General features: G+C 39.7%; 2 protein-coding genes across 2 annotated transcripts; one reads left to right on the top strand and one right to left on the bottom strand.

Annotated features, from left to right (window-relative positions):
- Window positions 1–21,216: 21,216 nt before the first annotated feature.
- On the bottom strand, window positions 21,217–25,331 carry UTP23 (UTP23 small subunit processome component). Its single transcript, XM_053966866.1, has 3 exons — window positions 25,071–25,331; window positions 22,864–23,038; window positions 21,217–21,985 (listed from the first exon to the last, which is right to left on the bottom strand). Exons 1-3 carry the CDS (start codon window positions 25,256–25,258, stop codon window positions 21,599–21,601), a joined length of 750 nt encoding a protein of 249 aa, XP_053822841.1. The 5' UTR covers window positions 25,259–25,331; the 3' UTR covers window positions 21,217–21,598.
- A 13,841-nt stretch (window positions 25,332–39,172) lies between these two features.
- On the top strand, window positions 39,173–125,250 carry EIF3H (eukaryotic translation initiation factor 3 subunit H). The gene is made up of 8 exons (XM_053960730.1): window positions 39,173–39,325; window positions 56,999–57,155; window positions 107,213–107,380; window positions 108,882–108,981; window positions 110,378–110,527; window positions 118,628–118,748; window positions 122,836–122,968; window positions 124,987–125,250. The coding sequence occupies exons 1-8, from the start codon at window positions 39,206–39,208 to the stop codon at window positions 125,082–125,084; spliced, it is 1,047 nt and encodes a 348-aa protein (XP_053816705.1). The 5' UTR covers window positions 39,173–39,205; the 3' UTR covers window positions 125,085–125,250.
- Window positions 125,251–144,179: the final 18,929 nt, after the last annotated feature.

Raw genomic sequence — 144,179 nt, 5'->3', positions numbered from 1 at the left:
GCAGTGGCCCCAAGTCTGGCAGTCAGCTGTGAGCTGTGAGCTCCCTGGCAGCCTTGGATTCAGGGTTTGCCAGCTCCACAGAAGCAGACTGTGCAAGAACACAGGAGTAAACACTCCTCCATGAACGACACTTGGCAAGCCACCTGGACTACGAAGTTCCACTCTCCTCCTTCCCCTCCAGCAGAGGAATTTCCCAGCCTGTCCTACTAGGAAGCCCAATTGTGCCTACCCAGGGTGAAGCCCATGTGAGAGAACCCTGTGAAGATGACTGATCTGTGTGCCTGACATTCCTCTCCTACATCCCATCACCTCAAGCAGATCACAGCTGCAGAGGAAAGCCCCATCACAGCACAACCTGCCAGTGGCAGAGGTGAGGAGCAGGGTGGAGAGATCATCTCTCACCAGGAGCCTCACAGTTAGGACAGAGTCCTTGCACTAAAGTCATCGATGCACAATCAGGTCTTTGTCACTTGGGAAAGGCTTAGACTAGAGTACCAGGACAAGGTGCTTCTAAGCAAAAATCAAGCTGGTTTCATCTGAATGTTATACAGATGTGAGTAATGAATGCTCATCCATGATTCTTTTCCATTTACTCCAATGGAGAATTATCAAGTTGGCACCAAGTTTTAAATCCACCAACATAATTTAAAGTGCTACAGTAAACTTGGGTCTGACATTTAAAGAAAAAATTGTGTTTGAAGGTCATTGAACAAACCTATTATGAAAACTATCTATAATTTGAAAACTTTAGCTTTTAATTAATGTTTTTCCAAAGAATTCTGTTCCAAACACAAGATAGAGAAATCCAGTTTAACTAAAAGGTACAAATAGCAAACAAGCACAACATATTTGATTGCAGAATGTATAATTTGATAAATCATCACCATAATGTAGTCTGTGCATGTTTAAAACATATCCTCCCATAACCAGGTCACAGATTCCCGTTAAATGTAGTAGAAGTAGCTAGCATTTAAAATAGTCCCCTACAAACTGTATTTTCTCCATAATTTTTTTCCTTCAATCACCTAAAACAGAGCCTTTTCAGGTTTAGGGTTTAGAAGCTCAGTTGTCTGGTAGGTATGAGTTCTTGATGAAAGCCATGTAACAGTGGGCAAAAAGTCAAGAAAATATTGCAAGCAGTTCATTTCCTGTTGCCTGAAGGATGTGTGTGAGGTTAAATCTTTTGTTGTGACTCCATATTCCCTTCTGGAAGGGAAAGGATACTTGTCTTCATGACATTTCTGCAAGGATATTTTAATTTTAGAAGATCTCACTGTAAAAAGATGGAAGAAGCTGAGCAACTCAGGGAAGGCTCTTAAAGTACTATGAGGTGGAAACAGTCCACAGAAAAATATCATCAGCTCCTTGCTAACAACGTAAATATCTCCCTGTTTCACCACTGAGGACTGAGCTAACCTACTCCCTCCATGTCTGGATTGGTCTCAAAAAACCAGAAACTTTTCTCAGAAAAAGTCTTTCCCAGAAATCACATTACTGAATATCCTTTTCGTGAGTTTGCAACTGCAGTCATTTGGCTTTCAGTTATTTTTCTCCAGCATTGGCAATTTGTTGTTTCTCTCAAATGTTCATCTGGCTCTGTTTTGCTTAATCATAGTGTCTCCCAAAGGTCTGCTCTAATGAGTTTTTGCATTCGTACCATATGCTTTCTTTGCCATGGAGAGGTTTCATTGTATACAAAACAGATTTTGAGACTCTTTCTATTCCTTTCTCTTTTATCCTCATATCTGAAAGGTCTTCCAGGCAAGAGTTTTCTCAGGTCTCTTTACCCAGCTAAACAATGCTCCCATGTAATTTAGGTATGTGACAAAACTTTGAAAGTAATTGTCCAGTTGCTTGATTTGGATTTAGGTTAACTAGCTTTTTTGGAGTCCTCATTTGAAATCCCAGAGGCCAAGGTCATCCACACACTAAGAATGTGGTGGCAGCTCCCAGTGACAGGAGACACCAAATTCTTAATGAAGGAGCTGTGCTTTTAAGGGTGGTAGAATTATATAAAAGGAATAAATTCTTTACTGTGAGGGTGCTGGGACAGGTTGCCCAGAGAAGTTGTGGAGACCTCATCCTTGGAAGCATTCAAGGCCAAATGGGACAAGGCATTGGGTTGGAAAGTGTCTCTGCCCATGGCAGGGGAGTTGGAATGAGATGATCTTTAAGGTCCCTTCCAACATAAACCATTCTATAACTCTGATTCTATGATTACCACCATTTCTGGTAATTTTTCTCTCTCCATGACCACAAATTCCCATTCCAGGTCAGTTCTGCCACAGATCTGTTATTCACAGCACTGCTTAGCTTAGAGAAGATCTCAATTCCAGTTCCAGTAGCACAAAAGAATTCTTTCCTGCATTTTTCCTATATAAAACACTGTCTCTAGTTTTCTCTTGTAGATCAGTGGAAGCACCATTCAAGTAGCATTCCAGTTTTTCTGATTGTCCTTCAAGCTGAAAGCCTCCATGAGTGTTCTTTCCACAGCCTGTTCTCTGGTACAAAATGCAATCTGTTGTCAGGGAACATGGGGATGCATGGAAGAACCTGGTGCTTTTGGTCTTAGGAGCAGCAGGGATGAAAACATCTAGTTCCAATACAGCTGTGTCAGGAAGTCTTCTGGAAGGGAGCTATTCATGTACTGGCCATGTGTGAAGTACAGGAAGATGCTGACTGACCTGCAGGATGGAGGCAAGGACTGGTGTGCACTGGAGCTGGGACAATTGTGTAGAGGAGTTCATATTGGTGAGTATTGGGAACATTTGTCAGAACAGATTTGTTTAGAATAACACTGGGGAGAAGTAACAGTTTTCCTATAGTGAAGGACTTTATTATTTATGGTACTAGATTAAAAACAGTAACACTCCCTGATATTCCTCAGAAAGACACTATTTACCTTTTGGAAGCTGTCATTTGCAGCCTGTTTGTTACTGGAGGCTCATGCAGATCTGATGCGCTTTGTCACCATCCCAGAGCAGCATCCAGGACAGTCAACTCCCTCAGCAGTAGTGCCAACTAGAGCTCAACTCAGAGCTGTGCTGAACCTACCTTTGCATCCATTCATGGCAATGAGAAGGATATCTCAGATCCTCTTGGTGATGAGAAATCCTGTCTAAGGAGGAGACTCATCACAACTGAAGTTCACTGGTGATGTCCTGCCCTCTCTGCTTTGCAAGTCGCTTGGCAAGTAAGCAGAGCACTAACACCAGAGGATGGTGTTTTTCTCTGAGACATTATCTAACTATCTGACAATGGTATCAAATATTACCTGCTTATCTAGACACTGCCAGAAGAGCAGAAGACAAAACTGTGCTTATGTCTCCAAGATCAGTTCCAGTTTGTCTGCTGAAGTTACTGCTGCTACAACATTTTACACTATTTGAGATTTTTTGCCAGGGTGTTTGTAATACATTTTTTTTTCAAATGGATTTTCAAATTATCTAGTTGCATCTTCTTTTGCCTGGTTTTACAGACACTTCCCACTGTTCAGGGTACTTTAATGCAAACACTGGGCTTACCTGTAGGATGTCCCCTGGTAAACTTGACTTTTAGTTATACAAGCTCAGGTTTTTCATAAGCTGACCTCTTGGAACACTCCAAAATATGTTGCATTAATGTATGGGAAGAGGCTTAATCTACTTTTATATCCATTTTCAATAAACCACAATTTTCTCCAAAAGATCTGCCTAAAACCCTTGTCTCCCAACTTGAAATATGTTTCTGAAAGCAATAACATTTTCCATTACACCATCAAAGTAGATATTAACTTTTATTTCTCTCAGTATCAGAACTTCCCATCCCTAAAGGGATGGCTTCTGTGTATCACTGCAAACTTGATAAATGACGTGTAATGAATTGAATTCACATCCCACCTTCAATGCAGGGTTATTAGAAAACAGAGGGAGCTACAGTAAGTGGAAAAAAAATCTCCTTCTGTTCTTAGCATACTTGGAGATTTCTGGCAAAAATTAGGACAAGGTGTTACCTCTGTATGTGCCCTTAACTGTAAGGGCAGCTTGACACATGCTTCACTCATTTAGAGAAAACATCCCTGTGATGGATGACCCAACTATAGAAAAATAACAGCCTGGTGAAAAATTTAACCTCCTGCCTTTCTAATACTTATGTGCTGCTGTTTTGCTTTAGCTGGCAGAGGAGGAGGGAGTCCAAGCAGGGACCTTCTCATCTGACCCACCACCCACACTATGACCACTACTGGAGAAAGAAGCACAGAAAAGCATCTCTTTCCCCAGGAATACAAATCTACCAAGCACTACAAATTCCAAATTATAATTAAACCCCCAGCAGAGAGAAGGAAGACTACCCCTTGATTTTTTGCATGTTGAATAAGATAGAAAAAACCTGTGGTAGCTCTCGGAGTTTAGAAAGGACAGAACAAATTGCCTGTTGCAGTCAGAAGCCACTTGCTGTCTGAAGAGACTTAGGCACAGGATTGGCTGCTGGGTGAGTATCATGGTTCAGCACTGATCACTGGTTTGTTATTTAATTTTCCTGTTTTGTTGTCCTATTGTAGCTGCTGTCTGCCTATTGTTTCCATGTCCAGTTGAAATCTCATGGTCACCCTCCTCTCAAGGTGATTGGTGTGGTGAAGGCAGGTGAGTTGGGCATGTGCTATAACAGAAGCCTGTCCTCTAACCCTGCACTTCAGATTTCTTCTAGTCAGGCTGTCCTGTTCAACAGCTACACTGAAAAACTCCAGTGAGAAATGGATCTGGCTGCTGTCAAAGAACAGGAGATTGGATGAGATGTTTGTTAATTCTTTAAAATAACCTTAGACAAACTGCAGCTTCCTTGGACTATGCTTTCATCCAGATATTCAGGTAAGCTATGTATAGTGGGGGTCTCTGATGCCTCTCTGATGATTCTCCTCACACTTTATCAGGAGCAAAACAAAAATGCTCTTGATGCTGAAATAAATTACCCTGATGTACAGATGCCTGTGTAGTGGTCAATCTGATGTCCAGACACATTCCTGGAAGAAGACCCTCAGATTACCGACATATTTTGTCCAACTCGAACCTGCAGGCATCCAGCCCTGGTGCTTGTTGAAAGGTGGGTACCAAACTGTGGGAGGGGTCCCCGCCCTCCCTTGGGAGGCGACTTCACTATAGCAAAAAGTTGTCAATCACATGCTGTTTCCCTCCCCAGTTGAGGCTGTCTGTCAAAGCTTAACACACTCCCCAGTTCTAGAAAGTTCTTCTGTTCTGTTAATCCCATTGGACCCTGTTAGAATGCCACTCCTCTCCTGTATCCCGATTGGTTCATTACATGTCACCCCATCCCGTCTCCTCCCCTCTACCCTTTACCCATTGGTTGATTCGTACCCTAGCCACTCCTATCCCTCTGCCCTTATATTCTCGGTCCCGCCCTGGTGCTGGGCTCCCGGAGTCAGTTTTTCCCCCGAGAGTGTTGCTGACAATAAACCTCTCGGATTCTACTGCTCGGGAGACATCTCGTCTTTATTTGGTGGAGCTTTCCGGGTTACATCTACCCCTCCCTGCGGACCGGTCAGCCGAGGATCACTCCCCGGACTGGCTGGGAACCCAGGGAACCCCCGGAGGACCTAATTTTATACACCAAACCAAATACATGCTTCATTTGGTCTCCTGCTCTTAAAACTCCACTACTTTCTTGAAACTCATTGTGTCCACCTCTTCCAGCCAAGCTCCAACCTGCACAGTGCACTCTGCTTTCCAGCAGCAAGCCAGGGCTAGCACAGCATTCATGTCTGATGGAAATGGCAGTTTCATTACTTCTAAAATGATTTGCTCAATGTGAAATGTGAGTGTTTGGCACAGAAAGATGCATAGCAGATACTACAGATAAAGCCAAAGGGTTTGGGGATATCTCATGCCTGCTAAAAGGCATGGCCAGAAGAAGACCCACCCGTTTCCCTCTAAAATGTTTGTGTGCAGGTAACAAAGATATGTAGCCTGCATGCTGATAGTAGATGAAAATGTTATAAAATACATTTTCAGGTCACATCTAGCAGGCAGACAGGCTGTCATCAGCTCTGATTCTGCCATTTCATTTTCACTCACTCTCATTCATGTGGAAAGATCCTGGAGCGCCCTGGGCTGTGATCTGCTCAGTTCTATTTTTGACTGTCTGCTTTCTGAAGGAAGGTGATTTCTCACATGTGGTGTTTTCCAATTATCACTTGTTGAGACATACCCCCTGGTTATATTACAAAGAGAATCAGGTGGCAAGTACATATTTACAAGTCTTTATTCTAGGGCACATGAGTAGTTTATTGATCTGAGCTTTGAACTGAAGCTCTGGGTACTCTTGAGAATCATGTTTCCTCTAAGTTGACCCAGCCTCTTACTCTTCTGTGAGAGACAGAGAAAATTAAGTATCATCTAATTTATCTGTATGTACATGTGAATAGGCTGTTGGTGGTCAATTGTACAATATTTAAAATATGCCTCTCCTACAATATCCTGTATTGTATGTGATACTAAACAGGCTTTTTTTTCCCCAGTTACTGCTCACCCACTTCTCACCAAGCTGTGGTTCAGCTGCTTCCTTCACTTCAAAAGCTTAATCTTTTTGGTCTTAAGTATTACTTTGTAAAGCACTTTATCAGGAAAGGCATGGATTTCTGGGGGGATGAGTGGGTGAGCAAGGACCTTGCTGTGGCCTTTCTGTTTTCTCTGTCTCACTCTCAAGATACACAGGATTACCTGGGAGCTCTCTCAGCAGCCTAAGTTTGAAAACTGAAAAAAGCATGTTAATGATGATAAATGAAATATTTCCATTAGTAGGGGTGTATTTTACAAGAAAAATGCGCTCAATTATTGACAACATTACACTAGCACATCAAAGACATGAAAACAAAACTCAGCAAGGAGGCTGGGGTTGCACAAGAACTTGGGAGGGGAAAAAGCTGGGACAGCTGACCCCGACTGACCAAAGCGATATTCCGTAACATATGGTGTCACCATCAGTGTATAAAGCTGGGGGAAAAAGAAGCAAGGAGGGAACATTCAAAGTGGTGGCATTTGTCAAGTCACTGTTATGTGTGATGGAGCCCTGCTTTCCTGGGAATATCTGAACACCCACCTGCCCATGGAAAGGCGTGAATCAATTCCTTGTTTTGCTCTGCTTGTGTGCAGTTTTGCTCTACCTATTAAATGGTCTTTGTCTCAATCCACACAAGATTTCTCACTTTAGGACTTCCTGTTCTTTCTACCATCCCACCAGGGGGATTGATTGAGTGGCTGTGTGGGGCTGAGTTGCCAGCTGGGATTAAACCATGACACTTCCCCATCATCTGCTGAACCAGCAGAGTCCTGGGGCAGGTCTCAGAAGTTCCCCAGTGCATCTCAGCTATGACAACAGGACCAGCAGGGTCTTACTTGGAGCAGCCTTGTCATCAGTTGAGAGTTTCTGTGTTAATGTGCAGATCAGCAAAACCTCCAGTCACTGGTTTTCCTCCATTCCACAAGCTCCCAGAAGTGGCAAAAGTCCCAGTGAGAGCTACTGAGAAGAGAGGATCTGCTCTGTTGATGCTGTGGATGTTTCATGGCTAATAACCTTTGACTGTTTTTGGCAGCCACCTTTTCCTTTGCACCACAGTGGTCAGCAGTCATCTATTCTTGTTGAAACTTGAACAAATTTGACCTATTTCTGCAGCTGCTGTTACTTTGATGAGCAATTTATCCCAGGGTCTTTTTACCGTCAGTTTCCTTCTTCCAGCTGTTTGCTCACATCTCTTGGAATGATTTCATTAGATCAGCTTCAAGCTTATAGTAGTCAATACACCAGTTTCTTTTACAGCTCACTGAGATGTCATTCATTTTCTTGCTTGTAGCTTTGGAGACTGAAATTGAGATGCATCAACATTCCCTTAATTTCTGATTCTTTTCTACCTATCTTTTTATTTAGAGACATCCTACTTTTTCTAGGCCAAAAATAGATCCTTTATCCCCCTTCTTTTAATGCACTTTTTTCATTCAGAAAATCACAAATGGAGAACCAACTCATAGGGCTTATCATCTACAAGTACAAATATTCAGCCTGTGGTTAGTTGTTTTGGCTCTGGTTCAAATAAAAAAGAGTACCAGATGTAAATATGATACCTGTAGGGCCTGGGAAACTGAAAGAGAAAACCAGAGGTTTTCTGAGAGTGCCCTAAGTAAGTGTAGGAGCTTCCTGTCTAAGATACGAAGTCCACAGGTCTGGATGAAGTGTAGGAGCTTCCTGTCTAAGTCTGGACTGTGCAGCCTTACTTTGCACTGGGGCACCAGTCTTGGAGATTTCTGTAAGCAACAGTGAACAGAAAGAGTGCTGAGAAAGAAAAAAAGGTACGATCACGCTACAAAAAACATGGGCAACAAATTGCAAAGTTCAATAATAGCATCAGATAGCCAGGATGGAAAATGCCCTAAGAATGTATGATTACTCTCTGCAGAGGCTTGCAGTCGAAATCTCAATACACTAAGTGGACTATTTCCTTATCAAATGTGACAGAGGGCAGAGCAGACTGTAAGGTGCTGTACAAATAAGCCATTATTTAAAGTCACCCTACTGAATAGTCTGACACCTGAAAATTCATCTACCAGCGAGATACCATGCCTAAGTCATTATCCATGCCTAAGTCATATTTCTGAACCTTTTCCACCTGTCAGTCATTAAGTTAGAAATCATTATGAGATTGAATAGTATGTTACTGGAAAAAGAAATGGTATGAGGAAAAAAAGGTCATTCTCCTCTACTCAGCTTTGTTTTCCATGCTGCCTTCTGTGCTTTTCCTGCTTTCTGTGTATAGGATGGATTCATCCTAATCCAAAGGAAGAGTCCAGTGGACACTTCTATATGTGCATTTCTGATCCATAGAATCACAGATTCAACTAGGTTGGAAAAAACCTTTGAGACCTCATCAAGTTCAACCTATGATCAAACATAATCTTGTCAACTAGACCATGGCACTGAGTACCACATCCAGTCTTTTCGTGAACAGCTTCCAGGGATGGTGACTCTACCATCTCCCTAGGCAGCCCATTCCACTGCCCAATCACCCTTCCTGTGATGAACTTCTTCTTAATGTCCAACCTAAACCTTCTCTGATGCAGCCTGTGTCCTCTTGTCCTATTGCTAGTTGCCTGGAGCTGCCTGACAAAATAAACCAGCGTGGTAGATTTTATTGAAATGGGTTTTATTGAAAAGAATAAGCAAAGGAGTTCATTTTTAAGGCCGCAAGGGTAAATCTGCTACAATTTTGCAAAGTTAATTAAAAACTGAACAATCTCATGATTGTATCAGTGTTCCTATTAAGACTAAATCAATAAACTAAGGAGTTCGAATCACGGAATTGGTAAATTAATGCAGTGAGTAATCAAACTGGAGGTTGGCAGTGAAAGGAATTACTTTATGTTAGTCCTGTTTTCAGCTCTCGTGAGAAAAAGGAGCAGAATTCAAGGAAAAGGAAGGCAGCTTCCTCTCCATCTCTGGTTGCAGGCTGTAGTCTAACTAACTCATGAAACTATTTAGTCAGTGAAAAATCATTTTGGTTTCAGGGCCATGCCAAGGAGACATTGCAATCTCATCCTGTTTCACTTTGAGGAAATCCGATTTAGAGAGTTCTCAAAGGTCCCTCTTTAACACAGCCTCTTCATATTGAGCTGCTGCCAGTGGTTTTGGGTTAACTGCTCTCTCCGAGTACCACAAAAGCTATAAACTTCCCAAAGATGAAAAAAACCTCCTTCCATGACTTGCAAAATAAATGTTACTAAGAGCACCCACTGCCCCCAGGCTATTTGCTCTTTCCCTTCTCCAAGAACTTCTTCCCATCAGCAAATTGCCAGGTACTGCTCTCATGACCCATCTGCCTTGTGGAAAGGTTATTCCAGCAGAGAGCTAAACATGTCCTGTAGCAATGATTCTGGCTGAGTGGCTTTGGAAGTGGAAAAATTACCTATGATTAAAGACACTTTTCCTTGATTATATCCATGACTCTGAATTTGCTATTCCAGTACAAAATGTCCATCTAGTTATTTGTGGCACATAGAAAGCCACTCACATGGATGCCACAGAACATCCTCCCTCCAGACCTGAACTAAGTGCCCCTACACAGACCTGCTGTCCCTCCACTCTGTGCCCACTGATTAGCTAAATATGTAGCAAAACTTCAGAACTATTTGAAATAATGACTTTGTTTTATTGCTTGTTTTATTTAAAGCCCCTTTAAAACTCAAGCTGTCTTATTTCTCAGAAGAGAGACCTAAGCCTCCTTGCTGTGTCTGTGACTTGCTGCCATGTCTTTATCCAGTCCATTTCAGGAGGCTATACTCTGTAAAACTAGATGCCATGCTATTTTCCAAACATTTCATGCACTTTCTTGTCAATACAGAGTAATGCAAGGAAAACAGTGAAATTTTACCGGTGGAGATTTAATTCAGGCTTCACTGGTAAAATCTGGAGAGACACATTTTTAAAGATACTTCCTGGCAGACAGCTTGCAGGATTTTTAGCACTATCTTCACACCTGATTTGTAAGCTTTTGAGTTTCTAGTTCTCACTCAGATGAGTTCCTTCAGAAATCAGGTGTAATGCCAAGTTGCACCTTATGGGTGGTGGGTGCTTTGAGGAAACGTAAAATTGTTCTATTTTTTACCCATGTTTCAAACCCCTCTGTTACTCAAGCATGCTACTAGGCAAAGTGTCCCTGTAGATATCTTTTCCTATGCTTGTCCTTTTTGGTGTATTGCTTCAGTTAGGAGGGTGACTGTCAGATGAACACACTTTTTAAGAATGGATTAGGATGTTATGATCAACACAAGATAAGAAAACCAAAATGCTGTAATTCTTATCCCTCACATATAAAGTGGAAAAGATACTTCTGCTTTTGTTTTCTTGTGTATAACATAGGGTCAGGAAAGGTTCACCTCCTATGTCCATCAGTACAGGCTATTAGAGGATGGAGGGTCAAATCCTAGTCAGGGTGGCTCTCCCCCGATGTAGTACTATCAATATTGTTCCTGTCCAAGTGCAGTGAAGTCCTCTAGGGTCACTGGACCACACTAAACAGTCAATATAACCAAATTATTTCCTCCAGCTGAAATCACTGTTATAGTCTAAGGACTGGGGGCTCAGCCAGCTGGGCACAAACTCATCACATCTGGCAGAGCAGCTCTGCCACCACTGAGTAACTCCAGAGGGCTGGGTAGGCCATGGTATTATTGTCAAAGACTTCTGTGGGAGAAGGGGAAAATATATAGGCAGGTTAGTGCACTTCACTGAATTTGACATATTTTTAATGAATTAGAAAAAATGCATGGTAAATTCATTAAGACTTTTCCATGGGGGTCTCTAACCAGAATCCCCTAGCTGGGATTTGAAGGACTTGAGATAAGATGTAGACGTTTTTGCCTTGGATGAAGCCCAGAGAACATACTGGAAAGATAAATACATGCTTCTCTCCTCATCTTTTCTTTCTCTGTAAAACGTTTAGGCTTAGATCTTCCCTGGAGATAAACTGGCACAGTTTCAGTCGTTGCAGCAGAGCTGCAATAATTCACAAAGGGCCTGTGCATTTTAAATCACAGCAGTTATGGCAGAGAGAGAGAGGGAAAATCGCGAACCGCGGTCACTCCTGAAGGACCACGTCCCCTCCAGCCCCGGTCCCCTCGGCTGCTCTCCCTGAGCCCACTCCAAAGCCGGGCTCGGCGGAGGTTCTCTCTCATGCGCAGCACCCAGTGTGAGCAGGGCACAAGAAATGTGTGTGGAGCAGAGCTGCGTTTTAGTGCCTGTCCCGGGCCCACCCAGCCAAGTCGTCCCCGCTGCCTGCGGAGCGGGGTCCCGGGCCACCAGCCTGGCCCTGAGCCCCTGGGAGCTCGGGCTGCCCCGCTCCCTTCCCCAGCACAGCGGAGCGGGGCCCCGGGAACCCAGCCTGGCCCTAAGCCACCCTGGGGCCCGGGGAGCTCGGGCTGCCCCGCTCCCTTCCCCAGCACAGCGGAGCGGGGCCCGCCCGCGGCCTCCCCACATCCTGCGCAGACCTCCGGCTTCCCAGTTAGCGTCCTTCACAAGTAATTAATGCAGAGGGCCGTATGCTGATTCCGCAGAGTCCATTAATCACTTGTGCTGAGGCACAGGGACTGTTTGTACAGAGTTTGCAGAGATTATCGCCCTGGCTCCAGGATTTGTCACGCTGCATTACAAATGGTGCTTTAGTGAGCTCCTGGGGTCCCGGGGGGCATAACCTGTCTGAGGCAAAGGCAAATATTGTCAAGCAGCAGAGGTTTCCCAAGAAGGGGCTTATCTGTTCCAAAGTTCTTGATCATATAAATAGGACTTCAATATGAGATACATATGCAATTAATTCCTCAAGGGTTACATTTAATAATGGCACAGAAATTAATCTTCAGTCACAGAAATAACACTAGCTGTTTCAGAGAATTCAAGTAAAAGCCTGTAGAGATATCCACTATCATGAATATTGCTTTATTTCCTCTTTTGATAAAAAATCGTTGTTATTATTATTGTAACCTGCTGAGATTTCTGTTTGGAACATGTTCCAACAGGGATTAATTCATTAGTAACCAAAGGGAAGGACACAGCAGCCACAAAACAGCCAAGCCTCGAGCACTGTCCTCCATGAGGGCTCGCGGCTTTGAGATCCAGTCTCCCCTCCACAATCTGGTAGAAGGATGACCCACTCCTACCTTTTATATATTTGAGTGTGTCCTGATGGGACACACTCAAATATACAAAAAATGTGGTGCTTATCACTAGGCAGGTAAGCATGATGTCAAGAGAAATGTGTCCAGGGACTGGAATATACAGTTTTGGCCTGGAAAAAAAACATGCTGAGAAATCCTTCAGTAAAAAATGTGAAAGAGGGCATTCACATTCTTCTTCAGCATAATGCTATCAGGTATGTTTGTGGTGGAGGTAAGCTTGTGTATAACTGGAGGGTAGTTGAGAAAGCCTTAAAATCAAGTGTGATTTTATAAAAGTATACATGAAAAAAAGTTTTGCTACTTAGAAGTTTGGTAATTATGTGTTTTGAGCAATCCTACCACCTGCAGCTTGAGTCAGCTAGCTACTTCAGAGAGTTCTGGAAGGCACAAGTGAACAGATGGTGTGTTTGTTGACACCATCAGGTAGTGGGCAGTGAATATTAGTAAACTGGCAAGTGCCCACCAAAAATTATTCTAAAGTACATAATTAAATAAGTTATAAATAATAACAACAGGAACAACAACCCTAAAAAGTAATAATTAAAAATCTCATTAGTTGAAAAGGAAGGAGTGGGGGGAGGAACCAAGATTTTTTTTAGATTAATTATACAGCCTTATTTCTTACCATTTCCTAGTCCATTACACACAGAGTCCAAGTAAAAATCTAATAAATTAAACAGTCCTCAGATACTCTACATAACTGAAGCTAATTGTCTACCATTTTTATACTGTCAAGCATACGTAATAACAATGTTCTAGTTCTCACTATCATTAAGAAGTAAATACAGACTTGAAAACAAGTCCCCCAGAAATCACAAAAAGCCAAATACATGGAAGAAAATTCCACTGTCTGGCATAATGCAGTGATTTGTATGAATGCCATATCCCCATTTTAATTTTACTATATTCTTCTCAGAAGCTTGGCAGGCCTGCCTGGGTTCTGATAGCACCAACCTTTGTGCAAATTTATCTCTGACTTAAGCTTAACACCAGTGGTGTTCTTTGTGTTTAGGGCAACAATAAATTTGACTTCTTTACTGCACAAAGGAAAAAGAAACACTGCAGTTCTGTGGGCATTCTAATGATGATGCAGAACTCTTTTTTTTTTTTTTTTAATATCCAGTTCAATTAATTAAAAAAAATCTAATATGAGCAGGCAACTCATATTCTGAAAAGTCATTATGGATACTGAGAGGCAAGGCCTACAAATGGGATAAAAATACCAACATGGGACTTAAGGGAAGATTCTGGCTATGGACACTAGCACGAAACCTTTGAGGACTACAGGAACCATGGCAGGGCATGCAAAGAGGCAATCAAGAATGCTAAGGCTCAGCTAGACCTGAAATTAGCCAGAGATGTCAAGAACAACAAGAAATGGGTCTTCAGACACATAACAAATAAGGTAAGACACAGGACCATTGCTAAACATGGCAGGGAAATTAGCTACTTCTCAGTGCAAGGCCACTATCTATGATAACTGAAAAGTCATGGAAATCAAGGGTGGATCCCCCACGGATTGACACTGGGCCCCGTGGTGCTGAACATCTTCGTAAATGATCTGAATGATGGGACTGAAAGCAGCCTCCACAAGTTTACTGATGACATGAAACTAGGTGGTGAGAGGGATATGTCAGAAGGAAGAGACATCTCAGAGAGACCTGGGCAGGCTGGGAGAGCAGGAGAGCAAGAACTGGATGAAGTTTAACGAGTGCAAGGTCCTGCACCCGGGACAACATAACCAAAGAGCTCAGAAGAGGCCAGGATCTGTGCTTGGGGAGCAGCATCACTGAAAGGGACCTGGGGGTAGATAACAAGCTGATAACAAATCAGCAGTGTGTGGCTGCAGCCACAAAGGTAAATTGGATCCTGGGCTGCATCTGCAGGGGTTTAACTTGCAGTGGTAGGGACTTCACCATCCCACTCAGTGCTTGTCAGGCTGTACTTGGAGTACTGTGTCTTGTTCTGGCCCCCACATTTCAAGAAAGATATAAGCAGACTGGGGAGGGTCCAAAGAGGGGCCATGAAGATTATCAGAGAGCTGCAGAATCTGCTCTGTAGGGAAGACTGAAGGAGTTAGGTCTTTTTTTCCCTGGAGAAGGCTTAGGGAGAATCACTGTGTTTAAAGAGTGACTACAAGAGGACACTGCCTCTTCACATAGATCCACATGGAGAATATAAGGGGCAACACGAACAAGTGGCACTGGCAGAGGTTTCATATCCACATAAGAAAGACATTTTTTACACAAAGAGCCTCATTCAGTGAAACATTCAGTGAAACAACCTCCCTAGGGATGGGGTCCCCATTACTGGAGGATTTTCAGACATCATTCAACAGGATGCTAGATAATCTCATTTAGACTCCCTGTTCTGTGAAAGGCTATACCAAATGATCTTTCAAGGTTCCTTCCAACCTGGGCTGTTCTATGATTCTGCCTTATTCAAATTATCATTTACATCTTAATTTTAGGGTACAGGGATACAATCCTAAGCCTAGTGTGCAGCTGAGTTATATTTAGGATTTACTGTGCATTGGGTGAAGACTGGGCTCTTGGAACAGTATAAGCACAGGAGCCAGTTGAGCTGTGAATGCCAGTCTCTGGAGAGCTTGGGAATCAGGGATGCACATTCACTGTCATTCCACGGGCAAGAAGCCCAGACATGTTCAAGGGCAGTGGCATTCAGCTCAAGCACCCATGGAGTGAGTCTGTGACAAACAAAGAGCTGAATGCAGAGTTCCTGTTCTTCACCTTTTCCCACAAGACCCTTCCTGTCCACACTCTTCCTTGAAGAACATCCATCTGAAGGCAGAGACTGTGGTTTTCTCAAGTGTGCCTGACTAAACTGAAATCTGCTTTTGTTTTAGGTACTGCTCTTTGTGATGCCAAAGACACTTCAGCTTGGAAAAGAGATGAATGAGGGGAAATATCACAAATATCAATTCAGGCACAAGTGGTATGGGAAGGATGACTAAGGAATGACTCCTTAAACTTTTACCTGTTATAAGGGCCAGCTGGTAGGCAGCAGATTCTTAATTGACACATGAAAGTATTTTTCATAAGATGTGTTCAAGTTATGCAACTCCTTGCCACAGAAAATTAGAGGTTTAAAGTTTACATGGTTTCAAGGAGAGATTGAACAAATTAGTGAAACAGAAATTCATTGTCTGCTGTTAAAATATTTTTCTTGGGTCAGGAACTCCCTAATAAATTGTCAGAAAGTTGGAAAGTCATTTGGGGAAGCACCAAGAGGATGTTTTGTCAATTTTCATTCTACTCCTGAGAACAACATTCAGCCACTATAAGAGGCGTGATGCTGGCTGAGACAGATTTTTGGACCATCCCAGAAGAGCCCTGCTTGTATTTTTCAGAGCTGAAAGAGAGGTCAGAGTAGAAAGGGGGAGCCAGGAGTTCTAGAAAAGTGTTTGTTCTCTAGTTTTTTTTTTTTTTTTTTTTCTGAAAACCTGGCTGTCAAAGTGTGTGCCAATTCACAAAGTGAAAAATTTCCTGTGTTTCTCCAAGACAGTCTGAAAGAGTATCCACCCTGAAGAGTCCGATCAGTAGCATCTTTGGCCCAAGAGGAATTAATACGGCAACAAGATCATTCTGGATCAACCGCAAGTCAAGACTGCAACAAGAAACTTTTGAGGTCCCCTACTGAGTTCTTGGAAGGAGATTAGACTTTAAAAAGAACCCATAACATGCCAGAATTGCTGGCTGGCTATCCCAGAGTATTGCTGTGAGTACCCTCAGAAGTAATTAACCCTATCAGTAATGGCATGAGTAGGGTTGCTCCTGGATGTAATATCTGCATGCTGGGCAGTGAGCCACGTGCAAGGTCAGGCAAGCTGTACAGCAGAATGATTTGGCTGCAAACCTGCAGTGCTGCAAAGTGAGTGATATTGAAAAACCATAAAGACAGAAAGTGTTTGGTGGCATGAGACTGACATTCTGCAGGACTTCCTGGGCTATCAGCACAGGATCTCTGAGCAGATCACTGAGTCAATTCAGCTTGCTGTTTTGAAAAGGCAGAAACTGAGCCACAAATGGTAATGGGGTTTTCTTAAGGTAATTAGAAAGATCTAAAAAAAAAAAAACTTGTTTATGGTTTATTATTGTGTTCCCTACTCTCCTTGACTGCTGAGCCATTTCTGGTTCACCTTTCACTGCTGACCAATTCTTTCCTCCAGTTAACACAGTGAAACCCTCATACATATTTTTTATCTTCCTTGGTTTCTTTAAATCTCAGTGATTAATATTGTCTTTTTTCTTCCTTCCAGCTCTCAGCTCTGTGTTGTTTTTAATTGGACCCTTGTTAACAGCTTCGTTGTTTCCCTGTATCCATACACAAAGCACAGCTGCATGCTCTCCCTCTCAACTGCAGAAGAAATCAGAAAACAAAGTCCCCCTGAGGGAGTCCAGCCTGTCTCTTCTATAACAAGCTGTAGCAACTTTTACAAAATGACTGCCTCTACGCAGACAGCTGAGCTCTCTGAGACAAATCTGGGGCTTGGAGTGCACAGACATAATAATTACCAGAAATACATCACAAGCCCCTTTCCTGGCATTAGTTAGGCCATTCCTAAATCACAAGGTGCAGTCTCTCTCTCACTCCTGACTCTCCGGGTACAAAAAACTTTTGCTTTCTGTCATTCTCTCTCGGAACACTGCAATTTTTCTCCCTTAAATTGTAAATGATAACACCTGCTGGGGCTCTTATTTGTTCATTCCCGTATCTCTGGCTGCTCCCTGTGTGAGATATTACGCCCACACAGAATTATGAAATATACAGTAGCTGTTTGTGAAACAGCTATATGAAAGATGCAGTGAATATAAATAATAGTATTGTTCCGATGTTCTTCATCTTGTATCTCACAGAACATGTTCAAGAAACTCCAGGAGCACTATAAAGCTGATGGAGAAGTCATTCACACTGTATCAGTGTAGCTGAAAACAAACGAGCAGGACTGATCTGGACATCCTATTTTATTTTTACCACCAGAATGTATTTATTCCTCAAGTCATACCATATTTATATTTACTTTAATGGTTCATAAACATCCCAGGTTCCAGAAACTTCTAATTAACTCATCTATTTAGTGCCATTAACAGATGCCCAGGGAGTGATTTGTTGTACAGTACCGGATCACACTAACATATAAATCCAGTCAATTGAATTGGCAGGCAGTCTAGGTAAATGTCTTCTGCTGCTTGTAGAGGAGACTCCATCCTAAATTCACCATTAATGCCCTGCAGACTGTGGCTGATTGTTTTCTTCCTCTATTACTCTGCACACATAGCATACATTGTATTGTATAACACTGGTTATTTCCCTGTCTTTTAAAAGAAAAAAAAAAGATTTAGTGCGCTGCTGCCTAGGATTTGGGGTATATTTTTATAGTGTCTGAGAAAAGAGGAAATCAATAGCCCCAAAGAAGTTTTTGGTCAAGCTCCTTTTGATTTACTTCTGGCTTCTGTAGTTTCAAAACTGAAACCAGTCTCTCTAACACCCTAGAGCAAAATAATCCTAAACTTCATGAGAACAGTTATATTGGGAACCCTGTCTATAGCAAAGTTGTGACACAACTCCAGCCTTTTTATTGATAAATAAGGCAGTGGCTTTTTGGGCAGTACATGGAGTGAACACCTATGACAGCAAAGTTGGCTCTGTGGGTGCTCCCACAGTGGTGTTTCTCACAGGCCTAGGGATGCTCCTAGAGATTCACACTGCTGAATACCTAGAGGAACTGGGCCAGCTAAACCTCACAGAACCTGGCAGGCAGAGTCAGTGCAGCCCGAGAGCACCCGCAGGGACCGCTCAGCCTGCAGCCACAGAGGTGTGAGCTGTGAGAGCTCGGCCCGGGCAGAGCCGGCCCGGGCAGCTGGGCTCGGTGTGACTGCCTGCTCCCAGGGTTACTGATTTACCAGTATAAACACAGCCAGTCAGCTTTGCCCTGCTGGACTTGCTTCCCTTGGAAACTAGGTGAGCTTCTCTTTCAAATTGCAAAGGGGTAAAACACATGGTCAAATAGTCTCTGCTTTTTGCCTGGGTGGGAGTTCTCTCCCAAAGCTCACAAATTACTTACCAAGCTGGATGAGAGTTGCACGTATGCAGCAGATAAATTTTACAGTTTTTCTCTTAAGAGCTCACTCCCTTTTTATTCCAGTTCCTCCCAACAGCAGCACCACAAGTCAGTTTGTGTTCAAATGCTAAGGAAACAGATAAATGCTGTTTTAAATTCCGTAAGGTGGGAGTCTTTAGAGGACTGTTAAAATATTCTTTTTTTTACAGAAATTATGTTTGTGTCTGTTCAGTCTTTAAAAAAGGTGAATTTAAGCTTTGTGTTTCAATGGCACTGAAAGGGACTGCTGTAAATAATTAGCGTGTTTTCTGCTCAATTTTTAAAACAATATTTTTAGTAAAGTTTCTGTGTTTTAATATACTTTTGACTCAGAATGAGATTTTGATGGCAAACCAACTCTGCTGTCTGCTCCAAGTTTTACTTACAGCAGTGATGTCTGTGGGTGGGTTTCAGGAGGGGGAAGAAATATAAGCAATATTTATGAAGGAATGAGAAGAAAAAATACATTAACATGGGACTGTACCCAAAGAAGTGAAGGTATAGGGACTATGACAGCTTGAGAAAGGTGTCAACCAAATACGCTGCATTAAGGTATTTCTAGGAGTTACTAAATTTCTCCTCAGAACTCACTTCAGCAATCCATGTGGGAACAACACCACGATGAGCATTTTAAGTTTCAATTAAAGCATTCATCTTGACTATAGCACCCTTCTGCCCTGCTTCTGTCTCTCAAAGTCTGTTCCGAAGATGCTTATGGTCTCATACAGAACAATGAAGGCACAGCCTGCTCCTAACAGCTGTGTTGCGAGGAAGGCCTGGGCTGGGGCTGCGGCAGTGTCCCATGCTGCAAGTACAGAGCACACCATGCACCTCTCTGTGCTGGCCAGATGTGACCCTGCAGAGTCTGCTACGACTGGCCAACTCCCATCACTCAAGCTGGCCAACTCGCATCACTCAAGGTTTAGCTGGCCCAGTCCCCCTAGGAATTCAAGCTGTGAAACAACTGTCTATATAATTTGAAAAGTCAACAGAAAGTGTCACAGATTATAGCTATGTACTCCAGACATTCAAGAACCTGTGCAGACAGTGCACAAGAACTACTTTGCAAATGCATGGTACACAGGAGAACTGTTTAGAACACAGTTTAAACCCATGTAGGTCAAGAAGCAGAAAGCTTTCCTTTTAAGAACATCTCAGTTAAGAAGAAATGCATTGAGTAAAGTTAAAATCTGGCAAGAGATGACTGGGAACACTGTGAGAGCACACTGATGCCACAGCATGTGCTATACCACACATCCTTCTATTGTCATTTCGGTCACTCACTTCAGACTCTAATGCCACCAAACATTTAAGGAGGCATAGGGAGCAATAGCTATTATAGAAAATCAGGTACTTGAAACCATTTTAGAAACACTCTCCTTGTGCTGCTTTAGGCTGGGGTAGTTAGTTTTCTTCACAGTAGCTGTGTTTTTGGATTTGTGCATAAGTGTCAAGATGTTTTTGTTATTGCTGAGCAGTGCTTACACAGGGTCAAGTCATTTTCTGCTTCTCATCTCATCAGCAAGTAGGCAGGGGGACACAACAAGTTGGGAGGGGACACAGGCAGGGCAGCTGATTCCAACTGACCCAAGATATTCTATAGCATAAGGCATCACACTCAGCATGTAAAGCTGGGAAAGAAGGTGGGAGGACATTTGGAGTGGTGTTTGTCTTCCCAAGTCACCAATACACCTGATAGAACTCTGCTTTCCTGGGAGCGGCTGAACACCTGCCTGTCCATGGGAAGCTGTGAATGAATTCCTATTTCTGCACTGCTTGTGTTTTGCATGCTTATTTTACTTTCCTTATTAAACTGTCCGTATCTTAACCCATGAGTTCTCTCACTTCACCCTTCCAATTCTCTCCATCCCAAGGCAGGGGAAGTTGAGTGAATAGCTGCAGGGGTCTGAGTTACCAGCTGGGGTTAAACCATAACTCTCCTCTAACCCAGTTCTGATCTGTTTCTAACCTTACAGAACAGCAGAAGAGTCATCAGGGCCCGAGTCCCATCACCCTCAGCTGTTTGTATTCCAGGAGTCCTGCACAGCTGTTACTGTGATGGCATTAGGTGCTACCAGTGCTTTGATACAGCATTTTTAAGTTGCATTTTTCCTATTAAAAATAAAGAATAAACTACAGGTGAAATAGGCAAGACTAGAGATGCCCTTATAATGTCAGGAATAACAACACAATTGCATACCCTCCGTGATTTTCTTAATAAATAAAGATCAACACCCAGAGATGTATTGGTTCACATGGTACTTAAGAGAGAAATTTAGGCTGGACAGGGCTTTTGAGGGCAACTCTTTGCAAGAGTTAACTTTTGTATTCAGAGATAAATAAGCTATTGTGTTATTTTAGGTCAGTTTCATAATCTCTAACAGGCCAACTGTAAAAACGAGTTTTATTAAGATTAGCAACCTTGATTTAGAAAGAAGTCTAATATCTCACTGAAATCTATATGGAGGCCAAGAAGCATTTCTAAAAAACTGCTACATAGCATGTGAATTTTAACACAAACCATGATGCTGGAGACAATAATGAAATACGAGGGTTCCTAAATATTTTTGTCACAAACCCAATACTAAATAACAGAAAAATTATTAGGACAATAACCTGCAAATACTGAGATACAGTAATAAGCAGTACCACCTCATAAAAATAAATTTTAATATTAACAACTTAATTTCATATGACTGCATATTAATCTTTTTTTTTTCCAAAGTTCAAACAATGTTCAAATTCTGTCTTGTCTACAAAGATGGGTTTATTCTCCTTCATTCTTCTGCACTGACTGCATGGCTTCTGCTTTGACTCTATTTCGTTTTCTTTTTCTTCTTTTCTTTTTTTCAGCAGAAGGCTCCTGACCCTCCTGTGTTTTCTTCTTTTTCTTCTTCAGACAGCTAAGAGGATTGGGGCCGCCTGCCCTTTTGCGTTTTCTTCTCTTTTCATCTTGTTGCTTTACTAGTCCTTCTTTTTCTTTAAGCTCCACAATACTTTGTTTTTGGTACTCTGGAACAAGCTGATTTGTCTGCAACTTTTGAACAAATGCCAAAGATTTAGGAGAAGGTTTGTCTAGCACCATAGTGTTCTGAATAATAAAGAGGAGAGGAATTCCAGGCTTCCTTTTCACTTTGTTTGATAAGTCCTGGTCCTGCAAAATTAAACACTTTAGTCAATATTTTCAGATGAAATGGTATTTGCAATTCAAATGCACCTACTTTTAATACAAAACTATGAAGATAAATTACATTATGAAAAAGATAAGAAACTTAATTTAGCAGATATACATGCCTTTCAGAGCAACTAAATTTCACTTTCTCTCCTGAGTACCTGTACTTCTGATGCAAAATTTACCAACATTTTCCTTTTTCCTGCATGTATATGCATACATACATTTTTTGAGGAAAAAGTCCCAATTCACTTGTATGCAGACCACCACAACACAAGAAGTAACATAATTTTTTCTGTAATAAATAATTTTTAAACTCCTGTAACTTACATAACTATAAAGAATTCTGCTATAAACTCCTTTTTATATATTGTATATAATTTATACATGCAGTCCCAGTAACAAACCCCCCAAAAAAGCCTTTTTTATTTGTATAGTTATTTATTCTTTAGTTCAAAATGTCTTTAAATTTAAGTTATATGGATGTTAACACTTAATTTCATTTTTCAGAGTACTGTGCAAAGCAGTTTAGAGAGGGGGATGCACACACAAGCAATATGCAAATTGACATTCACGAGTTGTTTTTTTCATGTCAATACCTAGTCAGTATGTTTTCTTACTCTTTCACCTAAACTAAGCAGTATCATTACAGAGTAAAAAAATCTACTTGTTCAAGTAGGAGAAAAGATTCCCTGCTTCATTATTAGGAAATACATTAAAGAGCAAGTCAGGCTTTACATGATTAATTCCCACAAACTATTTAAAAACCTCACAATCAAGGTTACTGTAGGCTTCTTTATCCTTAGGTATCAAAATATCATTTCAAAAGAAATGGAGCTACATTTCCCATGAGCTTTTACCTGTGTAGCAATAAAGAAGCGATGAGGGTTGCCATCTTCAATCATGGAAAGTAAACAGGTTGAACCACTCACAGGATTCTTATGGTGAGAACAGTTTCGAACTTGAAATCTCTGGGCAATTAATTTTGCTCCATACAGTGCTTTCCCCAGTGATTCAAGTTCTTTTATAACACATCTGAAAACCAGAAGAGACAATAATTTTTAAACAAAAAAAACCCTCATATTTTTTACAACAGCAAAAGGCTGATGTGAGTTACTTAGGAATGAGCAACGCCCAGTTGTTCAGGCTCTGAACTCCAGAAAGCAATAGCCCATCTGAAGACATCAGCAAGGTTTCCTTGGCTGTAAACATGATTGACCAGTAATAAGATTAGGATATATTAAATTACTTAAAAATTCACATCAGTGACAATGCTGAGTCCTTAAATTTATGCTTGAATACCACTGAGCATATGAACCACTACCTAACAAATAAAATTATTTTTAAAATTTAATTTATTTTTAAATTAACTTATTATAAAACTTGAAAATGTAATTTATTTTTAAAAATGGAAATAAAAGATCTGGGGAAAAACAGTCCAGTCAGTCTAACCTCTGTGCCTAGCAAGAGTATGGAGCAGATCCTCCTGGAAAGTACATAAGGCATGAGGAAAACAAGGGCAACATGGCTTCACTAAGGGGAAACCATGAAAAATATGGTAGCCTTCTGTGACAGAGCTACAGTGCTGATGGATAAGGAAGGGCAACAGATGTCACCCAACTGCACTTAGGCAAAGCTTTGCACACTGTTCCACACAACTTCCTTGTCTTTACACTGGAGGCATGGATTTGACAGATGTATCAGTTGGTGGATATGGATTGACTGGAGGGCTGCACTTGAAGAGCTGCAGTCAACAGCTCAATGTCCAAGTGGAGACCAGTGACAAGTGTCGTTCCTCAGGGGTTGGTATTGGAACATTTGACATCTTTAGTGTCATTTGACATCTTCAGTGACATGGACAGTGGGATCCAGGGCACCCTCAGCACGTTTGCCATAGACACCAAGCTGTGTGGTGCTGTTGACACTCTGGAGGGAAGGGGCCTGGAGAAGCTTCAGATGGGATTGTGTAATCCTTATGAAGTTCAACAATGCCAAGTGCAAGGTCCTGTATATGGGTCAATGCAACCCAAGCACAAATACTGGGAAGAGAATGGATTGAGAGCAGCCCTGACAAGAGTGACCTGGGAGGTGTGTTGGTGGACAAGAAGCTCAACATGAGCTGGCAATGTGTCAGCAATGTGAAAGCCACCTGTGACCTGGGCTTCATCAAAAGCAGCGCAGGCAGCAAGGTGAGGGAGGGGATTCTCTCCCCCTTCTCCACGCTAGTGAGACCCCACCTGGGGGTCACAGCGAGCCAGCTCATTTCCCCTGCAAGGCTCTTTTCATAACATTGAGGTGCTGTCTCAGCAAGTCAGCATTCTGACAGCAAACATGTCCATTCAGCTGGCCTAAGTGGAAGCTGGTCAAAATGACCAACTGATATTGCTGACAAAACAAGCAAGAAGTGACGTTTCAACATGACGGGAATAGTTTGGATCAAAGCAATTCCCAAACCTTTCACAGCTAAGGACATGACTCAATACTTTATACTGTTTAGAAGTGCAGGCCAGTTCCGTAGGCTGTGCAAGAAGGCTCAGTGTGTTTTTTGAATCTCTTCCTGCTATTTTCACTATTTGCCTCCATAGCGGGCAGTTGACTATTCTGTTATTGGAGACATACAATGTAACTGTATTTTTGTATTTTAATATATACACTATACCTAATCAAATAATAACAAAGGCAACTTAGAGACAACTTCAGTATGCAGTGTGCATGCTTTACTTCCGTATCTTTGTCTAGCCCATCCTTGTCCTCCCTCGCGAACAGCTGCTTTGGAACAACCCGGCACTGGCAAGCTGCAGCTCCTGCCAGGCAGGAACTCCCTCCAGGCCCAGGAAATCTCCGCTCGCCCCTGCTGTTACCACCTCGCCAAGCAGACGCTGCGGGTGGGACGAGACTCACCCGGCCCTCCCTCACACAGCGGGGTTACCGCTGGCCCCGCAGTTCGTGCCACTTTCGGAAAGGCAGCTGGGTGCGAGGGGATGCTCCCAGCCTCCTGCGAGTTACCCTCAGCCCCCAGCACCACCGCCTCCCCCGGCCGGCAGCCGCAGCGCGCTCCCCGCCGTACCGCGTGGTGCAGAGCTGCGCGGCGCCGTCCAGGTACCCGGGCAGCTGCTCCCGGATCTGGATCTTGTTGCGAAGCGCGGCCTGGCAGAAGGTGCCATCCAGCAGCACCTGGAAGGGCTCGCGGAACTGGAAGTTGTGCTTGTAGAAACCCATGATCTTCTTAGCGTGTTTCTGTCTCGTCACCCCCATGGCGTCCGCGCCGCCGCCCGGAACGGCCGCGGCTGCCCCGGAAGCTGCGCCGGGCCCGGGCGGGGCCTCCCCCGGAGAGCCGGGACCGGCCGGGGCAGCTGCCCCGTGCCCGGAGCGTCCCGCCTGCCCGTCCCGCCCTGCACACGGGTAACCTCAGGGTTGGTTCATTGCCCCTTGTTCTGCGGTGCTGTGCTGGCTCCTGCCGTTTGCTAAGATAAGAAATGCCGAGTTTTTCTTTTTTTTTTTGCTAGTTCACTGTACTGATAAAATTACAGTTGCTGTCGCTGAGACTGCAGTTTAATCACACATCAGCATACAGAATCACAGAATCAATTTGGTTGGAAGAGCGCTCTGAGGTCATCGAGTCCAACTTAGGATCCAGCACCACTTTGTCAACCATACCATGGCACTGAGTGCCATGTTCAGTCTTGGGCGTCTCCAGAGACGGTGATTCCACCTCCTCCCTGGGCAGTCCATTCCAATGTCACGTCGCCCTTTGTGTTACAAAGTTTCACCTAATGTCCAATCTAAACCTCTCTGGCACAGCTTAACGCTACATCCTCTCATCCTGACACTTGTTACCCGGAGGGCTTAGGAATACTTAAGAAGGCTTAGTCAGTGTCCATTTATATTTTTTGCCTGTATTGGCTACATCAGTCTTAAGTTCAATGTACACAAAACCGAATATTCTACATTTTAATTTTTTCCCAAGACAATTTAATTGCACTGCAGTCTGGGGACACAGCTGTCATTGAAAAAGTGCACAAACTCCTCCCTGTCTAACACAAAACATGAACACACCAGATACCTGGCATTAAGAAACCAAACTTAATGCCTCTGTTTTAGTCAGGCAAGAGGATGTGATACCTTAACACCCTCAAAATGATAATTGAAGACATCTGTCTTGATATGCAGGTTCCACAGGAGACATCTTTCTGCCAGGAACAACTGTACTGCAAGCAAAACCATGGCAAGCACCTGCCAGTTTGTTGTAATCAGTCAGGCTGCTCTAAGATCATTTGAGCAAATACTCAGCTGTCATATTGGCCTTTTTGGTAGCAAATAGACATGGAAAATAAGTGCTTCCAAGTAAGTTAGTTAGTGTCAAGAGAAAGCGATTACGATTCTAGAAATTCAAATGCTTACATGGAAAAGTATTTTAAAGCACTTAGGATGAAAAGTGCAAAGAACAGGTGATTGAGAATATTTTCCATGGATCTAGTTGTGCTGTTGACAATATTTTTCTGCCACTGAATCCTTCTTTCCAGCTGTCTTCTGTGTTGTTGTGTGTGCTCCTGGCTATCATGGACATACATGGCTATATGCCTTATTATGAGCTAAGTGAAATGTTGAATTCATAATTAGACATAGTCTTATATATAAAAAGTCTTCATTTATCTTCAGTCCTGTAGCTGACGTGTTTCCATAATGCCATGATGATTCAGTTCTCCTATCTAACTGCAGTTTCATTGTTGAAGATGTTGGACAAAAACATTCAGCAAGACTCCAAAGTAAAACCTTTCTAGAGAAATCATTTTTTCTTCAAGTAGGTTTCTGCTTGTTTGTTTCTGTGTTCTGTGTGTGTGTGATGACAACTAAGTAACTGCCCAAAGACAGGCACTTACACCATGTTAAGAACATTTTCCACACCTTACAGCTAGAATGAGGAATCTCCAGTGATAACAGCTGCTATTACAGAATGGAGATAAAAATGAAAAACAAGTAAAGAAGAAATTGAACTAGTTTTTGAACTAAGTGCAAAGTAAGATATAATCCAGAGTCGGGTGTTAAATACCATTGTAATGAGACACTGTTCCTCTGGTAAATAGTATATTCACAGACAAGTTGTAATGTAGGTGGAAAACATATGTGGAATATGTTCAGAAGGTTGTCTAGCAGGCAAAACACAGCATAGATTTCTCCTTCTTCATTGGTCAGAAGATGGCATTAATTGGATGATAAACTACTTTCAGTACAATTATGTTTCATATGTATGCAATTGTTTTAAAATTTATTTTTAATAAATTTAAAATATTAAAAATAAGGTCTATAAGACTACTATAGCAGTGCAGAGAAGTACAGTTCTTTCAGCATTTTCTTTCATATTTTGACAGTATTTTTCATAAACTAAAATCCACCATATTCCTTCCAAGTTCAAATCTTTTACTATTCCCATGAGCCATCTGTAAAGTGGATTTTTAAAAAAAATAAGCCTAGGGATATTACGAGAGGTGTTGAATCCAGACTTCTCTGGTACCTGGGGTTTGTTGCTGCTTCTGGTTGCTGAAATCCATCCACATACACTCTCTGGATCCAGCAGGATTCTTATGCTCCCATGTGTCCTGGACAAGTGTGGCACACACAGAGGGCACTAACAGAGCCACCCAGTCAGACTACCACAGCACACAGAACTCTACCAGAAATTACACGTAATGCACATTCAGAGAGTGAAGTGCTGCTCCCCCTCTCCAGCTGAACAAGACTGAAATGCCCAGGTGATCACTCACACATCCTCACTCTCTGTACTCACCAGAACACTCTCATTCACAAATCCCCATGGTCCCTCGGTCCCTCCAATGCCCATGCCTGGACCCTGGCTCTCCCGGACATGTATGTGTGTCTCCTGCTCATTGGCTAGTCCAGTTTAAATCTGATAGCAGATTACACATCCACAGGATTAAATTCACTGGGGCAGGAAATTGAAGTGCAAAAGAAAAGTTAGAAACAAGCTTTATAAAAAGATAGGACTAGTTGCTGTGATCAGACAGAGAGCTCAGTAAGACAAATGTATTGAATGCTGCCAGCTCACATATGAGTCCCCTTACATCTCATTTTCCCATTTGTCTTCTTAGATCCTCCCTGATCCTTCCTTTCCCTGTCTTTGGCCAATTCTGTGAACACCCCATAGAAAATTTTGCAGACTCCTGCTGATACACCATAAGAAATTTTGCACAGTGCTATACACCCCCTCAAATATCTTGTGTCACTCATGGATAATCATGTTTTCCTATTCTTACCAGAGACAAAGCTCAAAGAGACCCTCTTCAGGGTGTCTTCCTGGACAGCTCCTTTAATGGCCTCAAAGCCTCTGCTCCCCACTCTTGTCTTTGTTACCATCTACTTATTCAGTAAATGTTGTGCACCTGTGTGTGTTTCATAGCTCACGTGCCCTCCTGTCATCTTTTATACTGAACAAACGCAATGAACCAGATGCTTTTGCATTCCACATACGCTTACAAAGACTGTCAGTAGCACAGCAAAGCTTGTAATAAAGCTCAGGGAAAGGTTATGTTTTAGAAATTTCTTGCTATTGTATTTTTAATTAAGAAGTTTCATCAATTATCTGGCTGCACTACCAAAAGACTGAGTTTAGGGTTTTGCGTGTTCCAGTGTTTTGGGGGGGTTGGGTTTTGTTTTGGTTTTTGTCGTTTTTTTTTTTTTTTTTTTTTTTTAAGGTGAACATTTTATTGAAGCACTAACAAACCACTTGCATCTTCAGTAGCCTGCCTACCAGCAGTGTCATTGCAGAAGTGAGCCTGAGGAGCAATGTGGAGGTTGTTTTAAGATTACCTTTATTAATGTGACTTGCTTTGTCCAAGGACAAGAAACAGAATTTGAAATGAAGAACTTCTTTTTCAGAAATACAAGTCCTTGTTTGCTGCCAGACACGATACAGGTTTCTTGGTACAGTTCTGATCTGACAAAACAGTTCCTGTGTCTTTATCAATAATATTTATACCTTGAAGGTAAATGGACAGTTTTTATGAAAAAAGGGGTCACTGAAGAAGGAGATCTTCTTTCTCTGCATCCAAAGTGGGAGGAGATGTTCATGCTGAACTTCCCAAGCCTGTGCAGAGGTGAACCAGGCATTACAGGAAGCTGGGCTTCACCAGGCACACTGCACACAAAATGTGCTCCAGCAGAAAATTAGCTCTCTGCAGAGCACTATCTCTTGGCATAAATGAGTTCAGCTCTGGTTTTGAGTGCTAGGTAATGCAGTAGTAGAATTAAATAACAAAATTGCAGTGACATGGATTACTTGAAGTGAAAGCTGTTCTTTACCAAAGGAGCTTTGATGTAGGCCTAGTAACAAAGATTTCCTCCTAATAGCTGGCACTTGTCAAATGCTTGTAGCATTTGAGAAATGCTTGTAGTTGAGAAAATAGCTTCTGATTCTCCCAAAGTTGTCCTGTGTCAGACCTTTTTAATCTGAATGTGTTGCTTTGGGCAAATGTGCTGAGTGGTTAGCTGCAGTAAGTCTTATTACCATGCTTAAATATGAGAAATGAACTGATTTACAAAAAAAAATAAAAGGGTAAGATTTTCAATTCCAACATTTAAAAATAAACAAAACTGTAATAAACACAGCTCATAAATCATTTTTGGAGGGTATCTGAAAATACTTTCCTAGGTGTATTTTTTGATAATTTTTCTGAGGTATGTATAGGCCACAGAAGGAGATTCAGATACATTTACTGCTAAATTGTATTTGTCAGAATGTATATTATTCATTGGTGGCCCCTCCTTTCATTGCCTTGGGGTTGGTATTGAGCTTTTGAATTTTAGTCTTTATCACGCATATTCTTCTTTTACAGCGCCTGTTTTTCTGATATCTCATGGGAATGCAGTATCTGGATTTATAATAACTGTGGCTGTGACAAGTTCTGTTTTTCCTTCATGGGTTGGTATGATTTTAGCAGATGAGAATTTTGTGTATGACAAAGCTTTCTGCTTTTCTGGCTCTATTGTTACCATAGCTATAAAACTATTTCTGGCTTAAATACCATAATGGTCCATCACTAACTGTCCCACATTAACTGTCTTTTAAATTGTGTATCATAGGAAGCACACATTTAATGTAGAGTTCAGAATATTTAGTTTCATAAGGGTAAGAAATAAAATACAGAGACTATCAATGCAGGTTTAAAGTGACTGCTTATAGTAGCATGTATTTTGAGAATGCTCTGGAGAACAAAGATTTTGCAGGCGACTTTACCTTTCTTACTAGAGCTGAAAGAAATTAGAGGGATGAAAATAATCAGTGGGATTCTTGACAGTTTCTCAAATGTTAAACCAGCTTTGCTGTCTTTTTTGACCTTGAACTAAATTCACATGAAAGATCAGAACAGAATCAGATCTTATCCAATGTAACTAAACTTTCTGGATAGATACACATCTCTGATGCACATAATTTAGTTTATGCAGCATTTTTGGTTAATGCAGCTCTTTATGATGTACATGTTAAACAACTGGTTTCATACTCCTGTAAGGACACACAAGGACATTGTTTTGGAGTAGCCTTCCCTCCCTGCACTGTTTCTCAAGATCTGCACCAGTTAGCTGCCATTCTGCACCACGTGTGACATACTGCAGTACTGCTCCCTCTGTACTCACTTGTAGAAGCCCTTGAAGGATGTAAAAGTGCCATAATGTAAAAAAATAGGAAGTCTTAGTGGAGTACCCAGGACTGGAATTGTAACTTCAATTTGTGAATTGTGAAGAACACAGGAGAGAGGAAGATACCTTGCCAAACCAAACTATCCTATATCTGATGTGCAAGATGGGTAGAGGGAAATAACAGAGTAATGCTTTACACCTCATCTCCTATTGTACCTATTGGTTCATTTTGAGCAGAACATCCCTCTCCCCCTTTTACTGTTTCTGATACAAAGTAACTCCATTTTAGTTCTCTTAAACACCTACATGGTCTTACCTTGGTGATGACAGGAAGCTCAGAAGACATAAAACATTTTTGATTTTTGGTATGCTTACTTCCATGTCCTCAGTTCTTGTTCTCCTTAGAGAAGGTTGTTATATTCATCATGGGATGGCTTGTGTGTCATTAAGAATCAGAAGGGTCAATTAATTGATTGATTAATTAACTGATTATGAAGAGAAGGCTGAACAAATTGACATCAAAAGAGAAATTATGTGAGAAGCCTACCTCCAACAAGAAATTAACTTATGGCCAAAATTCTGATTTATGCCAGAGAACTCAATTCAGTTGCCTGAGACACTATATGTATCTTTTCACCTTTTCATTGATTTCAGGGAGAAATCAGTTTACTGGTAACAGAGAAGTGGAATTTTTACAGTGTGGTAATAAATCATACATGCTCCCTATATTTACATAATTTTCTAACTTGATACTCTAGAAAAGTGTTTAGCTCTGCTTAGAAACATGTGGTAACTTTGTGAAATACCTTGTCTTTGTTTTCCAGGCCAAAATTAGCACTTAAAATGTCTGAGTTTGTTTTATCAAATGCATTTTCAATTAGGCAATTTTATTGTTAATTCCTTTGTGATTGTTTTGCTCCTGTTAGCTGTATGCTAATGGGTTTGAGATGCAGTAGTAAATGATCCATTAATAATAAAAAATTGCTATAAACACTTGAAACATAAGAGTTAGTAAGAATAGAAGGTAACTAAAAACACTTATTGGAAAACATCTATTGAAAAAAGCAAAGAAAAAAAAAGGTTGAGTGGTGAAAAAAACCCCAAACTTTCTCAAGGAAAGAGCTTATATTTTTTAATATTTCCTTCACATGCAGAAATACCTTATTATACTACTGTCCATTTTATTTTAGTATAATGCTTATACTTCTGTCCAGTAAATGCTAAAAGGTTGCCTGTGTAACAGCATGGCTGAAACCTTCCATGGCCTCTAAAATCTCAATTCTTACAGGAAAGAAATTTAATTTTCCAAGTTTATATTCTAGTCCCATAGTTCCTTATTTCATTTGATGTTTGTCCCTGGGGGTTTCCATGCTGTTGCAGCTCCCACTTCTACAATTTTTCTCTCTCTCCTGCACCTTATTAGTTTCCATTTCCTACTTCAAATTAAAACAAAAAACCAAAACAAACAAACAAACAAAAAAAAACCAAACCCAAACAACAGCAATAAAACCAATTTCTTCACTTTGATTGTCTTGAAGAAAATTAGAAAAAAAAATGTGGAATAGACCTGAGTGTTGGTATCATTAACTTCTAAAATCACAACTAGCCTCGTGAGAAATAATAGTAATTAAAAATCCATCTGCACAAAATGCCCATGCATTTATGTAACCTGATCTTAAATTTTCCCATTGAGCTCCTCTGTGGAAAGTAGTAAACGTTAGATGAATACCTGACACTTCAGAGGGTGATTATTTATCAGTGAAACAGAATGTTGTAAATGCTGTAGAAATAAGTATGCAACAGTCCTGATTTCAGTGAATTGCAGCCGGTGATCAGTGATATCAGAACAAATTGGGAATGGAGTGCTGCCTCATTTATCAGGGAAAACCTACCTTAACATGGGTTGGTATGCCTGGGGATATTTTATTTCTTTGAGTCTTAAATTGCTGTGGTCAGCAGGACACAAATAGCTGAAACTCCTGAATTACACAAGACTTATACACAAGGCTGCTTCCTGAGGCTGGGGCTGAAATTTGGAATTGCCCTGCACGTAGCAGACCGTGCTGCTGAATGTAACTGAGGTTATAGGTTCTATACTGTTGCACGTGGCAAAACTTCATCTGCTGGTGAGACATGAGGGCTCCTGTTACATCTTTTGGCGGGGGGGGGGGACAAAGGTAAGAAAAGAATGAGCATTTAAGGGATCTTGTCTGTTCCATGGCTTCAGAAATGTTATTCATGGGTCTTCTTGTTATCCTTCTGTTTTTCCCCCATGCTGGGGGATGAGAGCTGAGTAGCTGTTTGGCAGTTGGCCAGGGTTAACCCACCACATATATCTTCACAAATACACAGAGGGACCTCTTGTCATTAGGATTTTCACCCTCCCAAAGGGATGTGAGAGTGTCATGTAAAGGAGAGGCTCCTATCAAAAGGTGTCCTGTGAATTAGAAAGGGATTTCAAAAGGAGCAGACGCCATGCCAAGCATAGAATTATGTAGAACAGCTTTATATTTGAACGTGAGGATTAAGTACAGCCTTAAAATCACTACACTCCTCCCAAATACAAGCCTTACTTTACATGGAAAAGGTGTTGGATTCTTACTTCATTTGTAAGCAGTGCACTGGCCTGCTGAGGCAGCATAAGTACATTCCCTTGGTGGCACACTGAAAAAGGTCACCAATGTATTTATATAGAGATGTGCCACAAGCCTGTGTTTCCCCATGTTTGAAAACCTGAATCTGAATACATCACCTCTTTCAGAACACTGAGATTTTCTGAGCTTGAAACTTCTGTTAACTGCAAGATATTATAAGGTGATTTTAAGTTTGTGTTAGGAGAATCTTTTGCCACCTAGTTTTGGAGATTATTTTACTGGAAACAATTATTGCTCTTTTTGGAGATTATTTTGCTGGAAACAAAAATTTATCTTTTTAACATAATTAATGTTGGTTTAGGCAACTCGAGTTATTTGTGCAAGGTTGTATTTGGTTGTTGTTATGTCTCAGTGCAAGTACAGACTGCTATGTGTATCCTAAGTGATTCTTCCCTATTCATTTACATTTTGTGATAATGAAATTAAAGTACTCATTATGCTTAGAAATACTTGGAATTGCTGAGAGGGCAGGGAAGAAAAACACAGAATTCAGACATGACCTATTTACCAAGTGGTAACAAGTCATTGCAGGCTAGCCCATCTCTGGTGCGTGGTCTTAGCCTGCAGCATACATAAATGAAACTCAAGTTGGTTAAGCCCTTAAGGTAAAGTCAGTCTGATGATTTGGAAGGGATTATATCTTTGAACCCTAATCAGATAATTTCTATTTAGTAACTCTAGTTCTGCTCATAGCCCTGATAGGGTGCAGAGGTGCTCTGGGGGATATGACACATCTCAGTTTCATCAAGGTTTTAACTTAAACAGGACTGGGGAATTAAAGGGTTTTTGGTGGGTTCCAGCTGTCTTTTGATTTAGAGTATAATTTAAAAATTATTTATGGAGATTGTGCACTACTTGAATTTTCTAAACTATTTTGTGATGAAAGTCTTCTGTTTTGTGGTTTTCCTGAGTAGCTTAGGCAATGTTTCTGAATTCTTCACATTGACATCCTTTCCATGGCCTCCTTTTCAAGAATTCAGAATTTTCAATGGTGAAATTTTATCGCCTCTTGCCCCCAGTGATTTGGTGAGTTTTGTAAAGTAGAAAGTTGGTATCTGTTTTTCATTTTACATGTTAATCATAATTAACAAAATTGACTCAATTATTCTGGCAGTTCATTACGCAGTGAGCCCTATGCCAGTCCCTTGAATAGGGATATTTTGGGTGCCCACAGCAATATCTCTGAATATGGTGATGTTCCATGCTGTAGCTACTTGTTGGGGTTTTCTGGTGGTTTTTTTTTTTGTTTGTGGAGTTTTTTGTTTGTTTGTTTGTTTGGTTTTTTTTGTTTTGTTTGATTTTGTTTGCTGTTTGTTTGGTTTTGGTGTTGTGTTTTTGCTTTTGTTTTTGTGGTGTTTTTTGTTTGTTTGGTTGGTTTTTTTACATTGACTTTCTGTTCAGAAATTTCGTAGGCTAGGATAATATATCACATTCATATTATCCCAGGAGTTTACATTCTTTTTCAGATTCCTAAGAATTTGCTAGTGGTAAAGCACTGTGCATTTCAGAAGGTATGTTTTCCTATTTAAATACCATTCAACATCTTTGAAGTATTCCACAGATCTCCAGCAGTCCATGGATGGGAGTTGATAATCACTGTATTACCACAGTCCTGCTTCCTGCTCTTTGTTTTCTTTAATTAAAATGATTTGATCAGATTTAGATTAAGGGTTAAGGGCAAGTGCCGGATTCTGCACCCACGATAGGGCAACCCTGTCTGTGTATAGACAGGAGAAGGAGAGGTTGGAGAACAGAGCCATGGAAAGGGACCTGGGGGTTTATGTCAAGTTGAACATGAGCCAGCATCACCAGCTGGGCAAGGGAGGGGATTGTCCTGCTCTGCTCTGCACTGGGGCGGCCTCACCTTGAGTGCTGGGGGCAGTTTTGGTCACCACAATGTAAAAAAAGATATTAAACCATTAAAGAGCATCCAAAGGAGGGCAGCCAAGGTGATGGAGGGCCTTGAGGAGATGCTGTATGAGGAGCAGCTGAGGTCACTTGGTCTGTTCAGCCTGGAGGAGACCGAGGAGAGACCTCATCACAGTTTACAGCTTCCTCAGGAGGGGAAGCAAAGGGGCAGGTACAGATCTCTTCACCCTCATGACCAGTGAAACTCAGTCAGGGGAGGCTTAGGTTTGATATCAAGAAAAGGTTCTTCACCCAGAGGGTGGCTGGGCACTGGAACAGGCCCCCAGCGAAGTGGTCACAGCATGAAACCTGACAGAGCTCAAGAGGCATTGGGACAAGACTCTCATGCACATGGTGTGAGTCTTGGGGATGTCCTGTGCAGCCAGAGCTGCACTCAATGATCCTGACGGGTCCCTTCCAACTCAGCATATTCAATGATTCTATGACTCTATTATATTGTAAATTAAAACTGGATATTCATGTTAATACAACATCTAAGTGAAATATTAATATTGAATTAAACAACTTCATTGTCTAGGAAAACTTCAGAAGGCAATGCCAGTGGGAGTGCAGCCTTCAGTCATGGAAACCTAAGGGCAGGACTCAAATTTTCAACACCTACATGATAGCTGAGCTTGCTGGCCACAGCACACTGCCCTGAAGCTCAGGGATATTATTGCATCAGCCTCTCTACAAACTGCTTGTAGGAAATTCCCCATATCCCACTGCACATGCACTTCAGTTTCTTTGGGGCACAAGGCACATTTGACCTCAGTGTGTTTCAGTTTGGAAAGACAGGTGTCTGCTAAGGAAGGCAGGAGCCTCCCCTGAAATGGGAAAAAAAAATGTAGACCCCCTCCCTCTGAATTGTTATAAATTTGAAATTAAAGGAGGCTCTCAGGCAAAAATATGGGAGTAGGAATAACAGTTCTTTATTAGGGAAGAAAAGAAAAAAGATAAAATAAACAATGCAGTGAATTAAAACAACACTGACAGAGTCAGAATACAACCTGACACCCTGTTAGTCAGGGTATTGGCAGCAGTCCAATTGGGAATTATGGCTGCAGTCTTCCTGGAGTGTCAGGTGTGGTTCTGTTGGAGCAGTGATCCTGTAGAAAAGGGTGTAGTCTTCCTCTGAAGATGCAGTGGGAGAGGCAGCTGTTCCTCTGGGAAATCCAGTGCAGAAAAAGCCATGCTAGTGTTCCAGAAACTCAAGATTATATCCAGGTGGAAATGCTTGGCTCCTCTCACAATGGGATGCTGCAACTTTTATCAGTCATGTGACATTCAATAGGCCATTAACAGCAGATGTCTCCCCGGGAGGAAAGATTGGTTTGTAGAAGAGAGAAAGAAAACTGTCCAATTAAGAAAAGATAACTGCCACACCTCTAACAGATGGCGACTGAATACATCTTGCCTTGCAATCTAAGACACGGTGATGCTGCCATTCTGAACTGCCCCTTCAATCCCCATTTAAGAATTATTTTCCCAATGGAAAATGTGAAGTGGGATTCATCATACCCTGCTTTAGACATCTATCACAAGGTGTCCTTAGCAGAGCTGGATGTCCAGATTTCTTGTTAGGGTCAATGCAGTTTAGTCAGTGATATCAGTGGCATTTAGGATACATTTTGCCTTGTTGGGATGATTATTATACTGGATTCTTTGCTTGAATTTGTTCCAGCACCAATGCAAGCAACTGATATGGACTATTCTAAGTGATGTTCGAATCATTTTATAGGAACAGGCAAATGTTGGGTCTGTGGCTGTAGGCAAATACAGATACGTTTTAATATTGGTCTTGATAAATATGTTCCTTACCCTTAAATGACTGTTAACTACATTGTTGAAAAGATACATTTTTATGAAGTCACATATTTGGCATAGTGTCTGAACAGATTTGGGGGGTTTGGTAGGGCTGCCTTTCACAGTGCGTTGCATTTTTCAGAAGGAATTTGAAGAGTAGAGTTTGAAATTAAATTAAAAAAAAAAAAACACACAAGAAACCCCTACCTCAAACAAAATAGAGCAGCAAAACCAACTATTTTAATGCAACATAAACTCGTTCCTGAGAATTGCATGAGAAGCTGATAGTTCAGGGATTTGTGTAATGTTAAGAGTTTGCACTGATGCCTCGTTATTCATGCTCAGGACAGATATTCACGTCACTCCACAGCAGTTTGCTTTTTGTAACAATACAAAGCTTTCAAATCTATAAGAAGTACATGTCCTTCAACATTTGCAGGTTTATTAGGTGTAAATTCTTCCTCAAGACCAGAGTCTCTTCAAGCATGCCGGGGAGCCCTCGCTGCAGCCCAGGGCTGGCCCAGCAACAGGGCTGGGAATTCACATCACTGTGGCATCAGAACTGCCCGAGGTGGCCCCGGAAATGCACAGATGGAGGTTTCTGGGCTGTCAGAAATGGTTTGCCAGGGGCCAAATGGCAGCAGGACCAGGGCAGTGACCCTTCCTCTCCCCTCAGCACTGGTGAGGCCACACCTCAAACCCTGTGCCCAGTTCTGGGCCCCTCACTACAAGAAGGACATTGAGGGGCTGGAGTGAGTCCAGAGATGCACAATGGATCTGGTGAAGGCTCTGGAGCACAGGTCTGATGAAGAGCAGCTGAGGGAGCTGGGAGTGTTTGGCCTGGGGAAAAGGAGGCTCAAGGGGGACCTTATCACTCTCTACATCTCCCTGAAAGTGTTGCCAAACAGGTTCTTTCACCTGGTGTGCAAAAGGCCAATCCACAGAGTTGAGGTATTTAATTTATTTACAGTTCTGTGCAGAAAGGTGCTGGGTGGCAAATCCACAAAGCCAGCACAACGACTAACAAAACTTTTCACTATTTGTACATTTTAGCAAAGGCACTAATGTTAATTCGTTAGAAGTTACTTAGTTCTCTTATTAATTAGTGTTCTATTGGTTAATGATTCTCTTGCTTCTCATGTTTATTAGTCTGTATGCTAAGTCTTTCTCTTCCTTTGAGTTGGTGGCTTTCTTGAGTCATCATTTTCCACTGCTGGAATTACTTTTTACCCCATGGGAGCTGATGCAGCACAGTTGTTGAGTTGCCCTTATTAGTTTCTTCCTTATCCTGGGGGTTCTGCCAGATGTCCTTATGGCCCATAAATTCTGCATTTTTTGTGTCCACTGTCAGTGGCACATCCTTCATCCCAAGCTCATTGTTAGCTTCCCCCTAGGTCTGAGATCATTGAAGCATATCCAGCAGTAGACCTTAACAAGGCAACAAGTATTTTTTCTTTCTAATGCCTGGACATCACTTAGCCCTTGTTAGCTGCTATCTAATTCACAGATTAAGTATCCTTTCTTGTTTATTAGGTTTGAAGGTATACAAACAGCAAACGTGAAAGAACATCCTTTCTTAAATGTTTTTTTTTTTTACATATTTCACATTTTGGAACCAAAAAGGTTGAACCCAGATGCAGGTTGGCCTCATCTCCCAGGTAAATAGCGACAGGATGACAGGAACAGAGGACATGGCCTCAAGTTGTACCAGGAGAGGTTTAGGTTGGACATCAGGAAGAATTTCTTCACAGAAAGAGCGATTAAACACTGGAATGGGCTGCCCAGGGAGTGGAGTCGGCATCGATGGAAGTGTTCAAGAGACGCCTGGACGTGGCACTTAGTGCCATGGTGTACGTGACAAGGTGGCGTTTGGTCATAGGTTGGACTCCATGATCTTGGCGGTTTTTTCCAAGGTAAATGATTCTGTGGAGAGGCAAGGTGGCAGGGAAGGCTCTCTCGGCTGTCCCATGCCGGATGAGCTGGCCCAGGGCCCAGGGCCCAAGGCCCTGCGGGCACCCCCGGGCCGGGCCGGGCCCGCAGCCCTGAGCCGGCACTGCCGCCACGCCGGACCCCGCGCGCGCCGCTCCGCGTTCCCGCCCGGGGTCGTTTGGCCGCGCACCGCCCCTACCGCGCCGCCGCTTCCGGTGTGGCGCGCTTCCCTTTCCGGCCGTGCGGGGCAGCCATGGCGTCGCGCAAAGAAGGTTCGGGCGCTGCCGGCGGCGGCTTCGGCGCCGCCAAGGGTAAAGGCAAAGCCGCCGCCGCGGGAGACTCGGCGGTCAAGCAAGTGCAGATCGACGGGCTGGTGAGCAGAGGGCCTGGGGCTTTCGCGGGCGGGGTGGCCGCGTGGAGCCGCCGGCGGGGCCCGCGCGTGGGGCGGTGCCGCGGCGGAGCCTCGTGTCCTGCTGGGGCCGGCGCTTCTCGAGAGGCGAGAACGGCTTCCTATCCCTGCCCAGCTCCCCGGCTGTGGCCGGGCCCCCCGTCCTCGTCCCTGGTAAGGGGAGCGGCTCCCGCCCTGTGTGAGCAAAGGCCGGGCCGGGACAGAGTGATTTGTCTCTAAATGTCCTATTTCACCTTTCAGTTCCGCCGCCCCTGTGCTCGGAGTTGCTGTTTGCAGCTCTCCTACCTCATAGTCATACCGTATACCCAGAAAATGCCGCAGGTGTAAGAGCTGAGAAGCACGGTGGGTTTTTCCTTCACCCTTTGTGCTTTTTGCCTTCTTTGTCAGGGCTGCCAGGACCTCCTGCATTTGCTTAATGGGAAATAAAATAAAGTGACGGGGTGAAGTGGCTTAGCAGAGAACAGAGCCATCCTAATACAGACAATCAGTGCAGGCCTAAAGTGCAAGAGCATCTACTAAAGTTGGTTCTTTGCTTTGCTGCTGGATCCTTTTGTGTTGGTTCAGGCCTTATAAAGTTGGTAACACTATTAATGACACAAGGAGAAGAAGTTACTTAGGGATAGAAACATTGTTTTTTACTTCATTAGCTTTGCCAAGTGTCAGTAGAACACTGTAGAGCTGGAGTGCGAAGGAGAGAGTTGGTACCCTGGTTATGAGAAAGAAAATCATAGTTTTGAGACAAGCTTTGAAGCCTGCTTGGCATTATTAGTCATCGTCCTCAGCTCTTATCCTGGAGATATACAGTGTAGTAAATATTTGGGAAGGTGAAAAATAATTTATTTGTGTGTAGTAGGTCTTGTGAAAGAGGAAATCTGAATCTCATTTTTTCTGCCCTGTTCTGTCCAGCTATCTGGGTGCCTGTGGCTTTGGTGCATGGAGCATTTTCAAGGAGTGGTGAAAACTGACCAGTTGTGAAACGTTCCTAAAAACCCAGCAGTGGATAGCAGACTGCTCCTGCTGCAGGCTGGTGCCATACACTTTGAGAACAGCTGGTAAATTTGATTTATTTTGCTTCTGATTGTTCTCTATCAGGCACATAATCTGCTTTGTGAGCTGCTGTTGATTCAGATCAACTGTGAGTGGCCCTGATGCTCTGCTTCTGACAGTCCAGCAGGTGCTTATGGTGGTGTTTTTTTTTTTTTTGTTTTGTTTTTTTTTTTTTTTTCATGCTTTTTTTTTTACTTCTTGTATTTTCTTCTGGTGCAGCACAGTGGTGCCTCTCACATGGAGTCACTACAGAGGGAGGTGATTTACTGAAAACGATGAAAGCTTTCAACTTTCCACCTCCTGAAGATGTCTCTTAGACAAAGTGTTCTCAGGACATTGACTTTGGTTCATAAACTTCTGTGACATCTGTGATGGAGAGAAATGTTGGCATAAATTTGCTTGCTTTGCAAACAAAGTGACTTCTGTTATAAGTCCTTAAAATGTCTTACTGAAATTCTTCTGAAGCATTACTGATACCTCACTGGTTTAAATGTCTAGTCTGCTCTCACAAATTAACAGGACTTCATCAGTCATCTTGATGATGACGACCAGGGTGATTACATGCCAAGAATTCTGAATTCTGGTGGGCATCAGGGGAGTTGGTGATCTCTTTCTCTTCAGTGGTGTCTCATCTTTTGGCAGTGTCACAATTAATCCTTCAAATGGGGCTGCTTTGAAAGCAAAGGCATGTTCAGGTAGGCTGCTTTGGAATAGAAGATGCATCAGTCATCTCTGTATGTGAGAAGGTGAAAGTATGTTTAGAAAGCTTGGTGTTTCAGAGGAATAATAAAGTAAAAAAAAACCCAGTATTTGTAATGAAAAGAAGTTCTAAATGTCAGGATGTTACCTCAATGTGTAACAGTGCAGCAATATCTGCTTCTCGGGCCTCTTTTTAAAATCTGGTACAGATAAAGCATCCTGGAGTTAACTTCTTTCTTATTTTAATCTGTTCAATTTCTTAATAAATAAACCTAGATTGAAAATAGATTCCAGTGTAGATGGTCTGGTCTTTCTAAGAAATTAGAAAATGCAGGGTAAAAAATAACCCTCCAGAAGCACATTATAAAATGTATTTTTTCCTTCAGGTGAGATGTAAGAATTCACGTATTTGTTTTTGGCCATCCTGACAAAAAGATCAGGTCAGGTGCCATGTATTGCATCCTGTTGTCCTTACTTCCTGTTGTAGAAATTTGGATAGATATTCCATCATGTTTTCTCCAGTCAAGGAGCCCAAAGAGAGCTTGTGTTTATAGTAGTGCACAGGCTTGGGAGAGAGTGACTGGTGGGAAAGAACCTGGGGGTGCTGGTTTACAGCAACCAAACATGAGCCAGCGTGTGTCCAGAAAGACCAATGGCATCCTGGCCTAGATCAGGAGTGGTGTGGCCAGCAGGACCAGGGGAATGATTGTCTCCCTGTACTCACCACTGGTGAGGCTGCACCTCAAATCCCATGTTCAGTTTTGGGCTCTTTGCTACAAGGAAGTCATTGAGGTCCTGGAGCATGTCTGAGGATGGGTCTGGAGCACAAGTCTGATGAGGAGCACCTGAGGGAGCTGGGGGTGTTTAGCCTGGAGAAAAGGAGGCTCAGGGGAGACTTTATCACTCTCTACAACTCCCTGAAAGAAGAATATAGCCAGGTGGAGTTGGTATCTTCAAGATAACAAGTGATAGGACAAGAGGAAATCACTTCAGGTTGGTATAGGGGAAGTTTAAATTGGATATTAGGAAAAATTTCTTTACTGAAAGAGTGGTTTGTGGAGTGGTTAAATATTTTAACAGGCAGCCCAGGGTGGTGGAATCACCATTCCTCAAAAGTGTTTGAAAAAACATGTAGACGTGACACTTAAATACGTGGTTTCATGGTGAATATTGTGCTGAGGGTGGGTTGATGGTGGGACTCGATGATCTTAGAGATCTTTTCCAACCTAAACACTTCTCTGATTCTATGATTATCACAAGCTGTCAGAAATAATTGTACAGAAATGCCATAATTTGCTTGTGTCTTTATTTTTTTGCAAGAGGTGTTGATGGACTCGGGTTTGTTCTATTCTAGAGATTCTTCAGTGGGAGCCAAATATTTTGTAATTCAGCTGCTAAAATTAATCAGATTTGGTTCACTGATATTACAGTATTTTCTTTCAGTAAGGTGCAATAAATTTCAAACTATAAGCTGATGTATTTTAGAACATAAGAAATAATTATTCCTTTGAATGATTTTTAGGTTAACGGAAGATTTTAGATTTCCATCAAGTCTTGGAGACTTCTCTAAAATGCTTCCCTAGTGAAACTTCTAACCATACTACACTGTCTAAAATTGCACTTATGGAGGACTTCCTTGGCGTATTTATGCATTTCTTGTTATTTTAGTAGTGATATCAGGCAACACAGAAAACTGTCAAGGCAGAAGTGAACTGGTGCATTATTCAAAGGCATAAGATCTGCTAGGGTAACTAAGTAGCATTTTTACATGATGAGCATCAAAGTCTATGTCATTCAGAAATTGAACTAATATCCAAAACTAGATGCTCCATGTGGTGGATTGTGGGTTGTTGATAGTGGATTAGACCATTAATATGTGGGTGATAGATACATGGAAAATTTCTTCTGGAAAATAGCAGCTGTGGGATGGGAGATGGGCAACTCTTAGCAAGGCCAGTGTGCTGCCAGGCTAGATAAGTGGTATTATTAATCCCATTTGCCTTCAGGGTAGTTACAAGGCACTATGTTTTTACTGGGAAGGTGTTTCATTCTCTGCAATCTTCCGCATGAGGTTATTCTAGGAAGGAAGGCAAAAGTAACTCAATTCATCTAACTAAATTCTTAAGCTCCAAAATTACTTCATCTTTTTAAATCCTACCCTTGCATTTATTTACACAATCAAAAAATTACATGCTCAGGAATGGTTCTGAAGAACAGTGTTAGCTGACTGAAAAAGGTTTGCTTATACATGGCTCTTGCAGAGTAATATAACTAGATCCATAGCTCATGCTATAACAATATGTGCATTGGTTTTATAATTTCTTTAATGGGAATGATAGTTCCTTTTTTACTCAGCCTCTGCATATGATTTCTTTTTAGACATATGTCCATTGCACAGAATTTTTACATATTGTAGGAAGTAGCAAAAGCTATATAGGCTTTTCAAAATGCCTATAGGTTTCTGTTCTTATATCTTCATAACTGCTGATGTGCAAAAGCCTTAATGCTAGTAACAAATTGCCACTACACCTTAAGATATCTGTGTAAGTTTGTTTATAGTAAATACAAACGTACATTGGCCAAAACATAAATATGTTATGTCAAGAAAATGGTTAAAAGTTGTAGGCCTTGTCTGCATTTGTGCACCATCATCACCAGTGGGGCTATAGTGCCACATTCTCTTGTGTCAGATACAACTGATTTAATCAAAGATTGTTACTTCAAGCTTCATTACATCATCCCTGATTTGGTGATGGTGTAGTGTGCCTAGTGCTTTGTATTCTTATCAGTGGTAAGTATATATAGAGGATTTATTTATTGATTTATAAAAACATAGATAATAATATATGAGTCTACATTTTTAAAAAAACCCTCACATCATTACTGATTTTTTTTCAGTAGTTGCTGTATTCCTAATTGTGATATTTAAGTTGCTTGTGCCTTTTTTTTTTAATTACCATCCATTTTTGCCATAAAGGGGTTGGATACATTGGACTGTATCCTCAGCTCTTCATAGGCAGGAGCCCTTCAAGATGATAGTTTGATCACAGTAAATGAAATAAGGTACCATGGTTACTGAAAATCAATTTCTAAGACTTTTCTTGCAAATGTTTGTGTCAACTTTTGTTACTATTGAAAGAAAGGAGGTAAAGCCTATATTGAACTGACTGAAATCTCTGACATTTCTTAAGTTGTGAATATTGGGCTTTTCCTAGCATTTCTTGTGTTTCTTTTTTCCTTCTTTACCCTTTCTGAAGACTTTGCAAGAATGCACAGTGGTGGGTTCTGCATGCTATTATTTGTAGAGTTTCTTGATGTTGCAGAGCTGTAGAGTAGTATTTTAGGATATAACATCCTTCAGGCTGTATTGTATTTTGTGTGTCTTCCAAAGGAATTAAAATGGAATTTTAAGTTGAAGTTTAATCTTGTTGACTTTTCCTTGACCTGTTTCCCAAAAGAGTTAGATCACATTATGCTGGCTCTGAGAGTTGATGTGTGAATTGAATACTGGCTTGATGTATTCATGGATATCTTGAACCATGGAGAAGACAGAAGAGCTTTGTTTTATATTCTATTAATCTTCATGTGTTAACAATGAGTTACATGAATCTAACCCAGAAGGGAACTTCTCACATATAACCTGTGCTTAAATTCAGAAGAGAAAGAATGAATGTGTGCTGGTAAGTTGAAAGGGCAAGAGCCTCCTTGGAATTTAACAATTTTCAGGCTTAGTGAAATTTCTTGAACTGCAGTGAAGTACCCATATAATGATGTTCTGAGAATGCAAATTTCAGTGTGTTTTGTCAGTGGATAGGAGTGGATATGTGCTAACAGAGCACAAACTTTAAATGATTTGTAAGAGTGAAGTGGTGCACTCAGCATCTCCTAAGTGTCATGGTAAGTGTACCCTAGTGAGGCATTTAGAACTGGAACATCTGGTATCGCTTCATGCCATCAAACTAGTCTGCTGACAAAAGGAGTTACTCTAAATGTGGAGGTAGCTTAAATGTGTTGAGCAGTGTTACACTTCAAGACTTCAAGGGGAAAGTCTTACTTCAAAACAAGCTTTTCTTTATTTTGCTGCATGCAAAGAGAAATAATGTGTTGCCCTCTACACTGCTGTCACTAGCAGTTAAAATCCTCTGATTTTTGGCCCTCTTACGTGCACATTGAACTGCTCTCTGTCATGGTAATTGTGAATTCATAGCTCCTATGAAAACAGAAGATCATGCTCTTGTGATTCTTGTGATATTTGGCTGTGCTGATACTGAGGACAAGAGTATTTCCACCAGATAACTTTCAAATAAATTCCTACCTTTTAGTGATTAAAATGTTGCATCTAAAATGCAGCAGATAATAGTCGTTACCTTTTGTCCTGGTTGGTGTTAGCTTTGACTCAGTGCATTGGGAGGTGACCAGTGATGGCTTTGTTGCTGAGTCAGTGCATTATGTTTGCTTGCACACTGAAATGTTCTCCTTTAGCTTTCAGCTCATTGTAAGAGGATTACAGCTTTGCAGCTGACATTTGGTGTGGTGTAGGTGAGGGAAGTGTACACAGAATTGCAGGCCCCAGGGAGAAACCGAGCAGGTACAGATACTTAAAGGTCCTTGGTGATGTATATGAAATGAACAACTCCTAGACCCTATTCAGTCTTAGAACTTTTTCTTCCACCTTTTAAATAAATCTTACAGACTGAAAGGCCTTCTAGTAAGAGGAGCAAACTTTTTTGGTTTTGACCCCTAATCTTTGAAAAAGGATCATGTATCTTCAACTTATTTTGCTATAGCATTTTATCATTAATCTTTCTTTGCCAGAGATATTTTTTGGATATGGTTACTTTTGATGTTGTTTTTCCATATTTACACACCAGCTCAAAATACCTTGATGGTACAGTTTTGAGCATACTTTTCTTTCATATAATTGTTAATCTTCCAGCAGCATTATGATTGCAGAGATGTGATATTGGCTTTACTGACAGTGTGTAGCAGTTTAATTACGTTACCACATAACAAAATCATATCAGCTTAATGGAAAGTAAATTAATTGTTAATGTACCAAGTGGAAAAAATTTAGGCTTATATAATAAATATTCTTGTTAGTATTTTGTATGATTATTCCATAATCTAAAACTAAGACAATACAGCTTAACTTTGATAATGTCTTTTTTAATATGCATATACAAAGTTACTTCAGCATAAGTGTGGGAATATTTTTGAATGACTTTTATATGGATATTTATTTTAGATAAGCATTCTGTTAATTTCTTTTGTCTTTATCAAATTTTAAAGTTAATAGACAGGCTTATTTACTCACTGTAGTTTGAAGATACGCCTGAATTTTACTTTGTGCATGCAATAACAAGTTTATTCTCTTTTGTAAATATTTGGGGTTTTTTAAGGAAAGAGAGAGTTTGCATGTTGCTTTGAGCATGTAAGTCTTGTTGGTCTTTGCCTTTGTTCTGCTCACGTGTTGTATCCTGCTTTGCAGTGTGTTTGCTGCACATCCTTCCTGTTCCTTGGAGCCCATATCTGTGCAAGAAGCAATGTGCATACCCCTTCCTGTTTAGCAAGTTCTTTGGTGTTTAGGAACTTGGAGGTGTAAATCGCTTACCAATATTTGGGTGTTTTTTTGTGCATACCTGAGAAAAGTATGGAGTCTGACAAAGTGCTTCATCAATGTAGGGCTGAGTTTTGAGCACTTAGGTCTTGGGGTTTTTTACTATTACATTATTATCAATGCAAAAAAAAAAGCTGTTTTAAAGCTTTTTAAACTTTAGATGAGACATAGGATATTTACTGCAGCTGTCATCACTCCTTGAAAGCAATTTGAAAGAAGTACTGCCTTCTCCATTGCCATTCTCAGTGATAAAATTAGAATGGTTGTTTTTAATCTCTTTGTCACAGTAGCTGTTATTAGAAATGGAGCTCTGCTGGAAGTGATTTTCATGTGGCAGTGTTCAGATGATGATGAAAGGCAAATCTGTGTTCGAAAGATGGGAAAGCTGAAGCAATAACTGACGTTCATGGTTTGGGCTTTTTTTTTTCCTCCATTTTATACTTTTAAGTCAGCAGGAAAACTGAGACTCCATGCAGGCTTGGTTCTCTGGATTGCACTAGCTGTTACTAGGAGGATCTGTCTCTGTTGCAGCCCCTTAGCACATAACCAAGTGTTTGCCAGAAAGGCTGAGTGTTTCAATGTGGAAAAAATCGTTGTGCAAAAAGTTATAAATTATTAAAATGATATGGAAGTCATGCTTTAAAGGCACACCCTTAAATAGCATGTTCCAGTTTCATTGTGCAGGGTATGTTTTTTGGAAAAGATCAGTGGTCTCAGATGAACCCCCACTCCTTCATCCCCATCTAGGTCTGACTTACTTTGCTAATTTTTGAAGGTCAAATAGATAAGGGTAACTGTCTTGCAGTTTTTCTTCAGCTTCAAAATGGTAGTAGTGTGGCACAATCTGATTAAAGAATAGGCTGTTAAAATTGCTACTGCTGCTTTTGGCTGTCATCTTTAAATCTTTTTATAGGAAGCTGCTAGAAGTTGATGCTGAAGAAAACTTTATACTTGCAATACACTCCTTGTTCACCATGAATTTTGAACACTGGTGATTCACTAATACACAGAGCATGTGTATCAACTGTATGTTGAAGGATAAATGTAAAGTTCTGGTGTTTCAAGCAGAAAATGTTGAAACTGTGCCTGTCTCTACCACTTCTATATCATTTCCATATGTTGTGCTCTGAAGGAGTATAGTCTTCAGCTTTCATTCTCAAAATGATGGCTAGATATTGAATTAATTTAAAATAATAAATATTAATTGTATTGGCAATTTGCAAAAAACTGCCTGAAATACTGAGTGTTTTCAGAAGTTTTTTGTTCAGTGAGATTTGAGAAATAGAAGAAATAATATACTAAGTAGTCCCAGGGAAATGCTCCATCCTGCTTGCAACCAGCAGAATTTTGGATGTGAATCTCATCACATCCCTATCCCTGCTCCTGACGTGTGCTAATAATGTCTAATGCCCTGCCCTTGCACGATGAGGTCCTGGGGCTGTCTTATGGAGGTGTTTCGATAAGGAAGTGATTCTGCAGTGCCCGTGGCCTTGACGGTTTCCATGGGAATGTGCATGAATCCATGTACTGTGAAGTGTGTTATGAAACTTTGTATTGCAGAGAACTACATTTTACCAGCATGTGAGCACAGCAATGGGGAGTTTCAATGCACGTATGTCATGGTGCATTTTTACTTACAATATTAAGGCAATATTAAAGTGTGCTAATGGCTTGTGATTAACCCTGGAGATGGTTGTTAACCTGAACTGCTGTAAAAGTCAAGTGTAGTGGGACAAAAATGAAGAAGAGACTGGTCTATTTGGTAACACACACCTTGATTAACATTCAGTATTTTTCTGTTTTAATAGCCTTTGCTTTACTCCACTGTTTAATTAGTTTTTCCTTTGATGTACTGCAGTTTGTGTTTAACTGCTTCCTTTTGCAAGAACAAGCAGCTCACTTGGACGTGAGTAAATAAATGACTTAAACAGATATTTCATGGTACCTACAAGACATTAGCTGATGAATGTAAATTCCAGACAGAGTCAAGGAAAACTACAGCCTATGAAAACCCAATACGCCTCTAGCCAAAACCCAGTACTCTTCCCTTCTAATGTTGAACTTGTGCAGAAACAGGCTTGGTGTCTGTACTGTTTCAGTTCTTCAGTCTGAACTCCACCTACCTGTGGAGTCTTGTCTCAGTTTGTCTATTCCATTTTATATTTTGACTATTAACCAGTTTTAGTTCTAGGTGTTGAGAAATGGTCTCTTTCATGTTCTGGGTCTGATTTTACATGAAATGAGTAATTTTTGTAATTTGAAGTAGCTTTTTTATAGGTTATGATTTTTTTTTTAATCTTTGTGACTTTGAAAGTGTCCCAGTAATAGAATGAGGGAGCAGCTAACCCATATTTGCAGCAGCTAAGCTTGCTTCCAGTGAGTGAGCAGCCTGTGTGTCAATCACTTGGCAGTGTCTGTAGGAATCTGGGCTTGCACTGTGGGAACAACCACCTTGACTGGAAGTGGGGGCTATTGGAAGGTGCAGCCAGGCTGTGTTGCTGTAGGGAGGTCCCTTCTTGTTAGAATGGTTTTCCCTCTTGCTAGTAGGGAAATTCTAGAGCTCTTGAGTCACAGCAGTTTGGAAGTAATTCTTCTTAAAAAGAGAAATAAATCAACTGAAAGAGAAGGTACTTTAAAAGTGTTTTCTGTGGGGTATTTTGGTGGTGGTTAAAGTTTTGCTTGCAGTTTGTGTTAGGCATGCTGCTGAGCTGCACATAATCTATGCAAGAGTGTTCAGAAAGTGAAAAATGAATGTCTACTTTTTCTAGACTAAGCTTCAGGGTAAGCAAGGTACAGCTTTTTCAGCTACTCCAAAAAGTGCACATAAGCAGTTAATGTTTAGGAAGAACTGATAAAATGCCTCTTGGCCAGTCACTGACTAAAAATTGTGCTTTGAGTCAGCCACTTACTGAGATAAAGTGGCAAGGGATGTTATATCTGGGTTATTGCTGTATATGGATATTATCACATTCTTTGTCCTGTTGGAAAAAACCCCTAACCAAATGCTGAAGAAAAGTGAGATAGCTATAAGTAAGAGGTAGTCTGGGAAACCATCTAGATTCCTGTAATTACAGGGGGAAATGGTTCCTAAACCAAGCAGAAGTGACAAAAAAGACTTGTTACATCAATAATCTGTTATGATTTGGGTAATTTTCTTTAGCCTCATGCACATATTGTAGAGCATAAAGGTTACTGATGTTTCCTCTTGCAGTTAAGTGATCTGAAGTCTTGAGGTTTACAAACTAAGCAAGTGTTACAGTACTAAGTGATGAAGTAAGACACCCAGGGAGCAAAAAGCTTTGGATGCTTCTCATGTGCTTCTTAATACTCAAAAATATTAATATAGTACAAAAGCATGTAACATCATCCCCCCATAGTTCAAGATGGACAATTTTCCATTCAATTTAACATGGATTTCCAGAATGGTTTGATGCTGAGGACCTACACGAGACAAAATTGCCGAACTCCTATAATTTATAATTTCATTGTGAAAATATATGTAGCATTCTCTGCTTGATGCCCGCCTCAGATCAATACACATTGTTCATTGTTGGTGAATTTAGGCTCAGCTCCAAGAAATCTCTGCTCATGTCAAAAGGTTATTTTGATATTTACACCCAATTGAGATGGTATGAAACACATTGTTCTGTTATGCTTCCTATATAATTACTGTTTTAAGCCCCAAATTTTTGTCAAGTTCAAAAATAAGATTTTAACATCTGGTGTTGAATTAGCTGTTGAGTGACATAAAATGTAAGCTTACTATTCCAAGAACTGTATTTACAGTTCATAAAGACTTCATAAATGATGCTGTTTTGCCTCTAGCAAGTCAAGATAAAGGTAAATTATTGCAGGACATTTGAGGTCTTCTGTCCAAAAGATGACTGCTGTACTTACTAGTTAGAACAGTGAGGGCTAAGGCTTGTTATTTCTGAAGTTGCTGTTCAGAACAACATTTTTCTAAAGCTACTTTGCTTTTAAGTCTACTCAGTCTTGGCCTTAGGTTTTTCAACAGAATAGTTAGATTAAGTAGCTTTTGATTACTTCTCAGGGAATTTTTTTTTTTTTTGGCCACCAAACATAGTTAGAACTGAAGATAGCTGCCAGAATAATTATTTTAAGATGTTGAAGGTCTTAATGGTAAATTACTTTTAAATTTTTTTTTCTTTTACTTCTCCTGAGATAAAATTGGTCTAACAGCTTTAAGAACTTTTATTCTAAAGTTAAGTATGAAGAAGAAAAGAAAAAATGTCTAGACATCCATGATGTCAGAAATGGTTAAAAATGCAGTCCTGTTCAATGAGAGAATCTAGAAAAATTCAAAGATCTCTGCAAATAAGCTTGAATATGCATTTAAATGAATTCTGTGTTTATCAGTAGAAATTGTCATATTTATTGAGATTAGTATAATATGTAAAATTCAGTTTCACCTCTAATCTTGGTTTCATAGAATGGTTTGGGTTGGAAGGGACCTTGAGAATCATCTAGTTTCAGACCCCCTACCATGGGCAGGGAAGCCTTTCACATGACCAGGTTGCTCAAAGCTCCGTCCAACCTGGCCTTGAACACCTTCAGGGGTGGGGCATCCACTGCTACTCTGGGCAACCTGTGCCAGTGCCTCACCACCCTCACAGTTAAGGATTTTTTTCTAATATCTGATCTAGAACCACTCTGAGTTTGAAGCCATTCCCCCTTGTCCTGTCACTACATGCTCTTGTAAACCCTCTCCATTATTCTTATAGGCTCCCTGCAGGTGCTGGAAGGCCACAGTCAGGTCACCCCAAGGCCTTTTTTATCAGGCTGAGCAAGCCCAGATCTTTCAGCTTTTCCTCATAGGAGAGGTAATCCCCCAGCCTGTGTTGGTACCAGGGGTTGCTCTGACCCAGGTGCAGCGCCTTGCCCTTGCTCTTACAAAATCTCATGCAGTTCCTGTGGCCTACTACTTGAGCTTGTCCAGGTCCCTCTGGATGGCATTCTGTCCTTCAGGACTGTCAACCACACCACTCCACTTGGTGTCAAACTCATGCCATGACTTTATGTGGTGGCAAGTCTTGTGCCATGAAGGTTCATATCCAACAGCTATGAGACCAGGGTATCAACCTGTTGATTTTGTACTTACTTCTGACATGTTATCTGTCACAGTGCTTTCTAGAGCCCATTTCTGTGGACTGCACTGATTAAGGTGGAATTTTCTATGTGTGTCTATAAACATCTGTCTCCTTAATCATCTGGAAGAATGCGTCATGTGTATCAGACATGTTCTCTTAATGTTAATCGTTGCAGTAATGTCTTTAATTTACTTCAGAGTTCCTTTTCTCCTGGCAGGAAAGCTGAGCGTCTCTGTTACTGTCTTATCAAATGGTGCTGTAGCCAGGAGACAAATCAGCTCAAGGCAAGTTTTTTTGGTCAGCTTCCAGAACTTGACTTTTGTAAGTGTAGGATAAGCACTTATCTGTAGTGTGTAAAAACCTCATCTGGAACTATTAAATTAACATTGCTCATGTTTCACGATATCTAGGTTTTTTGTATTTTTTTCCAAGTCTTTGTTTAAAAACAAAGCCATGCTTACTTGAGGATTTCAGAACTGTTTAATTAAATTTCATTTTTTCATAGCTAATTGGTTGTTTCAGCACACCACCACTTGCAGATTTGCTTTTGATGTAGGGTTACCTGGGGAAGGCGACATGGCCACTAAATTAGAGTAAAATGTGGTATGTCTTTACGTGGGTATTACTTGCTAAACAGTCCAACTCTTTATCCAGAGGTGGCATATATGCATTTTATGTGTATCAAGAAGATGTTGATTCCAGGCAACTTTGAGGTTAACATGATTGTCTGAGTCATTGTTAATAATGACTAACATTGTGATCTGTCCATTTACAAAGCTGCATTATCAGTTCTCTCTTGAATTTGGTTTATGCTAGGAGTTTAAGTAAATTGCTCATGCTGAAACACTCAAATATAAAAGTTCATGGTTTGAGTTTTAAGGGTTTGTATGGAGAAGGCTAGATATGTAATATGGATGTATTCAAATTGTATCACAGATTATTAGCAGTCATAGCTTTCAAGACCCTTTTGCCAAGCTAACTATTGATCACCGTTGCAGTAGTGTTAAGTACCTAGAGGATGTGAGCGTCTTGGCACCTTCCATGTGAATGCTGAAACCAGCTACATAACACAGAGTTATTTAGACTCTCTCCCTGTCCTCTTCCCCAGATGCTGGCAGTTGATGCTAATGGTTGTGACCACAAAGCTTTCTTGGGTGGCAAAAACTGTTAAGCATTTAAAAAGATATAAATGCCTAATTTAAGACTGTAGATCAGTGTGCTACATCATGTATTCATTGGGCTAACAGAAGCTCACTTGTTTGATTTCACATGTGTAAGACATGGCACAGGTACTGGAAATCTGGTTTCAATGTGGTGACATTTGGCTCTCTGGAACACTGCCATAAATGAATCGTCAGTGCTTTGATTTGCTGTTGTTTCTCTTTATATAAATGCAGAAATGTGCATCTTGGTATATTCATGTCCCTGCAGTGGGATCTTCACAGAATCCTCTCCCCAAAGGCTTATGATACTTCAGCTGTGGGTTCATGTTACATGTATTTTTGTAGTGAGGTACAAACTTTTGAAATTAACAACTATGATGTCAGGATATAGCCCAATTTAAAATTTGGCAGTGTGCAGTTAAAATGTGTATCTTTGATGTTCTTAATAGTTTCAGAATGGCTTTTAAATATTTTTTAATTTTTTTTTTTACTTTATTCTTAGTGTTTGAGCTGTGCTTTGAAGATTTGGAGATTAGAAGCACTGCAGAATTGCAGCGTTTTTTTTTTTCTTTAATTGAGGATTAGTGGTCATTAAAATCTGACAAGTGGCTACTCCAAGTGATTAAATGACTTTGGTGTTTTGAACGCTAAATTTATGGGGCCTCTTGAGTTTTACTTAGGAATTATTTGTATATCCTTTTCTAAAGAGTCATTCTGTACCTGAATATTTCTTACATGCTGATTTGCTAAATCGTGCTGCATATGATTATTGACTTGTGTTCAGGGCATTAGAGTTTAGAAATCTGAGGGCTTTTTTGTTATGTGATGCATTTTCTCCTTAAAAACATAGCCTTTTCTGTCTGGCCAGCTGTGTTACTTTAGTAACAGCAGCAGTTGAAATGGTTTGGTTCAGGTACTGTTAATTTTGTGTAGCTATGGCATAGCAGTGAAGGGTCTACAGGTATTTAAAAACAATCATAGCTTGTACAGAGGAGCAATATCTCCTATTCGGGGAATAATTGGATAGGAATTATAAATGGTGTTTCAAAGGTGAATCAGCATTGACTGAAAGATGCTTATACTGGTGTTCATTTAGATTTCTTTAGGATTTTTTTAAAGTGTTATTTGGAAAAATGGATATTTTTCAATGTGCTGTGTTACTTGCATTGTTTATATTAACACTTACTACATTTATTTTCAGACCAAAATAACTACTCTGATTCTGTTCCGACACTTCACAAACATAGCATCTTTTAGGAAATATCTAGATGCAAGTTAGTGCTCATTTTTCTTGGGTATATGTGGTTTATTTGTATGAAGTATTGGTTTGTACATTCAGTCAGAAATGTCATGGCGTTGGTGTTTGCATAGTGGTCAACTCTTCCTGCTGTATCTAGACTAGCTAACAAATGGAAATGACATTTTTAGTGTTGTAGCTGATGTTATTACTAGATAAATAGTTCTGCTTTACACCTGCAGGTCTGTTTTTAGTACTGAAACACAAGTTTCAGAGCACATTTCCTGCTTGGTCATATGGTAGTGTTTTGGTGGCAGGTTTTTCAATCTGAGTTGAAAAGTCTGCTGTACAAAAGACTGGTGTCTTATGTGCTAAATAAAACTGTCCAGAACCAAGAACAAAATGAAAACAAAAATCCTCTGTCATTGGATGCATCTTTTTATAAGCTATTTCAGTAGCTAATGTATTTTCCAGTGCAGTCATAAACACAAACTTCTGCAGTGTCCTAATGGTTGTGAAATTTGGAGTATTGAGTTCATGAACTTCTCTGCTCCCTTTCTCAGACTCTGTTGGAAAACAAGGTTGCAGGTAGGCTTAAATCCCTGGGGTCTATATCTTCCTGGGTAATGTCTGCTCTGGTCTTCAGTCTGGAGATTGAAAAGTGCAGGCTTGTGTAGTAACTTCATTGTGTATTGGGGCATTTGATTAACATTTAAGAGCCTTGAACCCCTAGTTTTCTTTCTCCAAAAAATCATTGATACTCTGTGACAGCCCATGCTTGTTTCATTTGTGACTGCTTTCTGTGAGCAATTATCATCAGAAATGCTGCAGCAAATTGGCATTGTATCACAAATGCTCCTGGAATTAAATCAAACAAGCAAATAACACTCATATTTACAGGGACAGTCAGTGTGCAGAGAGAGCTCAAGAGAAAATGAGAAAAATACTGGAAAAGGTGAAGCTTACAAGACTGTAAAGGTGCTGAGAATAGTTGTATAGTAGACAACTGAGTATACTCTATGCTGTATTCTGGCAGGGTAGTTATGGATGCCATGACTGTGAAAGACACAGCTTATGGCAAATATATGATAAACCTTAGCTTTACACTAAATGCAAGTTGAATATTATTTATGTACTGACTCTGTGGTACATTCATCTGCTATGTCTAGGTAATCTCAAACTGGTTGTTGCTGTACTGCTTCCATCACTGTTAAATACTGCTTCACTGCCCACTGATCTTAACTTCCTGTTTTCCCATGAAATAAGATGTATATAACCAAAGTATCTCTTTGTGTCTCTCTTAGACCTGTTTTAGCAAATTGAATAAAAAGGTGTGGCTGCAAAGGATTTGAGTGACAGATGTGGATGAATGTTGTTTTCTATCTATGATTGAGAAGCTTCAATACAAGTATATCTAGATTAAAGAGGAAGCACAAATGAGTGATACTGTAAATTGACAAGGAATCAGTGGATGTTAGTCCTGTTTGATACTGAAATCCAACTTACTTGAAAATGGGTATTTCTTTTCAGTTTTACCCTCTCTGCCCTGCCTCCAAGTATGAAGCTCATTTTCCTATTTTAGCTCAAGAAGGCAGTATACTTGCAAATAATTTCTACTCTAGTCTCCTTTTTCTTTCATTTAATCTGTATTGTGGCACTTTAATACATTTAATGGTGTTTTACAAAAACTGACATCTGCTAATCAACAAAGGAGAAAGCTAGGGACAAATATATGTTCCTGATGTGTAAGTATGAGCTTAACTTGCTTTCTTCCTCCCCGTAGAATGTTCATTAAAAGCCAGTACTTGTACAAAGACTGTTCTAAGGGCGATTGAGCTGAAATCTACTAAACTAGTCTGTTTGCCAGCAGATGTTAAAGTAGTATTGCTTTAATGAAAACATAATCATCAGACATTTTCTGTTGAATTTTGAATGGGTGGATTAGGGTTTAGTAAAATAAACCTCTCTTACACTGGACAAAGCCTAAGTTCTTTCAAGTCAATGTTTGTAGTTAGTGTCTTACCTTATTGTGGTTCTTGTCAAGTATAAAATGTTATTCAAGTATGAAGTGTTGTTAGCAAACGACTGACTATTTTGAGTGGTTTTGTTCATACTGTTCCAATTTACAGTATGATCTCATGAGAATTATTCATTATAGAGTTCAGATTTAAGGAAGGAAGTGGAAATTACATTGTTAAAAATATTATGAGTAATTTGTGCATATTTTTTTTCTTTAATCATTGATTTTCCTTAAATACCCTATGACACACCATTCACATTATGTAACTTGAACTATCATCTGAAGCAAAACTGCAGTGAGATGTACTTTAGAAGATTAATGTAATTGAAATTTGATGGGATCTGCATCTTTAAAAAATTCCTACCAGTTTCTGCATAGTTTTTTAAGATGTTTTGTTAGTTCCTTGTGCACTGTTTCCTTTAAGAGGGGGATTATTGTACCTGCAAGATACTGTTAAAAGCTCACAGTTAAAGCAACAAGCTAAAGTAAAAAGGATCAATATTTCATTTTAGAATGGTGTTTCAGAAAATTGGTTTAGAACTGCATTTTGATGGTTAATTTAATGGTCTTGTTTTTTCCCTGTAATATTAGGATGGCTGTCTTCCTCAACCTGGATTAAAATTGCTGGTGCTTAAGCTCACTTGGTTTGCAGCTCTAAACCATGCAACAAATTTGAATTCCAGATACATAGTTTGAGGACAAAAATAATACATTGCATATTATGATTTTATTGTTTTGTGTTCTAGGTTGTGTTAAAGATCATTAAACATTACCAAGAAGAAGGACAGGGGAATGAAGTGGTCCAAGGAGTGCTGCTGGGTCTTGTGGTGGATGATAGACTTGAAATCACAAATTGCTTCCCTTTCCCTCAACATACAGAAGACGATGCAGACTTTGATGAAGGTAATAGTTACAGTTTTGTACAACTTAAACTAAAAGGAAGATTTGTATGAGCTAAAAAGACCTTTTTCCATGGTGAGCAGAAGCTTGTATGTACACAGGGAGATTTTTTACTGTGGGTTGAGGTGTCAGTGGGTTAATAGGAGTGCTGTCCTGAATATCCAAATAAAGCCTGTCTGTATAAGGGAAGTTATAGGGGATGAATACTGTATTATATGGACATGTAGTTTAGGATGAGACTCCACACAGGAAGTTACATTAGTTTCCTGTCTGTAATTCATAATCACTTCAAAGCTTTTTAGGGAAATGGCTGTGTGTACGTGTGTGCATACATATACATCTGGATAGAGCTTGGCACATAGATTGCCTCTCTGTGGATTTAATTGTATGCATTAAGTACTCATTGAAAACCTGGAGAGCAGAGCTTTGTAAGTTTTGAGAGGCTTTGGCTAATTTGAAGTCTGGTTACTCATTTTGCTTTCTAAGTGAGCTAGAATGTAGCATGGGTAATTTCTGTCTTAGTGTTTTTTTGCTGGTCCTAGTGATATTTTGTTATTGACACTGTAAGTTAGTATGATTGGCTTGGCATAGAATGACATGAAAATTATAAAGCACATTTAAAAGGTTTACAGTTCTAATCTTGATATTATAAGTATGTATGTGTGTATTTAGTGATACTAGTAGAAAAACTTTATTAGGGCATAAAGAGTCAGTTTAACTTCAAGAGTAACTAAAGAGGCAATATAGTCAAAGTAGTTGCAGTTGATTCTGTTTTGATAATTCAGTTTGAGCAAGATTACTTAATCTGTAAGTATAAACTGTTTTTTCTTGTTTATAATGAGATTAGGTATTATTAAATTAATATTTTATCTTAGAAGAAAAGAATCTTGGACTCTGCTTTTATAGCAGAGATAATTTTAAGAATTCTTTGCAACTTGGTAAGGTTTCATCACTGTTTATTGCTTCCTTTGTCTGATTTTACAGTTAGGTCAAAGAAAATAAGAGTGCAAAACAAAAAGGAATCTTAATTGTCCTACAATAACATGGTGCTTGAGTCAGAACTATATTTTACTAAAGCCTAAAAATATTTTAAAGATTCCTTCTCTTCTGGAGCTCTTCAAAGATTTAAGTAATCTAAATTCTTAATTGGACCCCATGCTTCATTTTTTTCTGTAGAAAATGGCTGAATTATTTCCATGTAGCTGATAGGAGAGCAACTATTGAAATGAATTTCTCAGTGTCAGAGATGGATTCAGCTCACTGTAGGATGGCTCCCATGCTGAGCTGTAAGCCTGTGATCTGGTATGCAGGGTTCAACTCTTCATGTTTGGGAAAAACTTCCTTCCAGGAAAGTGATTTTTGGTACAAGTCTTTCCTTTTTTAGCAAGTAGGCAATAATCCTGACATTAAGTAAGGTCCAAAGGCAAAGCTTCCCTCACCTGGACCCCTTACCATGCTGTGGGCACAGAAAGCAGAGCAAACTCTGGCCAGAGTGGGAAGTGAACCTGTGGCAGTGAGACTGATTCCGCCTCTGGCAGTGGTGGGGAATCTGCAGCCAAGTCAGGGAGCTTGCCATGCTAAACCCTGTAAGCTAATTCAGGAGAATTTCCCATTGGTTTCCATCTTCCTTAGGCTGTAATACATGGATCACCGAGATGTTGCCTCTGTATTCTTCTCAGTGAAATACAGTTAAATAGAGTGAACCACTTAGGAAATGCAAAATGCTCGTGTTCATTCTGCATTCCCTTTACTAGGGGTCTGTTGAGCATTTTAACCTATGTAGTAGAGCCTAGGGAAGATGAAAACCTAAACAAAATGGCTGTTGAGGTTGCTAGCTTGAGCCTTTAGTATCTTTTTAGGCTCAGAGTTGTCTTCTGTCTTGCCAGTGTGAAAAACAATAATGTTTTATAAATGCCCCCTGTTTGTTTTCCCTGGAGCTATGTTTCCCTATGCAAGCATCCTGCCAGATTTCCAAAAGATTCTTTTTTCTTCTAGATGCAGATAATTCAAGTAGAGAAATCTCTTGTTATATGCCAGAATATTAACATTCAGGATGCTAAAAACCAAAGAAAACAAGGCACCTTGTTCCCCTTATGACTTGCATGTTACTTCAGTACCTACCTGGCTTTGCACAAATTTGCACAAATTCAGGCCCACAGATACGGAGGGAAAATACAAATACCTTAGTATTTCAGCGCTGCTATCACACAGAATAATACTTAATGTTGTGCTCTTTTTTTCAGGATGATGTTGCATCATCTTCTGCCTTTGTGTAGGCCTTAGTGGTCTCGAGGTGATTGTTGTTAAGAGAATTTGAGCTTTTGTACAGGAGGGTGATATTTGAGCAAATACTGTTGGGTAATTGGCAAGACACATTTACGTAAATGTTTTCCTCTTTTAAGCTGTGCAAACCTAATATAAAACACATTTTTGAGGGTGCTAAGAAAATATCCTTAAATTGAACTTGAAATAGGTATGCATGACATTTAAGAATCAATTTGATAAAGATGTATTTAAACTTGCTTACAACAACCATTTTTTTAGATATGCTTAGTTTCGCTTTTGTTATGGTGCCATTTCTTGCTACTAATGCCTGAGATAGTATCAAATTTTGACAATTTGCTGTTACAGAATTCCTTCAAAAATTAATTTAAAAAAAACCCCATATCTGAACTTGTTCTTTTAGTGCAAGAACATTTTTTAATGCAGTTTGAATTGGACTATTTCTGAAACTACAGAAAACAGAGAGAGGTTTTTTAGCTTCAGGTAATTCTTATTTCAAATGTGGACGGGCTGTCCACCACATATGAGTGCACAGGTGTTTTTCATCTTAGAAATTTTCTCCTGCACTGTTGTCTTCCTATGATTCTTTTTACAAAGTGCAATTTTTTTTGGTTAGATTTCCTGTCAGGGTAGTCTTAAACACTTAGGCTGGCCTGCTGCAGCCATGAGATTTTTAGTGGGGGTGAGAGGGTTCAATCCAGCTCTCTGTTAGAAATCTGTAGGTGAAGTTTAGTTGATGATGTGTGAGCTAATAGAGGAAAATTGCAGAATTGTTGAGTCCTCAGCAAAAGATGCTTCAATGTGAATGTTCAGTATTTTAGGGCTGCACTTTGGGCTTTTGGTTAGGCATTTACTTTTCACATAATTGTGTTTCCTTATTGCTGGTGCACTTAAATCCTCATAGACATTGATTTTATTTTTCAAAGCACTGATCTTAAATTTCATAAAGATACTTTCAGTGATTTACACATAACAACCCCTGCTCCTGTGCCCCCTGTCTCCCCTTCCCCACATCCTCCACCCCACAGATTCAACTCTTGTTTAAATCAGATTTCTGCTGTAAGGATTTTTGGCTTAGGTACTTCTGTGAAAAGTTGTAGTATTCCAGCTTGTTTTACTGAGGGTAGTTTTCTGAGAAGTGCTTTCACTTTAGGGCACTTCCAAGCCTTTGTCTGAGCATAGTTTTGCCGTCTTTCAGTTAAGGTTTACTAAAACCCTTATTTTCTCTATGTTCTTCCTGATAAATAAATGTACTTCTCATATCTGTATATTTCTAAGCAACATGGTAAGTCCTTTGCACTTTATTGAGTTTATCTTTGGTCCTTTTCACTGAGTAGCTTTTCTCCCAATTTAAAGGAAATTTATATTCCCTTCTTGGAAATACAACAGTTAAAAATTAATCATACCTCTTGTCACTCATTATAGATGTTGTGAGACATTATTTTGAAACAGATTTATTTCAGTCCCATGTATTTTAGTAACTTAGTTACAAAGCTAAGGTAATAAAGTCCTGTGGTAAATACGCCGTGCGTAACTTTGAGACAGTTATATAATTATACATCAAAATGAGTTCTATATGGTTGTAACTTTCTCTTCTTTTATTAGATTCCCTCTGAAATGCTCCAGAAGGAAAGCTGATGCCTTCTCCCCCATCCCCCAACATGATTTTTACTTTGTTACTTAATAAGATTAATTTTAGTTTTCAGGTTAGAAGTTAGCTGGATGATTAAAGATTCAATTACTGTGGTTTTCTGTGCTTTAGATTGTATTTAGTTGTGTAATCATTCAGTAACAACTAGAAAAAACATGGTGCAAGATTTCCACAAACCCACCATTTTTTTAGCCTCAAATGGGTGCAGTTGCATGTAGACAAATGTGTCATAGCTCATAAATAGTGCTTATTCAGGGTTTTACTTGGCCAGGGGCAGCAGCAGTTTGAGCTGCTGTGCCTTACCTGCAGTGCTGCCTGGGCTCACCTGCGGCATGTGGTCCTTGCAGAAGCAGAGGGCTTCAGGTGAATCACAGAATCATCCAGGTTGGAAGAAAACAAGATTATCAAGTCCAATTATTGCCCCTGAATTATATAACCCCTGAATCACATCTCCCAGGACCACATCCAGATACCTTTTAAACACCTCCAGGGCTGGTGAATCTGTCACCCCCCTGGGCAACCTATTCCACTGCCTGACTACCCTAACACTGGAAAAAAAATAATTCTAATACCTAATCTGCATCTCCCCTGTCTCAGTTGAAGACCGTTTCCTCTGGTCCTGACTGCAGGCACAGCAGCATAGACTGGCTTCCACCTCAGTACACCCTCCTTTCAGAGAGCAATGCGGTCCCTCCTGAGCCTCTTCTACCCAAGACTGAACAAACACAGCTCCATCAGCTGTTCCCTTAAGACATATTTTCTAGACCTTTCATAAGCCTTGATGCAGTAGGGTCCAAATGGACTTTGTGAAGGTTGATTTCTTTTGCTAGTATTGCTGTAGAAGTCCTGGTGTCATTAAATCACACCCCCTCAGCAGTGTTGGTTCATCTGCTTTCTGTAAAGGCTTCTGTCCAGGCTACATTTTGTCAGTTTTTCTTGTTTTATTCTCAGTTTAAATCAAAGGTTTTATCATTGTATTTATCATCTTCTATTTCTCTTGTATTGTGTGACAGACCTTGAACATGCAGTGACTGTAACTGTTCTGAATAGGCAGATACAATTTTAGCTGGTTTTGCTTTTGTTTGTTTTTTTTGTTTTTGTTTTGTTTTTGCTGTTTTTGATGTGTTTTTTTTTTATATATAGTTTTATTCTCTTTAGATATAACCGTTGTAGCTCATGTCTATTGTCATTTGCTTTAAGAAAATGGAATGTTTATGAAATGAAGAAATCAGGTTACATGAAATTTAAGTTTTATTTCACTAAGGACAGGAGCAGATAACCCAAAAGCTTAATCACAGCCTTGGTTCTGGTTCCAGTTGTAGTCTGTTTATGTAAATTCCTTATCAGTGTTTTTTTGTAAGGCCTTTGTAATTTAGGAAGAAAGCCATACTGTGTAAATGTTGACTTTTCAATTACTGAGTGCTGGTGAAAGCCTGTCAGGTTTGTCCGTGCGTGTATGAACTTTGTTCTCTATGTAAAAAAGGATATAGAATTTTAAGGTTTTTTGTTTGGTTGGTTTTGTTTCTTTTTTATCATTTGGGTGTAATGAATGTCTAAAATAGTCCATAGGCTCAATAAGGTTTAATTTATATAAGGAATTCAGATGATTATGACAAAGGGTGGATGGTCAGTTGTTAAGCACTCAAAATAATGTCATTTGATATTTGATTTTTTTTGTGGTTTGCCAGAACTGATATTGCAATATACTAATGGACAAAAACGTTATTTATTATGTGCTTGTCATCTAATAAGATGTATCACATATTCAAGGTTCTTTAATATAACTTCTAATCACACCTGAATTATTTCATACTTTACCTGCGCCTAGTGCAAACCCTTGATTTGTTTCCTGAAAGGAAGCAAATATTGACATGGTTTGTGTAATTGTGGTGGTTCAGTGGAGTAGCAGGCATGCAGCCTGTTAAATGTTTTGCTTAAGTTTTCATACTGTGCAGACTTACCTGTAATACCTGGAGGTTTTTATCTGTAATGGGTAAGAAAGAAGAAATCTCAATAAAAGGCTGCTTTACGGGGTGCGAGCTGAAGTGCGCCTTGGGTGTGTGGATGCGTGTACTTGTCTCTGTCAGAGGCGGCAGTGTATGCCAGAGGATGGTTTTGTAATCACAAATGCTAAGGAACGGTGCTTTCAACTCTCGTACCCGAGGCAAGTGAATTGTCCGGGCGTACCCCTCCCCCCACCCCCCGTGGCCGTGTGTGTCCCCCCCTCCGTGGCCGTGTGTCCCCCTCCGTGGCCGTGTGTCCCCCTCCGTGGCCGTGTGTCCCCCTCCGTGGCCGTGTGTCCCCCTCCGTGGCCGTGTGTCTCCCGGTGGCTGCGTGTCCCCGTAGCCGCGGAGCCGCCGTCAGAGGGCGCCCGTGGCCAGCGCACGGCCCCAGCCCGCGCCGCCCTCCCGGCCGGGTGCCCCGGGGCGTGCGGCAGCGCAGGGATACACGGTACCTTCGTCTGATACGGTGCATCTAATCTTTTACACAAATGAATTCAGAAAATATATTACAAAGTGCATTGACTGTCCTGACTCAGTGTTTTTTCTGTTCTTAAATCAGCCTAAATGTGGTGTGTGCGCTAAGGCTCAGTGTAGATGGGAAGAATTTGATTCAGACTTCCATGTGTGTGTATCCTAAAAGCAGGACAGGAGCTTGCTTGTTCTGCGGGTTTGCTTCTTTGCATCCCAGTTCTACCACACGTAACTAAGAAAGAGGAGGCAGCAATTGTGATGTAACTCCTTGGTTTATCTAAAGGGATTTACACTACTGACTGTGCAGACTTAAAAATTGCTTATCAACTATTTCTCTTCCGACAGTATTGCACAAACTGCCTAAAATGCTTTGTTGACTGTATTTCTGGATTTTCAAGTTGTTTTTTACTGTAGGGGCAATACTTTAAAGTGGTAGGTTAATCCTTTTGTTCAACATCTAATTTTATATCAAAAAAGAGAAATAATTTTCCTCTTTAAAGTATTATGCATATTAGTTTATTTAAATCAGTTTCCATTGAAATTCTGCTGCAAAACAAGTTAGTGTAATTTGATTTAAAATGCAAAATGTTCTACTAGCTCTTAGATTTTTTTTTAAAGAAAACATATTTAATGGCTTTTTTCCTTGAGCAATTTTAAACAGAAAAACCTAGCCTAAAATCTGTTGTAGGTTGCTTGATTTTTTTTTTCCTGTAATTCGTAATTGCAGGAATATTTTTATCATACTTAATAAACTTACATGCTCTACTTTACTGAAAATTGTGTTTAAGGGTATTCACTTACTTAGCCTGAAAATGAAGTTAGAAAAGTCTGTTTTAAGAGCTAGGTAGTTAGATGTACATAACTGATTTTTAGCAGCATTAAAATGAGCTGGGAGATTGTATCCAACTCAGCCATGCATTTAAACATTTCGTTGTATGGAAGATTTCATCTTGAAGCCAGAAGTTTTTACTTCATAGCTTGTGTTCTATCTTACCTGTATTCTTTATTTATAATCATGATATACAATAATTTAGTTTGTTATATGGATATTTCATATAATTTTGTAAGACTTGCGGAAGGTCATTAATTTTTATATGGTCAGCAATATGAAAGCCCAATTTATTTTGCCTTCAGTTTTGGTAAAATACTACAAATGAGCTATTCTGAATTTAATTTTTTTGGTGTTAATATAATCAGCTCAGCATTGACTAAAGATATAAAAGAGCACAGAAGCATATAACCAATTAAATAATGAAAGTGCGTGAGTGTATGTATATACATATATATATATATATATATATGTATATATATATACACACATACACACACACACGCTTAGTATATGTTCTTGTGTCTACCTCTGTGTTTGGAGGAACTAAAGCTTCATTCAGAAGGAAGCCCAAACCTTGTGAATACAGCATTGTTGGTTCTGCTAAAAACTTTCAGCTTCTTCATCCTTGATGATTATTCCTTGGTCTTGGACAATGTGGTACAGGAATGGCTGTTTCAGTAGGATTGCCTGGATCTCACTCTGTGCTTTTTGCATGTCTTGCTTGGGTCTGTAGCATGTCCTTTCTTAAGGGACCAATTGTTTGTGGACCTTATGGTTCCCCTCAGCCTTGGCCATACATTTGGACTCTACACTCATCTGTTCTTTTCCCAGTGGGACTGGACCAAGAGGAAGAGAGAGTTCTTTCAACACCTTCTTATTACCTCTTTCCATTCCCCCTCCTTTCCTTTTTTGCTAATGCAAGTATTTAGCCATTTCCTTTCCCAAAGAAAGCTGCAATAAACTTGAGAGAGCTGAAGGAAAGCACAGCAAAATGAGCAGATCACCTATTTTTTTTTCTGAGAGCTAAAATTAAGGAAATGCCTATAGTTCTATTGAGAAGCAGTTCAAATCAATACATCTGCGTGAGAGGTAATAGAAACTGATTGAAATAAATAGTAGCAGTAAATTATGAAAAATCATTTTCATTCTTATTTCTTGTTCAATAATGTTTTATGGACTTATCAACTGCATAATGTGGAAAAATTATGTAGCATTATTCTCTAAGAAAATGTTCCATACTCAAGTACAGTACACATGAAACCTAAGTTGCACCTCTTTTGTTCATAGTGTTCACATTTATTTTTTTGATGGAAAGGCAGAGACAAGAAGCTGGCCCAAGGTTCAGGACTGAATTTGCAATTAAATAGTTGAGGAACAGACTCGAAATCCGTTCTGCTGGCAGGAAACCCACTGCAGCAGTGGAGTTAGAGATAGGAGAATTTTTTTCATAAAAAATTGTAGAGCTTTAAAGGTGTTCTAAAAATACTAGTCTTTGGTAGAAAAGAGAGAAAAATCCTTAGCAGAATTTATGTTTGTATCTTTATTTTAGCGTTAGTTGTTTATGATTAATATGTATTGTGAAATCTAGTGCTGCAGTCAAAAATATATGGAGAAACTGAGAAAGCTCAAACTGAGCAAATCTTGCTTATCTCTGTAGTGTGAAGGTAATCCAGTCTATAGGATCTTAATATCAGCAAAATTTAAGAAAGTAAAAACTACTTTAAAGCTCTAGTGAAGATGAGCAGGGTGTGCATAGTTGCACATGTAATAGGGTACAGTAACTTAGATTTATATAGTTCCTTACTGACTGCATCCCCAAAATGTTTTTATTGCAGATAAGGCTCTCACCCATCTAACTGAAAAAGTTTACTCTGTTTTGGTTTATGGTGTATCAAATGATAAGTTGTAGTAGTAGTATGTAGCTTATAGTATGTATCTTGCCTTTTGTTTCACTGTGCTGAATGCAGAGTTTGATTTCTTTTATTGGATTACATGCTTCAGTACAGCATAAATTCATGAAGTAGAAAAATATAAATGAAAATAGGTTGTTTACAGTAAAATACTTACATGTTTTTGTAAGTTTAGTGTGATAAATCCTCTGTACATATTTATAGCCAACATGCAGACATGTGGAGTTCTAGTCAGTAATAATAATGGAAAGATTTCTTAAAACTTTTTTAGAAAACAAGACAGGCATATTCTTTGTGTGATATATATAGGTCATAAGGGACATCTGCTAAGGATAATTTTCTAACACTTGCTAACAATCCCAATATAATATGGCCTATTCATCAGTCATATTGTTCCTGACTTGGCTAGCGTGGATTTTAGTGATTCCCGATGTGCATTTAGACACTCTTAATTGCTAGTTTCTTGCTGTTCTATCTTATTGTTTTGTAGGACAATGCATAAGCGGGCACAGAATAATCAAAATGGTTTCCCTGGCCATATTAGGCACCTAACAAGAGATGTATTTGCTGTGCAATGTGTGCGTGTTTTGGCAAGTAGAAGTCTCGTTGAAACAAAATAAATCTTACCAGGGAAGTAATTCAAGGATTTGAACATGCTGTTCGGTGCCTCTGTGTGTGTGTATATATTTATATGTAAAAACCTGATCCATGTGGTGTGCATTGCAGGTTTTATAGTGTTCTTTTATGCAGCAGAGAGATCGGAGGGGTAAGGGAGGAACTGCAGACTCTGAACATCATTATTTTGAAGTTCTCGATAAACTGTTACATTGTGCCAGTTTTGTGTCTTTGGTTGAGAAACAAAAGCTTCTTTAGAGATATTTGCAGCGGAGCTGAGATCTAATCTTTTAGGTTTTAATGAACTCAGAATTTCACTTAGCTGCGAGGCATTTGACTCCTGAAGAGGTGCATGTAATGTTCTTGCAGCTTGCTCGCGTGAGGCAGATAGTGCTGGGCTTCATTGTTTGAGGGGAGAGATGTTATGGTGGGGGTTAGGTTTTGATATTAGTGAAGCAGGAAAACTGACCAGGTGAAGTTTGGCAAAACTACTGAAAGGGGTATTTGCAATTTGACTTTCACATGTAGATGGAAATAGGGATTTTTTTTTTTTTTTTTTTTTTTTTTTTTTGTTGTTTTCCTATTTTTTTTCTTTTCCTTTTTACCAGTTTGTATTGCTCCATTGTTCCATACTGTGCTCTTACCTACAGATAGAATAATAACTGTTTAATGCTTTAGGATAACTGTTATAATAATTAAGTGTTTTTTCTTGATCTGTTTTTTTGCTACTCTGTGGTAGTGAAAGGAAAAAAAAGCTAGAAATTGTAGCTTTTGCAACAATTTGGGGGAAACTTTTCTTTATAACTTACCCCAGGTGTTAAATCTTGTTTAAAATTAAGTGTTGTCCTTCTGATCAGTTTTGGGAAGAACAAAACAATTTTATTTTCTAGATTTGTTACTTTCATTTTTACTCAGTTGTTTCAGCCAAGCAAAGTAGATGATCTTTAAAATCCCGCAGAGCTGCAAAACATGAAAATTGTTTGTTGTTGCTTTGTTGTTTTGGATTTTTTTCCTAATTCTTTTAGTGATTTTTACTTCTGTTCTAACAAAACATGTTTAGGAAGACTGGATTGGACTATTAAAGCAGTGCCAATGATTGAGAATAAATCAGCCTGGGACTGTGAAGTCAGTTGTTGAGTATAGTTAAAAGACCATAGTCTATACAGATGTTGATTTCATTCAGAGTTTAAATCTGTATCTCTGTGGCTTAAATGAAGTATTTTACTGGACTTAGTAGTTGTTGTCCACATTGAATAGTTGAAAATTTTGTTCATCTGTGCACATTTGATTTAAAGAGTTTGGCAAAAAGTGTGTGTAAACTGCTTTGCTTAGAGTATATGCACAGTTTAAGCAGAGAACTGCTGATTTTCTGTAACTGCAGCCTGGGAGAAAGGAACAAGGAGAGACTGAGGAGGGAAATGAAAACGCTGTTGTAAGGATGCAGTTTGGACACTGGGTGCCACTCCTGGTACACACTGAACTTCGAAAGACTTTCTCACGCAGTGGAACAGCAGGCACTTGTAAAAATGGAAGTCTTTGTATACTCAGGAAATTCTGATGGTCTTCGTCCCCTGAGCCTAGTGGTTCTTGTAGCTGAGAAACATTGTCCTCAGTCCTACAAGGAGTAACTAAAATACAAGGGCAGGATTTTTTTTTAATTTTTTTTTTTCAGTTCTACGGAGAATGGTTTTCTAGACTTGGTATGTTGCTGTCTAGTTGCATACCTCCCATCACGTATAAGAGAGACAAGAGTGCAACACCAACTCTTCAGGAACTAGACCAAATATGACAAATTCTCCTCAGAAATAGAAAAAATAATTACAAAACCAATAAATGTTAATGAAATGTCTGCCTGTAAGCATATATATATATATGTATGTATGTATTTTTTAATATACAGTTTTATTCTGCCATGTGCTTTGCTTTTAGATCATTTCAGTGTCAAATTCATTTGGTGGTGCATTACTTATGGAAGACTAGAGGAAAGGACAGTTGAGGATGGCTTTGGGATTGGTCAGTTTGCTGGACTTGGAGGCAGTGATGGTTTCCAATCGGCACCAAGTGTTGAAGATATGAGGAATGCTGAGGAGATGGAATAAGGAGTGGGAGTAAGAAATGTTTAGATGTAAATTGGAATGAGGTTAGTGCTTCCACCCTGAAAGCTGTGTAGCTCTCAAACTAGGAAGCGTGACCTGATTTATGCTTTACTGTGCTCATGCCCAGAGGCGTCAGCTGGCTCTGGGTGTCCTGAACATTATACAAACACATACTTGCTCAAACATTTTAGAAACAGCACAGGAGTTTAGGTGTCCAGTTCTTAATGGCTTTCTGTGGAATATTGTTGGCATCTCTTCCTGGCTAATTTGGAAAATGAAATTTCAGTTATAACCGAAAGGCAAGTGGGGGTTTGGAAGGTGAAATGCCATAGCATTTCAGAAAGATTAGACCCCTAAACCTTATTTCCATGCAAAAATTTTGTTTCTTTTGTATGAAAAGAAATTGAAATAGTGGGTCAGAAAATAACACGTGCTTCGAGAGGAAGCAAGACACTACTTGAAATGATGAATGACAGGGTGAGGGATGAGAAAATGCCTTGTAAAATTCTACTTTGATGCAATGGTATAGAATTAAAAACAAAACATCCCTCTATCCTCAAATGTAGAAATCTGAGCTCTTGGTTTTACTGTTTAAAATGACACTTGAAAAAGATTTCTGCTATTCACAGTGCTCCATTGTATGATACTTGACCAAATCTTACAAGGCATTTTTCTTATAATGGTGTTTCAAGTGAAAAATTAATTGATGTAATTGGACATATAAAGCACAAAGTTAAATAAAGAATAATTGTCAAATCAGGTTTTTTTTCTCTTTGTCTGCTTGCTGTCAGATTTTATAGTAATGTTAAAGGTAATTACTTCCATAAGTAGTTAAAATTTTTAACTGTATTTTTACATGAAACTTTCCGATTAAATCTCTTAAAGTTGACATTAAATTTTTAATTTTTTGGTCTTTTTTGGATAAACCTATTGGCCCACAGAAAACTGTGGCAAACATTAGTCATTTGGTATTCCTCTGTAATTAGCTATGCTTTATGTAGATGGTGAATAATACAAAGACACACTGGTTTCTGTGGTTTTGCCAACAGTGGTAAAATGCCAGATTTTAAAATTAGTATTTTTTAAACTTCTTTTTTTTTTTAATATTAACCCTCTTATCAAAAGGCACCAGATATATAAACAGAGCCAGAAATGAAAGAACTGGCATAAACCTTTTGTTGACACCTGGAAATCTATTAAATGGGACACTTGAAATAATGAGTATAGCATGCGATAAGCTAGAGCCACCTGGGTTTTACTGGGCTACTTGATGCTTTGATCACAACTTTATTTAAAGAGGTGTCTGTTTACAACATCAATGTTCCTTGTCATCACTGTGATTTAGATTTTAATCTGACACAATACAAAGAGGAATTGCAAAAATCAAGACAGTACTCAAATGAGAAACTGGTATGGGAGAGATGCTAGTTCAATGTGTCAACCTGGGAACAAAAGCACCTGTTTAAACAAGACCTGTAATCTGAAAGAGCAGTAGATGACTTTCAGTAGATGTGGGGCACATCATGCTGTAGAGAGAGTGGTAATAACTCAGGCTTGCTGGCAGCAGGTAGAGGAGTTTACATGCAATGGGGTGCTCTCATCTTGGATGGAGGGATCAGGGTAGATGTCAGTAAGGCCATGTGTGTGTTGGTTTCGTGCAGCTGTGTCCCTTAGGAGCTGGTGTCACAAGGAGGCACGGCTGTAGGCCTGGAGCATAGCTCTGCAATGCACTTCTGGTCCAGCCTTGGGTTCTCAGCACAGCCCTTTGCACAATGCAGACATGCTCTTTAAGATTTCCCTTTGCTTTCTCTTCTTGCATTTAAATGGCACTTGGGTCCAGCCTCTGATCCTGCTCATCCTTGCTAACCAATTAATAAAATCTGATCCATTTTAATAACTTGAATAGGGGAAAGATCTGTTTTTATTCTTTCAATTGATAAAACTTTGATACAGTTCTGCAGCTATGAAATAAAGCCATCACTATATAAAAGTCGTGTAGGTTGTAAGTCTTTGAGGCTTTGCTGATTGGCAGAGGTAGGAGAGCTGCTTGTTCGGCGGCATCTGGGTGTTGGTTTGGTTGTGGATACTTGAGCATATTATTGAGCCTTGAATGACACTGCTTTTTTTGCTGAGTTATCTGCTGCTGAAAATTCCCTCTCCCCCACCTTCCCCCCCTTTTTAGTATCACAGCTATGTAACAGCTAATGTTTTATAGTAATGGTGATGGTAGTTCTTAATTGGGATTGTTTCTGTTGTGTGCTTTTGCTTTCTTCAGTATACAGAGTATAAAGGGACATTTGATTAAATCTCTCTAAAGAAAAATGGTTTTGCCCAAGATCTTTTCCTGTGTCCTGGATGGTTGCAAGAAGAAGCAGCGGGTTCAACTGTATTAAGGGTGAGTCATGAGGAGAAACAGCATAAGAGTAGTGGTACAGTAGGGCAGGTTGAGTGGAAGTCTGGGGAGGTCGTGAAGGATACGTTAGCCAGATGTTTGCTACAAACAGTGTGTAATGGGAGGAAACGGCTATCGGATGACTTCTAGCTCTGTCCCTATAATTTTGATATCCTATTTATGCTGAATTTGAAAGAGACTTTTAAATTACTGAAACTGATGCATTTCAACTACTGTAATTTGATCAACTAGTTAAGTAATATTTTCCATACACCCTCCTATATGTGGAAGTCTTCATTTGTGCAGGGGCTGATGTGAAGGTGGTTTGATTTAATTTGAAATACGTACAGTTATGAAATGGAAACCCAACATTTGAATGAAAACATCTCAACTGATGTAGTTCATGTATGTCAAAATAGTATAAAGAAGAAAAAATATTTTACTTTTAATTATTTGTCATTTTACTCAGTTGTATATGTTGCAGGTTTTTCCTTTTTAACATAAAGGAAAGTAGTTGATGTGAACATGGTAAACATAGAGTAATGCCCAAATGTCTTTTAAGATCTGCTGCTTTATAAAATAAGAACAGGTGATTTCAGTAGGAAGTAGGGCAAATTTGGGGGAAATAGGGCAAATCCTCCCCATTTTTAAATGTCTGATTTTGGTAGTTTTTCTTTTTTCTGTTTCCAGATTGCATACAAAAGTTGAAGCTTCCATATATATTTTTATTGGAAAATCTGTTTTTTTCTTGATATATTTAGCAATTGTAGTGTTAATATTAAAGTTCATTAAGTATGTGCACGTGATTGTTTCGTTAGCCCACATTTTCTGTTTCAGAACAAATAATGTTTAATAATTAAGCTAAATTTTAAAATAACTTTTACCACTGACTTTTTTGCATTCAAGGAAGTACTACAGTCGTAGTTGAAATAGCAGTAGGTCTGTATTTTCAGGCCATGCACATGCACTCTGTCTGTAACCTTCCTGCTTATTTCACTTTTCCTTGCTTCAGAAGGTCTCATCCTTGTGTCACTATGCTTTTACTCACTTTCAAAGCTTAGAGTGAACCTCTAAACGTGGCCACAGGAGATGCTGGGCTGCCTTGGTGGACTGAGGTCCTGTCACTCCTCCTGGTGCCCAGCTGGTGTGTACCCAGTGTTGGTGCACGCTCCAGGCTGGGGTCCTGCTCGTGCGCTTCGCTCCAGCTGCAGTTCCAGCCAAGCCCTTGCTTGTACAGGTGTGAACTGGGAAGTGCCATATAAATGGGGACAGATGGTCACTGCCTGAGGTTATCTGGACCTAGCCTGTGTGATTAAGAGACTTTCAGCTCTCCCTCATCAATGGGTTTGTTTCTGTCTGGATCAGGTCTCAAATGTGGCACTCTACTTAATGTTAAAAAGGTATTGGTGAAAAACAGCAAATGTTAGTGGTCAATTTTTGTATTCAAGTGTCAAAGCATAACATTAATGTACATTCCCAATCCCCATTAACTCATTAAGTTACTTCCATCATACTTTTAAGTCTTTCAGCCAAATATGTGTGTTTTAAATATGGAAATACATTGATAAAATAACTTGTTTATTGTAAATTTAGATGAAAATAGTTCTCATTTCTAAGAGCACATTTTTGGATAGGCCATTTTTAGGAAAGGTGTTGCTAATGTTCTTGGTCTTCAGCTCAAGTAGACTTTTTTGGTTTTATTTCTTAGTAAGGTATTGGAGATCCTTGACTCAGGTAAAGGCCTATCTCTGTGTTTCTGAAGATTACAGCTAACAGTTATAGTTACTGTTACTGCAGCTCTCCATGTCACAGGTTGCCAGGAGTGCCTGATACCTGTCCCTGAGGCTGGAGCCAACAGTTCTTTTGCAGAAGGTGTGCTGTAGTTTAAGAGCTGTGGCACCAGGTGAAGGAGCTACAGGAGCAAGTGTATAGGCTACATAGTATTTCAGCAAAGGAGCAAGAGATTGACCGGTTCTTTTCAGAGACACCACAGTCTCAAGACTCTCGGGAGTCTTAAACCTCCATTGCAGAGGAAAAGCAGGTGGATTCAGAACCCTGCAGGGTAATTAGTCGAAGGACTGTTAGTCAAGGGTCTGTTCACGATGAAGGCTGGAAGCAGGTCACTGCACATTGCAGGGGGAGGGTTCCTCCTTGGAATTTGACAAGTAGGACTGGACCTTCTGCAGAGGTGTGAGGTTCTGGAACTAGAAAGCCAGACAACTGATGAGGTGAGTGAAGGTCTTTCCAGGATAGTGGGACCTCCTAAAGCAGCACCACCTCTACCCTGCATCACCACCTCCTCTGTTAACAGAAGAAGTGGGGAAATTGCAATGGGAGACTCGCTTCCAAGGGGAACAAAGGGCCCAATATGTGGGTGGACCCCACTCACAGGGAAGTCTGCTGTCTCCCAGGGGGTTGGGTAAGGGACATTACTGAAAAACTCTCCAGTCTAGTAAAGCCCTCTGATTGCTATCCACTTTGGTTGTTCAAGCTGGCAGTGACAAAATAACAGAGAAATCTGAGGGCAGTCAAAAGAGATTTCAGGGCCCTGGAGCGATTGGTAGAAGGATCAGGAGCATGGGTAGTGATTTCCTTGATCCTTCTGGTAACAAGGAGTAATATTGATAGAAATAGGGAGATCCATCAGGTCAGTGGCTCTGAGGTTGGTGTCAGTGAAAAAATGTTGGGATTTTTGACTGTAGGATGATATACTCAACACCCAGTCTAACACCTGACAGTATGCATCTGTCTTAAAGGGGAAGAAGAGCCCTAGCACAGGAGCTAACGAGGCTCATTGTTAGAGCTTTAAACTAGCTTGGAAGGGAGAAAGGAGCAAGCAAGGCTTGCCAGTGGTGAGTGGTGGGACTGTGTGCCAAAACTTGAGGAAAGGAGTAGGTATTAGATACAATCTACCACACTCAAAATGTTTCTACACTAACATATGCAATGTGAGGAACAAACAAGAGGAGCTTTAGGCTTTGTCCCAGTCCTGGAGATTTGACATTACTGGTGTAAGCTAAAGCTGGTAGGATGAGTCCCGTGTCTGGAGTGCCGTGTTAGATGGTTATAGGCTCTTCAGGAGGGACAGGCAGGGCAGAAGAGGCTGGGGATTGTCATTGTACATAACAGAAGCGTTTGAATGTATGGAGCTCACAGCTGGCAATGGCACAATTGAGATTCTCTGTGTGAGAATCAAAGGGCAAACAAATAGTGCAGATGTCTTCTAGACAGAATCCAGAGAGGTCCCAGCTAACTGGAAGCTGGCAAACATTATCCCAATTTTCAAGAAGGGCAAGAAGGAGGAGCCCAGAAACTACAGGCCTGTCAGTCTCACTTCAGTGCCTGCAAAGTTAAGGAAAATATTATTCTGAGAGATATTGAAAAACACCAGAAAGACAATGCAGTCATAGGTCACATCCAGCATGGCTTCATGGGAGGAAGGTCCTGGTATCAAACCTGATTTCCTTTCATGTCAGGTAACTCACCTAGTTGATTAAGAGAAGCCAGTTGATGGAATCTTTTTGGATTCCAGTAGAGCTTCTGAATTCCTGTCTCTCACAGGATCCTTCTGGATAAAAATGTCCAGCCCACAGCTGGATAAGCACATCATGGAATGGGTGAGCAACTGGCTGATGGGTCAGGCACAAAGGGTTATAGTGAATGAGGTGACATCAGACTGGCAACCTGTCACTCCTGGGGTTCTGCAGGGCTTTATCTTGGGCTCTGTGCTGTTCATAAATCATAAATGCCTTGGACACGGGACTGCAAGGGACACTGAGCAAGTTCACAGATGATACAAAACTGGGAGGAGCTGTTGACTCCCTCAGAGGCAGGGAGGTCCTGTAGAGAGATCTTGACAAATTAGAGGACTGGGCAATCCCAGACAATATGGAGTTCAGTAAGGGCAAGTGCCAGATTCTGCATCTGGGATGGAGCATCCATGAATGTACAGAAAGACTGGGGAATGAGAGGCTGGAGAGCAGTGCCATGGAAAGGGACCTGGGGGTCCTGGTCGATGGAAAGATGAACATGAGCCAGCATTGCTCTGGCAGCCAGGAGGGCCAACCCTGTCCTCGGGGTCCAGGGACATCAGGGACAGCATCACCAGCTGGGCAAGGGAAGGGATTGTCCTGTTCTGCTCTGGGGCAGCCTCACCTCAAGTCCTGTGTGCAGTTTTGGGTGCCACAGTATGAGAAAGATAGTAACTATTAGAGAGCATCCAAAGGAGAGCAAAGAACGTGTTGAACGGCCTTGAGGGGAAGCCATATGAGGAGCCATATAAGGTCACTTGGCCTGAAGAGAGACCTCTTCAGTCCACAAGTTCCTCATGAGGGGAGGAGGAGGGCCAGACCCTGATCTCTTCTCTGTGGTGACCAGTGACAGGACCTAAGAGAGCAGCCTGAAGTTGTGTCAGGGAGGCTTAGGTTGGATATCTGGGAAAAAATTGTTCACCCAGAGGGTATTGGGACACCAGAACAGGCTCCCCAGGGAACTGGTGACAGCAGTGACAGAGTTTGTGAAGTGTTTGGACAACACTTTGATGCACAAGGTAGGGCTCTTGGTCATGTGCTGTGTAGGACCAGGAGTTGGACTGGATGATCCTTGTGGGTCCCTTCCAACTCATCTTATTCTGTAATTCTGTAAAGTGGTAAAATAATACACCTTCCAGTGTCATCAAAGATTACTGTCATATCTTGATTAATACCAGGTCACCATTCTCATTTTATCAAGTTGTGGCTAAAAGTGATAAAAGAATTGTAGACGTGGATGAATAACTAGAAATTTCATAAAACCTATTTACTAATGCTAAATACATTTTGTCTGTATATATAAATTTAAATTCTTACAACTTAAGACTACCCTGGTCCTCCCACTTTTTGTTATGTAGGTACAGAATTAATACAGTGTGACATAAAGGGAAGTCAGTAGACATCAGTAGTCTTTTAATTTAAAAAGTATTAACTGTTAGAAGTCCTGTTGATATTTTTCTTCCCAAAATGCTTTTCTCCTGTCAGAACGTGGGTAAAGGTATATGCGTGTTTCCTTTTGTCTCTGTGTAGAAGAGAGGTGTATAGTGCACTGAACATCTATAAAATGCTATTGCTGTTGGCTCTGTGAAAAGGGAAAATTACTCAAAAGAGACTTGGAAGAAAAGGGACATAGGTTTCAGGCTTGGGGAACTGCAAAGCACTTCTGAGCTGTTGAAGGGAAAAAAATGACTTTGTTTATACTAGTAAATCATAACTTGAAGCTATAGTGAATGCAGGACTAAAGTGGATTTAGCCAGTGCTGTGTAACTTTGATCATCATTATGGTTTGTTTTGCATTTCCTTCGTGGTGTCCCAGGCTATCTTTGAAATGGCTTTGTTGTCATCATGTCATCCACACGTCCAGACTCCAAAACGGCTCTTCTGCCCTATATGGAACCTTGCAAATGCTGTATTTTCTTTAGCTTTCTAAAGTGTTAGGTGTCTTAGTCCATCTTTTTGTATGGAATATCACTCTATGATAAATGAATTTTTACTGTCACCTCTTTTTTAAAGTCTCTCCCATTCTCTGTCAAGATTATGGCATTAGGGTTACATTTGATTTATAGTTCTCTTGTCTCTTGCCTTGATCTTCTTCTTTCCTTCCCCCAGCTTGTCCTGTTAACATAGAACAGAACTGCCCTAGCTTGCACTGCTGCTCTCTTTCCCCTGCACTTCCTGCTTGGAAACCCTTTTTCTGCTTGGTCTTCTGACCTGCAGACCAGGCTGATAAAAACACTATTTCTTTGCTGCACTGTCCTTTTTGCTACTTCTGCTGAATCTGTATCACCAGTGATCCTCAGTGTAAATTTTCCAGTGTTTGTTACTGTCTGCTCCAAACTTAAAATTGTGCTATTAATTTAGAAGGAAGTCTCCAGTTAATATATTATTTAAATAACATTATGATGAATGAAGTGTAAGCATTCTAACTGGTAATAGAACCAATGCATGTTTTGAAAAATATGCAATTAAAAGTTAAATTCACAAGGGTGGCCAGTGGTCCTTTTGCTACTTCTACTTTACAGCTTTTATGCTCATTAGATGGTATCTAGCAACATACATTGCATGCAGCTGACAGAAGTTTCATGGATCTTGTAGTACTGCAGCCAAACACACAGTCTGTATCCAACTTGCAGGCTGTGTGTTCAGGCAGTCTACCTGAAGCTGTGGATGTCTTGAACCAAATGCCCTGTTTTATGTAGGAAAGTGTAGGTAGCTGAACCACAAAAGTGCACTGTGTCTAAGATGTCTGCTGCAGGGAATCAAGCCAATGTGTGTAGTAGAGAGTTTTAATGGTTGTAAAGCTGCCAACACTAGGTAAAAGGTGGGATAAGAGAATGATTTGTACCTGGAGTGTGAGATTAATACCCTGCACTTCCATAGCACCTTTCATTTGACGATCTTGGCATGCTTTATGATCAGTTAATTGCCTCATAACCTCTCTGTGAGGTAAAAGCTATCACTAGTTTACGGTTAAAGAAGCTGATGCATAGAAGAATTGAAGCAACTTCCTTGAGATGCCTGCGTAATTGTGGCAGAAATATTTGAAGTTTGTGTCATGCTAAATTTGGAATGTCTAGCGTCACAACACCTAATTTCCGTATACAAAAGGCAGTAATTGATTCTAGCTCTTTTTGTTCCTCCAGCTCTTCAGTTGTGTGAGTTCCTTCCTTGTGCTTTTTTTCCCTGTGGTCCTTTGAACTGTGGTCTTACAGGTGACAGCTGTTGAAAAAGGAAATTAAGTTCATTTAACTGAGTTAGAGCAATGCAAATTGTCTGTCTCTTTTAAATGCTGAAGAGCAGAGTTTTACCATGGAAATGGTTAAGTCTTGACTTTCTTCCCACTCTTCTCAAAATGCAGGTGTCAAAATACATTCTTCATATGTTCCCTTTTGTTCTTGTCACTTAAAGAGATCATAAACCAGTAATCCTATAGTGCCTGAGTTGCCATGCTTGAAGCTAAATACGTATTTTGCTGGTGGTGGCTGGACAATTCTGGGTGAACTAAAAAGTAGCTAACAATGCTGCCGTGAAGACATGGCTTTGTCTCTGTTAGAATTTATGAGCAATAAATAAAATTTCATTTCTCTTTTAGTATGTGGACACACCTCTGTAGTAGTAGCATATGTGAAAAGCTATCTTCAGAAAGGTGACTCAAAATAGTAATTCTTAAGGTGTACTTCAGAATTGTTTTTGAACTGTGACAATATATATTCTGATTTAAAGGATAAAAATGGACACTGCGTACATACATACATCATGAAACATGATTTCCATATTATGTGTACCAATTATTAGTTGTGACTTCCTTTTGGTTTTAAGACACTGGACAGTCAAAGATAGTGAGAAAAATATAATAATAGTCATGTGCTCAGTAAGCAGAACACATTTTTTGACCTCAGCTTTGTAGAGGAAAAAGAAAAAAGTAAACAGGATTTTCTCTTAAAGTACTGTGGACTTGACAGAACTGGTAATTGGTTTTAATCTTTCATTTCAGCTGCTTTGCTTCACAAGATGAAGTAGGGTTTTTTCTACTTCTTAATATGCCACAGTGCATCTCATGCTGAAAGGCAAAATCATGAGGTGAAGTATTCAAGATAGATGAAATTGTTTTACTTACTCTTTTTTTTTACTCCAGACCTGCGGTTTGTCTTTTGTTTCTGATCTGCATCTCATTTAGGAAGGCCATACAGTACTTCTTCCTTAAAATAAGAGTGACTAGGGCTGAACATAATTTAACTAGTTTCTTAAAGAGAAATATTTTGAAACAGATGTACAAACCTTGTCTTTGTTGCAGAAGACAATCTTAGAAACTTTTTAGGTGGCACAAGGTGATTGCTGTGATGAGAAGGATTCTTTCTAGGGAGAAAACTTAAAATCATTAAGGTTGGAAAGACCTCCAAGATCATTGAGTCCAGCCTTTTACTGAACACCATAGCTTGTAGTGCCACATCCAGGCAATCCTTGAACACTTTTGGTGATGGTGACTCCGTCATTTTCCTGCGAAGCTTATTCCAATGCCTGACTACCCTTTCAGTGAAGAAATTCAACCTGATGTGGAACCTGAACCTTCTGTGACACAGCTTGAGGCCATTTCCTCTTGTCCTGTTGCTTGTTGCCTGTGAAAAGAATTTAGCAGTTTTAAGTTCGACAAGTTGACAGGTTTTGAGCCAAGTGCAGCTGCTAATGCTGTTTTTAAAAACTGTAGAATCACAGAATGGCCTGGCTTGAAAAGGTCCTTAAAGATCACCTACTTCTACCCCCTCTGCTATGGAAAATAATTGTATTGTATTGTATTGTATGCATACAGGTAATGTTAACCAATTCATTCCAGTTCATCATCCAACTCCAAGAAAATTAATTAGGGTCACAATTTGTGTGTTACAACTTTCAGAGGTTCATCCTGGTAAGTGTTCACACTGGCAGGGTAGAGAGTGGAGCAGAATTCGTCTCTTGTAAGAATACCTGCAAACCTTCTCACAGTGACTTTTCTAGTGTTTGGTACTTGTTCTGCATTTGGCAATTTAATTAAAAAGCAGACATTACCTGTTGCTGTAACCTAGGTAAAGTTATGGTCATCCTGAAGAAAAGCAAACCCCTTTGGTTGTTTTTCTCTTCTGTGTAGTACAAAATGCATAGTGTTCTGGGTGTTTTACTCATTTCTGTGCTCTTCCTGCATGGAGTTTCTCTCCTGCCAGACTTGCATGCTTTTTTCATTGTTGAAATGGTATTGATGCTTCACCCATATTCAGTGCTCAGTTCATTTGTCACACAGAAGAGAACTGACTCTGGTGCCATAAAATTTGTTTTATTGCCAGTACATTTAAACACTTTTGATAACTTTTATTGGGGCCATTTTATTAAATTTGATGCCTGTGAATATCATGCTGAGGTAAAGATTGCTACTTCAGATGCCACAAATTTTATTAAATTATTATCTCAGAGCATGGTGGTTCTTTGTTCCTGGCCTGGACATCAAGTTGATTTGGAATCTGGCAAAAGAACATGTTGTTTCCTTCTTTTAAATTGGCATCCTGCTAAGTAGTAGGGCTTCCCGGTTGCTTTACACAATTATTTTTAAGATATGCAGAAAACCCCAGAAATATGAAGAAACTTCTTTTAAAAGCTTGATGTTTCATTGAAAGATACATTTATTTCATTTGCCTCTCCTACAAAACAGTTTGTAAAATAATAATGCCCAAGAAAACGTAGCTCTTAGATGCAGTGTTATTGTCTTTACAGAAAATAATCCAGCTGACCTATTTGAAACACCTATTTACTGTTTTCCCTTCACAGTGGGCTGGAAATGGAGTTTTTAGCATTTAATGATTCAGCCCTGAAGGAAGAGATTTTATTTTTATTTTTAAAATTGAATTGACTACTTTTAGTGCAAGTTAATGAGGCTTTGCTCCCAAGAAGAATAAAACACTAGTAATCTCACTGCAGGTCAATATTGATTTGAAGATTACACTTTATTAATTTTACATTTTAAAAATTAATATATTTTCATTATTTAAAAACTTTGCTGTGTAAAAGCAGGTGTCCTTATATTTGTTGATAATAAGTAATTTTTACAAATGTAATGGATGTCATGAGATTCTGTGTAATGGAAACTATATAGTAATTGATTTCTATCATAACAGTGAAATAGTACTATAGGTCCATTCTGCTGAGGATAGAGATGTGCCACTTACATCCTGGGACTTGAACAAGCCAAGTGGGTTACTAGATTTAAATAGTAAATGGACTACAAGATAATGTTCACTTACAGTTTTAACTGGGAAAAGAATGTCTTTATCATTGAGAAAAAAAATCAGATGAACTAGCCATAGTTCCCAGTGGTAAATAGGCAAAGAAGGATTGGCAAAAAACATATCAGTGAGAAAATCAGAAAATGATAGTGTACTACTTTTATGTTTATAAGATGGTAAATTACTAGTTTGGTATTTACTCAGTGAGAGTTGCATCAGTAAACAGACAAAGCTTAAGCAGCAGGGACAATGGAAAAAAATATGGTTGTTAAATTGGCTAAGAGTGGAATGAGAAAGAAGAGAATTTATACATGAAGAAATAATGTATTTACTGTAGTGGGAGTTGTAATTCTGTGTTACTGGGAGTGAAGTGGTGATGGGAAGTAGAAGTTAAAAGGCAGGGTGTTGTTTTTTTTAGTATAGTCCCTTTCTGTAAAGATAAGGCTGAAATGGATAAATTTATTTTCTACATTGTAAAAATCAAAGGATTTGATTCAATGCATAAAAACCAGTATTTGAGAAATTTGATGAACTGTGTGCTAAGTGATTATTTTACCTCCACAAGAGACCCTGAGGCCTGCAAGTTTTTGACACTGAGGGAAATGTGTAATTTTTTAAAATAACTCCTGCTGTTAACCTAAGAGAGAACTTCCATATGGAAACCTAATATATGTTCCCTTAGTTATGCCAGAAATGCAGATACAATGTTTCATATAGGCTTTTCTGTGACTCCCAGACTCACAATTGCTGAACATCTGACAGCAAAGAATGTATTTCACCATAAATTGGTAATAAGCTGTGTTTTGTATGAAAAGAGGATTAGTAATCTTTGCCTTGTGCCACCTAATCTGATAACACTACAAAACACTACAAAATGAAAATGTGGGCATCTGTTCTAGAACATGTGGTGTTTTCTTTTTTAATAGTAATTTCTATTTTCAGTTTATGTCTTCTGTTCAAAAAAGATTTTGAAGCTTTTTCTTTCCCCGGCTTTCATGGACTAATCCTCTACATATGAAACCATGCTTTCCTTTTCTAAAAATGAAGGAAATGGATATGAAATGTGTAGTTACTTGAGCTGTAGGTAGATCTTCATGTGAAGGGCCAAACCGTATCAGACTGCTCCCTTTTTGTCAGAGGGAAAGGCTTTGTATGTTTTCTAAAAATTGCTAGAAGTACTTAATCATTGTGTATTCCATTATGGTAGACAGTATTTCACAAAAACCACATATAAAGTACATATTACAAAAACTTAGTGTGCTCTGTAGTTATTATGAAAGGTGATCTGTCTGCATACCAGGAAAGATGTTTGCTTCAAACATACTCAAGAAAACAAGATTATTTTCTTAAGCAAAGTGACCTGTTTATACAAAATATTGTCACTTCAGGACACATATGAAGTTAATGACTAGAATCTGTTTGAGGTGCTGTCAGATGGTAGTATATGTTTTTGGTGCACCATGCTTACTAGTATTCTGATGTTTCAGGCTAGATTTTATTTTAAACATAATTTACCTGAAAACTGGGCATGTAAATAGTGCTCTCCCTCCTTCCCAACAGAAACATAACTTCTAAAAATTTTCTTTGAGATTTTTTAAATGTGTCATTATAAAACCAGGTGGGGAACAAGACCTGAACAGTTACAAGAGTCACAGTATTTGAGGTTTGCTCTGTCTGCTGCTTATTGTAGGTATATTGTTTTCTTTAGGAATAAGAAGAAAATGCATTTCAGTAAATTACTATAGCTGGATGGCCTTCATGGTAGTTGAAAAAGAAAGAGAAATAGCTAATTGCTAATAGGTTGTGTAATTTGTTATTGAAAAAAGGATACTTCACATCTATTAGAAGACTGCACAATATTATAACCAGCTAGACAAAAATGGACTGTAAGTCATTCCAAAATAAATAAAGCTTGTGGTTCTTTCTGTGATACTAAAAAGGAGGAAAAGTAAAATCTTTGGAAATATTTTAACACTTTATTTTTCTAAGTATAATTAATTAATGGCTCCTAACTTTTTCCCCGTCTACTTTGTATAAGTCAATTATTACCAATGGGAAAAAAATTCAAACAAACCAAACAGATTTTCAGTTACTTTTTTATACATTTCCACAAAAGATGAAGTCTGGTAACTTCACTGTTCCATGCAATGGGCAGATTAAATCAGGATTTTTAAGCGTTTCTTTAGAATAAGCCAGCTACTTACCTGGTTCTGAAAATTCCACTAGTCTCACCTAATTGAGGAAAAATATAATGACGAATTGACCATCATCTAGTCACGCTTAACACCTAACATTGCAGGCACAAGGAATCTACTGCTTTTCAGATGGCTTTTTTGGCTATTTTAAATAGCCAAAAGGTGTTAACATGAAGGTAACATGCAGATTTTTCTGGTTCTTCTAATTTTTTTGAGTTTTTGGTAGCTGCTGTGGAAGTGTGGGCTATTGCAGACAAAGGGAACAGTTTACAAAGGTGGAGGGAAGGGTAGGGTAGAAGCTTGGGAATGTGCCTTAAAATTTCAAAGGCCAGATTTATTCTATTGAAACAAATCTCCCTAGGCTTACTTTGCACTTATAAAATTGTAAATTTACTCTCTCTGTCTTAGAGAGTAGCAAATTTGGTGGCAGGGGAAATCTGAATTGACATTTCACCCTAGGATGAGAATGTACCTGTAGTCGGCCATAAAAAAAAGTACAACAATGATCAGAATTAAGCAACAAATGGTAAAACCCAAATATGCTAAATGTTTCAACCTGTTAAATGATGAAAGTATTTACTGGAGGAGATGATAGTTTTTCTTTCCAAGTTTATAAGGCAGTACTATGTTACACTCTCACAGAAATATGCAAGTAAAGAGATGATAAGGTGAGATATCTTCCAATTTACTAGACACAGAACTACTTTCAATGTATAAACTTCAAGGGTAACACATTTGGTTTACAATAAGGTACATGCTTTTAATCAAGTTTTTCCTGTACTTTAGCTGATGCAGTCTGATTTTTTGCAAAACCTCTCATGAGTTCTTTGTTTAAGCACATTTGAAACTGTAATTGCACTCAGTATTCTGGTGAGATGGAGGGGCCTGTATCCCTGAGTGTTTTGTTTGTTTTGGTTTGGTTTTGTTTTTAAGAATATGCTGAAATAGTTTTTAAAAAATTGTTCTGGTGTTTGGATTCTTACAGTACCTCAGCCTTTCAAGTACTCAGTTTAATGAACTGTCTCTGTTAAAACACAAGCATATTTTCTCTGCTGTTTTTTTATGTGCCTAGAAGTTGGATATCTCAGAGGATTTTTAGAGTAATTTGTAAGCTACTCACTAATTTTTCATGGAACTCAGTCTTTTCCCATAAGTTGTATTTAAGTGACTCAGAAAGTGTAAATGGGTTCTTCAGTTCCTAGCAAAGTGTCCTCCTTGCTTGCAGCATCCATTTGGTGGTGAGGCAGGTAAAACCAGCACTAGAATAGTGGCCCCAGAGGGGTTGCTGTACATTTGCTTATTTCTGTCAAGGTACCTGTAAACCAAAATATATGCTCATGCTGCATTTGTGTAATGCACCAACTGCCATGTTCCCTTGCTTGGAAGTGTTAGCAACTTGAGTGTTGGGATTATAAAATAGACCTGATAAATTAATAGATTTTTATCAAGCTTTCTCGAGCATCCTGGCAGAGGAGAGGTTCCTCAAAGAAAAGTGAGAATGATTTGAAGCTGGTTTTGGACAACTCTTCATAAGCAAAGTGGGCAGCGTTTGTGCTTTTTGTAAAAAATGTAGCTGAAATAATGCCAAAAGCTGATGGGAAGTGTGAGAATAGGAAAATGGAAATGAACCTTTAGTATTGAAGGAGTATTTACATGCAGAAAATGGAAAGCTAGACAAAAGCTTAAAAGTTGAGAGATAAACTTATATTTCTTGTAACAACAGCTTTTCCTTTCCCCTCTAGTGTTCTTTATTAATGTATTCAAGCAGTTGAATAGGAGAACTATATGTATTAGCTTTGTGAATTGATATGAGGAAATTATCAGTGTACTGGTCAAAGCTAAAGGAAGACCAATTATAATGATTTTTAAACAAGAAGATACCAAGAGACCGGACTGTTTATTTGTTGCTTTGTGGATCCTGTACATAGGAATGGCTGTATTTTAAGTTGCGATTGACTTCTTTTAAGAATGTGTCTAGGAGACAACTTGAGAGGATCCCCGCATTTTGACTGTAAGCATTGCATTTAGTGAACTTTATGTGTCAAAAAGAGCAGATGTGTTTCAAGGTGGGATTTTCTGTGCAAACTAAAGCTTGCTTGGATTGAGAAGAAAATGAGCTGTAGGGAACGTCAAGCTAAGGAAGAAAAACAGCTGGGAATAATAAGAAGAAAACACACTGGCTAGTTTTTATCAGCTGTCTTACTCAGAGAGGAAGTTGAGAGGTTTTGAGAAATGGGTAAAAGGTGATTCAGTGGGTTGCATAAAGCCTGAACTGGTGAAGTGGCTTTCATTGAAGAGGAAGATGCCCAAGAATGTCACTTGCCTAGAAAGGGTGTGGAGGTGTTAACAGGTGCTATGGGAACATGCTGTTGTGATCCAGTCTGAAGGATCAAGCTTAATTCAGGGACTTGATCCTGCATTTGCTGTAAAATTAAACATATGCCTCAAGCCGTTTAAGTTATTCTGCTATTTGCCAATCTGTCAAGAATAGAAATCTCCCCTCTCTCTTTCCTCTCTCTTTCCTCTCTCTTTCCTCTCTCTTTCCTCTCTCTTTCCTCTCTCTTTCCTCTCTCTTTCCTCTCTCTTTCCTCTCTCTTTCCTCTCTCTTTCCTCTCTCTCTCTCTTTCCTCTCTCTTTCCTCTCTCTTTCCTCTCTCTTTCCTCTCTCTTTCCTCTCTCTTTCCTCTCTCTTTCCTCTCTCTTTCCTCTCTCTTTCCTCTCTCTTTCCTCTCTCTTTCCTCTCTCTTTCCTCTCTCTTTCCTCTCTCTTTCCTCTCTCTTTCCTCTCTCTTTCCTCTCTCTTTCCTCTCTCTTTCCTCTCTCTTTCCTCTCTCTTTCCTCTCTCTTTCCTCTCTCTTTCCTCTCTCTTTCCTCTCTCTTTCCTCTCTCTTTCCTCTCTCTTTCCTCTCTCTTTCCTCTCTCTTTCCTCTCTCTTTCTCTCTCCCTTTCCTTTTTCACAGTTGAAATTTGAATAATATTTTTTTGTGATTCATCTTGTCTGCGTAGCATTATGCAGAGAGGAAGACACTTTCTTTGATGGCTCCTGTCTTATTTCATATAGTTTTTAATTGGTCATAGATTGAAATGCACTGTGTACCATCATTTCCTCTGCATAACTTGATCGTACTCCTATTTGCCAATAGCACCAGAGATCTGTGTGTATGGATGGGGATAGTGATTTGCACACACTTGCGGATAGAGAGAAGACTGCAGAATAATTTAAAACAAGATATGTCAATGTTTTCAAGTCCTGCAACTCTGCTTGGCGATAAAATTTTCAGAAACTATTTCCTAATTTAATGTTATGTGAAAATACTCAAATCAGTAATTCTAACACTAGCAGTCTCTGAAGACCTTGACTATTAATACACTCTTCTATTGCATGTTTTTCTGTCTTGAACTGGATTGGATCTTCAATCATTAGAATACTTTTTGTATTGATATATGGTGCCCCTCAAATGCCTGTTTTCAATGACAAACCAAATGCTTACTCTTTAGACAGCTTTCCACACAGAAGTGAGGGGTTCTCTGGTTGGTTTTGTTTGTTTTTTTGTTAAGAGAAGATTTGTGTTTTGGAATTCTGACACTCCTTTTTAATCATTTGCTGCATAAATCCTGTGTTGGTATGTAAGGCACTCTGACTATGTATTTATCCTTCACACTGTAAATTCAGTGAATTAAAGTTTCCAGGTAATGACACGGGGCCCTTGCTTTTAGTTTTGCAATACTTTTTCAGTTTCTCTAATGTAAAAAACAAAGTACATAGGTATTATTTGATCAATTCTGTAAGTTCTGGATTACTTTAAATGATTTAAATGTTATTTAAGTGTCTTGCTGGTGTTTTTCCCAATCTGTTATAGCTCTTGTTAGGGCACTTATTGCTGGGAGCAGACCATTTCATTGCTCTGCAGTTTCTGAAGCAAATGATCATTGCTATTGGAAGACCTTTGTAGATAGAGTTAAATTTAAATATATTCTTGGCTGTTAAATTTTGTAATTTAAGCACCCCTGGCAAAGCAAATCTTAGCTAACCAAGGCATTTGTATTGTGGTTTGAAAGCAACAGTTTATTGATTAAGTTGGATAGCTTCAAGAATGGTAAATTAACCGTAACATATAATTTATTCCTTCTTTGATATTTTTAGGACAGTTTTTTTTTAATGATGAATAGGAAAAAAATATAATTGATTGGGCATTTCTAGTTACAGTGCTGTTCATTCTAGGAGTGATTTGTTCTCTGTAGTTGAACTTTCATAATGCATGTGATTTTATCTATCCAGCCGAGGGATGGGAGTGGTCCCAGCTGTTCCTCTGTGCATATGGCTGCCTGTTCCTGCCTCCTGCCTTGTGCAGGATCTAGGGCTTGCATGGCCACAGAGCAAGTCACATCAGCTTGTTCATCTACTGGAGAGTGAATCCAACACATTGATGAAGCTCGTGTAGCTGGAGGAAGAGGGAGGACTGGGTATGGACCACCCATTTCAGCAGCAGTTGAGGGTAAAGGATTGAGTGTGACATGAAACAGTCTAATTTTTGTTCCCAGCTTATTTACTTTTTTGTCTGTTAACACAGCAGAGAGTTTATCATAAAATTACGAAGAGCTGTAAACATTATTGTCATAACTTATTTTATTCTTAGCTAAATACACAGATAATGTCAGATACAGTAATTCTGAAATAAGCCTGAACAAAATATTACCTGTTTCACAGCTGTAGACTGTCAAAATCTGTAAAAAAGCTAAGCAGCTGCCATGACTCTAATTAAGGGAAAAACTAAATTTGACCTCACAAAGACAGAAAGACAGGTTACTTGAGCATTTCGATGACACTTGAGATTCATCGAAACTGCTCTACTATGTACAAGGCAGTGTAAATAGATAATGATTCCTAGACCCTAGCATGGAAGCTTCATAGGGCTCTCTGCATCAGATGGACATTTAGGTTGCTTGTGTTGGTTTGGGTTTTTGGGGAATACAGGGTGGGTTTTTTTACCCTACAGCTGCTTTGAGTTCTGAAAAACTTTTGCATCACACTTGTCTTCAAAGTATTCCAAAGTTACATTGCAAGGTGGAATATTTGCAGCAGTTATTTGGTAGAGAAGCTGGGGCTTGCTTGTTTTTTCTTAAATCTGAACAAATGCAAGTGCCCTCTCCATACCTCAGATCTCCTTGTGTCAGAAGCGGTCCTTTTTTGTCCATTCTTCTCCTGCAACCTTTCATCCCTTTTCTGCAGGGTGTCAAAGAGCAGGACACAAGTAACACCTAATAATTTGGTATGCCTGGTATTGCAATTTTATTTATGCATGATAGATTCTTGGTATTGTGCATGATTTATATAATGACACTACTGGCTTGTTCATGTTTTCTGTGGCCAGTCCTTAATTTCTGTTCCCTAGCTGATCACATTGCATTTATCTTTTTCCTGTTTTTCTCCCATGTCTTGCATTTAATAGATATAAACTTTTTTTTTTATTTTTCTAGTAATTTCATTTTTGCAAATTAAAGTGTGGGAAAAGGGCCCTGTGCTGAGGGAATTTTTTGCAGTACAGTTTGTGTTACCATGTAATCTATTTTTGAAAAAGTTTCCATGTTCATCTGATTAAATATCTTAATCACTTTAAATTCTACTATGAAATTTTTATTCAAGAAAAATAAGTTTGGATGTGGATATCACTTCTTCATCTTCTGACTAACCAGATGCTTGCTGGGTATTTATGCTTTTTTGTCCCAGGTTTGGTGTTAGAATTGTTCAGTGACCAATTTTGTTGGTCACCAAACAATGTTTAGTGATCAGTTCTGTTTCCACTGCCTGTAATGTTCCTACCATTTATAACACTGTATAAAATCCAGTCTCTCTTTCGTCAGTACTAATGGAAGTGAATGATAGTATGAGGTGATGGAAACATTTTATTTCCTAAACACTTCCCAGTTTGCCGTTGATTTTGGTTTCCCTGGTGGACTGATCTTTCACAGCTGTTGCAAAATATAAGTGCATTTTTTCCCTGCTGTGCAGATATCTGCCTTTTTCTAAACTCTTCATGGCGCAAAAGGGTCTTTTTAAAATGTCACAAATATAAAGCAATTTCTGTTGGCATTAAATGTAAACATTTTGCTGTCATTGTTTATGGAAGAAATTGAAAGTTTAGGAGTGATTGGGTAAAAAAAGATAAATATTGAGCAATCTCCTTATAGAAACAGGAATGTGAGTTACACATAGCTTGTTCCTTAGGAAATATCTTATATTCAGTTTTATCAGTTACTGCTTGAAAATACTTGGGGCTTCACTTCTATACAATTTTAGTAACTATGCCATCTAATGTCTACTCTTTGTTATTTTGTCAGTAAGTTTTGTCAAATGTAATGACATATGAGTGAATTAACTGTAAGTTTGCTTGCACTCCAAAACTAGTGAAACTGTATATATATATATATATATGCACATATCCAGTTTTAGCTATATATATTTATGTATATAAATATGCCTAGATAAATGGTTTCATATGTTTAAAACTGCCTAAAACCTCTTATGATATAAAATAATAGGGTAGGTTTTAATTGAGATAACTTTACTTTTAGAAATTATTTTCCACTGAGGGTTAGCACTGGGCATTAATGCATACATATGGAAGCATAATGTTGATTCAGATGGAAGAGGAAATATCAATTTAGATTGAGGAATGTGTTCCCCATAATCCTCCCTGTTCTCAGTTATTCTTGTAGAGCTTTGCATAGAGCTTGTAGCTATGGTGCGGGAATACTAACTTCAGTAGCAGATGTGAGCCCGAAGCTTATTACATGTTCTACCAGATGTTTCATTTATCTTTAGGGCAACCTTCTGGTTTGTTTTTTATATCAAACACTGTGAGAAATAAAATTTGGAATATGTTTTAAACATGTTATGAATATTTGGAGATAAAGGAAACCTTTTATAACTTGAAGAACCATTGTAATGTCTCATATTAAATATATTTTTCTTTTAGATTATATTTCAGCAAGATATTTTATATTTTCCATTTGTATAATGATCCAATCTGACTTAGACTAAGCTTGCTTGTAAAGATAATTTAACACTAAACAGAGCAGATTTTGGATGTTTATGTAAGCTTATTGTCTACATCTATATTTATTAATAGTTCATGTGATTTGATATCTTACATATTTATTGCTAGAGTTTGTTCACAGCATAAAGTAGTAATTTGGATGAAGAAGCCTCAGTAATTTCAGTAATAATTGTGAATCTTAAGAAGAGATCCCTTAGGCTGATGCAGTTGATATTTCTTGAAGAAAATTCATCTTTGGGCCACTTGTGTGGCTCACTGGTTTTGTCTTTGCACACAGGCTTTCACATCTGTGCAAAATGGGCTATCAGAAATTCAGCTTCTGTCCACCCACAGCTGCTCCCATGCTCAAACCATGTGCCGCCCTTGCCATATTTGAGTTACAGCATTGTCCAAAAGCTGATGTGTGTCTGGTGTCTGTGAACAAAAAAAAGTGTAGCAAACCCATGTAATGGAAAGTTTTACCAGGGAAAATTGTAGAGGGTAGCAAGTGAAATGTTTATCTGTTTAGTGAATTTTGTTCATCAACATGTTTAATAGTGTGAGGACACGTCAGGGAATTTGGAGGTCTGTTTTAAAAGCTAATTAGCTTATCTGCAAGTCCAGGGTAGTATCCCTGATCATCGTCATGCTTCCAAAGTAATGCCTAAGAAAGGAGGCTGTGAGAATAGACTTGGATCACCACATGTCCTTTTGGCGAGAGAGGAGGAGAGGAGAAGACCCTGGCTTCCTTCTCCTTTAAAGGACAGCAATGGAATGGGCAAAGTTTCAGTTGTGTTGGGGTGATCATATAGCTCATTTAGCCAGTTGCCTGGACGTCTCTCTGGAGGAGTGGTTGTCTGTCGCAGAAGTGGCATGGATCCCCATGTTATGCTGAGTCCCAGGTGGAGCTTTGGATTTGTGAAACCATTGTCAATTCAGCTCTTCTGCAGAGAAGTTTCAGTAGAGCAATTGTCACTTCTAACTCTCAGGACTTTGGCAAGGACAGTTTTTTTGTGTGGAATCTTCCACTTGCTGAAGGAGTGGGACATGGTTTCAAGACTCCTGAACTCCTTAAATGTAAGAATTGAAGAAAGATTATTTGTAAAAAAACTTTATTAGACTCTTAGCTAATCAGCAGCTGAATGTATTGGGCAGTGAAAAAAAACTTCTATTATGCTACCAATCAACATGATTTGGTTGGTGTTTTATGGCTAAGGCTTTGTGCAATACACCACAAGCCCTGTGTCTGCGTGGAAACATTAAGGTTCTCTAATAAGCATTGCTGACTCAGTCTGCCCACAAAAAGAATTTTTTCCAGTCCCCTTGAGTATATTCTAATGATAAAATATGGAGGAGGTGTTTAAAACACAAATTACAGGTTTTTAAGTAGTTGTTTAGAGACTCTTGAGAATGATATAAATATCTTTCATCTAAGGTAAACTTCTTACAGACTTTGCAGATTCCCTGCTGGGACCTGATACTGTGATTGTTATACGTAAAATATATTGGGATATTTAAAATAATTAGGTGAGCATAAATTGAGGTTATTCTTACTGAATTGTCACCTTAACAGATACCTCAAAGTTGAGACTGTTCCACTCATTAAACTTGTATTATTTTGAACTGTTTTCTGATATAAATATGTAATTGTGGCAAATGGAAGTTTTTAGTTTCTTCAGTGAAGTACTTCAGGAGATAGCATTCTTTGTAATATCTTGCAGAGAAGGAGTCTTCAGCAGTCCATCTACATGTAATTCTGGTTATATTGATATTAAAGAGAACTTACTGAGTCTGTTCTTGATGAGTACAACACTATTTTTTAAAATTGAAATACAACTTTAAAAATAGGACATCATGGTCAATGTACTAAGATTCTTTTTAATTTGCATTTCTTTCTGCCACGTTTCTGTTGAACAAAATGAATTCTCTAGGCCTCTATTTTCAAGTCCTCTTGACATTGCAGTTCAGTGTTATTCAGTCCTTGGCTTTGTTTCCTTTTTGTCCTTTGACAGTTCTGTATTTTTGTATTTGCTTACCATATTGAGCTGCAGATGCAAATCTAAGCACAGTTTGTATAACAAAATATTTTCAGACTGGCTTACCCGTGTTAATTTTTTTGAAACAATTTCTGTTACTTTTTTGACATTCAGTGAGAGTGTCTAAAATAAATATAGTCTGTGGCTGTTAACCAAAGATTGTGCACCTACTGTGACTGGTGTCTTGTTTGCATTTGAAAAATTATTTAGGCTGAATCCTTTGAGAATTATATAGTCCTCTGTATAATTGCTTCTAACATTTTCAATAACTAACGAAAAGATGAATGCAGAATGAAAAGAAATGGTTTTGAAACACAAAAAATCTCCTTCAATGAGATTTCACACTATGGTTGTTTGTTTCTAGAAACCTATATTTTATTCAAGCCAAACTTGGTTTACTTACATTGTGATATTTTTATTTTAGTAATTAACAGAACTTTGTGATCTTGGCCCCATTAAAAAAAATGTTTTATGTGACTGAAATTAATGTTTGGCATTTCTTTTGTTATTTTTCTTTACTGTATTCTAACTTATTGAGCCATCTCTTCCAGTCAAAGAATCATTGAATTGCTGAGCTTGGAGTGCATAGAGGTCTCTGGTTCAATCCTCCTGCTCAAAGCAGCACAGCTAGAGCAGGTTGTACACACAAGTTTTAATTGTCTCCAAGACTGGAGGCTCTACACCTTCTCTTGACAGCCTGTTGGGAACTTTGCCCTTCCTCAGAGTTTGAAAGCAAACAAATAAGCTGTTTTGTCATATATTAAAGTTGAATTTCCAAAATCTTCATGCACATGGATAAGATCCCTCTGAGTCTTCTCCAGCTCTCTCAGCCTCTCCTTGAATGACAGATGTCCCAGTCCCCAGTCATCTTTGTGGCCTGTCCCTGAACTCTTTGCTGAGGAGCTCTCATGCTGAGGAGCCCAGAACTGGACACAACGCCCCAGATGTGTCTCGCCAGGGCTGAGGAGAGGGGAAGGATTGCTTCCCTTGACCTGCTGGGAATGCTTTGCCTAATGCCCAAGAACTACTGGCCTGTGCTGCAAGGGTCCATTGATGGCTCAACTGAATGTCCATCCAGGGCTCCCAGTTGCATTTTCTGCTGAGTTTCTTACTAGCAAGTCTGCCCCCGCATGTGCTAGTGCCTGGGGTTCTTCCTCCCCACGAGCAGGACATTGCATTTGCCTTTGCTGAACTTTTTTCCAGCCTGTTTAAGTCACTCTGGAAGTCAGCAGAAACCTCCTTCTGGTTTTTATCATGGCAAACTAGCTGAGGGTGCACTCTGTCCCATCATTCAGGTCATTAATGCAGATGACAGATGAGTATTGGACCCAGTATTGATCCCTTGGGCACACAAAGAGTGACTGGCATCTGGATGGACTTAGTGCTGCTGCTCACAGCCCTGCATGGCTCACCATCTTTGTGGCTTTTTTCTGAAGTCTGTTTGGATAGTATTAATCTTGTTGTATTCTTTTTTCCCCCCCTCCAACTATAATTTGAGTTTGTATTTACAATGTTTTTACAAAGGCATTTTGGCAGTCAATGAAAAATAGGTACCACCAAGTGATTTGATGATTCATCTCTTCCTCAGATGAAACTGTTTTGCTTTGAGGCTTTGTTCAGAATGAATGGTGAATGCTGTCCCAAGGGTTTGTAGTCTTCAGAGAACAAGTGGGAGTGGAAAGAATTGACTTGTCCAGCCCCCATCAGGGAGTCCTTCAGCTGAGCAAGCAGTGGAACCGCAGCCTACTGCCTCCAGCTCTGATGTACTGTGTTTTTTCTCTTACTCATTAAAGAATTGATTGCAGTGAGTCTTCCCCTCTGCTTTCCAACTTGTTTCTAATGTAAAAAACCTTCTTTAAGTTTATAACTTTCTTCTTGGCACAGAGCACTTTTTCTGCCTGTTCATACCGGGTGTGAGTTCAGCTCTTGGCTACTTTAAAAGAACAAGCCACACTTAGGTACAGAAGTTGCAAGTGCTATGTTGCCGAAATATTAGCTTGGCTTGCAAAATCCTGCCATATGATGTTACAAGCCCTAGAAAGAGGAGGAATTCATCCTGACTCTGTCTTGTGTAGCTTGATCTGAAAGCCATTATCTTTATTCTCTAAATTAAATATTCTTAAACTGTTGTAGGTTTTAATTTTGTTTAAATTATTTGGTATCTTTGCATTTGAACATAGTGCACAATCTCAAATTGCTGTGTGCCAAAGGCTGCTCCTGCGAAGGCATGGCTGTCTTTTACCTCAGATATCTAACCACTCCTGGTTTTATTGTTCCTCTTGCTGGGCTATGGAATAGACTTCCTGAATCTGGCCTGAACTAATTGTGTTTTTGAGGATGCATTGAAGAAGTGATACTGAGGCAGGCATTACTAGTGTTAGCTTGGGCTTTAGAAACTCCACTGAGTAATACCAATGATGATGCCATTCAGTAGATGTTGTGCAGTGTTGTAACACTCAGTAACGCAGCAGAAACACTCAGTGAAATGAGGATTTCTGTTCTGAGTTACCTTGGCCTGATTTTCCCTAACCATCATGTTATTATCTGGGCAGTGGTGAGAGATGGTAAGCTGAAAATTTTTGCGGTTGGGGGAGAATGGGGGTAAGGATTGAGATGAACTTTGTGATACTGGAGACAAATGCTGTCAGCCTTCTGTGTCTTGTTTGTTGTTGAGAAGTTGCCATTGCCTTACTTTTTCTAAGTATGTAAAGCATGGTCATTAACATTTACCACAGGAAATACACCTTAATTCATGGTTAAATATATATTTACATATGGGGGGTGTGTGTGTGTATGTATGTATTCTTTCCTCTCTCCTTCTTCCTCCACCCCCCTCACATCTGTATGTTTATATGTGTACATATATACACACACACACACGACTGAAAATGAAGGAGGCAGTAAGTGATGATGATGCATCTGATTTCATTGGGAAGAAAATGGGACATGTAGTAACTAACTATGCAGGTTGTCCAGAACAACGTTGGAAGTCTGATATAGAAATAGTTTGGGGATTTGAAAAATGTTAATGCAGTTAATGCACAGTTAGTCTGGATCTGTCTTGTCCAGTTGAAATGCCATTCTGGTGTACCAGGTTTTACTTTTCTTACATCCATGTAGAAAGTCTCTGAAAACGGAACCATTGTTGCTTAGGTACTGCAGTAGATTCCTGTGTGTTAAAACAAGATCTGGTGTGTGTGTCTCCCTACCTGTGATAGTTCTTGTGTTAAAGTGGCATGGTAGCTGCCACTGAGCCTTTCAAAACTGTACCTGCTGGCTTTCCATGGCACCTCTGTTGTGAGTTGCTAACCCTGTGTTACAGCATCATTTTGGAGTTATTTAGAAGTCTGTGCTGTTATGCCTGAAACTGTACACTTTCAAAACCTTAAGTACTGTAATACTCTTCACTAATTAAATGTTGCCCATGCTAATGAATTGATAGATGCTGTGGTAATAGTAATGTAAGGAAACAGCACAATGATGTATTAGTTTTGGAATTGGCATAAAAACAAGGTTTTACCTAATGAAGCGTAACACTGGCTTTTTTTGTAACATCATTGCTTAGCTCTATGGGATGAGATGTTGAAAATTTGGATGCCATCAGTTTTGCGTGATGAATTTTTGGTCAGTGTCATGTCTCTTACTGCAAGCTCTTGCTGTCTGCTAGCATATGTGGCCACTGTATAATTTCTTCCAATACCCTGCTAATGCTACCACCTGTCATGTTGAAACGCTTGTAATATCATTATATGTAATATTTAGGGAGCAAAGGAGGCTGATATTCACATGCAGGAAGGGACTACCTCTATCAGAATTTGATTTAATCTGTTGTTTCTTGGTGCAGCCAACAGCTTCCAAAATAACTGTGCTGTGACTGTTGGTTGGCAGGGAAGACTTAATAAAAAAGCAGAAAATGTCTTGTGATCTAATTGCAGTAATTTAGGAGTCTTTTGGGCAAATGCTTTCACAGGGTTTTAACCACTAGGCATATTCTTCCTCCGAAATTGAATGTTTTTCCTCAAGCTCCATAGAAAACGCTGATCAGTGTCTTCTACTTTTGAACCCATCTAAAATCAATTTCCTTCATATTATTTCACAAACTTAAAACTATCCTGAAGAGAATTGCAAACAGCTCTTGGTAGCCATCATGCTACAATAAAATACTAGTGTAAGGTGTGCCCCTCAAAAAATGGAGTTTGATATACTCAGTTCTGGCTCTCATTAGGCATCATCTCTGTATGGATCCATGTCCTCCACATATGCAACGCAAACCTTTCACTTCATCTAGAGAAATCTTGAGGTGGAGGGTTTTTTTACTTATCCTTTTGTAAGCCTGCTTGTTAAGATTTTTTTTGTGTTAGAGTTTGTATAATAAAAGCTGAGTTTTCCCTCTCTTTCGAAGAATTGCCTAGTGATGTTGAATATGTGTGTCTGTTGTGTAGTGGCAATCATTAGCTCAAGAACTAAACCAGAAGGGAACTTGTCACTCTAATCTGCCTGCAAGCTAAAGAAGGGCAAAGATTTCTGTTGTGGCAGGGATTGCAAGCAACAGAACTTGACTAATTTTATCTGAAGTCAGTGCTTGGCAAAGCAAATGTCTGACCCTGGATCTTGTAGTGAAGAGATACTTTGTCATCTGCCTGCTGGGTAGGGCTTGGCTTGAATTCTGACTTGTACCTCCTGTGAATTAAAGTGCTGCTCATGGCTTGAAGACCTGACTGACAGCCATGAGGAGCACTTATAGATGGTCCTACAGCAGAGATCCAAGTGAAGCTGCCCTTTGTTAGAGCTTTCAGCTTAGTCATTGCTCTCTAAGCTGGTCAGATGGGATGTCTCAGTCTCTTTACGTCCTGGACTGCTCAGTGGGATGTTACTTGGAGATGTAAGTGGGGTTCTAAGATGTTGTAAGAGGTGTGCTGAAGCGTTCTTGTGACATTGTGTTCATCTAGGTATTAGACAAAGCTCCTAGTTGCTGTGTTAAATGAGGGGTGATAGCTAAGTGCTGTTCTTACTGAAGAGAAAGAAGATAATGTGGCATTTCATAGCTGTTTGCTCAGCAAGTAACAGCACCTGGGCTAGACAGAACTGGTAGACTTTGTAAAACTAGTTGAATTTTGGGGGCTGTGTGGGGTCCTTCTGCCTTCCTGAAAGGAGCAATAGATGCTGACTGCTTCAGGCCTTCCTGGTGCATGGGGAGGTCTTGCCCTGCACTGTAGGCCCCCAGCAGAAGAAGCAGTAAGGGCAACACTGAAGATACAAGCAGCTTTTTATTTTTTAATAAAATACCTGTGTAATTTTGATTCAAAGGATGAGTTTATGGGGGTGGCTACCATGTTCTTCTGTTTCACCAAAAATTAGAACTTCACTGATTGTCTCTGCTAAATGTTTAGTAGTGTTATCCCTACATAACGGACTGATAGAGGTCACAGAAAAATAGCTGGTGTAACATTCAACTGAAAATAGGCAGTAACAATGAAATGCTATAAAGACAATTCAGGAAAACTGCTATATGGGGGCTGTGTGTGCTTCAGTGTTCAGACCGTGTTTTATGAGCTTGAAACATAAGAACAATGTGAGAAATTATTGAAAGCAGACTTGTCCACATTTAATACCAAGCCATCAGAAAACCACTTGCTTCATTGTATCTGGTAACACAAGATGGGTGTTTTGACTTTAAATAAGCTGTGGAAGATGTCCCTCCACTTCCTACTGCCCTTTGAATTTCAGCAATGTAACCAGTGACTGGTAGAAAATACCCAAACTTTGAAGCTTTACAAAGAAGAAAGATGTTTTTTTCCTGTGTTTTCAGGGGAGATGAGGAATTTAAAAGGCCCAAAACCCCTTATATGAAGTCATAATTTTTCTTCACTTACTGAAAAGTTATTAACTAAATGAGACTGACATTCTTGTGATGCATGCTGTATGAAATTACTGATTTTCAAAATGCAGGGATTTTTGAGTTGTTTCCATTTCAGTCTGTTCCTGTTCTGCTTTCAAATTGTTGAATATGAAAATCTGTGTTATATTAAAGTAAAAGTAACTGTGTAATTCATTAATCTTTAAACATTTCCAAATTTTTCCAGGTAATTGAATAAACCTCTCTGAGTATTTATGTAATATAAAATTTCATAAAAAATACATTAATCTGATTGACATTTATGTAGGAAAGGAATTAGTTTCACCACACATTTTTGTGTTATTGTGTGCTTAATTGCTTTGTAACTTTGAGCATTAAGGTAGATATGTTGTAAAGAATATGTTGATATTTTGTGAAGAAAGAGCTTTTACCTGTTAATGTATCCTCACTAGAGTAAACAAGCTAAAACCAATGGCTGTTAAACAAAGTTAAGGATATCTTAGGAAATTTTAAAAAGCCACTTTTTAAAAAAGGCTGTGCTTTGTTAGATACGAGGTTACTGTAACACAGAGTTGTTTTTTGACCATGCTGGTTCCTTTTCATGCCTTTAATCCTACTTTGCATGTTAGCAGCTAGAATGATACTGGACAAAATTGGTGCAAGTAAAGGCTTCAAGGTGCTGAAGTTCATGGGAATACACTCCTAATATAAACCAGTTGATGCTGCTTTCATTAGGCATGTGATGTTTATTAGGAAATGAGATATCATTTTCCTGCCTTCTTACAAGGAAAGCAAGCTTTAGGCTGCACAGATGGCATTTTTAGTAGTACAATTTACTGCTGTCATGACAATGTAGGCTGACTGAAACTTTTTCTCTGGATAAAGATTTTGATCTTATATCAAATTTGTCTTCAATCAATGTAGAAATAATAGTGTAGTAAGCCAAATGGATGCTTAGACAAGAATAATATTTACCTGCCATATAGGAGGAGATGGAGGATTAATTGGCGGGTGTTTGTAAGATGCTGTGAAGATGGAGATAAGTGTGATAAATTTCTAGATAAATGTGGAAAAAATTACTCCAAAGATATGGCAGAAAGCCTTCAAATATGTTGCTTTTTCTTTTAACCATTTCTTCTTGATAATCATTGCCAACAAAATAGTTGAATTATATTGCTTCATTTTAACTTTATTTCAAGATGCTAATTTGTAGTGGATTTCTGAATTAGAAATGCTTTTTGAAAACTCAGTGTTTTAATATTTCTGAAAGGTAGTATTATAATGCTTTTGTCCTTTGGAATAATGTTGCATACCTTGGAAGACAATTTCACAAGTTACCTTGACAGTCCTACCCATCGTATTTAGTCATCTTGAGGCTTGGATGTACTTATTTAAAAACAGGACGAGTTTCCATTATCTTGAATTGTGTAGAGAATTGTGTGGTCAGTGAGATTTAGCTTGTCCAAAGGCTTATCTGAGTGTTTGCTCATGTGTTAATAAAATGCTGTAATAGGTTGATGGCTTTGATTGCCTGCTAATTCAGTGGTTGTGTGCTTAGACCAGAGTCCTAAGCTCACTGTCAGAAAACCCTGGGCGAGTGCCAGCACATGTGCAGGAAGTGCTGTGCTTCCATTTTCTGCTTTCCCGTTGTCCTGTCACGCACATCCCTGTGCTCCCCATTCCCTTGTTTTACTCATTTGCTCTCAAAACTTGTCCTCATCCTTTATTCCCACCAGTGACAGAGCTGCCCTTTCCTTGCCCTTGCCCTACTTTGTCAGGAGCTGTCAGCTGTCCTTGTGCTGGCCTACGGCTTGGAGCCACCTCTGTAAAGTAGCAAGGTAGTCATGGGCAGTCACTGCTGGCTGTGCTGGGGTGTCCCAGATCCCAGGACAGTTCTCCCTGTCTGTAATACCAGGGCTGTGGTCATCAGCTCTGGTGGGGACTTTGCTCTGGCAACTGCTGGCTGAACTGGTAATAAATAACAGTCTGGAGGTACATGCTTACACTTGGTAAGTATCTCCCAGACAGAAGCACTCCAAATGTTGGTTTTTATTTTTATTATGTTCTGTTACTTTTCACTGTTCACCTACCGATTGGGATATCTCCTCTGGGTGTCCTGTACTTTATTCTGTTGAGCACAATTAACATCACATAGTGCTGTCATAAAACTAACATTGAGTTGTGGTCAAGGTTAAAAATGAATGAGTTTACTGAGTGTACATAATGAATTGGTACTGAAGAGTCTTTCCTCTTCTGTTTCTCTCATTCTTTCTCATAAAAGCAAGGACCTTTTTGTTTTAGAAAAACATGAAGGTACTAGCAAAGCCTCAGTTGCTGTAATAAGCATTCACATAGAAGAGGTTGGCTTTTATTAGAGCAGTAGAGTTGGTGGCATAGATGGAGGGAATTCCTAAAGATTTGTAGCCAATTTATCTCATAGCCTATACAGAAAATGGAGATTTATGAATGTTCAGTTGTGGCAAGCAACATTCAGTTTTTCTTCCTCTGATGCTAACTCTTAGAACACAAAATTCCTTATAAAAAAAAGGGCTGGTGAGAGGCTTGGAACACAAGCCCTGTGAGGAATGACAGGAAGTTGGGGTTGTTTAGCCTGGAGAAAAGGAGACTCAGAGGTGACCTTATCACTCTCTACAACTTCCTGAAAGGTGGTTGTAGTCAGGTGGGGATTGGTCTCTTTGTCCAGGCAGCAACTGACAAAACAAGAGGACACAGTCTTAACCTGTGCCAGGGGAAGTTTAGGTTGGATATTAGGAAAAAGTTTTTTACAGAAAGGATGATAAAGTACTGGGATGGTCCATCCAGGGAGGTGGTAGACTCACTGTCCCTGGATGTGTTTTAGAAAAGACTGGATGTGGCACTTGGTGCCATGGTTTAGCTGAGGTGTTAGGACTGGGTTGAACTTGGTGACCTTGAAGGTCTCTTCCAACCTAGTGATAGTGAGTCTGCAATTTGGCCAGATATGTTCTACCAATTTTTTCATTCTACAGTTTTAAATGGGGTTGAATTAAGTCTTTTGACTTGCTTTTCGTTTTGTGCTCTTATCACTATGACTCTTGGACTTTTGCCTATTTTCACGTGATTTTTTTTCCCATCCAGCTACCTACAGATCCTGGTCTGCTTAGCTTCCAAGTTTAGACGATGTCAGGTGCTTTCAGTCCTGTATAGTAAAAGTGCATAAAATAGAGCACTGTTTTGTAACCCTGACTTGATATTTCAGAGGAGGAAATTAATATTATTGAGGAAGGCAATATTTACTTTAAATTTTTTTTCTCTGTGAATAGGAGAATTGTTGAGTTACTGAGCTTGTGCATTTGTCTTGGGAGAAGTGCGTATGTGTGAGGTGGTGGGACATAGATAAAAATCTGTAAATATTTGTATGCATATGTGGTGCACACTTTGGACAGAGAAATATATTTCAACAGTATCTAAAGGCTTTTTCAGATGAAATAGAGCCTTTGCTGCAATTAATTCTGAATTCTTATTTCTCTTTTCTTATTCTTTTTAGTTGTGTTTTTTAACCATAACAAGTTGGTTGTGGCATTCTTTTTTTTTTTTTTTTTGTATCCTCACAATTGGAATTGTTATCAATAGATGCAGTTATTGTGATTCATAGTTTTTTAGACAATTAATTGAGATTGTGTGTGTGGAGGGAAACCAATTAATCTGTTGTCTCCATAATTCTCTGTGCTAAATTAAATAAATCAATTTTCCTTCTTTTTCAAATGCATACACTGGTTCCTTGAACTAGCATCTGCTAACTTGGTTTAGTCATTGAAGATACTGTCTGAAGCATACATGTGGTTTGGCAAAGTTAATATGTATAGAAAAACACAAATTTTTTTGTGCTGCGAAGTGTATAGCACTTGTTCAGTACGCATGCTACCACATGGTAGCACTTCAAAACAGATAAATTATTGCATCAAAAATACTACCCACATTAATAGCGGTCCTATAAAAGGAATATTTTGGTTGTTTTTCAGTATATTTTGACCAGATTAACCAAAATTTGCTATGTTCATGTTGCTAGTTAAATTCAGAGAAGTGTTAGCACAGAAACTGGATGCTGTCTCTTATGATGGACTTCTACGTCCCTTGGACAGTAGGCCTAGTCTTGACTAAATTTTAGGTAGCTTTACTTCAGCTGTCTTCTGGGTGCTCAGCATTCTTTGAGGAAACAATATTCACCCTCAGATTCATTCTCCTTGAAGGTATCTTTGTGAGGAGGCTGTAGAAGTTTTGGGAGCAGTAAAGGTGCACTTTGTTCTTGAACCAGTGACCTGCCCTCCTGAAGGCACATGCAACTTCTGCTCTTTGAGCACAGTTAAAGGACAAATTTGGGAAACGTGAGGCAAACACTAAGTTGTGAGTGGCAGACCGAAGGCTACACAGATGCTAGCAGTTTGTAGCTTAGAGTTGGTTGTTACTTCTTTTGCACAGGGTCCACTGCAGCAAGCTTGGTGATGAACAGCATAAAACCAGTCAGTGTATGGCACCTAACACTGGTACAGAGTCCTTCCATTTCAATGGGGCATGGCTTTTTAGGGGGCATGTGGATTGCTGCTCTTAAAATCAAATTTTTTAAGGTGTATCAAATTATCTTTTGGAAATTAAGGCCTTGAGCCAGTGAGGTGTCATCAAATATATTGCCTCCAGGCCACTATTGATCACATGGGTTTCACTTGTCACAGTAGTTACTGATAGTCTGAATGTGGCCAGGCTGAAATGCATCTCCTCTGATGATAACGATAACTATTTAAGGACTGAATTTCAGTAATATGCATATGTGATCCCATGAGAGGTGAATGCTATTGAATTTTTCTTGGTAAAGAAATAATTTAGTAATAAATACGCTTGCATTATTTGCCAGTTGTTTTTGAACTCTAGAGTTGTAGATTGTTTGCATTTTAGAATAATGATGGACCTTTTTTCAATGCTGCAGCTGATTTGACCTATTCTGAAATTAGGTTTTCAAATAGTGAAATTACTGACCAGATATTTTAAGGTATAGAAAATGTGGCTGAATTGTCTCAGTGTTGAATGGGCCATTACATCAGGGTTCAATTCTTTGTCTTGTATCTGATATATTATGTATTTTTTCTTTTGGTTGTGTTTTTTTGGTTTGGTTTGGTTTGGTTTTTTTTGAGGGTGTGTTTTGTTGGTAAGGTAGGGTATATATCTCCTATATGTAAAGTTTCTAATATTGGCAGTACTTTCTAGAAAAGGAAAATGTCTTTATGTTATTCTATTATTTTTAAAAATCTTTTATAGTATTTATTAAAACAAATTACTGTAATAGGGTTTACTGTCACAATTTTTCAGTCAAGGCATTTTGGTAATACAAATCCACCCAAGTCAGTAATTTTCAAACAAAACCTCATATTGTATAGTTTTGCACTTTGTTTGCTTTATCCAAATTATAGTAATGCTTTCTAGCTCCCTTAATTCCCTCCCCCTGCCCATTTGTTTGCGAACTAAGAAAAAAATTGTCATTTTAGAGGAAGGAGGTGGTGTTTTTTAATATTAAGGAAAGAGCGAATCTTCTAAAAAAATTTAAAAATCTGAAAATCTCGGAAAGGTGCTCAGGAGGGGGTTGATGGCTCAGGAGACAGAGTTTGCACATTCTGAGTGCAAGCAGCACCTCTGGGAAGTGCAGGCGTGGCTATTGGCTTTCCTCATCGTAAGGATATCCCTGAACAAATAGTTTGTCTTAAAACGTAGGTACACTGTCTAAATGTAAGGGAGAAGGAGGCAGCATCCTGGTCTGGCTATTCCCCTGCCATTTTCTTTGCTTACCTCAGTTCTGGGTGCTGTTAGACTAATTGGCTCTTTCAGTGTCAGCTTTGCAAAGTGACTTTGGAGGGACTGTGACACAAAGCAGTGAATTCATTAGAAAAAGTGCACAACTGTCCCAAATGCTAGCAGATTGAGTAATTAATAGAAGGAGAGAGAGAGCTCTTGCCCAGTCTATGCTAAGCTGCTAGGTAAAAAGATGACGTTCTGTAGATTGGGCAAAGGATGTAAAGAAACAGTGGTAACGCTATCAACAAAAGCAGCTTGGGCGCTGTTATCCATTTGTGCAAGTTGGCAGCTTGTTGCAGCTATCTAGCTACTAATACATGTTATAAAATATATATGTTTGGTTAAAAGAGTTTCCATTTCTCCCTGGTGGGGACTGCATCATGTTTTAATTTCTGCAGTTGTTTTCCCAAGGCAAAGATGTTAGCTATTGATGCTTTATTGGTTCTTTGACATTTTTTCCACTATTGCCTTCATTATCATCTAACTGCTAACAGTCATGAGAGGAGGAATTGCTGACATGAAATCTGGATGGTTTTCAGTGAGTCCTTTTTCTTCTGGATAGTATCTCTTGTGTCGTGTTACATCTCTTACATGTTGCTGGGTGTACTGTGTTTAAGAAAAGTGCTTGTCCTGGAACTTGGTTACCATTTAGCTCTCAGAAGAACATTTTTGAGAGCACGGTATGTCTTTATTCAAGTTTATCAAATATCTGGATGTTTTCCTGCTCTTGAATGTTACACTTCTCAAGGTGGAAATTATCTGGATGTATCAGCCACATGATTTCATAGGAATCTATCTCTAAGTAGCTTTTTCCCATCATTACATGACCACCTCTACTTTGAAGAGTGTCCACCATCACAAGAGAATTGCCACTGCAAGAAGTCTAGCTCAGCTATCTCAAAAGTCCACATTTAATTTAATTTAATTTAATTATCACAAAATCCTTTATCTGTTTCAGCTGCTTTTGAAGATCCTTTCTAGTTTTTCCTCTTAATGACTTCATTTTGCTACAAAGGATCTAACTATAATTTCATTTTTAGCATGTTGTAGCAAGTCATGTGTGAAACAAGTCATTCTTGCTTTCTACACAGATATACCTTTGAAAAGCTTTTTTTAACCAAAAGAGTTTATTCCAGCTACATTTAATAACTGGATATACTTTTTCAATTCAAAATCATGTTTACATGAGTAGTCTTTTAGTTTGTTTTAGAGGAGGTCTGTGTTCTTAATTATAAAATTTAGAAACTTACCATTTTCACCTCCAAAAAAATCCACAAAAACTTAAAGTTTAAGGACTGAGCCTCTTTGACAAACTAGATCTTTGCTTTTGAGCTAAACACTGAGATGCAAAAGCATTGGGCTCTGGGTAAGTAGCTTCATTCAGCCTGGCCTCTGTTTCTGGAAGTAGTACAATGAGCTTGCTTAGGTCTGGCAAGGGGAAAGGTTTTCATTCTGACTTGGAAATAGCTGTTTGCTCAATTGTGCAGGCTGCCCTGAAGAGTGTAGAGGCACCTCCAGATTTGCCTTGGTTTAGAGACACTCACATCAAGCAGGTCTCCCCCTCACTGGCTGTTAGAGCATTTCAGAACAAAGCCTGGGTGGTTTTGCTATGTTAGTTTCAGGATGCTGTATTATCATGGCCCTGGATGAAACACAAATTTCAAGTAATTCCTGTTAAGATATAATGGTATAGAATGCAATCACCAGCATATACTGATAGAAGTCTGCAAGGGTTTCTTTAAGTGTATGGAGGTTACTTCAAAACAACAGTCAGTCAGATATGGCAATTTAATGAAAAGGCAATTGAAGAAGACTGCAGAATGTAGTTTGTGCTGCAAGGGTGAGTGATAAGTTGGAAAAATATTTGTCCAGTCTTGAAGAATGTCTGCTGATATGTTTAAATAATATGTGCGGATTTTTTTCCCCCTTTGAAAGGATATGAAGTGGGGTCTGAGAATGTAGCACATTCTATGGCTAATTAATTTGTGTTTCTTTCTTTTAAAATGAATATCATATTTGCATCGGTACAAGGAGAAGCCTTGAAAAAAATTGCCAAAAATGAACACATGGGGGATGTGTGTGTGTGTTATCTTTGTAATTTTTGCAGCTGCAGACAAAACTTAAGGATTGTGTAGTGTTGTTGCATTTGATTTCCTATGAGTTGGCTCAGAATATTGGTTCATCTGATAATCACACTTGATTTCTCTTTCCTGAAATATAACCAGTAGGCACAGTGTCTGTCTGTTTAAAAGGTCTGATAAGCGATAAAATGTGTTGTTCTGTTTGATGGGATTATGTTAAATATTCCTGAACAGAACTCTGTTCCATGAAGGTGATCTGTTTGAATGAAGCATTTAATTTTTGTGTTGGTTCAATGAAACATATTACAGCTGCTGGTGTGAAAAGCCTTAAAAAAAGATGTTCTCTACTGTTTATGGTAACTTGCTGTATTTAGATATATGTGTATTATAAAAAATAATATGAACATGCATGCATCCTTTGCATTTATATACACCTAAAAAGAAGAAGCAGTGGTGAAAATTGGAAATAAAATGCAATCAAAGCTATCTAACAGCTATAGCTGGTTCCCCAAGCTCTGATACTGAAAATGTAGCTTTATGTTGTGTAAAAGACATAGTTTATAATCTTTTCCATATATTCATTAAATAATTCTCCTTTTGATTCCAAAAGTTACCTAATTCCAGACAGTATTGCAACTTAAATCACAGTAAGTCTTTGTTACTAAATGGTAAAATGTTACTGCTTAATGAAACCCAGTATCAGATTTTTTTTTTTTTTTTATGAATGCAGAAGGTAATGCACACTGTAAATGACATGTAACAGTTTGTTGATCACTTTAGCAATTAATTACAGCTGAAAAAAGTCTGCTTACTCAGGCTGGTCTTACTCTCATTCTCTGAGGAAACTTTGGATTTTAGTGAAGACAGTCCAGTGAGTAAACACATTTCTAGGTAGTTGCAAAAATGAAAATAAAATACAACATACTCATTTAATATCAAGCTTTCTCTTTAAATAGTACTGATTGTGTAAGTTTACTTTTTTAACATGCTTTTTATTTAATCCAGTCCAATACCAGATGGAAATGATGCGAAGCCTGCGCCATGTAAACATTGATCATCTTCACGTTGGCTGGTACCAGTCCACATACTATGGCTCTTTTGTCACCCGTGCCCTCCTGGACTCCCAGTTCAGTTACCAGCATGCAATTGAGGAGTCTGTAGTTCTCATTTACGGTTAGTATGAGGTTTCCTTTATTACTCTTTTCCCCTCTTAATATTATTACTACTATTTTTGTATTCTGTCTTTTGCCTGTAAGAGTAGCCTGGCAGGCCTTTTCGAGTAAATACCAACCCTGTGTCTACGGCAGCCTCAGCAGCAGCTAAGTCTAGACAGGGTTTCCTTCTTTCTGTTTATTTTTCTTGCTATCAGAGCCCTGATGTGTACGTTTTGGAATGCTGGAGTAGCTGCTTCATTTTTATTCCTTCATCTCCCCTCCCTCGTGGAAGGGGCTGGTGGAACCCGACCAGATGTCTAACAAACCCCGCTTGCTAGCGTGTCTGGCTCTGTACGTGACTGACCAATCATCACACGAATTGCCAAGTTTTTTTAATACCTCTGACAGAAGCATACAAAACCTGGACTGTTTCTTAGCACAAAGATTTTTTTCTTTTCTGCCTATTTAATGGTGTTTCCTCAAGCTCTCCAGACCAGATGTTCTGTGCTGTATCAGAACCGTAGGCAATTTAACAGCTTTATAGCCTCCCCCTCCCCAAACACTCACAGTTTGCCATATCTGGCAGACTTGCATATAGTTTCCAGCTGAGAAGTAAATGTAACGTCCTGAGTATCTGTCAGAAAAAATACTAATGAATACGATCAATCTTATGAGCTGCCCCAAAATTGTTTCAGTATGTTAACAATTGGATTACAGTAAAGAACAAGTTGTTAAAGTATACTTATATTGGCTGGAAACATTGCATCATCAGACCTTGATGAATTTTCCACTTGTTTCAGTCTATTTTGGTTTTCATTTTATCACCGATTGCTAAAAGTTTTACTGTGTTAAGTTTCAGACAACATGAATGTTAACACAGCTTTTATTCTCGTGTTGGCATGCTTCAGCTGTTATCATGCTGCAAGTGTTAAGCTTCTTTGTCCAAGGAATGTAACAGTTTGTTTAGAAAATTTCCCCCTAAATTCAGCAGAATATGTCAAGGCAAAACAAATCTTTGTATATACCAGTTACATTGTCATGCACAAAGCAGCGTGGCAGCTTGATTTGAATTAGCTTATTGCTACTCTAAAATTACTTTCTTTTCATATAAAATGTTGTTTAATGAATATTTTAATTTGCTGCAGAATGACTGGAAGGAAGAATCTTTATTTAAATGAGGTCACTCTTACATAAGTTCTGTGGATAATTCATATAAAAAAAGGAAATATGAATTGGACCTTTAATGGGGAAATAATACAAATAGAATGGATCAAGATTCCCCCCAAGTTCTCCAAATTAAGTTTACTAATTGGAATCACTTTATATTGTTGGTTGTATTTTACATAGCAGTGCAGTAGGACTGCCTCTGCTATAGTGTCTTTTCTGTGTTTGTTGTCTTAATTTTCTTTTCATTAGGACTACTTAGTAATTTTCCTCCTGTTTATGTCATTCAGATATTTAAAAAGAAAAAGGCAGTCTGGGTTTGGTAATAATAGGCTTCCTTCCATTTTTAATAATAGATCCCATCAAGACTGCCCAAGGGTCTTTGTCACTGAAGGCGTATAGGCTGACTCCCAAATTGATGGAAGTTTGCAAGGAAAAAGACTTCTCTCCAGAAGCGTAAGTAACTTCAAATAATGTTTTCTCATAGGGCTTGCTGAGTTATTGAGGTGCAGAACGGTACCTGGGATTATGGAATGCTGTATTTTAAAATCTCGTGTAACAGTGTGTGCTGGGGAAAACGAGCCTCTATGGGCTGTGGCAGTCATGCAGTAGCACAGTGGGCTGAGGAGGTCTGAAAGGCTGGCTGGGCATTTCCAGAAGTGGGGGCATCCAAACTGCGTTTGGGGCTAGTCAGAGGGTGTGCTGTGAGGACCACGGAGCAGATAGCTGTACATGGGAAGAGAGTCAAAAACAGAGGAAAAAAAAAATGGGGGAGGGAAATAGATGATCTGTCTTTAAGCTCTTTTTTCCCCAGAATTAAAATGGAACAGGTATTCTGGAATAGCTGTCCCAGTGTATTTGTTCCAAATTAACTCCCCATGTGGACACCATCTTCTGGAGTAAAGTGGGATAATTACTCTGTTTCAAAAGATTAGCTACTTGTTACAGATGTAGGCCTTAGCATCCTTTGCCTCCAACTGCTTGGTGTTCAATAGCAAAAGCACAAACCACTTGTTAAAATCACTTTGTTGAGGAAAAATGTATTCATTTCATTGCTTGGTGTCTTAAACTGTAATGATGAGCAAACAAATCTGTGATCAGTCAAAAAAAAATAGGGGAGGTGGAGGCAAAAAGCAAATGTTTTTGTTCCAAAATCCAGTATGAATCTAAAGAAGTTAAGGCTCTATTTCTGAGAAACTTCTAAATCATGCTTTTATATCCATATTTTATGAAACATATTACTGTCTACTTTATTTACTTTATTATAAAGCACAGCAATAGTTTTTTATGTGTATATTGTAAAAAAATGCACACTAAAAATTTATGTTTTAATATTCACCACAGAATTGAATTATTCCAAAACATACAATATTTTGTGAATCTACTTTTTTGGTCAGTAAAATTTTTACTTATTCAGCTGTTGGGAAAATTGTTCTTCATTGTAGTAGTTATGATATTTAAAGGTATTTTAGTATCATGAGGTAACGAACTGTTTAGTTCTGCTCAAGAAACGCTGATGGCAGGAAAATCAGTAAACTATTTTGGAAGGGGCAGAGTTAATCCTGTCAGTACAGTCTCTTGCTAGAGGCTTTTTCATGTAGGTAATCTATTAACAAGCAAGGCAGCTGCTTGTCTTCTGAGGATTTTTCCTAGAGTAGCTTTTCCTAGTCTTTGTAAATGTGAGGTTTTGCCATGCAAATGCTTTCTTAACAAAACTTGACTCTTGTTTAATTGTGGAACTATGAAAATCAAGAATTTTTACAAAACTGTTGTTTGTTGGAGCAACAATTCAACCAAGAGAATAAGAGAGATACTATTTATATTAGTAAATATTCCATAACTTTTTTTACAGCTTGAAAAAAGCAAATATTGCATATGAAAACATGTTTGAAGAAGTGCCTATTGTTATTAAGAATTCATACCTGATCAATGTGATGTTGTGGGAACTGGAAAAGAAATCCGCAGTAGCCGATAGACATGAGTTGCTCAGTCTGGCTAGCAGGTAAGTACTTGTTACAATAATAGATGTACTTTTATTCGCTTTCCCAAACCACAGTTTAACACCTTGGGTGAAATCCCAGTCTCATTACAGTCCATGGAAGCTTTGCCTTGACTTTTAATGGGGTTAACACTTTACCCTTCAAGTTCTTTTGCTGAAGGAAAAACTGCATGGAAAAACTGTAGCATTAGATTCAAGGACTAAATTCAGTCTCTTAATAGTCACATACTTGCAGTGCTTGAAATGTATAAATGTTTCAGAAGAGTGTGTTTTTTTGAGAAAATATGGGCACTCAGAAAATTCAGGCAAATAGATCTATAAAAATAGGTTTTGTTAAATATTTTATTAGTAATTGCATAAATTATTTTAATTAAAAAGAAATTGCATTTCTTTTACTTTGGTAGCAGGATGAATTTGAAAATGAAATAATAAAGGCTCTGAGAAACTGGCAAAAAATGCCACTGATTGTCATGACAGACAGCATTCATGATGTCAGAAATTGTTTTAAGAGTTTCTAAAATGATCTTCTCATAACTTTGTCTAGGAATAACTTTTTCTTCTTGCAGTACTTTGCCCTGAAATATACTTTTTATAACAAAGTAGACATGACTTCTAGCAGTATGATCAAAAATTTGGCGGTATTTAAATCTTACACAACACAATACAGTTGGATTATTATTGGGCTGACCAAAATAACGAGATACACAAAATAATGCAGTATCTTGTTGCATGTAGAAGCTAGGCTGTATTCATTAATAGGTTTTTGGGGTAAAATACTTCACTTTGGCATCAAGCTATTGTCTGCCAAGATTCTGATCCTAGTGGCCTTTTTTCTTCCTTTTTTCTCCTGCTCCCCTTCCCTTCCCCATCATGTAAGGCTGAAGTTAATGGATATGTATTTCTAGTGGTCGTTATGTTGCCTAAGGTAGCAGAAATTTTCCACTTTCTCTGCTTGAGCTTATGTAGATGTTCAGAGGGATCTAATAGCTTTTAAAGAAAGTGATCAAGAGAACGGGTATAGGGTTGAACTCTGCTGGGGTATTTACAAATGCCACATGTAATACTTAGTCAGTAATTCTGTCCAGTAAAGTTGTTACTTTGCACATTGGAATTAATGAAGTGAAGAATTCTTGCTGAGATACTCAGCGTGCTTGACTCTGCAGGTGTTCTATAAGCCATTTTCTTTCCATGGTCAAAGATCACAAAGCTTTTCCCATTTGAGGAGAGGGTGAGCCCTGGATGTAGGAGATGACAATGATTTGATTCCTTGAGACCTCCATCCCTATGTGGTGAAAATGAGGACCATGCTGAGGATACAGAAGGTTTCCAGGTGGCCTGGCAGCCTTGCCCTCGGCTGATCCTTTGGGTTTCCTCCTGTATAAAGGGCTGTGACTACCTGGCACCCTAGATTTAGTAAGGGCTGCTGCTAGTGACACAATACAGTTCTGGAAATGGAAAGTAATTTGAACAGATCACAAATCACAGCTTTAGGTCTTATGTAGTAACTGTTCTGTGCCACTGTCCTGACTCAAGATAAAAGGTAAGAACTGTACAAATTACTTTCCGTTCTGATGTTAAATGTCTGGTGCAAGACAGGCTTTTGTGTTGGTCTTTGTATCAGTAAATGGAATGAGAGGTGAGCAAGAGAAGTACCAGCCCAAAACTAAAAACAGACTTTCTTGGCAGATTTTTGAAGTTCACCTGGTCTCTTTAAGAATGGTTTGAAGGAGAGAAGGTTTTAGAAATTACTCCAGTGGGTTGTTTGAAGGTTTTTGTATGTGTCCTTTGTTTCATATTTGATAGTTGCTTTTAGTTACCAGGCAGGTTACATTCAGTAATATCTTATATTGGTATAACTGGCAAAGCAGGTGGCAAATTAAAGCATTTTAATGCTTGTTTATTCAAGGTTAGGAGACTTGTACTGCCTGCTGAAATATTTAGCTAGTTTTTACTTGAATTCAGCTATGAAGATTACTCTGTCAAAACATATATTACCTGAAGTAGGGAGTTCAAACCTCCACTATTCTGGAGTTTTATTTTCACATTTCCTTATTTTTGTCTTTCAGCAGGCTAAAACATTTCAGATAATGACTTAATTTTGGTGCATATCTTCCTCACTTAAGTTTGCTGTTGTTGACAGTAACTTCAAAGCTGCTTTTTGGGTTTGGCCTTGTTTTTTGGTTTTTGTCTTAGTTTGTTTTGTTTGATTGTGTGTGGGGTGTTTTTTTGTTTTGTTGTTTTCTTTTGTTTGCTTGAGTTTTTGTGATTTTTGTTTGTTTTTATTTTTGTTTGGGTTTTGTTGTTTTATTTCTTTGGCATCTTGGATTTGTTGGGATTTTGGGGGGCTTCTTTGGTTCCTTGGGAGCATCCCTGAACGTCTATACTCTCTGAAGCAATGATTTTGGCAATAAAATTATTTACCCATAGTTCCTCTCTTCTGGAGAGTTTGCTTAATCAAGATTCTCACATGTTCAGCCACCCACCTTGTCTGAGTTTAAAACCCTTCCTATTTGAGGCACTGTGTTTGCATCTTAGTATCTTTCTCCATTTGAAGTACATTTGTGATAATTGTATAGAGTAATTTACTTTGTTGGACATAAAGTTGTGTTTCTCTTGTGAAATGCGAATTGACTCAAGTACTCTAGGCAAAGAGGTTGAAGGCAGAGTAGCACAGGGTTAGCAAGTAATAGCAAGTAAAGGCCTTTTACTCAAACAGTTATCCTGCTACCCTTAAGGACCAAAATGTCTTGAAGACCTTGGAGTACTGCCAGTCTTTTGATAGAGACTCAAGAATTAAAATCCTGTCAGATAATGTTCCAGATCTGCAGGGAAATAATTACAACCAACTTTCTCATTCTCATCCATCTCTTCCTTAGTCTATTGATGATCTAGTTTAAATTAAAAAAAGCTTTTTTGTGGTCTAGCTTCATAATAGGGTTGTTCTATAATATCTCAATTTGTCTCAAGCAATTTTTCTAATAGTGTGCGTCAGTAGAAGCAAACATGTGCTGAACACTTACTGCACTAACATCTACTTGGCAGTTTTATTTTTCAAACATCAGATGCAGTATTTTTGCAGAAGTAACAGAAGGGTTTCTTTGGCGTTTAAAAACAATATTAACCTTTACACATTGCACTGCTTATTCAAAACTCTCAATGTGCTTAACGGATTATTAAGATAATTATGAAAAGCTCTAATTTGCAGGTGGGGGAACCTGACACAGAGAGAGTAAATGTGTTGCCCAAAGGTACACATCAAAGACAGAAAGGAACTCAAGACTCTTGACTTATATATCTCATTCAAACAAAATCCTCTTAAACAGCACAGGTTGAAGGCAGGCTGAAATGCTGAGACGTAAACAAGTTCTGCTAAGTGGTGGGAACATACCTTACAAATTTTTAATGAAAAAGATGTGCTTTGCCCAGCAGTACTTCTCTAATCCACCCAAAGTTGTTCCCACTGGGAGGAAATTTCTATACAGGATGGCACCTTTCCCAAAAAGCAGTTGCTGAGAGGGGGCCTCAGTGGAGCTGATGGAAGGTGGAAAAAATGAGCAGCAGATCCAGCATTTTCTAACTCTTCCTCTTGCTGTCTCTTGTTCTCATCTTCCTTAGCCATCGTACAAGCAAAATAAAATTAAATAAGTGAGGGGGTCCAATTATGGCAATTATAGGCAAGTTTAGGGGGCTGTCTTTTTTGCACATCTCCAGCTTCAGGATTGTTATAGCCCAAAAAGCGGTGCCTGCAGCACCGTGACTCGGGTCTCAGAGGAGCAGGGAGACGCGGGCTCGTGGGCTGTGCCAGCTGAGCCCGGGAGCTGCACCTGGGCACAGGCAAAACTAGTGAGCAGCACACGGGCACTGGGAGCCATGGGAACTGCTGCTTCTCTTTAAAGCTTGAGTGTCTGACTTGAAGTTTGATTTTGGGTGTTTCAGACCTCTAGCAAGTGTGTCTGGAGTCCTTTTCTGATTAAAGATGCTGAAGTAAATATGGGCTTCATGTGTAGTTCCCCATTATGAATGCTACAGAAGCGGAGCCAGTTTGAGGTTCTAGTCCCAGCTGCTTGTCTTGTTTCTCCCCACTACCCCCATTTCATCTCTACATCCCTCCCACCCTCAAAGATTTTTATTTCCTCATCTGTTTCAGAATATGGCTGTACAAATAGCTTTTGTGGCATAGTCTGATGGAAAAAGTCATACTCCCATTCCTCCCTTCCAGCCTTCCCCTCTGCCTCCCTAAAAAAAAAAATAGAAACCCCAGCAGGGGGTGTTTTTGCATTTACAGTAGACTGTTTCACTGAAAGAGTTTGAAGTGTGCCCATGCAAACAGCTGAATCCGTACAACTCAAGAGTGCTGTAACCTGTGGGCAAAGAGGGAGAGGCAGGGAGATGCTGATGCTGGAACCTCTTAAACTGCCTTTGCTGGCAACAGTGAACTGGACATTTAGTCTCCTTAAAATATATCTGCAAAGGGAGGCTTTGGTAGTATGAGCACTCCCTTGGGAAGAGGAAGGCTTGCATTCAGGTCTCTTAGCCAGATCTGGATCCTAAGAGGATGCCCTTGTGCAAGTGAATGATCTGTGGGTTTGGTTAACGTATAATTGTTGCTTTCTCCTTCTATGGGTGCTGGATTCCATCACTGCCAACTGCAGGGTTCCTAGCAGGAAGAACAAGACAGGAAAGACCATCAGTGTTATCTGCAGATTGGGCTACTCTGCTCACAGGTTTCTACTTTCACCCTCAGAATTAATTGACCCTTGTATTTGACAATTGTTAAACAAGGAATCTGTTAAACAAAGAATCTCATGTCAATGACCTGATCTTATATCTGCTCATGTGAGTAAACAGTAACATCCCATTACATATAAGGCTGTTAAAGAAAAAATGCACAGCTCAAGAAACTGCTTTCCAGACTATAGTTTCTAGTGTGTTTTGTGATGTAAAGAGGCTTTGACAATTTCCCTTTGGCAGTTTGCATGTACTAGTCATTTTGGGGCATTTTTGATTATGCTATCTAAGCTACACAAATAAGTCACAAATTATAAATTTCCAGAACTTCTATGGGTCACTCCTTACAGGTCCATGATTCTGGTAACAATTGTGGTGAAGGAGTGTTCTCACACTAGATTATTCTTCATTAGATATGTAAGAATCCAAATGGCAGGTACTTTTTCTGATTTTTAATTCCCACCCCCCCTTTCCTTATCTATATTTCTTCACAAAAAACAACACAGTCCCCATGTGAGAGGGGGGACTTTGTGATGGAAGCTGATAGTTTTCTTCCATGAAGATTCACTGTACCAGAGGAATGGTGGTCTCCTGGTGCTATCTTAAGGTGGAGCTGTCTTCTAGCTCAATTCAAGAGTGCCTTCAGGTCATCACCACTGTGTGATCTCAGACCTGATTTGTTTCAGATGAAACTAAACTGAAAAGAGGCTTTGGGAGGATAATTATTGTGCCTCAGCCACTTGCAGATCACTGGACCATGTCAGAAGTAGTGATAAGAACCCCCCCAAACACATGTAGCATGGCCATTGGTTTCTCAGCACCAGCTGTTTCACTTTATACGTCTGTTCCTGTTGGTCTGCATTAGTCACTAATTTAAATGTAAACTCAATTTAATCTACTCTTTTGCTGAATCTGCTGACTGAAATGCAGCCATTGAAATAGCAGTTTCTTTGTTACTGATCCCCCCCCAGAACAACAGCAAATGCAAGTGCTGAGCTCTGCATTGTCTACACTTGACAGTCACAGAGCCCTGTAGGGAAGTGAGTCTAGAAAAGGATGCAAGGAGCACTTACTGGCAGTAGTTATCTATATATCTATATAATTTTTTAAAAACTTTTTTTTAAAATTGTATTGATGCATAGGGGGCATTTAGGTACCTGGCAGTGTGATGTTTGAGATCTGCTGTAGGGAATGCACAATGTATGGAGGTGCGGTGCGTAAAGCACCCTTTGGGCAAATTAAGTGTATGATGAGTGTTATGGGCTGGAGCAATGTGATCTAATTTCCAAAGTATCAGCAGAATAAACTTTAGTTGAATAAAACTTGCTTAGAGATTGCACATATACATTTTTACAAACAGCTTCCTATGTGTCTTTCTGGTTTTTTAAGAGATGGAGCAAAAAAGGGTATCAGCCACACGAGAACTGAGGGAAAAGCTGGTCCTGTATTTGCAGCGTACTTATCACTTCATGTCTCAGTTCACATCTGTTTAAGTTATCTGTTTTTTGTTGCCCTGGCAATGAGAGCAAACACTGTGTTACTGCAACTTCTGACAATAACTCTCTGTTTCTGTACTCTGTTGTACTAAGCTGGTCCCAAAGAGATTCACATAAAATCATTCTTTGTAACCAACTATATTTCACATGGACACTATCTGTAAAATAATTATATATTTCTGTTGTGCACATACCGTACAAGGCTCTTAGCGTGTACCTATACAGGCATTTCTGATAATACCCAGTTCTAACACTTAACTCCATACAATATAAACTCTATTAAAAACTGAAAACATGCATGCTCCTGGCCATGGCAATATTCCACTGTTCTAAATATCATGTGCTTGAAATGTTCAACTAAAAAAAAAAAAAAATATCCCAAGAAGTTTAAAAATAATTATTATAGTGGCGCCTTTCTTGCTTTTGTGGAGCTGAAATCCTCCACACCATCTGCCTCTGTATGCAAGTGCAATTTAACACTCTGGCTTGTAAATAAATTGTGGTCTGAAGTTCCTGATGCAGACCTTTGTTGAGTGAGAAGCCCAGTGAGTGAAACAGCTGTCCTTGCACTCAGAGATAAGGGTGTCTCCAGCTCTGTTCTCTGCAGCTATTCCTAAGTGCATGATCAGCTTCTGTCTCCAGCTATGAGTTCTAAGGATTCTGGAAGTAATTTACACTTAGAGAGGGATGTGCACAGTATTACATGTGTGGTTCTCTTTTGACTTTATTCTTGTGTCTTCCAGTTAAGAGTTTCTCCAGTCCATAGGCTGTAGGATGGTAGGAAAGCATTGTGAAAGAAGAGAGAATCTCAGATAACATGGTGAAACAGTGATTGAAGGGTGTGATTCTGACATTGAAGTGCACCAAACTTTAAATTGGAAAGAAACTCTCATGATTATTGGTAGATTTCAGTTGAGGAAGAGAAAGATGGAGTTTAGCTTTTGAGTTGTTTGTCTTCAGCCAAGTAGGACAACAGAGCCAGCTAAACAGCTTCTGATCAAAGGGATAAATAGAGAGCGAAGTGAAAGTGAGAAAGTGTCCTTCTTTTACTGCTCTACCCTGTAAACACAATTTAGGAGGATGTCTCCATGGGCACCAACCTAAAAACTTCCAAAACTTTGACTTGGAAGGTATACCTTAAGTTGAACATTTCTGCAAAATACTGAATCCATTGCTAAAAATGGTAACAATAAAAGTTGTTTAACAGACTGCATTTGTCTGGCCAAGGCAGTAGATCGCATAACTGGAACTGGACACGCCCAGCCTGCTGCTTCCATGTTGCGTATGGTATGGAACGTGGAGCTGGCTGGACAGGACACAGACTCCCTCTCAACAGCTAGGATCAAACCATGTCTGCTGAACTTCCAGGCATGGTTAATGAGATGGAGTTCTGAAGAATATTTAACTGTTCTTACTCAGAATAATATTTAACAGAGGGATAATTAAAAATTAGTGCAAAACCAAATTCAGGTAGTGAATTTTAAAAAGTAATTTGAAACCAAATACTTTGAGCACATCTCCTGGAGTGTTGCTTGGGTTGCATGTCACAAAAGCATCAGACTTTTTCTTTTAGATGTATGAACTGCATCTCTAATAACTGTAAATTCATGCAAGGCATTGTTTTTTCATTAGTGGGAGGTTCCTGGAAAGACCAAAACACTTAAACTTGGTATTTGCAGTGAGGCAAAGATGCTAGAGGAGGAGATGCCATGTAAAGTATCATCAAATAAATATATGAGCAAAGTTAATCAGGAACTTAAAATTTTGCAAACGGTGCCATTAGTGCAGAAATACTGTTCAAGAGACAGAATGAATTTTTAATTTTAAATATTTTTTTAGTAGCAAATTTAATCTTTCATTAATGTTTCTCTTATTTCAGTAATCATCTTGGGAAGAGTCTGCAGCTGCTGATGGACAGAGTGGATGAGATGAGCCAAGACATTGTTAAATACAATACCTACCTGAGGAATGTAAGCAAGCAGCAGCAGCAGAAACATCAGGTTGGTAACATGGAGAAACTTAAATGAGAGCATTTTTTCCACACAAAATACAGTTTGGGTTGTGTTATCCAAGACAGATGAATTGGGATCTAAGCAAGATCTTTGAAAAATACACCTGTTAGGCAGTGTGGTAGGTTGACCCTGGCTGGGTGCCAAATGCCCCAGAAAGCCAATTTATCATTCCTCTCCTCAGCTGGGCATGGGAGAAAAAATGCAGAAGTCTCATGGGTTGATCTAAGAGCAGGGAGAAGTCACTCATCAATTACCATCTTAGGCAAAACAGGCTTGACTTAGGGTAATTAATTTAATTTAATGCCAATCAAATCAGAGTAGGGTGATGAGAAATGAACCCAAATCTTAAAACACCTTCCCTTCACCCATCCCTCCTTTTTGGGTTCAACTTCAGTCCCAGTGTTCTCTCCTTCTTCCCCTCAGTAGTGCAGGGGGACAGGGAATAGGGGCTGTGGTCAGTTCATCATAACATCTCTGCTGCTCCTTCCTCCTCAGGGATAGGTCCCCTCAAATTCCTCCCCTGCTCCATGGGCTGCAAGGGCACAGTTGCTTCACCATGTTCTGCACCACGGGCTGCAGATGAATCTCCTTCCTCACTGACCTTGGTGTCTGCAGGGCTGTTTCTCTCACATACTCTCATTCCTCTCTCTTAGCTGGCATATTTCCCCTTTTTTCCCCCATCTGAAATGTTTTATCCCAGAGGTACTGTCACTGTCACTGTTGGGCTTGGCCTTGGCCAGTGGTGGGTCCATCTCAGAGCCAGCTGCTGTTGGCCATATTGGACATGGGGGCAGCTTCTGGCAGCTTTTCACAGAATCCACCCCTGTAGTCCCCCTGCTACTAAAATCTTGCCACACAAACCCAGTACAAGAAGATTTATAAAATGGGTTAGTCAGTGGGCAATTACTAAATGAATTCACTTCTAGTGGTATATGGCATGGATTTAGCTTTCTTTGCTATTTTACATGCTTATTAGTGATTTAGGATAAACCAAAATAATTTATAAATACACCATGTGTCACGATCCACTTGTGCGGGGTGTCATGATGGTTCTTTTCACTGACCCCAAAAGTGCAAAAAGGCAAACAACAAGGGACTTATCAGTTGATCACAACAAATGCACCTTTATTAGGGGCCAAAACAGTAAATGCGATAGTGGGGGATCAGAAAGGAGATAAAAGGATAGAGAGAGAGAGCAGGGGGATGGGAATAGCTACCAACACAGGTGAGATCCTCAGTGGTCCGGACGATGGGGGTCTGTCTGTCATGTTGGGGGAGTCTCCGAAGTTCTGGTCAACTCAGGGGTCCAGTTATAGTCCAGAGAGGAAAGAGGGGGGAACATGCAGGACAGTGAGAGTCTATTGTGATTGCTGCGGGGGAACAGGTGAGTCCACTGAAACCACCAAGGCAGGACGAACACGATGAAGAATAAGTCCATTGGAATCACTGAAGAAGAACAGATCATGTCAGTAGTGGTTTCCCCACTTCCTGTGGTAGGGGTCTCAGTCTCAGTCCTTAGGAGGAGGGTTTTCGGTCTCCGTCCGTCAGTCACAGTGGTAACGAGGCAGATAAGGGGTCTTCAGTGAGAGACCACTAGAGTCACCCCAAAAGTTCATTTGGCTTAAATGGTGGAGAGTAGGTGAATTTGCAGTAGGCCGTTCCTTGCTGGGTCCATGCCAGGTCCTTGCCAACTCCTCACCAAGTTCTTGCCGGGCCTTGTTCGGAACAGCTAACGTAACGGTACAGCAGTCGCACCTGCACTGCCGCTCCCTCCAAGCCGGAACTGTAGTGGGGGGAAGGGGTTTCTCCTCGTGGCAATCGGTAGGCAAATGTGGGGGCTTCAGACGGCCTCTTACACCATGGACACAGGAATAAAAGATTCAGTAAATGAAAGGGGTGAAACTACAAGTTTTGCTCCAAACCAAGCTGTGTCTTAGTACCGTCACATGTAGTCATGCATCTAGAAATCTCATCCAGTGGACTGTGAAGAAGTTGGACTGTTCTCTGATTGAAAAGGACATTTGAGTCATGTTTAGTATCAATAGATAGTGATGCTGATTGGGTGATGCTGACTTTCAATCCCTGGTGCCAAAGGGCCTCTTTAAAATCCAAAGCATTAGAGAATTAGAATTAAAATCCATTGATTAGAGAATCTTGAGTATGAAGAGCAGCACTAGGTGACCCTGCTTGAGCAGAAGGGTCAGACAAGGTGATCTCCAGAGGTCCCTTCCAACCTTAACTATTCTGGTGTTTGAAGACAGTATTACTTTCTTTGCTCTTGCTGCACAGATAAAGCAATGCTCTGTCTGACTGTAGGAGGATGGTGGTGGTAAATGGGAAAAAAGCACTATGAGAATTATTTGAAAGCCTGGAGAGAAGATTTTGATGAACAGAATTCACATAATGTGATAAGTTAACAAGTTACTTGCTTACTCAAGAGATACCTGCATGAAGAATAAATTTGAGCTCGTTTATTTAGCAGACAAGATATGACAAGATTCAATATTGGCCAGCTGAAAATGGGCCAGATCACTTTTAAGATAAAACATTGAACTTATTGCCACAAAAAGTGATTATTAAAAAGACTTCATCACTGTCTGTTTTAAAATCAAAATTACTTTTTTTCACATAAGTAAAGTTTAGCTTGATCAGGGAATATTTTAGGGAAGCAGCACATGATCAGTGGTCTGTCCCGGCCATGGAATTCCCAAGGACTTGGAAGCTTCATGCATGTTATCTTCAGAATTTTTTTCCCTTATTGCCTAATTTGAATAGAAAGATGACATCTACTTCAGAGGTTTTTGTTAACAACAAGGGGATCTATTTATTTTGAAAAGCAGAGCAAAGTAGGTTCCATGGTGTCTCACTTAATTTCTTTACTAACTATAGCTGCTTTAGTAGTGGCTCATTACAGCATACTTAGTGGTCATAACTTCAATTCTAAAATGGAGCAATTGTGATTAAGAGCAAGCCATTTCAATAAAGAATAATAGGCAGACTGCTGAGAAGTGAATGGGGTAATGCAAAGAAAGAAGAAACTGCATGCAATTCACATACAAATATGGGCATTTCAGATCTTATTTTTAACATTGTCCAAAACCATGTATTTGTCACTACTACTGGAAAAAAAATTACTTCATTTGATTGTGCCACCAAGTAAGAACTGTTTTCAAATTCATTGGATCACAGATACATTTAAGTAAGCAAGAGAAAACACTCTGTACTCTTTGTCTCCTTAAAGACTTTTTTGTTGTGTTGAATGTGAGGACTTTGAAGGCAAACTTTAGAATTAAATCCTCACTGCCACATACAGTATGAAATCTCACATGGTTCCTGAATTTATGAGCTTTGCAAGAACAAATGTTTATTTGATAGCTGCAGAAACGCTTGTCTCAATTTTTATAAAGTTTGAGTAATCTCTGTGGCAAAGAGAAGTATGGAAAATAATTTTTTTCTTATATATATAGCAGAAAAAAATTTACAAGCTGCTGTTCTAGCATATTAATGGAGAAATGAACCATTGTGCTTGGTTTCAGCCACCACTTTGTTCTCAGTTTGGAGTTAATATTTTTTGGCTTAAAATACCTTATTTAATCTAGTTCTCTTCCCCTTTCACATTAATATTGTTTTGACCTTTAACTTACATAAAATGGAGAATTTTTGGTTTGTGCAACTATCTGAGGTGGTGGCTTCTCATACCTACATATTCCACCTTTGCTTTTTTTTCTATTGTGTGGGGCAGTGGAGGCCTTTCTCAACCATGTTCTATTCTTTCTATCAGATACAGTGTTTATCTCTGAAAAATTTTAGAAGCTAACCCCTCTATCTCAGTACTGTATGATTCTCCATTATCTCACCTTCTTAAGGTGCCAGTGTGTGGGGTGGGGAAGGCCTTGTTGCCAGTGAATTCACACTAAATTGTGAATTGCATTTTATTGTTTGTAGTAGCCTGAATTGCATTATATAATGTAATTTTTAAAACACACTTGCTGGTTTGTTGAAAACATCTGAAAAGAAATTTTTTTTGCAGCTTTGTAAGTCCTGCTGCATTTTGATGCTGTTGTTTTATTTTCAGTATCAGCAGAGACGTCAGCAAGAAAATATACAGCGTCAAAGCCGAGGAGAGCCCCCTCTTCCTGAGGAGGACATCAATAAGCTTTTTAAACCACCACAACCACCTCCAAGAATGGAGTCACTCCTTATTGCAGGTAATGTTTAGCAGTGCTTTCAACTTACTTTTTAACATAAGAATATCTGCTTGGGGCAAAGTGCAGTTGTATTCTTTGAAAGCATTTTAAGTTTTCATGACCTTTGCCATTATGGTGTGATATTTTGGCTTGGTAGCATTCCAGATCCTATCCTTGATATTGTAAATTTGAGACTTTAAAGAAAAGATGGAGAAATGCTCCACAGGGAAGGCTTTCTGCATGAATGGGTGTAGCTGCCCCCTTCACTCATGCCCCAGCTTCTCCCTCAGCTACAGAAGTCCAGGAGCTGTATAGACAAGACTCAGGAATAAGCTCTTTGGGCTGGAACTTCTGATTCAGAGCAGTTGACAGCAGCCCCAAGTTATTGATAACATCTCTAGGTTTGAACTGACTGTTGCATCAGCTGAGAAGGTTTTGCTTTTAATTTCAAATAGAATGGAGATAATTTATTTGTTTTGTATGGCCAGAGATTTAGGGAAGCTATCCCCATATTCTTGCACTGCCAGGAGAGGAAAAATATAAATGGGATCAAAGCATAGATAGTTAGAGATACCACCCCCCAATTTCTTCAGTTCACTGGTGGGCTGCAGGCATAGCCACTGTCAGTGCCTGTCCTGTGCTTCCTGAAAGGGACCTCACAGTGTCAACAGAGAGCAGGTAACCTAGGTGCCCTGCTAAGTAAAATAAGTTTGGAAAATGTCATGAGAAAGCAAATTGTTTAACTGTAGCAGGCTTTTTGGACCAGATAGCTATCACCTTGTTTTGTACTGAGAGAAAATTCAAAATCCTGGTAATGTACTGTACATCAAAGAGTGCTTTGACATTAAAAAAAAAAAAGTGGATTTGAATTACCTGAATTTTGAAGTGACCAAGGGATTATTATTTTAATATTTGATAGTTTCACAGTGATAATAAGTGCTGTGTTTAGAAGAAAGAATATTCTTGATTTATTACTCCTTACAGGGTCTTTTAGAAAACCCTATTGTTTTTAGTTTTTAGCAGTTACTGAATCCTAGCAGCATTAAAGTATTTAAATATTCAGCTCTAGCAGAGCTTATAAATGCAACTGAAGAGTGTATATGTGTAGATGTGTGTTTTATGAAAGTGAAAGCTTAGGATGAATCACCCCTTACAAGAGAAGGAATTGAAAACTATTATACTTAAAGGAAAAGACAGCTTTCAGCCAAAGCACTTTCTTTGTTCTTTTACCATAGTCAGGGGAAGAATTGAAAGCATCCACTTCAACTTAGATGAAGTAAAGTTTGTGGATAAAGAATAAAACTTAGCTCTTTGTCTCTGAGGCATTGAAAAACTTTTCAAATAGAGCATTAAATCAAGAGTTTATTGGCCTTCTAAACAGCCTTAATTTTGATTAAACTGGCTTCAGGTTTTGCTATTCGTAGCTAACAAGGGAAATAACTTGTAGCTGTAAGAGTATAAAAATGTTTTGATGGGCACGTTTGATTTGTAAAGCACTGACAAATCTTCATACCCTGATGATTTTTGAAATAAAGTGAAATGTTAGGTAGAAAAAAAGGCTAACAGAATGTCAGAGAGGAATAGCACAATTTTTACTGTGCTGCTGAAGAATACTTCTTGCAAATATTTTAATAGAGAAAGCATATGCATAAGAAGAGAACTGAAATTCAGTCTTGTAGAATTTTTAGAGCAGCTAAATTGACGAATTAATGTGACTGAGCTTTCAGTTCAGCGGCAAGAATTTCTTACTCTTTTTATTGTCATACGTATTTTCAGAAATTGTATGTAGTATTGCTGGAAAATTAAGGGATTTTTTGAGCATCCCAATTTACCTGTTCTCCTAATTTAGTTTCTTCTTCCCAAGCATATTTGGGAATCCTGAAAATGTAAAATTCCTACATGTGGAGTAGTTGAGCAGAGTTAGTGGTTTCTCTGTAAATCCTCAGTGATTCACACACATTTTGTTTTTGAAAAACTATGTTCTGGGGTGTCTTTTTGAATTTCAAAACTGACAAGAGTTTACTCTTTCCTTTTGACAGGTCAAATTAATACCTACTGCCAGAATATTAAGGAGTTCAATGCACAGAACCTGGGGAAGCTTTTCATGGCTCAGGCTCTCCAGGATTACAACAACTGAAGAAACTTTGCTGAAGCCTTCAACAAGAAGAGTAATTTACAGCTTGACACTGTTCATGATCATCTTGAAACTTGATTATATTGGGATGAAAGTCTTGTAAAAAGAGTCAGCTTGGTTTATGTAGAATTCCCTTATAACAGAAAAATAAAGGCACATTTTAATGATATTTTAGTATTTTCTTACTTGTTGGCCGAATTGAACTGGAATTTTCTGTGGTCACTCAGGTTTTATAAATGTTTGGCAGTTATTCATGTTTAGTCATAGCAAATAATACAGGTTTTATTTAACTTGGAGTCAGAAATAAAAACAAATATTACAAATGTTCAGTATAACTGACTTAGAGAAGAAATTTAAGATTTCCCAGTTTTGGTTGAGAAGTTACAACTGCAATGTGCTAGACACTTGGGGCAGTTGCTCATTTTTATTTTAATCTGTTTGGACAGTCTGGTGCAATGGTCCTTCTGTATCATAAATGTTTCTTAGACTTCACATTCAGAACATGCAAAACATGGTGGGATGTGGAGACTGGTCACCACCATATTTTGTTGTGTTTCCATTTCCTCTTGCTGCCACCAGCTGGATTGAAATCAGAATCTGGAACAAAAAGCTGGAATGAAAACTAGTTAATGGTTGGACTTGTAGATCTTGTAGCAATTCTGTACAATCCAGTGATGCTACTGAATTGTTCATGACAGAAAGTCCAGAAGTAGCTGGAGCAGCCAGTGCAGTGTAAAAGAGCAGCATCTGCTGGAGCTTTGTCATGTGGATGAGTCTTTATTCCTTAACTTGGTCTACTTAACTTCTTAGCATGAAAGTTAAAGATTTAGTACATGGCAACTTACACGTGTTGCTGTCATGATTTAGTCTTTTTTTCCTCTTGAGTTCTTGCATATTGTTATATGAATACCAAGAGCCTAAAATGACTGAAGAAGTGTGGTTTGGTCTTTTAAAATAATATCCTCTAAATATAGACCTAGCATGGAATGTTTCAGCCTCTAAGGTGAATATTTTGGAAAGTCGTAAGTGTGTGAATCCTGGGGTTTAGACTAAGTACTTATTCTTTTCCAGTCTAAACTATAGCAATTGCAATATTTATGTAGATATGCATGCAAATTTTGTTCAGCCTTCACATACCTGTTGAATTGCCAGGCTGATATTTTACTTTGGAAACCTTGGGCACCTTTTCTTTGTGTTAGTTTTCATACAGTGAACTCCTCTGAAATCAAAGATCACTGAAATATCCTGCTACAGTGCCACATGATTGAGTTTCGTCTCCTATACAAAAAATATTCAAACTGTTAATTTTTCTAGTTTTCTGTAGCACCAAAATAACCACCAGGGAACAGAAGTAGGAGCAGATAATTAGGCTAAGATGAGACATTTGAGAGAGAAAAAACGATCTTCTGGATAACTGGGAATAGAAGACTGACTCTGTATGTGTATGGAAGGAAGCAGCAGTAACATTATACATACTAGGAGGTCTGTAAAGTTAGCAAAACAAATACTTGGAACAGGTTAAAAACAACCTGTGTGTTTTGAATTAGTTCTTTAGGATTGAGGATGTAAATGGAGAAAGAAGGCAGTAATAGTCTTCGCTGAAGTTTAATAAGCTCAGTGGTTTTTATTTAGCCAGATTGAAAATATGCTAAATGTCAATTAAAGTCCATTAAGAAATAAGGAAGACTTTAGCAGAGATTTGTAGCTTCTAAAGGCATAGACCTGTGTCAGAAGGGGAAATGAGATACAAAAGTAGGTGAGCTGTAAGCAGATATTGGAGATGATTTAACTGTTCTGTTCTGAATTACACTTTGGTCTTCTGTCATGGTGGAAATAATCAAGAGGAAGCTTCTCTGGGAGGCAGGAGAGGTAGAGTCACTTGAAGGTGTTGATCAATAAAAGAGAATCGACATCTGTGGAGATTGGAGATTAATAGGGATGGGGCTGTGTCTTCATACTGGATTCAGTGTGGACTTTCCCCACTATAACTATAAAGCTATTTCTATAGCTTTGCTTTTACTTGTTCTTTAACTAATGTAAGTGAGCTGGCAGCTCATTCACCACAAGATATGTCCTTTCTATTTCTGATTATGGTAGCACGACCTGTTTTTTCTGCTTTCTTGTCTGTGAAAGGCTTTTTTGTATACTAGTGAGTATGTAGTGATATAGTGTCTTTGAGAAATGCATATAAAGAAGTTAGAACTTCTTTTTAGCCAGCAAACCTTTGCAGAAGCAGGCATGGCCTCTTCCCCATGGTTCCCTCTCCACAGGTAACAGGTATGCACACAGGAGACCAAATGTGCACACAAAGGAAAACCTGCCCTGTGGTTACTAGTTGCACACATGGTCTGTATCAAGTTGTCATCTCCTGTCAGGCTCCTAACCCTGCAGATTTGTATTGGGATAACTGGCTTGTAATTTATTTTTTATTTCTGCAGGATTGTTATCCTTGTAAGAGAAAGTGTTACTATGGTATCCATCTCTAATTGGTGTGAATATTACAGGCTCTCCAAACTAGATGTGCAAGTCTTTCAAAAGTGACATCTGAAAGGAGAAAAAAGATTACAATTATCTTAGTTTTGATGCTGGAGAAGAACAGCATTTCTTCTAGTTGTTTAATACTTAGGATCTTCACCAGTATAGCTGGTGAGATTTACTGCCTCTGTTCCACTGCTACTTGTGAAATGTCTAATTGTACTGATAATTGTGGATGTGAAGCACTGTCTCCCTTAACCACAGCACTAGTTCAGGTCCCAGTGCCATGGCTGCCACTTACAGGTGCCCCTTTCCCAGCACCCTTGTCCTGTGTAGGCAAAAAGGTCTTGCTGGTGAAGGGTGGGGTAGATGCAGCTTGGTATTGTATAAAGGGGCAGAAATTCCGTGCTCTGGTCGTTTGAGGTAGTCACAGCAATGGATGGTGCATGCTCCCACTTGGCTCAAGGCAAAGTAGAACAGGTTAATCTCAGCATTTCTAACAGGCTGAAATGTCTCTGCTTGGATCAGCACCCCAGTTATGCTCAGGACGGACCATAGGAAAAGGTGCTAAACTTTGGACCATCTGTTGGTTTAACTGAAAAAACCAAATTTTTAAGATACAGTTAACTGCCACAGCTGTTGTCAAAATCTAGTCCTTAACATTAATATTTAAGGAAAATGAAACTAAATGGGAGAGCTTTTCTATAATCTGAACATACTTGACGTCAGGATATGATGCACTGTTTCCATTCTCCGTTTGGTATTCTGAGTTGGACCAGACTCATCCAAGCTGTAAAGCATTCTGCTGCTGCCTGCCCACATGGAGGAAGCACAGGGTGCTCCCCCACTTCTGCCCAGGTTATCGTGTTCTTTTTTCTTTTCTGCTCCCATGATACTCTCCCAAATACTTAAACATTTAGGAGGCATAATTTCTATTCCTGTGTGTCCTGTTGAAGTCTGGACATGTATGCAGAGCTGACCACTGTGGGTATGAGGAACTGCCAGGTAAGGATGGGTAGTGTTTGTGCAGATGTAAACACGTGCACAGAGGGGCAGAGTAGAGAAGGTCTGAGTGATGTTGCAGATGTCCTTTTTGGTGCTAGCAAGGATGCTCAATGGGATTGGCATTGGCAACCAATAACACTTGTAAAGAACATTTGACATCATTGTGTTTATGCTCTTTATCCTTTGCAAATTTCTGCACCCATGCATTCATCTTGTTGGTCTGTATTGCTCAGTTTTTTGCCTTCTGACGAATCTCTGATATGACAAATCACGGGTGACAATCTGAGGCATCTTTAGGAAGCAAGCACTATTTAATGGTTCTCACTTGGCAGCCAAAGGACTCTGAATGCTCTGTTGAGACATCGTTAGGAGCTGGTGGTGCAAATAATATCCCAGTCAAAATCTCTGCAGTGTGTGCAACAAGAGGAATTGAATTGCAGTCTGTAGAACTGCTTCTCATCTGGATTGACAGCCCTGGGGTGAGAGATCTGTCCCTCATGATTTTCCTTGCCTGTGCATTTCTCCCCTTGAATCTTATACTGCCTTTTAATTTTCTTCAGATTTTGCCCACAGCTTGTTGATTTTCAAGCAAAACCAGCATGCTGCTCTAAAACCCATGCCTTCTGTCATTATATTTACTTTTCCTTGAATTCTTCTGGAAAGCTTTGTCTGCAATTGGAATGATGCTTTAAATTTTGTGATCTGAACATTCCATTTATGGTGGAGGTTTGATTTGCTCAGGTGTCAGGTATGATCCCAAGTTCAACTTTCTCATGCCCCTGCCCTTCAGCTGCGGGGCCCTTAAAGCCTTGGCACTGCTCAGGAGATGGTGGTGCTGCTCTTTGGACTAGTCCAGAGGGACTCGTTCAGAAGCTTTTCATGTCGACTTTATTACTGGAAGGAGGTTTATACAAAGTTGGTCTTGTGTTTTATTTTTGATCTTTTATTGACAGAACAGATTGCTGTTGACACAACTCATCATATGCTTAGCAGTAGTGAACTGTGCCGAGCTGTGGAGGATGTCTAAAAACAACAGCTTTGCAAAAGGCTCCTTACTGAGAGAAAAGCAAAAGACTCCTTAATAAAAGAAAAGTTAATGTCTTATTCAATTAAAGCAAACATTTATATGTGAGGGAAAATGGTGAGATCCATTTTACAATTATATTAAAAGGCATTAGAGTGTCAGTAAAATAAACAAGGAAGAGTAGCAATGTATTAATCCATCAGAAACACAACTGAAGCCTTCCAACTTCATAAGATGAAAAGGATATGTGTAACAAGGATTGCCATTCTGGTTTGAATGATCAATTTATTCGGTCTCTCTCCATTATTGAGAGTGATGTTGCTTAAATGTCATACGATGCATCAATATTTTTTTCCCTTCTGGGTTTGACCAATACATATGTAGTTTTATATATGTCATGTTTTCATTATTCAGGGTGTGATTTCATCCCTTATCTCTCAGTAAAACTTACAGAGAGCCATATCCCTCAGGTTAGAAAGTTGAAATTGGTTAAAAGTTTCAGGGGTCTCATAACACATACAAGTGTTTGCTTGCTTGCGTATCCTGATGTTTGAAAACAAAGCACTTGAATAGGTTTTCTCTGTCACAAAACTGATTTTTTTTTGTTTGTTCCAAAATCTTTCACTTTGCTGCTTTAACATTAGCACATTTAATTTTTAGCTCACCGATTGCGTCTAAGGCAGAAAAGCATATTATATAATTGGAACTCACCATTTGCGATAGACTTGCCTTTTTCAAGATGTGGTAAAAAATGTGCTTGAAAGGGAAGTCCTGACTAATAATGACCAATTTATGTATTTTAGAAGTAAGTATATCAAGGCTAGTCTGTCTTGCAAGAATTTTAATACATGAGCAGTTTGTTTTGCACCAAATGTGTGATTTCCACACAGATATTTATTTTTTCATTGGAAAAAAAAAAAGGCATGATCATATTAATTGCTGTGCAGAAGTCTGGCAAATCTGTTGTTACTGGCTATGAAGAAAATAGTTTCCAAAATGATTAGCAATTACAAATTCCAGTGATGTTAACAATTTCTTTTCATGGACTTTAAGGTCATATTAAAGTTAATAATTTTTAACATGTCTCCTGCAGTCATGCTCTAAGACATCTAAGTTTCTAGTACTATTAGGGGGGAAAAACCCTTTCAGTTCATAGAAGAGCACTTTCTACAGTTATATATATGTGAGCACAAGCAATCATGGGCTTGGTTTCTTGTGGCTTTTTGGTCTTAGTTCAACCACAAATAGCTGTTCACAATGACTCCTACACACAACTGCCACATTAGATGTTCAGTTCTCTCTCCAGGAGTTTCTCACTTCTGAGCGAGTGCTGGTCCAGCTCCCGTGGCCACGTCTCCCAGCCCGCAGGACCGAGTGTCCTGCAGGTCTGCCCGGGACCTTGGCAGCTCCGCCTGCTGCTCTGTCTTGTAACTGTGCTTGGCCAGTGAGTTTAGAAGGCATCAGACGAGCTAAGACACTGCATGACTGTGTTAGCTCTGCCTCGTTAGAAAAGCTCAACATCATCCTTCATTAATGCTGACACCACCAGCTGTGCACAGCACAGAGCGTGTGAAGGGGAGGCTGTGCAGATCTGCATTCACAGGAACCACCAGCATCCATCCTGGGCTGGCTTACATGGAGTGCAGTCAAACAAGCTCTTTGGAAGTGAAGAGCTCCCATTCGCAAATTGATTTTTTGTTAAGACTTCCATGAGCATTTAATTAATCCCCACACTCCAAGGAAAACTTCTGTTTAGGGGGGGGTAGCCAGACATTTTAATTTTATGTATCTATAGAAGGGAAATCAGGTAATTTATGAGAGGCTTCTGCATCAACCACCAAACCACTTCCATGGTTGTAAAGTGACTGGTTTGTGTTTGTCTATAAATTATACTTGCTGGCAGAAAAGTCAGCATTTGTGGGTGTGAATATTTCTTAAATCATAAGAACTTTCATTAGATCATAGCATTATTAGAAGAGACTACTATTGTTATATATGGTATTTTTCATCTCTCTTAAATAAGTGGCACAAATCAGGCATCTATCTGAAATTTCTCATCCCCTTCATGGGCGGCTGCTGCTTCTTCCTCTCTTGGGACAACCAAACTTTACTTTTCTCCTACAAAACACAGAAGGGCATTCCTCACTGAAGGAGGTGAAAGAGGACCTGGGCCATGGGTTTAGCAATCCCAAAGGAGGAAACCCCCATTCCTGGCGAGAAGTTTGTCTGTGTCTTGTGGCTCACCAACCACGAGTTCTGCCTGCCACCAGGCCATAGCAGTGGATGTGCCACTCTAGGTACTAGAGTGTCAGTAGTGCTGTTGAGAGACATGGGTGAATAATTTCTTTATGTAGAGGGCAGCTCTTCTTGATTTGAAACATATGAAGCTGCTTCTTCATTCACATCTGCCTGGCAATACAGACATGAGCCCAGCAGGAATCCTCTCTAAACCCAGATACAGTAGATCCAGATAAAGGTCCTCCCTGAGCAGGCCCTTGAATCCCAGTGCTTCATTCCTCCAGTACAACAAGTAGCAATTCTCTCTTTTGTATTTTCTGAGTGTAAGCTCCTTAAGACAGATGCTGTCATCTGTCATATGCATTTAAAGTACTTCATGTACTCAATCCAGCCCATGCTCAGCAGGCCCTTGATATCATTTGGAGAATCTAAGTATAATTGCCTTATTATTACATCTTATGGAGAAAATAGTACATGATTAGGCTATTAAAAGGTTGTGTACTGAGTAACAGGATGAAGATTGCACTGACAATTCAGGTTTTTCCTGTCTCTTGAGGGCTCAGATTTCCAAAGTCTAGTAAAGCAGAAATTATTGTATGAATTTGTGTAGACTGCTGTGCCAGCTGTATTTGAGGCTGTGTTGGAGACACAGTTACTCTCTCTGAGAGCCAAGAGAGTGGAAAGCAGCAGCACAATGCAATTACCTGCTATGTGTACCTGACAGCAGAGAGGTGTTAATGAGCTGCTTTGCTACCTGCCGAACAGCAAAACCGTGTTGAGGCCAAAATGCATAGATGTGATGAACCCTTCTGGTCTGGTAATGCTACCAGCCAGACAAGGTTGTTCTGCCTCCCCTCTTCTTAGCACCTGATTTTAATTTCTTACGTTTCTTAATTCTGTAATTAGATCACCATGTTACTTATTGTCAGCCTTCATCCTTGGTCATTATTTGAATTTTAAGATCAAAACTCTTATTTTTCCTTATGGAAGTGCCAGAGCTTTTCATATGAGACTCTAGTTTTCCTTCTCTTTTTTATTTTCTTTTTTTTTTTTTTTCCCTTTTCTGTAACCTCAGCCTTGGAAATAGCTGAATCCCTTGAGCTAAAGCTTCCCAAAAAAGATCCTATTAGTCAGACAGCTAACATCAGGAATGTTTAGCCTGAATTGTTCAAAGTTATCCTGAAGCAGAGTATTACAATGGAAAATGTTAAGTAGCTTCCTTGTAAGTGTGGCTACTTCTGCTGCCAGTAATATCCTTGGCCTTGTAGAGAATGTTCTTGTGCTAGCTAAATTAGATTAACTAGGAAATTTGCTCATTCTTTAATGTCTATCAGATTTGAGACTTCTAGGCTTAAGCCTGCTGCCACTAAAGCTGATGGTGAAACTATTGGATTCTGTGTGAATGTGGACTTTTCAGGGGTGATGTGAAAATTTTGTATTGTTGAAATCTGTTAGTATTAAGAATATAAGAATATAGGCATTACAGTGCAAAACTAAAGATAATAGCTTTCAGACCAGACTTATGTGTGAACAATAATGTGTATGACAATTCAGTCAGTTTTAACATTAGCTTGTAAAAATCTCTTAAGTGTATTAAGAACATAAGACTTCCCATGGCTTCTGGTTAAATTACATTTTTAATATTGTATAAAAAAATTGTGTGTTGAAGGGTTCAATTCAATTTTTCTGAATGCTTCATATATCTGAAGAATTACAACTCTTGGGAGACCATAATATAATATTAAAGTCATATTGGTATTTAATGTTTTGTCATTGTAGTTCTGTTTCAGCCTCTGCACCTTATTCCATTATCCTCAGATATGCTGTGGAATTATTCAGATTTAAATAGCTTTTACCTCTCTGGCAGGAAAGCAATTCTGATTGTATTATCTGCATTGTTTTTTTAAAGAAACTGGTAATATAAACTCCTGCCCTTTTCAACTGGAGATGGCTGCCTGGTGACACTATTTAATAGCAGGAAAACAAGTAGGGTCCCAGCTGGCATATTGTCACTGGGATGTATAATATGTGCTCTGCTCCTGAGAACAGTTGCGACATTTGCAGATTTAAAATACTGAGCCATTTTGTCCTGTATTTTGTATGTGTTAGGCAATTTTTTTGTCCCCATGAAAATCTGGAGTATCTTCAATACTGTGTCATGTTGATTTTGAATCCCCAGAGCCTTTTTTTTTCAGAGCTAAATACCTGCTGTGCCAGGGCATGGGTCAGCCCAGAGCTGTCTCTGGGAGCAAGTAGTTCAGAGGGATGAATCGCTGCCTGAGGTAAGTCTCCTCGCTGGGCTGTGGTACCCCAGCTAGCTGGAGTCCTTTCTGTGTGCTGTGCACAGCACAGGCAGCCTTGGGCTGGGAGCCTCAGGGAGCACACTGTGTCTGTGAGCTGAGCCACGCTGCCCAGCCTGTGCCATTCCATGCAATATGCCAAGGAATCGACAGGGAGGGAGGTTTCAGGATATCCTCTATGCCAGCACCTCCCCTGTTTGAAAGCAAGAGTTGATGGTGACTGAAGCCAACACTTTTACTGACCATTCATGGAGAGCAGAAGCCTGTTTCTGGCAGAGGAGATCTAAAATGTCCAGGGGCAGGAGTAGCATCCAACCCATTCATATCCACCATACAGAGAATTTGCAGTAAGTGCTCATACTTGAGCACCTTGCAAAGTGATCAGCTCAGCTACAAACGAGCTGCTCTCTTTTGGATCACTCTGCTGAGCTAAATGGGAGAACTTCTTTGAAGCTTGTTCGTGGCTGATTTTAATAGCAGCAGTCTCATCTTGTTGTATGGGGCTTTAATTGTGCACATCCCATTAGTGCTAATGGAGTTGCACCTGAAGTCCTGCACATGAAGATGGGACTATAAATCCAGGGTTGCAACCTCATTAAAGTTGTTTATTTCACATGTAATAGCCCTTTTGCCACCAGGATACCTTAATTCATTGCTTTATTTGTCCCTTTGAATGAAGTCTTCTCATCTCAAGATCATAACTACTTCTGTGCCATGCCCTGAGATGGCCACTCACACTTTTCTCCATCTCTATTGCTCAGCATGGCAAAAAAAAGGGCCCAGACCCACCTCCTGTGAGACCCTGATACAGAGAATTTATTTTTAAAAAATCTTCTAGGCCTCACCAATTCCAGCATTGTTTTTCTTTATGAGTGCTGGGAGGTGCTGCTAGGCCATGCCATTTCTCAGTGCAGTTTCCCATTGCTTTTGGTGATAAAGCTCTACTCAATACCTCCCTGTAGGTGGTGAGGGCAAGGCACAGTGAAAGTAGGGGCAGCAGTGCTGGGCTCGTGCTGGAGAAGGTGTGTGTGTGCAGCAGGGAATGAGATGCTCTGGCATCTGGGCCTGAGGTAAAGGCAGAGGAAAAAGAGAAGGTGGGAAAGCCAGGAGAGAACTGCAGTTTGCAGACATGAAACTTTGAAGTTAACTTTAGTGAAGAACAAGTGTCCACAACTAGTGGGATAAAAAGATGGATTTCCCCAAGTGACAAAAACAGGCTCAGGTGTGACCATTTACAAAAACATGGTGGTTTGTGAGCAAATGGAGTGTGCTGGCACACAGCCTGTGTGGGGTGCTGGGCAGAGATGTTTGCTCTAGTCCAACAGGAGGAGACACTTCTGACAAGTAGGTACCTTGGTCTCTGCTTTCTTGTGGTCTTTGCAACCTGAATCCTGTTCATCACTGAAGGGTGATATATGCAGGAATAGCAGGGCCTTTTCTGATTCATCACAAATTGTGGATAGCAAAAAAAAAAAAAAAAAAAAAAAAAAAAAAAGAAGTTACATTCTAATACCCTTTGCTTTGAACTTCTAAATTTTTCTTTGCAAGAATGATTTTATTCACACTGGTCATGAAAAGCTTTGTCATCTCCAGGCCAAGATTTTCTCTAGTAGTTCACCAGCTCAGTGCCCATCACAGGTTGCCCTGACATGACTGGTTTGCCAAAGACATGAAGTCTGAAGTCTCCAAAGGGGGGTATAACAAGAGTAATGGCTATTAAGAATATGTGTAATTTCTGACATGGATGGATTGAAAAACCTGCTTTAGGTCCATGTTTCTTGGTTTGGATTTGTATGAATGTTGTGGTTTTGGCAGGAGGACAATGAGGTTACAGGGAGGACTGGGGGAAGTGAGTGCCCGTTCTTTGTCCAGCCTGGCATGTCAGAGGGCAGTGGATCTGGGGCCAGCTTTAAAACAGGAACACTGGTAGGAAGGTGATCACTAAGAGGGTAAGTAAAGGGGGGATAATTTTGGAATGTCTTGGTGGAGGAGAGGAAAGGGTAGGAATTAGGAAGACACAGAGCTATTTACCTGCCCTAATAAATCAACTGACTTGAGGAAATGCCCGTGTGTGAGGAGGATATGAAGGGCAGATACAAAGGTGGGTTTTCATATTACTGAGTGGGAAGATTTCCTGCCTGAAGGCAGCTCAAACTAGGTATAAATATGAACGTGAGCAGACTGAAGCCAGTGATGAGCAATCTTCTGCAAGTGGTGAGACTATGCTGGTGACTTGGGAAGAGAGTGTACGTGTTTGTGTAGGGCAATGCTAAGTGAAAATGGTCTTGGTGGAAGAGGAGACTTTTTTCTCAGATATTAGTTCACAGATGACGCTTTATTCTGAAGAACTGGAATGTGTCCTCACCACTTATGTCTGCAAATCAGCCTTCACCAAGACTCCCGAACTCATCACATCCCCCAGCACCATCTTGCTGTTGTCCAGTGCCATTCTGTGACTGCCATTTCTGTTTGTGTGTGAGTCTTTCAGAATAAGCTTTACTAGCACTGCAGAGCTTCCCCTTCACTGCAGCACACTGTTTGCAATACTCAGCTCACTGAGTCAATTTGCAAGTGTAGTTATCCTGGTCTGAAACATCTCATTTGGAGATGGATCCAGATGAGACAGCAGCAGTATTGAACTCCATGTTGTGACTCAAAACAATGGCCAAAATGGAACGCCTTTACACATTTATTTCCATTTCCATTTTATTTTCTTACTTATTTAAGTGAATAATTAGGATAGAAGTTGCTCCCAAGTATGTGCTTCACCCAAGGTTGCATGGTACCCTGTGCAACTGAATCCCCCTTAGAGATGTTTTGGATTAAAACTCTTAAATTTCAGGTGTGCTGAATGCTTCTATCTGCTCCACTGTGATAAAGGCATGCTTGCCCTTGGCACACTTTCAAGCTACAGCATTGCAAACATGGCCAGTATCCAGGCACAGCTTTCCCTCTCCCGTCCATAACTGAGACCATAATTTCCCAACCGTCCCTCGATGCCCTGCTGGCAAGGCAAGCAGCTATGCCAGCAGTGCAGTCATTCAATTTGTGCAAGCCTAGGGAGACCATGAGGACCCTTCAGTCAAGGACTCTTCAGTGAAACTGCTAGCTCTACTCCTTTTGTGATAATCACAGACATTTGTCTATTAAAAGAAACAAATTCAGACACTATCAGTTTGTACCAACTTTTTGTTCTTCTGCTCAGATCTGTTTTTTCGTTCCAGAAGCTGTGCAGGGTTTTGTAATTTTTAAGAGGTCTTATTTTTGACTAAATCAGCACAACTTAGTAATGATAGTAAAAATGAGGCCATTTTATTTTAACATCTGACTGTGAATCATGTTTGACATTGGCAGGGAACAAATAAAGGCATTCTGTTTCCCTGTGAAATGAGGGGGGTTTTGTTGTTTTTTTTGGGGGGAGGGGTGTTTCTTGGTCTTTGGTTAGAGTTTTTTGTGATCATCTAGGTCTGTAGTGTGCTATGCAGAAAGTGCATCCCATGGTTCCTCACAAAACTCTCCTGATTGTGGGTTGTTAGGATAAATATTTAGCAATCAACTTGGCAGGGGAAGCGCTGCTGGGAGCCACCACCCAGGGAGCATCCCACTACCTACTTCCAGAGCAGATCCAGCAATATCATTGACATCCTGGCTGCCATGCCACCTGGATTGCTGGTTGCTGGCCTGCGCAAGCCCTTTGATGAGACCACACAAGCTGGCTTTGATCTAGAGGCTACCACCTGCCAAGGGCTCTTGTGTATCACTTGCCTCCAGAGTGGTTCATCTCAGTTGTCTTCTGCTGCCTGTGTTGGACCTGGTCTTCTGGTACCTCTCTGTGAAGTGTGTGATGGTCAGGAAGGAGACCAGACGAAGGCACCTACTTTTGGATGGGATGGTTGTGCCCTGAGCTCTGGTGACTGCAGAGGAGGCACGGGGTTACCTGCTCAGGTGCATGCACATCCCCCTGGTACCTCCACTGAGATCACACTGGAGTGGAGGGTCCCACCTTGTTTTTCCCAGCTCATCCAATATCTTTTGTACATAGATGAGATCCGCCTCTTCATGCTGGGCATGTGATATTCTGAAAACCCTGAATTTGCACCTGGAAAATGGAATAAAGCAAGTCTGCATGCGAGGAGCGCTCTTGCTGCGCTGTGCCACCCTCCCCCGTGTCTGCCAGCAGGTGTGTGTGTGCTCCCATGTGCTCTGAAAGTGGAGTGAGTCCCCACTGATGATCAAACTCTGAAATCCAGATCGTGTCCATCTTAGTGAGACTGTCATGTTGGTTACATGAAGTGTATCGTGCCTTTGTCGATATTTTTTAATAGCTACAAATATTTTCTATCAAGTTTTATTAAGTGAGACCCACATACTTCTCCCAGCTGTGACTGCGGTCTGTTCCTACATAGCTGTTCACCCCGCCCTTGCTCAGCAACACTTCACAGTCATGCTGTGGTGCAGATGAAGAATTTGGGTTTGAAGTTGGCAATCTGATTCCCATTAAAGCTGTATGGAAATTTGCCACACACCTGCCTAGGAAGCTGGAATAAATAATTCAGTGCTGTACAGTGATACCTAATAGCAAGCAGATAACTTGAAAAACCTCGTACTTGATTCAGCTCCTCTGTGCTCTGTCCTTTCATGGCTAAAGAAGGATAAAAGCCCCCAAGATGGACATGGAGAGGCTAAAAGGGCTGTGGACCTTCTGAGCATGAGCTTTTAGCCCTTCTGAAGGAAGGGAAGGGACTGACATCTGGTACAGCTGAGGAATGCAGCGAGGAGAGCAAACTGTGAGACCCACTGACGCTTGCTGGGGAGAGAGGCACCAGCGGGAGTGCGGCCGAGTTAATTGCTGCAAGTTAATAACCATACAAGGCAAAAAGAAGAGCATGAAAATCTTTGTGTCTGACTCCCATTTTCAGAAATACCTTCGTACTTTAGGAGCAAATGTCATAAATAGAATTTAGACTCTCCATTGCATGCATTACTTTTGCAAGGAAGGCCACCTTTGTTAGATTCAGAATCACAGAATATTCTGGGTTGGAAAGGACCCAAAAGAATCACCACACAAATCTATTAACCAGTAACTGTGGGAGACACTCTTGCTACAAGCATGACTGATTTGTCCTCACTAGGAAGCAGCTGCATAAAGTTGTGTTGAAAGCTGGCATGAAGGAGCTGTGGGCAGAAGCTTCCAGGTTTAGGTGCTGTGCTGTTTACAAGTCAGTGGATCATATTGGATTCCTAGTGCTTTCTCACCGTTTTTTGCTATCTTTTCTGCATGCTTATGGACACTTGGTGACTAGTCTCTGCAGTTAGAGCAAATGTCATCAAATCTAACTGTTGTTTCGTTTTATATTTTGTGGCTCTAGCAGTCTTGACATGAGAGTTGAAGTCATAGTGTTTTCCTTTAGGAGTTCACAAGCTATATTTGAGACTATAATCTTAACAAATATTGATTTGCATTTAAAAAAACCTTGATTTGCATAAAATTGTGTTAGTTCTTTTTTTCCCTGCAACATCTTTTAATTACCATTCTTTCTTATTATTGAAAACTAAGTGATTCGTGCCTCCAGGCTGCTGGTGATCTGTAAGTTACATTGGAGACAATATATCTAATTCAGCAAGAATGATGCACTGACTCCAAGACACAGTGCAGCCTGTTAAAAGAGATAATGTAATCTAAGTGCTAAATATGAATAGATTAAGGATGTAGTCACTTTCAGAATTGCAGTTTGTGACTGGGCTCATGGGCTTTAATGACAACACCCTACCTGTTGTCAAACCTCCATCTGCATCTGAAGCACAGCAGAACTGCATCTGTTATTATCACGAAAACCTAAACCTTATCAACTGCATACAGTAACAGACACCTGTTAATCTTCTGGGACCTGTTTATACACAGACTTGCCTTTGCAGGCCTGGTCTTGAAAAGGGGGGAGAAAAATTACCTCTTGGATGGCACCTGAGAAGCCAGCCCAAGCTGAGGAGCTGCCTCACTGCAGACCTGCTTCCCCTGCTCTGGTGGCTGTGGGCTCTGTCTCTGTCATGCTGCCTCAGGTGAGGAGGGACTAGGGAGAAAGAATAACCTGTGTCTCCAAACACAGTCCTGCTGTCACAGCAAGCAGGAGGGTAGCTGTGTTGCAGATAGCAAGAAGATTTGCTGCACAACAAGGTGTCATTCCCTTAGTGTTGCTTCCCAGTGCTGTAAATTCCCTGGGCCAATGTAAATAATATATGTGAATTAAACAGAAGTGGTTTCTACTATTACATAGTTATTGTAACTATTTCCAAGTTGTATGTCAAAGAGATTTTTCAGGCATGTCTGGGTTCAGAGGGAAACTGTAGGTAGATCTGTGTGCTCAATTTCAGCATTAATCTTGGGACAAGTAGGTAACAAGTAGTCTCTCAATGACATTACAGTATATTGTGTTTACGATGTCAGACTAAGGCTATTCTGATTTTTTGACTTCTATAAAACACCCCATATACTGTACTAGGAAATAGTCACTTTTTACATACGATGTGCCAGGTTGGTATGGTTAGACAGTTTTGGTACATTTCCAAAGAAACTAGACTTCTGGGATTTTTTATTTCATTCCGCCCAATGCAATCTGATCTACTGCTGGTCCCATGTGAAGCCAGTTTATGTACCTTTGGCCACACAACTCCACATGATTACTAGCTGACTTTCTTGGCTCTTAAAAAAAATTGTCAGGCAATTTTTTGATGTTAGCTCCCAACAAGAGAAACAGGGTGCTTGCTGGTAATTCTTTAAATGCAGGATAATTAAAAAAAATAAAATCCCTGGACTACATTTTTTTAAAATTTGAGCAGTTATAAGATGCTGGTTTCTTTACTGGGGAGAAACAATGTTCTTTTACTCCTAGTTGGAGACTGGAACAGACTTTACAACAGAGAAATCTGCTTTACTAATAAAATCTATCAATCAGCTAAACATGCATACCCAGTAATTCCTCCAGGATCATGCAAATTGCTCACTGGAACACTGCAGAGTCTGTCATACCTGAAAATATTTCTAGATGTTATTATTTTTCAAGCTTTGGTACTTGTCAGGATGGCAAATTTAGGAATAATGGGATCCTTTCACCTTTTATTTAGCTACTGGATGAGCTGCATCTCTCAGTTGTAGCTATGGTTTCACTCCATTGCCCTGTAGGCTCTTTGGGGTCAGGCATTTCTTGTCATGCTCCTGGGATGAGGTGATCATGGGTGGGGTGGCTCTGCAAGGGCAGATGAAACAATGTCACTTCTGGGGTGGTAGCACTGCCCACCCGGCACCTCAGCACAGTGGGTCCAGTCCTGTCCCTGTAATGCTACTAACAGAGGGTTGGGACCATGGGGTTAGGACCAGGGTAAGACTTCTGAGTGAATTTGAGAGGCATATTTTGCATGCTACTGGCCAGGGAGCATTCTGCTGGTAGTTTCTGTGTGATGGAGGAACAATGGGGAGGAGGTGGCACATTCCTGATTCAGTGGGAGAAGACTCAAGCCTTGGGAGCCCAAGTCAGAGCTCTGCCCTATTTCACAGAAGCTAAACAAGCATTTCTCAATCTTTTAAAATCAAAGGATCTACAAGGTTTTTTTGATCTGAGCACCAGCAGCCAGGGAGTGAGCGGTGCCTGTGGGCAGGCACTGACATAAACGCCTGCCAGCTGCGTGGGATGCTGTGTGTGTGTTTTGGTTTAGTTTCTTAATTATTTTTCTGCAATCAGTTCCCGGACCACCTTCTGGTGCCTTTCGGATTGTGGATTGCCCATGGGCCCCACGGAGCAATGCTGAGCTGGATGACTGTTTAGAACTTGGCTGCACCAGAGGCACTATGGATGAAGGATTTATGTGCTGTTGCATATATTCCCTGAAATAATCACTTCTGTCTGAAGTACTTTGATATTGATAAGTGGCTGAGGTAGAATTTGTGTTCCTATCTAGTCCTACATGCCTTGTTTTGCAATTATCCACCTCCACTGGTTTTCTCATATAGACTTTAATTTAGCAATTTTTTCTTTACAATGATCTACATTAATTCAGACATTGCATCCAAGGGTTTAATCCAATGTGTGCGTTTCAGGTGAAACATTAGAAACCTTTCAGCATCTGTAATAATTTTTCTGTATTAAATGTAGGAATTTTTTAATTTAACATTAAAAAAATACACTTCAGTTGTATGGGCCAGCTTCAAAGTGGCTGCAGGCAGGAAATTGAAAGTTGGATGCTCTCTTTTAGCCCAGTGGAAGCAAAAGATTCACAGGAGCTTCAAGGCCAGCTCAGTGTGGTCTTGGTTTGCTGAGCTTGCTGCTTCACAGGGAACCCAAGCTCCTTCCTAGGGATGAATGAAGCTGTCAGGAGACTGGTCAGCATGACTTTGCCCTGCAGAGGACTGTGTGCTGCTGCTGCTGCTCTGTGCCCCAGCAGTGGGGTCTTTTTGTTGTGTCAAATCAATGACAGCCCATGGACACTGGGATTGGTAGTTAGTTGGTAGTCACAGATTAAACTCAAAATCCCAGTGTGCCCTGAGGAGGAGTTGACAGATGCACTGGGTGTCTGACAGGAGAGTGCAGGGCTGGGGCACAGCATGGAAAGTGACTGATTGACATCATTTCATTACCTTCTCTTAATTCCTGTAATCAAGGTCTTGGGCAAATGCTAAGAAAAAGCTGCTTTCACCTCAAAAAGATGTCATGTGCCAATATTTGGTGCACAGCTCATGGCTTTGGGCTGAAACCTGCTGGCCCTGGAGCAGTGACAGGTTCCCACTTCCTACATCCACCTGCACAGTTCCCAGGGCAACAGAGCTGAAGGTACCCACCTAGGAAAGGTGAGTGATGACACGGTTATGATAAAGAAAAGGTAAATAAATCACTGCGTTAAAAGGGTCATTAGTGAGCAGGTTACCACTTAGTAACTGGGCTTTTGATCTGTTTGGTCAGACCATGTTTTTCAGGAGTGGCTGATGGTCTGTAGCACTTGATGTCTCCAGTAGGGAGAGTCTCCAGTCTCCTCCGTTCTGTGGGCAGCTGGCTGAGTGATAAATCTGGCTATGCTGCAGTAGAGCTTAACCCTGCTTGTGAGCAGCCACTGTAAAAACATTTGGGGCATGTGCTGCATTTTAAACATTGATGTCATGGCCATTTTTGTTGCTGTTTCAAAACACTGGAAGAGACAAGGCAACAGGATTATATAGTTTGCTGTCTCTCTTTTGCTTGTTCCTAATCTTTAAGTGATTTTTTTTTTCAGTCATAAATAGCATTCTTTTCATTTTCTTTTAATTTTGCTGCCACTTTGGTTGTCAGATCTGGTTTATATACTCAGTGTACACACACATTCCTTAAAATAGAGGGATCCTGCTGTTTTGCCTCAGGCACTTTGCAGCCCATTCCTCATAATAGCAATAGCAAATCTACTCAAAGAGCAAATCTTTCTGCCCTGCCCTGCCAAGTGGGGTGACTGACTTGCAGCAGAGTTGTTGGAGACAGCATTGGACCTCTGTACTCTCCTCATACCTTACCTGTCCCATAGCTAAGGAAAACTAAATCATCCCTCAGGGATGATCAATTGGGATTTTTTTGGTCAAAGGAGCAGATGAGAGGGGAACCCTCCTCACTTGCCCTCTAGGAATGTGTTCTTTCCTGTAGTCAATTGAAAAAATGATGATGTAGCAATTTTCTTGTGTGGCTCTTGATGTTGATATTTTCTTTAAGTATAATTTTCAGTGAGCAGAGAAGAATCTTGGGTTTCTTTTTGTGTTAGAAGAAGGCAATTTTCTAAGTAATGCTCTAAGTTTATTGAAGAAAAACTTGAGAATTTTTCGACTTCAAGGCTGAAAACCCAAAAGGTGAACAAGAAGAAAGCCACGGGGTATTATTATCAAGACAAACAAGCAAGCCAACCCAACAAATAAAGACCTAGCCCAGTTTCTGGTGGCGGATGGCAGAGGTGTGGGCATCTGTTGGACTGATGATGTCAATAACTCCCTCTGTTCCTCCTCCTCCTCCTTGTCTTCTAATTTTGTGAATGATATTTTTATAACTGCTTCTT

This window comes from Vidua chalybeata, chromosome 1 (assembly GCF_026979565.1).
Source record: "Vidua chalybeata isolate OUT-0048 chromosome 1, bVidCha1 merged haplotype, whole genome shotgun sequence".
In the NCBI taxonomy this organism is placed as follows: Eukaryota; Metazoa; Chordata; class Aves; order Passeriformes; family Viduidae; genus Vidua; species Vidua chalybeata.
Note: the sequence above shows the minus strand (reverse complement) of the source record. Positions and strands in the feature narration are given on the sequence as shown.

Coding starts and splice junctions, on each gene's coding strand:
- UTP23 (XM_053966866.1), bottom strand. CDS start 25,258: ATGGGGGTGACGAGACAGAAACACGCTAAGAAGATCATGGGTTTCTAC. Junction 23,039..25,070: donor GCGCAGCTCTGCACCACGCG/GTACGGCGGGGA, acceptor TCTGGTTTTCAG/ATGTGTTATAAAAGAACTTG. Junction 21,986..22,863: donor GCTTCTTTATTGCTACACAG/GTAAAAGCTCAT, acceptor TTAATTTTGCAG/GACCAGGACTTATCAAACAA.
- EIF3H (XM_053960730.1), top strand. CDS start 39,206: ATGGCGTCGCGCAAAGAAGGTTCGGGCGCTGCCGGCGGCGGCTTCGGC. Junction 57,156..107,212: donor CGATGCAGACTTTGATGAAG/GTAATAGTTACA, acceptor TATTTAATCCAG/TCCAATACCAGATGGAAATG. Junction 110,528..118,627: donor TTGCTCAGTCTGGCTAGCAG/GTAAGTACTTGT, acceptor CTCTTATTTCAG/TAATCATCTTGGGAAGAGTC.